The sequence below is a fragment of the Anopheles nili genome, chromosome 2 (genome assembly GCF_943737925.1).
Source record: "Anopheles nili chromosome 2, idAnoNiliSN_F5_01, whole genome shotgun sequence".
Taxonomy (NCBI): domain Eukaryota; kingdom Metazoa; phylum Arthropoda; class Insecta; order Diptera; family Culicidae; genus Anopheles; species Anopheles nili.
Genome location: NC_071291.1, coordinates 67,847,502 through 67,990,497, shown reverse-complemented (window position 1 = coordinate 67,990,497; position 142,996 = coordinate 67,847,502). Strand labels below are relative to the sequence as shown.

Here is a 142,996-nt window from a genome sequence, read left to right as displayed (position 1 = left end):
ACCGAGATCGCAACAAAAAAGACACACACACGCCCTAAAAGAACGCACCCTAATCCTGGTGGGGTTTCACGCGCGTCGGCGTATGGGGACGGATATTTATGGGAAATCACCGTGTCGTGGGGTGGGTGGGTTGTTTGGGAAATGTAAATTTCGCGTCCCTCCTGAAAAGGGAATCTGTCCGTTCGCAGGCCCGAGCCACGGACACGAGCCTCGTTAAGTCCGATCGGATGTAAGTCATGTTTTCGCGACGGTTTCGGTTGGTTGGAAATAAATCGCACAAGTTCACGACGGCATGCCTGTGTGTGTGTGTGTGTGGATGCTCTGGTTCCTGCTGGGGACATGAAGGGAGATGAAAAACACACACGCCCCAGCTATGATGGGTTGGAAGTGTGCTTTTGACGCTCGTTCTTCGCGTTTGCCGTTCGTTACCAAGCGCTCAATAATCCATACACCGTCTGCCCGGCCGGAGACGGAAAGGATGCCGTCACGACGCGCAACGTATACAGATGTCAGCGAATGTCGACGTTCAGCTGGCGATCGTGCCTGCAAAACGATCGATCGAAGGCCACTGACGGGCCGTTCGAGAACCACCGAGGGTCCGTGGTTGGTTGGAATTAGTTTTTTTTCCCTCTCCGCCGTTGCAAACTTGACATTCCCCACAATAAATCAATTTGCATCTTGTAATTTATCTCTCCCCAAGCTCGAGCACCAAGCGTTTGCATCGGTCGAAGACGTGCTCGCGAGTACGCTGGATACCGTCGATGGGTTTAGAAAAGCAATGATTAAACCAGGGCATTAAAGTGAACGTCGTGTGCAGAAATGAAACCCGCCGTTTTAGGGGCACAAGCTATTGCTTACTCGGAAGCGGCGCAATAAAGTGCGCAAACCGATTTGGCGAAAGCGATAGTTTTAGCCCACTATTGGGAGCATAAATGGGTGTCCAAACATTTGTCCAATCAACCGATCAGGGGGGGGGGGGGTTGAAATGAGTAAAAAAACGAGGAAATTGAAATTGAAACCTTTTCCGCCGGTATCAAAATGCACCGGGACCGGTTGCGTGCGTGCGAACAAAAAACTGCATTTGTTTGTGCACGCGCGCACGCGCGGCCAATCCATTAATTTGCCGCAATTTTGTGGTGGCGATTGCGATTAGATTTCGATTAAAAAAAACCGTCCCCCGACTGCTTTTGACCCAAGTGGCCGCAAAACGGTGTTTCGTGCCTGGCGCGAAAAGAATGAGATTCCGCCCGCAAAAGCTCACCGTTAGCAAGCGAACGGTGGCAGGCATATTGCATCAGGGAACCACTTAAGAAAAATGCAACGGAACGGTGGCGGGTGGGCAGCCGGGCGCAAGGCTCAAATTATAGGATCGCCTTTCATGTTCAATTGAAAAGCCATAAATTTATCGGACCGTTTATTTATTACCTTGCCCTGCTTAGCGGAACTCGTTGCGACAGATTTCGTCGGCGCTGATACGCGGCGTCGCAGAGTGGCTTGGACCTGATGGTGGGAAGGTGAAAATAGATTCCGATTCTTGGGGTGCGATTTGAGCCGGAGTTTGCGGCGTAATGTGCCGCATTCCGGACGGCGCGAATTCTGGATTTGTTGCACTTTTTGTTGCAACCGAGCTATTGGTTGTGGTAGAAATCGAACGCGGTCTGAGAATAGGCAGGGTTAATAAGTGTGACGAATGCACAAAAGTGCAGTAAATTGTTTGTTTACAAAAGCAGTAGATTCTGGGTAGCTTGAGATTAAAGTTATAGGGTTATTTTGAATTTCTATGGGCAGTTGCAGTAGAGAACTGCATCTTGAATAAAAGTAATAAAATCAACGCAAAGTTCTATTTGAATAATGATGAAATTTATAAGCCCTCACATACTTGCATGTAGAAGTTTTACTACCAGTGATAAATAAAAAATATCAACTATCATTTCACCTTCGTGAAAGTCTACCCTTTCTTTGATTGCCTTTTTAGAAAACTTCATCTTGCAAAGAGATATTTATTTTCCCATTCCCCAAAGACCCCTGATTATTCAACAGAATTCGAGCTCCAATTCGACTTAGTTTTCCTATCTTTTTGGAGCCAAATCGCGCACCAATTGTTCACCGCACGCTGGCAAATTCTATCGCCATGGCCTTCTACGACTTCGAGCCGAAACGCCGTAACGATTTTGACATTTTGACATCACGACATTTCGCTAGCGCTCCAACGCCGACGTTCGCTCGTTTCTGTGTGCCCTCGAACGTCGAAGGGCATCCTCGAGAAGGGTGGCATTTCGGTGGGGGGAAGCAACTTATCAAACCCCCGAGAAGGGCTAAATGTTAGACGGCGATGGTTCGAGCTTAAATTCACTCATTGAGCCATTTTAGACGTTTTAGAAGGTTTAGATCGCGCCTGACTAGAGAAAGTGATGACGATGCGGGCTCACAAAAAGGTTGAGAATTGAGAAAAGAAAAACACACATACACACACACACGCGCAGGGCTAATCGAACACCCCATCGAATGGGTTGAAAATTGTCTCTCCCGGATGATGGTTCTGCCTCCTGGTGCTCCGTGGAACATCTGTTGGAGCCATGTTTCGCCCCGGCGTGTGCTTTATCAGTGGCGAACAATCGTTTAGTGGAGGGAATCGATACGGCGCAACCAGAACCGGGGCTGCCCATTTCCGTCCCCCAGGGCGTCCTGCCGGTGGAACAGGTTTTAGAGGGAGGGGCGCATCGGTTCGAAAGTCATTCCCCACCGAACCAGCGGGGGATGACTACGTGCGCCGTGGGGCCATAAAACGAAAGCCCAGCGGGATGTCAAGCGGGATCCTCGGGCTGTGTGCGATGGCTATCGGTGTTTTCGGACTAGTCAGCGCTGGTTGAGGATCGGAGAGAGCGAGAGAGAGCGAGGAAGGGTGAGGAAGAACGGCACAGGACGGGCGAGAACTTGAAACGCTGCTCCCACACGCCAGGCTAGGCGGGTTTAATGTGAGAAATTAATAATAACATTACACGCCTAATTAAGTTTAATTACAGATTTTACGATATCACTTTTTTCGCTATTTTACTACGCCGCTCAATTGTCTATGCCCGTTCGGGGCCAGGTCCTGGTTTCAGGTTCAAGCACCAAGCGGCCAAAGAAGGAGAGCGCACTTTTCAATCGCTTGTCGGACATGATGTTTCTGCCCGGGCGCTCATAACGCCGCGATGCATCGAAACGGCACCAAAACGGACGTGTTCTGGCGCAGGGATGTCGAAGAACAAGAGCAAGAATGGAACAAGGAAAGGCATCAGAGGGGGAACCAACAAAGAATGACAACCGTCTGCCAGCTGCCCGGGCTCTCGCTTGCGAATGATTTTTTTCTTCTTTATGTTAATGATGAATCATGTTCAAGCTGGTCTCTAACGGCGTGGAAAAGCCTGGTGCGGTGGTTCGGCAGGCAAATTAACGAACCCCTCTAAGTCGAAAACGAGACGGTGAACGCAAGGTGTAAACCGAGGCCAGAGTGTACGGGGTTCAGGTTGGTTTTGAGGCCTCGGAGCAAGTTGCAATTAGGCTTTCGGCGTACGCGAACTCGAGCTGTCGTGTTTCGTTAGCGCTCGAAGTGCACCGGTTTAGAAGCGTTCCCTTTACCGAACGAAATCAAACATCCTTTTAAAGCCGTCAGACAGCTTTGTGACCGGGGGAAGTTTTCGATGAGTTTGGTCGTTATTTTGATTCAATCGGATTGGTGCGGTCGGTGAAAAATAAATAAAATAAAACCACTGCCTTCGGAGCGATCGATCGAAATCCAGCGCAAACTACAAAAGGCAAGGTCAATGGCGCCCAGACGAGCGAGTAGTCGTAAAAATCATCACACTGCGCCCGAGGTTGACAAATTTGGATTAAGCGGTGCATTTCGGGAAGTTCGTTTGTTGTCGCGAAATGAAGCAAAAAAAACACCCGCCTCACGAATGGCCGATAAGCATCGAAATCGACCCACGTGAAGAAAAGTGTCATTGTCCACTGGAGAGAGAGAGAGAGATGACAACTTTATTTTGGCGGATTTTTATGGCCGAAAGCAATCGATTACGAACCGTTTCGGGTGGCCGCAAGATGGCGCCAGATTATGTCGCTTTTTTGCTGCCCTTTTGAAGGTGAATTTGAGATGAGTTCTCTCGGACAAGTGAAAGGCTCCTGCGCTCCATCGCTTCAACGACGTGCGAATGGATAATTTCGTTCGCACAAACCGCTCAAATTGTTTCTCGGTACTTCTAACCCCCATTCATGTCTGATCGTCACTGCCTGGGGCGGTTTTTTGGAAGCGAACGCATCGATCGGCAGCTTGTGCAACCGCATCTCTCGAACGAATTCGCGCACACGAAAGCTCGCTTTTTACACGCGTACATTGTAATTACAAAATTGTGCAGCAAACATAATGGACGCGTAGCTTCCGGCGACAGGTGTAGCACCGGATGCGTTCCGTACATGAATAGTTTTTCCAGTGCAAGTGAAAACTCGTATCGTTCAACCTTTAGTAGGGAGGAGTGCAACAATGGCGTACCGAATGGCCCTCGAGGTGGCCGGGTGGTTTTGGTGGCCCAAAAAGACTCGCAGGAAGTGATACAAGCGTGTGCTTGTGTGTGGAAGCGACGACAAAAAAATACCCTTATAATTTGTTGCCGAATGAGTAGCATCACCTCGAAGTCAACCAAAAGCTGATGCATTTTGTTGCCCACCCATTCGTTTCGCTTGCAATCGTAATGGCGGCGCAGAGAGACAATGCCGGAATGGGAATTATGGTACGTTAAGCACGAGCTCGCCAGATAACCGCTGGGGGACCATTAACCGCCGCAAGCTGTTTGCACAAGCGCACAAGGAAGAGTTCGACCATGTTCGCGGAAGTCGTGTTGGGGTGCTTTTGCGGCGCAAGTCACCTGTAAGCGCAAGGCAACCGGCCAGCGATCCTCGATGGGCCATCCCCACCCGAAGGGCCCATTAGGTTGTTTACTGATTATTAGGCGCCATTTATCCCGACATCAGCTGGCTGGCCGGCGGCACTCTAAGCCCGTCTTCCCGACGACAAATCCGGTCGGTTCCCGGGACCCTTCGGGGTGGCTAATAAATGCTGACCGACCGGGCGACGGGGACGATTAATCCGGGCTAAATTATAAGTTCACGTTTTTTTTTTACCCCTTTGGAAACGTTTCGCCCGCGGAGTGATGGAGTTTGCGCGCGCGCGTGTTTCACCACGATCCGAGCCGGGTGATGCTGTGGTGAGCCTTTTTGCGCTACGGCCTGCGGTCTCGACCCTGGAATTGGGTCATGCTGGCGTCACGATGAGCGGACGTTCTCCGGACCGTTGTGCGACAAAATGCCGGCCGGTTGGGGTGCATATAAATTGATAAACAGCGGGTACGCGATGGCGAATGGACGGCGTTGGAACCAACGCGATTGTTTCGATCAATTAGAGTGGCGCAAGCATGCGTCGGTTGCTGTTTCAGCAGGCTCAAGAAGAGGCCTCGTGCTTCTGGTTTATGATGAATCCCACACTGCAGGGCTCTTCAAGAATCTCGGAGAGAAAGATCTATCAAAGCTTAGTTAGGTTATGGAATAAATAAGGTTGCTTATGATCGTTTCAGAGCTCTTTCGACGTTGCTGTCTTTGCATATTTTCATATGCTGGTATAATCTAAAGAAAAGTTCTCCCCTTTACAAAATTTTAATGATTCCAACCAGTTCCATCAATCCGCTTTCAGATTTTGTGCTTCGTCATTTTGTTTGTTCTGCATAACACTGAGCAAGGGCCAAACAAATTTAAGAAGTGATTTAGCAGCTTTCTTTATAGTTCTCTTAATTTTAATATGCTTTATGGTACGAAACTCACAAGTTAGAACATAGCCCTCGATCAGCACGATCGAATATCAATAAAACTGATAATTCACACTCTATATTTTTGGAAAATTTGTTTACTTTTCAGTCCGATAACTGCGCCGTGAATTTTCCATCCATTGAATTAACACCTTTCCAGCTTTTCTAACTTCTAGGTGGTGTATCAGCTTATTTCAGGAGCTTACCAAAATGAAATACTACGCAGACACACACTACTCCCTAGTGCCATCGTGTCACCCGTTCGAGCCCCGCTTACGCCGAAGACGCTCCCAAAGGGCACACCCTCGAGACCAAAGGAAATGAATGTTTAGCCTCACCCCATCCGTGGCACGGTTCGTTCGTTAGCATGTTGCCGGGACTGCGGGAGGCTCGAAAACAAAACAGTCATTAAACGTTCCTACCAATTACGCTGACGGTGCGGCGAATCGGTGCGGTAACAGGCGTAAGATGGAACTCCCGGGCCGGAGCGCAAGTGCGCCAGCGACAGAACCATAAAATAGAGAATTAGCTGGTGGAAGATCGATTGAAAGAAAGCCCGCAAGTGGGCAACCGTGGGGCGAGAGTAGAGAAAATAGAAGATGGAAAAGAGTGAATCAAAGACAACAACAAAAAAAAACTATCAGCCGGAGCTCGTCTGGGAGTTAATTGTAGTGATGCTACGTCGAGGTCCATCTCGCGGGACGCACGCAGGGCGAAAAAAAGGGGGAACGGGTTTTGATTTTCGGGACGGAACCGTCCAAGCTGAAAATTAAAACTAAATTTTACCGATCCTCCCCGAAGGGCTCGGATCGATTCTAAGCTTTTCTCCTTCTCCCGGCGCTCTCACGCCGAGTGTGTGAGTGTGTGTTTCTCATCAGCTTAATGGGTTCAGTTTTATTGAGCCCTTCTTTCGTGGTTTCCTTCACCACACCCGCAAAACAGGAAAGGAAAACATCCTTTTCTCGCAAGGGCATCAATTTCATTGGCCTTTTACAAGTCGATCGCGTCGTGTACGGATCTCGCGCGCGCTCGCGCACAACCGTCGCAGCCAACGGAAGTCGAAAGGAAATAGATAACCCACCGGCGGCCTAGCAGTTTGCTTGGCGCTGGGGCGTGCTAATGATAGTCTTTGGCCCTTGCGCTTGCGGCCCCGGAACGTTGTTTATTCTGTGGCCCGCTTTTTCTCCCGCTCATCTCGCTTCTCCTTGTAAGAGGGTTAATTTTAGCCCCCTTCCGAATGAAACGGAAAACAGTTGGGCCCTCAAAACGATAGCCTCAAACGAGCCAACGAACCAATAAAAACAAATCACAGCCCTCGGTTTGGAACAGGTTTTCCGATCCGATGCGTGGCAGCGTTCGAAAGCGCTGGTGGCGTTGGTCGCACCGTGGCACAGGATATCTGTCGCGTCCCGAATTAAGGCAGGGGGAGGCTTTCTTCGATCGACTACGGAACCATCGCACACGTGGCCATCGATTGTGGCCTTTGATGGATGTTCAGGTCGTATTTCAAACCTAACCAGCGGTGGTTTTTTTTTTCATTTTCATGTTATGCTACTTACAAGTCACTCGGTCGAGGAGTCTAGTCTACGTGTTTTGGAGTGGCGTACCTATAAAGATAGGAGATGCAAAAATAACACATTAATATGCGAGTGTAGATTGATGCCCCATCGACGTTTGCTTGAAATAAAAAAATGAAACAAATGTTCGCGGGTTAAAACCGGGTTCGTCGCTGACACTCCCGCGCAAGTCTTTTAATTAAAACGCAAAGAATGGTACGCAGTGAATATATTTTCTTCTGATTTCAAGCTTACTTACCACCGATAGCGGCCGCTCAGATAGAATTTCGTCCGAAAAACGGGAAACAGGGGTGGAAAAATAAATAAAACAAAGCCCTACCATTGTCTCGCGATCGTGTACCCTTTCGAGAAGTCGACGCATGAATCAGCCAGCCACGGTGCGCGATACCAAGCGAACAAAGGGCCGTCTCTGTAAGGACCGTACGGTGGCCAGAACTCGAGCCGCCGGTGAAGGTAGCGATCGAGCGAAGATTAGATGTGGATTGGACCGGGAAAGCCCGCCCGAGAACGATCGCTTTGTGTTGGGCGATGGTGGTCTAAATATTTTACCAAAACCACCAATAAATCAACTCAGCTCGGTGGAGAGCACCGACAAACGGATTCCATGGAGCCTGAGGCCCGAGCCGTGCTCGAAGAACAACAGATCGTATTTGTCATAGAACACCGCGTAATCCACCATCTCTCGCAGGGTAGATACGGATCGGTCCGCGGGAGTCGTCCAACTCACATGAGGAGGCACCATTATGTCGCGCGCGACTGAGCCGCGTGCCAGAATGCGGCCGGCGGCGAAATCGGGCAGAAGTTACGATTTCCTTTTTCCACCGCAAACGAAAAAAAAAACGTCCCATCTCGTTCGCTTGCCTCCTTGTCAGCGCCCCGGATTCGGCGATCCAGCATCCAGCGCTCGTGGGGAAGATCAGATGGCGAGAGAAGCAGATCGATTTAGTGTTCAGCTGACAAATGAATTTCAATTAACTCACCAATGCGTGTCCGATTGGGGTTTCTGCTTTCGTCATTGTGTTCTGAAATTTTTTTGTCCGTGTGTGTTACTTTATCGAAATTCCTTAGAAGATTTGTATCGCCCAGGGCGAATCGTCGCCGCTAGGGGCGTGCAGGGAATGAAAGTGTTTTTATTTTTCCACTGGAGTCGATCGTGCGATCGTGCGTCGGATAGAGCGTCGCCCATGAAAAATGGAGTCCCATGTAACCGTCATGAATGTTTCAATTTTTGACACAACAAACAGAACGGTTTGTTTTGAGCGACGAAACGCACCAGAATGCACGTAAAGCACGCGCGGGATTGTGTAATGCGTCCTGATCTACGTTTGAGAATCGAAGGACAGAGACCGAAGTGAAAAACAAATTCAGATTTCCATCTCACGCGCAGGGCGAGAGTTATGGTCGGTTTTGCTCGCCCACTGAGTGCCACTCGAGCAATGTTGGTGTGCATATTAAATTGAAATGCCGAAGCTCGAACACCGTGGCAGGGCAATCACACGAACGCGTTGGGTCAACGCTCATAAAATTGATGGCGATGTTAATTAAACGGCTCCTCCACGCGTGCGCGCGAGGGTTAATCGATTAATGTTGTTTTTCTTCCACCCTTCTCGTTCGATGGTTTGGCGAGAATTTATAATATTCCGTCGGTGACACATAATTTAAAACTAAACCGAGCGCGCCGTTTGGGAACCTTCAGCCAGGTTCAGTCACCTTCGGGTTCACCATGCCGCGGATCGCGGGAGATGCTTCTGCGAGCGCCGAACCCGCACACCTGGTCGCGATCGTTGGCAGGGAAGCGAGCAAAACGATAATCTGATAAAGGTGATTTTTCAGGAATCAAATGTAAGCCCCGTAACGCCTTTGACGCACGCCGCAGGTGAGCCCGACTCGGTTGGCGTGGTTTACGCATTACGTTCGTCGCAACATGATACAGGACCGCCACCCCGAAAGCGTTAGCCCACCGAGACCGATCAGCGAGGATCGAGGCTTGAGCTTAGCCTCCTGGACCCAACCAAACCCAGCCTCACTCAGGAAACCGTGCGGCAAACAAATATTTAAATGCCGATTCCGGCATAATGGGAATTAATTTCCAATCCTCCGGGGTACCGCGCGAAAGGGACGATTTAATGGAAATTCTTTCCAGCACAGAACCCATCCCGAACGGCCGTAAACCCGCCCCGAGGAGGTATGGCATCTGCGAAGGGGTCGTAGGGACTTTTTTTTTAACGACCGCACATTTATTTCTTTCGCAAATTAGTGTCAGCGACCTGCCGAGGCTCTCTGGGCACCCGATTGCAGCTCCGGGCTACCCAGGTTTGGCTTGAGGAATTAAATTTAATTAATTTCAATAGTAAACTTTAATTATTTGAAACCCTCGCTGCTTGTGCTGCCTCGTTCGTATGCCTTTTTTTCTCGTAGATTCGCAATTACATCGTGAGGTGAGAGTACAAATGTTCCTTTTTTTTTGAGCCCATTACGAGCCTCGATCACTGTAAACCCTTGAGTGCGCATTAATGATCAATTCAATAGCACGCATCGATGTTAAGAAGGCAGCTTTAACGGAAATTAATACAACAACGTTCACGATCGCGAGGATCGATTTGAAGTCGCAAGGGTTAAAGTTGGCCATTCTGCCCATTGCCTCAGTTTTGGAGTCATCATCTTTCCCTTCCTATCGCTTTACTGACATCGTGGAATGGTTGTATTTTGCTCTCCTCTGTGTGTGCGAGTTGCTTGACCCAAAAAGTCGAAAGCGAAATAAACCACGACGCGATAGCCCGACCAAACCGTGCCGTACCAAAACGAGTAGCGCGCCCGGGATCGCTCGATGTCGAAGCCAAACAAATGAAGGTCTAACACGTAACGATCGGGCATTCTGATCGGGCCGCTTTCCACCGCCCGGTACGATCCACCCCCAGAGACCAAACCCACCCTTAGCTTGGGCTTTGTTAGCTGAAGCTCGCGAAGGATCGCGATCGTGCAGGGCACGGACCCGGAGCCAATTTTTGCACCTTCATTTGTAGCGCACCATTTTACCTTCAGCCGTAGCGGGGCAGCGATTTGTGTTTCAATTTTTTTTTCCTGCGCTCTTTCGCTCTCGTTGGCTCACATTCTTACTTGCATTTTATGAGCACCCACTAGAGGCGCTGGATGCTTATGCTTCGGTTTGATTTACCTTCACTGCTTTCGTAGCTGCTCGTGTTGCCTTTTTGTTTTTTTTTGTGCTTCATTTTTGTTTTGTCTACAGTCGAAGCACTTTGCTCGACACTCTCAGCATGCCTGCCCGTTTGAGCCCCTAAGGAGGCAAAAAAAAAATAGTCCTCCCTCCGGTCTCCTGATGTGTAAATTATATCCTACAAACCGGTTTTCCATGCCGCGAAATGGCGGGGAACGAAAGGGGCTTTTGTTTTAGATTCACCTCGCGAACTGCAGGCAGGCCGAGGGATTGCAAGTGTTCAATGAACGGTGGAAGTGTGGCGAGGCCATCGGGTCCACCTGGTGGGAGCTTCAATGGGCGCAAAGGCAAATTTTCCATCCCCAACGAGGACGAGGGTTTCGGGGTTTAGACGGAAGTATGGCTTCATGGAACGAATATCGGAACGAACCGAGATTAAGGGTTGTTGGTGTTTTTGCTTTTGTTTTCTTGCGTTGGTCGCACATCGTATTATGATGAAATTCGGTAATGTGATCCCATACTCGGCACGCTTCGGGAATCGATTAGCTATCGATAGTGCGTTATGGTGAGTTGGGAAAGCCCGCGAACCGACGCACGATGACGTTGGTTCGAATTCTTGCCTCATTGTCGTCAAGTGAGCGACGATTCGTTCCATTTTGTTTGCACGGTTCGGTTTAATACTACCAACAGCTAATTAAAAAAAAAGATACACAAGGCTTTATGTAAGTTGCTAAAATAAAGTTTATGAACGCTTGCCTGATGTTATTGATTTTGAGAGGTAGTAAATCCACAAACGGTAATGAAAGGTCGACGGAAGACTGCAGTATGCTGTAGTTATCCTTCGCTGATGAAGCAACAACCGCATGGAAATATAAATCCCCTACCTTCATGAAATGTCGGATAAATTTGCATGCCACGATCGCCAGCCGAGGCCACCGCTCGACTGCCCATGGCATGCATTTTTATGGTCGTTATTTGCAGCGCAGGGATACGCTGGTATTTAAAATGAAAAATGCTCTTCAGCACCTTAAAAAGTCACGCCACGTCACCGCGTGCGGTAATAGCTCAATTACACCAAGCCAACGTGGCCGCAAAGGGGGAGAAATTAATAAGAAGAAGCAAAACGAATCTCAAATCAGCTGGAAGAAAGCGATCCAATGCGATTGCCATTTACGCGCTGCTCATTAGTGCAATTATTTTACGCACAATTTCACCATAAATCTCGGCCACGACGGCGAAACCCGCTGACCATATCGGGCGTGGTGTGCGAGATCGAATGGCGGTTGGGATCGAGAAGGAAAAAAAAAATGCTCGATCAGCAGGCTACCGATGGGGAAGCCATCGCCTATCAGAGGTCACGCGGGAATGCGGTCGCAGGATAGACGCCAAGGTTGCCATGGCTCAAGCTTTTAACGATCGTCCTCCAGGCGAAAAGGAGTGGCCAAAACGATCGGTTGATATGCAAACCGAGGAGCAAGAAAAAAAAAACATACTCCTGAGCAACCGGTGCCGTATTGCGCAATCGAACTGCCTGTGCGAGAGGTTCATGTTTCGATGTTTTTCAGCCAGCCAGGTAGTCAGCCAGCCGGGTTTTCAGAAGGGCCCACACGGCTCATGACATGCAAATTACACGAACATTGACGGGGGTCAGGCACTCAGGAAGGATTACCTCCCAGGATCGTCTCGATCGTCTAGGTTCGAAGGAACAAGCACGACGCGGGTGAAAAGAAGCAGAAACTAAACCAAAGTAGAACAAACTCCCGCCGCATGACACATGGATACGGCTTTTGTCGGTGAGGCTCGCGCGTTGTTATAAATCACCTAGACACGGTGTAGCCATTCCCAGCCACCCTGCTGGTGTCCCTAGGCCTCCCTCCGCCTATTGACAGCAGGACGTCGGCTTACGAGTGGGTTGTTTTGATAGACACTAAGCGTTTTACCGCGGACCGCCTGACTTATAAGGAATGCATCGTGGATCTGCCAGCCTACCCTCGGTCCGTGCGTGCGCAGAAGAATGCGAAGGATTTTTTTTGGTCCACGTAGAGGTTGGCCCTGTTTTGCGTCCGTACAGGGGTGCCTTTCACTGGTGGTGCTCCTTCGCGTGACCTCAAACCCATCGTCGGATGGACGTATTTTCTCTTTCGATGGATGCACCCATCAACACCGCGTGAGGGTCATTTGTGATGCTTGCTCGTACGGATGGGTGTAGTAGCGTATTTTTAAAGGTCGGAAATAGCAGCTAAGGTACCCGAGGTTTTTGAGAGGATGCTTGAATCATTTGCGAGCTTGAATGGCGCAAAACGATAAGAATCCATTCACAATTTATCCAATTTAGCCCATGAATCAACCATGAACCCATTTCGATTGCTGATTGTTAGTTTTGTTACATGCACCTTAGCCATAATAAGCACGTGCGTAATGTTGAGCATTCGTTCAAAGAAGCTGCACAGCGTTTGATATAATCAGTTTCGCGATTGCTGTGTCTGCTACGTTCCGCAACCTGCAGCTTCCGTTCGCATTTTCTTTCCAACGTGACGGCAACCGAATCATACATGAACTTTCCCCGTGAAGCCCCACAGCGAGTTGTCTTTCTTCGGTAGCCCGAATTGATCGTATTATTACGTGGTGCGGGCATTTACGGCAAATTAACACTCCGCAAGCTCCATCATTTAGGACGGCGTGTTGGTGCCGCTGCTTTCTAAACCGCCCGGACGGGCAATCAAAACATTACGTTGCCTCTCTGTTGCCCCGTCCGGTCATCCCACCTGCGAGGCATTTGTCCTAAATGGAAACATTTTTCTACGAGCTACCGGGGCCATGTTTTCGCCGTGCCGAAACATGGCAACTGCGGGTTCGTCACTTGCCGCGGCGCGCAAGTCTTTCGTTCTGTTTGCGGCGCATTTCGGTAGCTGGCGAGCGAAAAGGTCGTGATTAAAATAACATTGCCGCCGGATGAAGCGCGGGTGTGAATAATTTAATTTCAGACCTTTGTCTTTGGCCCGCCCCACCGATTTAGCGGTTGGGCCCCGCAAATGCCTAGCTCTCGGGGAATTATTAATATATTCATTAGAACGATTACATGGCTTCACGAGCGGTTGAACGAGGCTGTGGATGTACGTGCTGCTCAAACCGCGATACATCAAGTACATCTGTACCTCGTTCCCACAACGGCACGTCAAAGGCGACCCGGGCGACCCATAAATTAGTTGCCCAACGTTACCAACCGACATCAAGGGATCTCGTTTCGGGCCGGTGGCTTCCGCCGATGGCCGGTCGGTGTGAAAGCAGCAGTTTGGTTCTCTCCGTTTCTTCGACCATGTACGGGCGGGTTGTCACGGTTGACTCGTGCCCCAACCACGGTGAGAAAAATATACCTAAATTCTGATTTTCCCGCATGGGATTCCCGCCAGACGATTACGATTTGAGCCGGGAATCACGGGGAATAGACCGCAAAAAAAATCGCAATGAAATCAGTTAACATATTACGGTCACGGCTGCTGCGGCTGCTTTTGGGAAAATTTGTTAGCTCTTAAATCTTTTCAAATTCTCGCAACAAAAACCGCCAGAAACAATCTCGTAAGTAAGCCCGAAACACGCTGAAGAGCGTCGTAAATTTAGCTTCTCCAGGCGCCCTCTCGAAAAGCGACCTCGTTTCTTCACGGTTTGTCAAACATTTTTCCTAACGCGAACTTCTCCACCGGAACCGGGACTTGGCGGGTGTGTTCATAAACTAATTTGCCCGTATCGTATTTTATCGTACTACATTGTTCGGACCCACCCGGGCCACTATCTCGACCCGGTCGGCTCTTATTTAACTCGATGTAAATAGTCGCAACGAATCTATTAATGAGCCACCACTTAAAAGGAAATGCAAATCTCGCCCTGGCCGTGCGGCGAGGCGTGCTGAAACGGCTAAACGACTTCTGATGTTTATCTGGCAGCCCGATGGGCGAAATTTTAGCCCATCACTCCCCTTTGGTCCAAAATGAGGGCTTAAAATGGGGAAAAGAATTGAATACGGTAACCCATCTGCATAATAGTTTGTCCATTTTGGGGGACGATATCTTTCTGCACGTCTCGTGGGGAGGCGAGATTATTATTTTTTGCAGGCCACGCATTAATATTGCGACTTTATTAGTGGACATTCAAGCCCGGGAGGAGGTTGGCACACAATCAATCGAGTTAGGCTCGCTACAAGGGGCTACGTGAAGAAAAAACGACCTGGAAAAAAGCACATGATCGTGTGGGCGCACCGGGTGCTCCGGATAAAGAATAGATTTATGTTTTCACTACCGGATAATCGGTGTGCATTTTCATTTCGTCTGCTCTAAATTTCCCTTTTCTTCAACCGAATGGACAACCTTTCCCGACTAGGCGGGTGTGTGGTACATAAAAAAAATCACTCAAAATAAAGCACACCAACATGCGTACGTGAGTGCTTGTGTGTGCGAATGCGGAAATCAATTGAAAGCTTCCTTTCGCATTCCTTTCACTGTCGATCGGTTGCGGTGCGAAGAAAATCGAGGACAGCGACGTTCGCCTTAATTTGGGCATTATTGGATCGAATTTTGTGTGGCCAACCAAGTGGCGAAGGAGAAGAGAAATAAAAAAAAACTAGACCATGACCATCGGGGATCGTTTTCTCGCGCGGTAGATCAATTTTGGCCGAAGCCGCGACCCGTTTCAGCACCCCTTTCGGACCGTAAGAAGCCGCGGCGAAATTAGAGGAAGCCGGTTTTTAAAAACCCATTCCGCTGATTGATTCCGTCCGCGGTTGGAAAGCCTCCAATAAAACGCGTTAGCACCAGAGGGACAAATGGTAGCTTTTGCTCGCAATCTAAATCTAAACGTGGGAGGTAAGAAGCGCACCGTACGAGAAAGAGCGAGAGAGAGAGAGAGAGAGAGAGAGAGAGAGACCTGTTGCACTCAGGGTAGGCGCGAAAAGTAAAACCGAGAGTAAACAAACCGAACCGGAAGAATAACCGGAGCTGCAACATCAAGGAAAGGCTTCATCCGGACCCGGTGCCGATATTTGCGACCTAGAAAATACAACAACAAACACGAACGGAGGTTGAAAAAGGGGGTGCCGAATGATTAAGAAACTGGAAACACACAAACACACAATGCAACGCTGGAGAGCTGAAGAAATGTAAGGAAGTTTAAGGAAGCTAATGAACGGCTCTGCGAAAGCAAGCTGGAAAGGGATGCTGCAGCAGCGGTTTGGAACGAACCACGGAGCCACGTACAGGCACCATTAAAAATTGTACCCTCCGGCGAGGTGATTGAAAGATTCTTGCGTAGTAATCGCGCAAGAATGCATTACAATCCCCCTAGCGGTAAGGCATATTTTTCCCGCAAAAACTGCATCCAACGGTGGAGGAATTTATAGATTCTCGGCAGCTTTCCGGGAGACAGTTTTATGCATGTTTTATGTACACAGAGAGTGCTTCAATAAATGCTATAATTTATTTGCAGCGATCGAGCGCGAACGGTTCTCAGCAGGCTGTGGCTTTTCTTCGAGCCCAACCTCCAGATGCTACATCTCCCCGGAAGAACGGTGGTGATGCTTTTAAAACACAGTCCGATCGAGTCGAAGAGGATCGTACATTTTCCACCGAGTCCGTTCGTGCGTAGTTGTGCTTTCGACTGATCGTTCGACTCCTACCGATGCCTGGAGGGCTTCGGGACCGTGCGTCCCGAAAGGATTCCTGCCGGTGGGACCCGCAACCTGCGCCGCATAGTTGGAATATTTTAAAAATTTCCCCTTCGCCACAGCCGGCAAAGGGAATGAAGAGACCAAAAAGAAAAAAGAACGAGAAAGAATGAGAAGTCCAACCCCTCGGGGGATGCTGCGATGGGAAGGTACCGTCGACAGTGGGCTTGGCCGGCATCAAGAAGACATTCTCTAACCATTTCCCTCTCGTTCTCTCTTTCTAGCTCTTCGCTTCTGCTGGCACGTAAAAACATCACTCCGATGGCGAGTCGGGGTGTGAGTAGGGTTTATTTTATTTTATCTTTTTACATATTTGCGTTTATGTTTCGCTCAGCTCCGTCCTCCGGCAAACGAAGCGTCTTCACACGCAGCTGCCAAATCTCTCGAGCGCTTGAGGGAGACTCAATCTAATACAGAGGGTAGCGAGGAAAAAACCTGACGCCGTTCGATGATTGATATTCTCGTCCAATGCGACGTTGTTTTCGACGTTGAAGCGAGTCGGTGGTGCCTTCTCGCTTCGTACGATCGGTTTTATTGCCAATTTATTTCCGAGTGGGTTTGGTAAAAATTTGGAGTAACGAAATGTGCACCATAAATTCCTTCCTGTCGTTAAAGTGCATCGTTTACGTTCGAGCAAATTATTCCAATTAGCCTATGATTTTAATGCTTTGTTTTTTGGTTGCTGGAAAAACCATTTCCTTCCTTGGTTTTTGCTACCACTTGATATGGTTTGAGCGTTTAAAAACGTTTGTTTCACGTGAGCCGGAACCACGGACTACATAGTGCAGCGAAAGAAACGGAAAATTAGCAAACCACTGCTCAAAAAAAACGGATCAACAAAAAACCAACCAACAACGTCAATGCAAGCAACACGCGAACCAAACCGTCGGTCGTTATAGTAATGAGCTGTTGGGGGGAAACAAAAATTGCCCGCATCTAGATACCGCCTTCGAGAACGTGGATCAATCTTTCCCGTTCGCTCCCAGCTGGGGGTGCTGGAAAATTCGACTCCGAAACGCGTGGAGGGGTGTTTCACTGATCGATTTAAAAGTGAATTTGATAATGGTGATTTTCGGAAGGAACGGTACTATACACACCGAGCTGGCAAACGCTCCGATATTGCTGACCCTCTTTTGTTGGGGAGCAATTTGAGCAGTGTTTACGCAGCTTCTGGCAAACACAAGCACAAGACGAGCCTGCAGGGAGCCACAACGAACGGCTAGGAAAATGAGATAAAATTCGATTAAGGTGAGTTTAAACACCAGCACAGTTAGCTTGTTAGATTGGAGGCTTACGCACGCTCCACACGATGATTGATTACCGAGAGCGCGGTGCAGATCAACCGATCGCACGTTGAACCGTTTGCAGAAAACGTTCCGTTTCCGATTTAGAACATGTCCCCCACCGAAACCCCGTTAAATCCGTCAAGCGAGTTTAAATTGAAACATAATGCATTCGGAAATAAATCATCTCGTGGGGTCTAGCGTTGATTTAACGAAGAACAGCAACGGCCTAGCAACATATTAAATTCGCAACCGGGAGCCAGCACCACGCGAGCGCATAGTGAAATGGTTAATAAATTCGACAGAATTAATTAACCGCCAACGGCTAGCCGACGGTTGGCACGGCACAACTATTAACTTTCCTAATAACCCGCCGCCCATCATCGCCCGGCGTCTAACGCTCCAAAACGGACGAACGGAAAATGGCTTCCAAATCGGCCGCACTGCTAGAACACCGCGAGCGAAGCGTTTAAAAGCTAATAAACATAAATTACGTTCGAGGTACATTAAGCACGCGAATTGACAGGCCAGCAGCATGGCTACCGTTTTTACGCGCGCTCGCTCAACGTCTCCTTCACGTGGCTCCGTCCGGAGTTTCCCTTCCAGTTTCCACCGTCGGGAGGAGGATTGGTTTGGCAAATTTGACACATAAAAAAGAGATACATAACCCATCGCCAGCGGACTCGCCGGGAACCAGCTGGGGCATCGAACTGGTGCGTTTTTGCTGCGCCGGCATGACAGGAGCTGGCCAGGAGCTGGCCGGTGTTGGGCAAATTCCAACGGACTCATCGCCGTCGGGCCGAGGCGTACGCCGCGCAACGTTATAATAACAATAACGCGAAAGACGCGAGAGCAAAAGCCCCGAAAAAGCGCAACATAAAACAATCATCAACGTACGGGCTTTTTTGAGGCCATTTTTTCCCGCCCTTTGCGCGATGCTGCTACGCGCGCAGAAGTGCGTCGAAGTGTGGCGTGCCGAAAAGGGGTAAAAGAAGATGCAGAAAAACACACCAGCAAGCAGGCAACCTTTCGGCAGTGCCAAGCGCAAATGATTAATGGCTACGATAAAGCGCACAAGCAGCAGTGATCTTGGTCGATGGTTTGGATCGGCACGGTGTAAGTAGCCACGGTCGAACACAATTCGTCCTTTCGAGCGCGGATTTCAACCACGAAATGGACAGGCCTGGCCTGGCCTGGCGTTCCTAAAACTTCCTGCAGTGGTTCGGTTCGTTTGCTTCTGCTTTCGGCCAGCAGTTGGCCTTATCCCCATCGTTCCTTTCGTCAACAAAAAAAAAAACGAGGCCGAGTGTGAATGCAATTTGCAGTCACATTGTTGAGCGGGAACGTGCGCAGGCGGTTCGGGGGAAGGAGTCACGTTAGGAGCCTAGGCCTTCCCCCCTGGCCAGGCCGGTGTGGAATAAAAGAAACGCATTGCACACGATGCACTCAGGGGGCTTTGGGCGGTGAATTTATGTGGCGTTCGAAGCGTTGCAAATGCCACAGACAGCCTGCACCAGGAGGCCATTCCAGCTATCGTCATTCCAGGCCGCTTCGAACGGGAATGGATGGCGATTTGGCATGACCCACTCAATAATTAAGGTCACGTGAGTTACGGACCTCGAGGCGGCAGGCAAGTGTGCAAACGGCACAAACTTAGCCCCCTGGGCGATCGTAGAGAGAGAGAGAGAGCTAAAAGAAGTGGAAATAGAAGACAGAAAAGAAAAAAAGGCCTAGGATCACAAGCGCCTATAGGACCCGAGTGCAAGTGTGTGGGTCAAGGTTAGGGAAGCACCGAATTTGAGGTCATTCACGAGCGAACGAAACGATTGTCACCAATCGAACCTCGCCGGTTTGGTTTGGAGCGTAGAAGGTAAGAAAACCACAAAGAAAAACCCAGCGACGGAAAACGCGAGAAGCTGCCGGCACACATACCTGTCAGCAGCGAAAAGGAGGAAATTTATGTCGCAATAACACCCGTGTGTGGTGTTATCCGCGCCGAGCCCGAGCTCGATGGTGTCGAGTGCCGAGAAGAAAGCGACATCGAAATAAATCTCGACTCTCGGGCGGACTTGCGCTTCGGACCCGTGCGGCGACCTAAATTCGTAATCCCACCTCGAACCCGGGGTTGTAAACGAAGGAAACCCCCCCCCCCCACCCTCCCTCCCTCCGCTCGCGCACACACACACACACCACCAGACCTTCCGCACGGATACGCAACGGCTTTTGCTTCGATCGGAATTGAGCCGGCCCCGTCGGTGGCGTTGACTTTGGACATTCGTCAGCGAAAATATTTCTATTCCTTTTTCGCGCCATCGCAGGGCAGACATCGCCTGAGGGCTCGAAACGAGTTTCCCGACGCTACCGCCCCACCACTCGCGGCCACCCTTGCCTGAGGCGGCCAAAGTGGTAAGGCTTTCTTCGAGCTTCACAATCCCAAGCGCGAGTTCCTCGATCGAGGAGTTGGTCTCACTCAGTGGGTGAGCGTTTGGTTCTTCGATTTCCGATACTCGATTTCCCCCATTGGTGGGGGGGGGGGGGGAGAGGGGGAGTAAAAGATGGGGCTTCTGGGAGGGGTGGGTGGGCGCGGGACACCCTCCAAGTGGTCGAACGCCAATCCCGGCGGGAGGCCTCCGGCGAAGTTATTTCTATAAATCGTCCCTTGAAGCTAGCTCAAAGCGCAACCTTCGAGCGTATTATTCGCTTGGTTTTGGTTTTGAGTCTCGCGATTAAGACGACTTTCTACGCTTATCGGTGGCGCGTCTTTTCGTGCTGTGAAGCCTTTGGAGCCATCGTCACGGAACTTTAGAAGGGACAAATAATAATAGCAAACTGGAGAACACTAGACGATCGAGTTGCTTAAAAGTAAAGCAACAACAGCACGCTTCTAAGGAACACTCGATTGTGTAGCATACTCTTATGACCTCCTGTGGTGCTTCAGAAATAAGCCTTTGGCACATGGCCCGATAAAATGGATCGTGCGACGATCGATTAGAAGCTCCTTTTCCGGTGGCGTTTTGTGCGACCTTAGGCAACCCAAAATGCACCAACAGAAGATTGCAATATATGGCTTCCATTAGGGGTGGTTTCGCACGTTTGCGCGTAAATAATGTGTCTGCTGTGAACCAGAAAAAATACGTACACACACACACACACGCGCGCGGCCACAATCAATCCACCCGAAAGGAAGGCTCATTAAATCGATTATGCTCATTCCATTCGCACCATAACGCTTGGCACTTTGATTAACTGGCTTTTACGGTCAAACTCACCCCCCCCTGGACCCCCAGTAACCCTGTGTTCCGTTCGCCAGGGTGCGAAAAGCAAAACATTGTTTCTGAATAAATATCATAAATTAAGCCATCCCCCGTCCCGTTCCTCCGGTCACCGGGGGCGGGGGGCCGGAAAGTCCAGAAGCAACCTCCGTGACAGCCATTTTGGACCTTCGGCCTATGGGGAAAAAATTCGCGAGGCGTCTGTGTGGGGCTGTTGGTTTTTTTTTCTCGTTGTTTTCAGTCACCCCAGGGAGTCTTGACCTGCTATCGATAGTCCCTCCCTCCCTGTCACCCCCCCCCCCCCTTTCCGGGTGCCCTACTGGGAGGGTGGTGCTCATGGGGGTGAGAAGAAAAAAAAGAAAGAACGTTTCCCCCATTCCGAAGCGAGCTGATCCTTGCCGTTCGATGCGCACGTGTCCGCGACGTGAGTAACGCGCCATTTTCGACCCACCAAATAAATCCCAAAAACCGAAACGAGTCCCTGGCGCGGGAGATAAGTGTGTCCCTGTGCTAAAATGCAGCAGTCGCGGGTTGTCCCGTAATTGGGCTTTCCGGATGATTGGGCTTTTTCCTCGGGACGGCATCAGCCGCATCCCTGCAAACCCCTTGGGTATGGCGATTTATTCCACGAACTCACCACCACCAAAAAGGGTGCCCTTTTTCGGGCGATCGCGATCCAATGGGGATCGTCGAGAGCGAGAGCGTCCATCCCGGTTCCAGGTTTGGCGTTCACGTCGTGTATGCCCGCGTGTTGCTTGGGCGGCTTTTGTTTTTTTTTTGTTTGTTTCCTTCTCTCGATTGGCCACCCCTTTCTGCTGTTTATCTGCTCCTTATTTGCCATCCTTCCGCTGCCAACCACGCGACTCCCGCACATGCAGATCGGACAACACGGTGGCAACACCAGGCGGAGGACTCGGTCGCCTGTTGCTCCTTGCTGGCGAGTGAAGGGCCGACGTTCAGGGTGCCCCAAAAAATACAGTTATTCGCTTACGGGAAATGTAATGAAAGAGAAATTCGATAAAAGAAGGCATGACCGTTTCGGAATTTACATTATTTTGATGCTGCGGTCGCTCCAGCCAGTGGACGGTGATTTGTGGTGCTTCTGCACCTTCGGTTGTCGGGTTTGCGTTTATTTATTTTTTTTTTGGTTTTGTTCCGCGAGGTGCTGCCGTCTGCAAATGCGGCCGCTGAAACTTGCAACTGAAAAGGAAGAAGCGAAATAACAAGGAGCTAGCCCGTGGATGCACCGGGGAACTCGACCACGTATCGAAAGTAATGTACCTTCCTCTCGAGAGGACGAACGCTCCTTTCCGGGGGAGCCGTATTCGCTCATTTTCCGATGCCAAAAAAAAAAAGCGGGGAAGAAGCTCGACTCGTGCGCAGATTTGTGGCCCATTATTTATGCCTGCCAGTGTCGGAGTGCAGCCGGAGGATAGTGTATCATACCGGTCAACGAGCTGCCGGCAGTAAACATTTGATTTTTATGACACGCAGTGTCATAACGCCATAAGAAGACGCGCACGCCATCGGGACTCGTGGCTGGGCCCTTCTGTGGTGCGTGTGTTTTTGTTTTTTGCTTCCTTTTTTTTCCCTTTTTCTTCTCGAGGCCACCAGTCGATATGTAAGCAGGAAGTCGTTTCAATAACTCAAACCTTAAAAACCTTCCCGAACCGACTGCGTTCTTTCGAACGACGTCCATATGTTGGCCCGGGGCACTTCTCGACACTCAGCCAGGCGCAAAACTAGCCAAAGGGCCAGGCGATGATAAGCTAATTGTTTAATAGCTCTATCGGGGCTCGTAATCGGCTTTTTAGATACGCCACCTAGCCTTCACAAGACGCAGGACGACGTTGCGTTACCCAAAGAGACGCATTTAAATGTGCTTCATCTCGTCGTTGAACGGCAGTGGCCTTCGCCAGTGCGCACGGTAGCCCGAGTTAACTGTAGCGTTATTTATTGACCGCGCGTGGGAGCCCCCTAAGATGTGGCCATTCAGGGTGGGTATTGTTTCTAGTGTTTATTGCCTTTTCAAGAACGTCCGGCAGCCGTACGGTTGGTTTCTCCGATGCTCGTGTTGATCGAAGATCGAACCCGCTTTTTGGCTGGCTAAGAAGCATTCCGTCCGCTGTTTTGCAGCGAGTCATCGTCCTTAATTGTGGAACGGTATCCCTGCGGTTGAAGCGAGCCTGCGAGTCAAAATAAAAGCTTCCAAAATTCCGTACGTTCGATGCACATCACGCCCGTTCAGAAGAAGGTGCCAGGCGGTTACAAATTGCCCGCAAGACACGGTGTGTCCTCGTCTCGGCAACGACAGGCTCAAAGGAACGGGCATAATGAATCCATCCAGCAGCACGAGAGACCCGTTGGGAGCCCGTTCTTTCAAGCGAACTCCTTTTCATCGCAGAGCGCTTTTGTTCTTGTCTTGGACTGGGCTGGAGTGGCCCGAGAAGCTGGTCGGTTAATAATTACGGTCAATAAATTATTAAAGTGATTGTGTCCAATTTGGGACACTCTTTGTTTGGAGCCAACCTGCAAGGAGCTGCATCCCGCGGGTGACATGTGACCGCCACTCGCGATATCCTGCACACGAGCCGTAAATGTGCATTCAAAACCCCATCGAGCGAAATTGTTATGAAGCCCATTTGGGAGGCACGCATTCGCGCAAACCCGGCACAATAATCGCTGGTAGGGAGAGCCTTTTCAATTGGGACGATTCCACCGTCACGGGGAGCTGCATAATTGAGCGGAGTGTTTATAATTATTTACGACCACTGGATGGGTGCTTTTGGGAAATTCTCCACCCGCGGGGATGTCGGGGAGGCGTTTCACTTTCCAAATATTGTGCAATCACGCAACCCCGGATGGCGTCACGGGGTGATGCATTTCTGCTCATTTGAATAGCGGATCGGTCATCTGGAACGACGCGCCAGCGGGCTGGCCACTCTGACTGACCCAGATCGGCGTGGGTCGGAGCTAGACACACTCTCAAACACACACTCGTACATTGGAAATCATCGTCACCGGGCTAGCGGTTTCCACGCAACTCGATGATATGCACCTTCCCGGCTTCTGCGTGGGGCACACGCAACGAAACCTCGCCAAGGAGCGACATTAATGCAACGCTAATTAAAAGCCACGCCTGGCTTTGCACAATCGCCCGGAAAGCGCAAACGTCCCGGGGAATATGTGTGTGTTGTTTTCCCTCATCCTCCCAGGGACCCTCTAGGGGTGGATTTGATTACGCCGGCGCAAGGAACGACCGGAGCGTGCCCGGGTGTGGTGAGAAATTAATTTCCTGACCAAGCCCGTTCCTGGGGACGTTTTCCTTTGAAGCCGAGGAGGCCCGCTGAGTGTACGCGTACTATTATTTACCCAACGAGACAGTTATGTTGGGGGTTCCTTCTTCGATAGCGCATTGTGTGCGCATCGAACACGGGCTGACCACGACGGGGTACCCGCGAGACTGCCATCGAATGGATTCGCTTGGGCGTTGGAGATATCGGGGCCCGCATGCCGGATGCATAATTGCGATGCAGCAGCAGCAGCAGCAACACATGGACATACGGGTGAAGAATGGGTTCTAGAACCCCTCTGGCTGGCCGTGGTCGATTTTTCCCATTCTCATCTGCTCACCGATGGAAACAATAGGAATAATGGTACGGCGATGGGAAACAGGCCAACGTCTGCGTCCGTCAGGGCTTAATTATTTGCTACCCAAATGACCAGCACGCCCCCTTGATCAGGGACCGGAGCGTGACGGGTTGCGTTTAATTTAAAATAGTTTCTTTATCGAGTAAGTGCACCCTAAAGGTTAAGTACGATTTGTGAGGTTATAGGTCGAGCTAAATATTATTCTTTTAGCGCTCGAAATCTAGTCACCATAAAGCTGTCAAATAAACGTCACTGAGAAGTAAGCGGTCATTTTTAAATTTGAATGTTTGCTCAAATAGTACACCGTTTGTATAATTGTTTCATAGCATCTTTAAAATGTTTAGCTTTGTCTCATCTGCATCATTATTTGATCTTTAGATGTTACTTTATTAATCTCATTATACTATAAAAAGGACATGAAACATATACTACAGCGATGGTACTATTTCTATCACAAACAAAGGTGACAAGTAATATTAATTTAATCACCTAATGGAATATATTACGCAATCTGAGGCATATTTTAAGCCACGATTGCATCACCTGGATGCATTTGCTCGCTCGGTCTATCATTATTCACGGCGTTCTAACGTCTTGAACACAAAGAATGGCATCTAATCTGTGACAAAAGAAGTTATTGCTCTCGAACGCCAGCGCTAACGTGCGGCAAAGAACTTATTTTCGCTCCAGCGGGCCTTCTATCGGTCTCAACGGCCCATTAGCTGCTTGTCGGTTATCGCCAGTGGCCATTGACCAGCACGCCCTCGCGACTACCATGCGACCATAAACACCGTTCCAAAAGGCTAACACACACACACGGTTCGGCGCAGTAATGGAGAAAAATCGTTATTATCACCCAACACCGATACGGACCGGAGTGGCGGTACTTTCGGTTCTCTGACCGGTGACACCCACGCGCTCTGGGTAGAAGCCTTGCGATCCGTACGATCGAGCCTCCAGCAGGGCTAGAAAGCCGTTGGCTGTGCGCTGGTAAAACGCGCTGAAGTCCATGAATAATCGGACGCGATGCGCGATGTTTTCTTACCGCTCGCTTGCTCACCCAACCAACCAGCCAACCAACCTCTCGGTTTGTTTGTCTGGTCGATATTTTTCACTCGATTTTTGTTCTTTTCCCGCGAACCCTTTTGGTCCGGTCGGGCAGCGATGGTGGATAAGTAACGTTCCCGTACCGTCGCTGGCACACCTGGCAGCGGATTCCTTGCCCCAAGGCGGCAAACCAAACGGGGTGGATTAAGGAGGCGCGACTAAGACAGCCCAGGTGCAACAGGGCGGGAGTTTGTTTAAGCCGCCAGACTATGTTTAAGCGCATATTTATGTGTGCCCGGACATCGTACCCTCGCAGGAGTCACTTTGTTTGGTTATCATGCCGTTTCACACCGCAACCGGATGATGATTCTTGAGGCGGTGGATCTTCGCCCTCAGAGTCCCTCGTTGGGGACATCCACGTCGGTTCGTGCCGAAAAAGGGGATGACCATGTGGCGGCGGGTTTGGCGATCTTCGCGTCCATCGAGAGCACCGAAACAACCGTACGCCAATTTTGCGCCCGTTTCTCATCACACCGTTTACACAGCGCAGTGGCACAGGGAGTTTGGTGCCATTTACGGGCATCGACATCATCTTCATCGCCATTTCCGACCTGGAACAACCCGCCAGCCATGTCATTGCAGGCGGTTTCGTTGGGTTTGGATCTCCAGAACCTGAATATGGACCCGAATGCACGTCACACAACGGAAAGGGTTCTTTCTTCTCCTACTCGAAGGGTGTTCCTGGTGGATGACTCACAACGATTCCCTCCAACAGGGCCAGAAATTCCAGCGTACCCACTTTTGGATGGCGTGATTGCTTAATTTTAGTCCGTGAAAACAAAAAGGACTAATTACGGTTCGCGAATAACGCTTACCAGAAACGTCTCAGAACGTTCCCTCGGGGTTTGAAATTCACCCCAAGCGCTTGGTTGTATGTAAATTCAAGCCAACCCACGCTCGGAAACCCTCTCTCGGTTGGCAGTTTAATGCTTCTGGTACCGTGCAGCATCCGTAGGCAGGCACACGCCACGCTACGACGCTTAATTAAATCCCTTTTCGTTCATAAATAGCCGCCCGCTCCGGTTTCCCGCTGTGGGTTGTTTTGTTTTGGCGCAACGTGAAGGGAACACACCGTTGCGTGGCGCTGTTTTGGCTGTCGCAAAACCCACGCGTGGGCGCCGACAGATGATCCTCTGGGCATCGAAGGAACGTTCCACTCTTGCCTAATGAGATAATCATTAAGCGCTCACCGGTGGCGTTGGATCGGTCCGTGGAAGACCACGGTAATGGGTTCGACCTCCCGGAAGGAGACCTAATGAGTGCAAAGACCCTTCGAGGTTGAAAACGTGTGTAGAAAACGCCCACGATCGCCTCTGTTCGCCAGCGTAGGGGTCACATCCGCCACGATCAGTGATCAGCAGAATGGCGAGGGAAAAAAGAAATACTCTGCCAGGAGCACAAGGGAGCACTTTCGCTACGATTGTCAAAATTTCTGACAGCTGTCCCGAGAGAGCTGTGCCGCGTGATGGGGCTCTAACTCGCAGATGTTATCTAGGACGTGTTGGATGGAGTCGGGGTTTTCCCTCACCGGACAACCCATGACGGAAGCCGGAGTGAAAATGTGCGATTTCAATTTGTTGCGAGTCCGCGCATCGCGTATGCAAATGAGTTCGCAATGGCTCGAGAGAACAGTTTCGCTGACTCGCTGAGGGCGGCACCGATGGGACGGCTTTTTTCCCTCATAACGGGACACACACCGTTCAATACTGGCAATCGAAAGTTTTAGCGGTGGGCAGTAAATCAATATAAAAAAGCCCCGTAAAAAGAAAGCCACCGGTGGCAGGACTCAAAGTGCCACAAAATGTACCACTTTCTCATGCGCACCGTTGTTCGACGCGCAGGCATTCACTCACGCCTGAAGGTTCTATTTCTGCTGACAAAAAAAAAACCCGTACAGCTTTTGCCAGATGCGTATTTCCCTCGAGATGAATCAGACACCGATACCGATGAGCGACACACGACGCATTGGGTGCACTTGCAAACAGGGCACCGATAAGGCGACTAATCGCACGCCGAACCTGCTGGTGTACTTTCTCCGTGGAGCTCGTGATTATCCTCCGTTCAGGTGTTGGCAGATCTCGGTGTGGTGGTAAGTGCGCCACTCGGCCATGCCCGCTAAAGGAAAACTACATTAGCGAGGGCTAATAATGGCACCGGTAGGCTGGTTGCTCTACATATTTGGAGGTGGCTGCCCGACGAGCTAATGGAGCTGGCTTCGGTGGGAGCCTTCGTACTTTTACTTTTCAAGACCCAAGCTTTACTGCCAGGAGAGGGTGGACAGGATGTGTAGAGCGCGAGGGAGTAGGAATTAACATGCAATGCGTTGACTACAAGAGAACGTTGTTTTAGTTCGGTTTTAAATTATATATCAGGTTTGAATAGAAATATCTAATTTAAATGAATAACTTTGGTGTCAGAGTGAATAATAATTGATGATGATAATGCCTAATGCTATAGCTTTTTATATCCTGTTTTATATATGCATTATTTAATTACCAGTAAATTCAAAAAAGGAAACTTCTGAAATCGTTTGAATTTCGAGGTCTTATCCACTACCGTTCGTATATATTATTCACCAGTATGCAATATAATTAAAAATAAAATTAGCTTTACTATTCTAGCCCAAAAATAGAACAAGCTTGAACGAAGAAGTACAAATAACTCCGTTCTTAAAGCGTTTATTTTAAATATATTAACTGAACTCCACCAGACAATGTACGCTCAGGAAAGGAAGAATGATCCTTCTAAAAAACAACGTAGAAAACATCAGCGACAGTCTCACAAAGGTAACACGAAATGAGGCAATGTCTGCTTGCCGTCATCTCGACGCGTTGTTCAAATATATCACGAAGAAAGTACTACAATGGCAGGAAGGGCTGCATGGCGCCATGAATCAAAAACCAGAATAGACGAAACACGTCTCCTCCACCCTTAGGACACAAGTCTCCCGCAGATCATCCCCATGCTTCGGGTCTGCTGCAATTTGTTCCGATGACCCACGGCCAAGGCGATGCGCAAATGCGAGCGTGCATGTAAATTTTCACAATTTATCACTCCCGTCAGAACTACTGGTATCGTCATGTTGCAGACCTGCGCATGTTGTGTTCGGTCCGCTCGTGCCCGTCCCCTTACCATCCCCACTTTCTCCCCTCCATCCATCCTTCGGCTGCCCGTGGCGTGCCGTTTGCCGTTGCGCAAATACAACTCACTTAGGCGCCCAGAACTTAAACTGGTATTTATCGTACCGTGGAACTCCTCCAACTGGTTCCACTCTATTTGGACTGCTGCCTTGCCCCAGGACGATCATTATGCACTCGAGTTGGTCGTCCCCGGTCGTCCTGCTAGAGTTCTTTCTCCGCTCGTTAGTCCCAGACGCGCCCGAGTTCTAGCGAAGTCGGCGCACACACAATGCTATCCATCTGCCCATTGACTGGTGCGCCCTAAGGGCACCGGTGTCTCGCACCCGAAGGGCGGACCGTATGCAAATTCAAACACGATCGTGAGTGACGTCTACATCGACTGATCGGCCAAAGCCTGCGGCCTTCCTGGCACGTTCGTGATCCACGGCTCAAAGGGCCGTTTTATTGTGGCAACCATCGACCGGAACCTGAGTCATCGGGTGCGATTATAAATTGTTGCAAGCTGCAAACCCGCCCCGCCCGAAAGAAGCTCGCGTGGGTATTGGCATGCCATAATTAAAAAGAGATTAAAATCTACTTTCTGGCCGCTCCGGAGTAGGCAGGGGTTAGGTGGATTTCCCTTGGAAGCTCTTCCCGTGGACCTGTTAGGGGCGCAAAAATGTGTGAGGAAAATTTCATCCTCACAAAATGCCAGCGAAAGATGAGTCGATCGGAAACCCAGCGCCGTTTCCCGTCTCCGGGGGGTTTGAGGGCAAAACACACACACACTCCGAAATGGAACAGCACGAAAAAGGTGCACGAAATCCTCCACGGAACCTGACCGGACGACCTGATTGGAAAGAACGGATGACCGAAGGGGAACCATAAACCGCACAGGTTCGTCCATTAGATCTCGTCACACAGCCAAGCGAGCGAGAAAGCGCCCGAAGATAGTGAAGATTTGATTTTCTTAATTTTTTATTATTATCATAAACGCCACTGGCGCGCGCGTCTCGAGTGAGACAGGCCCAGGCTCCAGAGGCTGACACGGGCTGATGGGTTGGCAATAAAAAGCGCCACGGACGCTGCTCGATCGCACCGATCTGATTCGAAACGGGTCGATGCAGTTTTATGGCGTCGAAAGGGTGGCGCGTTCCAACTCCGCGCGCCCGAGCGACAGACATTTGAGAAGTGCTCGCGTCTCGCGATCGTGTGTTCGTTTTCCCTACGCAATCCCTAATCCCGTTGTCCCTTGCGTTTTCCACCCTAAACGAGGTCGATCGCGGACATGCAGGAGTCACTCACAGCACTCACGCAGCTCGCCGCAGGGATCGAGCCACTTCCGTGAGGCTTCCCCGGGTAAGATTAATTCATCGCGATAAAATTCCTCCCTCGGTGCTCGCGCGATGAGACAGCGCTCACGGGCGGAAAAAGGGCCAAAGCGAAATCGGGCGATAATCTGCGCTGCGAGGCGACGTTCGCCGATGCGCCGCTGGGCAAGTAATTAAGCACATGCAGACACGGCTGGCGATCGGCGATTGGTGATCTTCTTCGCGATCTTCTCCTCCCTTCCGAGGGCCTTCGATGCACCCTCCCTTTACCCAGCCAAAGGGCATTTGATTTATCAATCAGCGATCCGCCGCATCGCGTCGGGCTGCATTGACGGAATTGAAATATCACATGCCGCCCGCAAGCCGAAGAAGGATGCCATTCGAGAATGGCCCACCGTCACCGGCTTGAAGAGATCGCGCAGATCGCAAAGTCCCAGCAAAAGGGCGCAGTATCAGCTGCATCGCTGCATCGCTACGGTTCCGATCCATCGCGTTCCGCGCCCGGGGACGGATAAGTCTTTGACTCTTGAAATATTTCTACGCTCCTCTTCATAAGTCTCCGAGTGGTCGAGAGCTGTCCGGCGCGTTGTTGCTGCTCCTGATGGCCGATGGCCGAGCAATGGCAAAGGGCGCTTGAAACCAAACAAAAAAAACTGCGCGAAGGAAGGGAGAGAAAAAAAGTGGGAAAGAAAAACCTTAAAGACAGGCGACGCGCATTCCAAGCGCGCGCTTCAAGAGGGCCACACTAAAAGACGGTGCAACATAAAGGGACGTCTGTGAGCATATATGCATCGCTCGATCGCGGTGCAGTTTCAGCCCTACGCTCGCCCTGCGTGAAGGGAATCGAAGGAAAAGAACGGGCTAAATTATAAATATAAAAAAAAAAAATAACAGCTTATTCACTGCGCGCGTGTCACGCAACAATGCCGCTTCAGTAAGCCGTTGGGATAGGTCCGTAGAAAGTGGGACACACACACACACTGAGCACTCGGTGGGGATGATAAATGGTCGCTTAAAAGCACATTTCAATAGCCCAAACTGCGGAAATGTCTACTCCACACCACGCGAAGGGAGTGCATGATTTTCCGATTGAGAAAACTTCACCAGTAAATCATACGACCCGAGCGAGGGCGATTCCACGTTTCCCCGGCTTGAGAACGAACCCTGAGCGGCCATCTATCAAGATCGTCTATTAATGAGCGAGGATCATGCAGGGATTACAGAGCTGGGGCGTTTTAACCGTTCGCGTTTGTCCCCTCCCAAGTTGGGTGGGGTCTATTTATGCTTCATTTTCTTAACGGGGGAGTAGTATTTGATTAATTTACATTCAAACTAGCCACAAAGTTGCGTTTAACGTGAGTCCACGGTGACGCGCCTGGAACAGGCGCTCGATCGACGCCAGATCGCGGCACGTGGGTCGCAAAAGTACCCTACAATGTCGCCGCTGTCTCACCGCGGACGTATCGCGAAACTGACGTTCGGGAATGCGGGTCTCCCGGAATGGAAAACGCCCCCGGATTCTCGCGGGCCAATATCGTAAGCGATCAGGGCGCTCGTTTTCCTTCCGCGCTATCACGCAAGGATCGAGCGACGGAGAGAGAAAGAAAAAATCACCCCAACGATCCTGTACGGGGCGCGTAGGGCTGAAAAGAACTGGTTGGTCATCGTGAATGGGTCCGTACCCGAGAACAGCGTACATTGTTGCAATGGACGATTGAAGATAGGTGCCCTGATCGTGCACCACTTGCAAATGTCCCTTTCACGTCGGGGTGATGAGATGCAGCTTTAGAACTGCTTGCGGAGTGTTGCGAACGTACACGTCTTCTCACACCATATCTGGAGTGGCTGGTGAGCTCGTGTTCTGACGCGGTGAAAAATCACACCAAACCGAGCCCGTGAAAAGGCTCATGAAGTTGCTTTTCCACCGGCAACGACACTAATCACCTCAGCGTGGTGCTTTAATTCGGGGTGCCTTTTAAACGAGCTTTCTGAGCGCGTCAGGAAGCAAAGCAAGCATACTAATGCAACAAAATTTATGCTCACCCGCACCCGCACACACACACACACACTTATGTCACGTGTGCCACAACGGCGATGGAGTGCGCTTCCTTCTCACCCACTGACGCTGAAGCACAGAAACTGGATCACGCAATCACATCCGTGCGCGTGTTACGCCAAAAGCACCGAGTCTACAGTTTGCGCCTGCAAAATGGGCCGCGAACGGTTGGAAAAATGGACGCACCAAGACGGCCACGAGGCCTTTTTTTCCGGGGGGCGTAAAACAATCGCCGCATAATGATAAGAAGCTGCACGATCGCTCGCTACACCCAAACCAGGCGCATCGTGCACGATCGATCGCTCGTTAAGCTGCCGGGCCAACCGCCCGACAACGAGGAAGCCCATTAGGCGGTCTTTACGCAACCAAACACCCCCAAAGAGGCCTCCGAAACGGGGCCAAACACGGGGTCGACCCGAACCGAGATGGCTCTAATATGCTTTTAATATCACACACGCAGCACACGTCATTCGCGCGCGCGAACGTTTTCCCCCAACCCCGGGGAATTTCCCGGTTCTCGTTACGATTTGATTTAGTAAAAGCGGACCGCATCGTGTCTAATTGCCCTTCGCGACTAGTCACCTGCCCTGGGCGAACGAGCGAACGAAATGCTGGCGATCATTTGACGAGCACACCGGGACACGCATAAAATCGCACATCCTGGCCACGGCTGGGGCCACTCGCTGCGAACAAATCACCCCACTAATCCAAGGGCATTAGAGCGCTGGAGCGCCCGGACATGGTGAACGACGTCGGGACACCCATCCACCCCTATTTGGTGAAAGCAGAAGCGAGAAGGGCTGGGCGAAGCGAGAGAAACGCGATCAGCTTCAACCATTAATGGCTGCGTGCTGTTCCGCGTGGTAGGGGCATACGCACGAAAAATGCTGCCCGCGTTGCGTACTGATAGGGATGCTGGGTGGGGAGTGGTGCGGGAGGAAGAAGGGCGCGGTGTGTTGTTGGGAAAAATCTAATTTGCCTCTGAGTGGCACGGCAATAAACATGGGCCGAGCCATTTCGTGCGGTTCTCCCTTGGTTTCGTCGCTTCTGAACACCACACAACCGGCTGCAGGGCGTTCGAAAGGGATAAGAAAAAGAGAGAGAGAGAGAGAGAAGGAAGGAGAACAAGAACAAGAGGAGCAGGGGGGTGGAATAAACGCACCACAAATCTTTCACCACCTGGCCGATCCGAACGACCGGAGATGGGTGCGTTCGTAATCTACGCAAAAGGGACTCGCCCCGGCGACAACCGTAATTGACTGGAGGGGCATTGATTTTCTACTTTATCGCGTTCCACCGGTGATGGAGATTCCTGGCAGGAGGAGGGGGTAGTCGTAGAGGGTGAGAGGGAACGAACGAACGCCGTTAGATGTTGGAGAGCGCGCGCGCGCGCGAACGCAAACGCGAACGCATCAAAACCGGCAGCGCAGAAACGGGTCGTACGAGAACGCGCCACGTAATTAGTACCTCGACCTCACCCGAAACGGCCCCATTGGGAATTCCGACGCCACTCGCAGGACGCCACGGAGCACTCTAATAGAATAAAAATGGCACCGGGACCGGGCGCAGGTCCCGAATGCGACGACATTCTTCGCGACGGTTGCGTGCCATCGCGATTGAAACCTCGGAAGGGTTTTCAGGAACCGCCCAACCCGGGCGGGAAATGGCACACGCACGAAGGGTGAGCGGCGCGTGGCGCTTTCACATCATACCCCCTTCGGCTATCCTGTCGGAGCCGAGAAAATCCGATTAAAGCTCGTTTACATATAATGCGGTGTGGAATTGCTGGTTGTTCGGTTCACGCGGAGGGTTCGTCGCTTGCCGGCGTCACAAGTCACCTCAGTTGTGGGCCTCTTGGGCTGACCGCTGATTTGCGCTCATGGCACTATTCTACCGGCCAAGCAGGACACCGTTCTGTCATGGGGGGAAACGAGCACACCACGCTAATCCTATCAATACGAAACGCGATCGCGCGAGCTTTCAGCTCTTTTCTCAAGGATCACGGTGTTCCCGTTGACCGGCTACCGTTTACGCGGCGTTTGGCCGAACATTTCGGGAGGTGGGCCTAAGTGGATTAGGTGGAGCTTTATTTCTCAATTTGGTCTCAAACCCCAGCCCCCGGGTCGAGAGTTTTGTTGCCGTTGTTTATGGGACTGCTACCGGTTTTGTTTTTTTTTTTTTGACCGACCGATCCGAGGAAATCCGTAGTGTCATAAGCGCGGCCACTTATACGGGGTTTCGGGATGTTGTCGGGATGTCCGCCCGTCCCCATGGGGGTTCCAAACACACGAGTCCGTCTCGGGTAACACGAGCTTTACACATTGCCCTCATCACCACCACCGAGGGCTTAGGTGATCGCATCCTCCCCAAGCTCTAACGATCTCCATTTGTTAATCCTCTTTTTCACACAATTCCGCTCGTTTTTCCAGCTCTCGCTCTCTCTCTCGCTTGATCGCTTGTACACGACTGGTACCGTCCCACCGCCGGAGTATGCAGATTTTATCGACGTCAATATAAATTGCCCGCGACTTTGTGGGTAATGGTCTCCAGTCCACCCGGTGCACCTTTTGCTCGTTTGATGCATCGCGTGATCTATGCGCTCTATGCAGCGTCGGTGCAATTTGAGCTGGAAGCGATCGCGTCATTCGTAGGTAAATGCGCTTTTTTGTTGCGTTCGTCGCCACGGATCTTCGCGTCGACGCATCAAGCATACAATGGATCATAGGAGGCCCTTTTTGAACCGTTCGTTTGTGCTAGCTTGCTAGATTTCATCGTCACTCTACTAAAGCTTGAAAGAAAACGCATGTGAAAACGCTCCCCACATCAATCGAGCGACGATGATTGGGCGCGTATCGCATGCAGCCTTGATCGAGGGGACCAACGGTGATCGAGTTTTCGATAATTAGTGCAAAACAGCAATCAACATAAACCCCTATCGCTGACCCGATCTAGCAGTGGCAAAACCACCAGCGGCTTGTGTCGTTCCGAACAAATCGGGTCTATCGGGATACGAAATTTATGTAACGCAGATGCGAGATACCGTGCACGCCGCGCACGGTGTCCTCGTTTTGCTCGTTAGTCCTGCCACCGGCGCAGGCCCAAGCTTCGGCCCGGGAGTGAGTAGAAATCCATTAAAAAACGGCCACCGATTCCGACCGGCCGCTGGGAGGAAGCAAACCGAAAAAAAACCACCGCCCCACGAGACGCTTACCGGTGGTGTAGAAAGAGAGTGAGCAAAAAGTAAAAAAAAAAAAACAACAGATAAACCTACCTTTTCGGAGTGGCTTCGCGAATCTATCGTCCTCTTCTAGGTCAGGGTACCCCTTTCACGCAAGTTGAATGTACGGTCGAGGGTCGAGGCTCACCGAAACGATCTGCACCGCGCGCGTTTTTCGTAACACGTTCGAAATGTTTTAACACCTCCGTACTTCGCGCAGCGCCGCCTCGAAATATGCACCAAATAATGAGTAATAAATGTTGCCAATTACCGAGCCCCACGGGAGGAATGGGGGAAAAAAATATAAAACCCAACCCAGCACCCTCAGGACGGGTCGGAGGCAGCTTGCTTTGCTTCTTTTTCGCGCTTCTCACCAGGTTTCACGGCGGGCTTTGGCACTACGACACTACGTACGCACTTGGGTTTTGAACACGCGCGCGCACCTGGCTCACTGGCCGATTTTTCTTCTGCTTCTTCTCCTTCTTCTTTTTCGCTCCGTCACTCACTGATATTTCACAAATCCCGAGCTAGATCCAACCGAAGAAAAACCGGATTCCCCGGTGGTTCACGATCGCAATGGCGGTTTTTTTTTCTCTTCAACTGCTCCTTCTTCAATGCAATGTTAGAAAACGTAGCACACCGTCGTTTTGTTCGCGCTGGAAAAATAAAGGCACAGATTAAAGGCTGCTGATTAAACCCGGACCCGACGACGAGCGGTTAAACCGATGTCACTAAATGTCAAACGCGAGCTTACGGCAGCGCACTTGCCGTCTCGAGCGGTTTTCCATTAATTTCAGCCCTGTGTCTCGTTACGGTAGTTGCCCTTCTTTTTTTTCTGTAGCTCCTTAAGGGCTGCATTTTCCCACACAAGCCGGGTTCCGTTGCGTTACCACCAGAGCCCGAGCGACACTTCCGTTCGATTGCGCAATTGATGTTTGCACTTGAAATTAGGGTCGATTCGAGCATTTTTCCACGCCACACGAGCCGCGAACCGTCCCGAAACGGAGGTGACGATCGCTCACGGTGCGATGCAAGCGATCTCACAGATCGTTGGGTGGGCGATCGCCTCCTCCATTTCCCAGCCCGCCCCATTCGGTATGTGAGCACAATGCGCATACACGCAGGCAAACAAAACGGACCTGCGTCTCGAGAAGAAAAACCAGTGTCAACAGTGTACAGGACCGAGCGTTAATGCCCGTCAATTATTCATTTTTCTTCGCCCTTAAAAGAAGACTGCGCCTTGTTCTTGACACACACTCCACGATGCACCGGCACAAAGACATTTGTTCACACATACATGCACACACACACATACACGTACACCTGGCATGGCAATGGTACCAATGGTCCGATGCATTTGGGAGGCTTGGTAACGCCGCGTAGTGTCAAATCACGAAACGCACAAACAGGAGAGTCGTGCGGGCGCACAAGCGACGAACCCGAAAACTGAACCGTTTACCGAGCTTTGTTTGCCGTGGGGTCGTACAGGGGTTTTGAGTTTTGTTTATCAAACACATGCACTATATCTTCTTCGCGTGGCCTTTGTCGAGCTGTTGTTCTATCTGAACAAAACGAACCGAGCCGCTAATGATCTCGCCTTGGCATTTGGCAGTATATTTTTCAATATTTTGTCATTTTTCGCATAACAATCCCTATCGAAATGCCTACACATAGTCAGCGAGCAACAATAGCTGGTGGTTGAGTTTTAACTACCCATGCCGCCATTTAACGAAACAATCGAAACGGCTGTTCGGTTTCAACCCTCTGAAGGTATTAACGTAGTACAACAGCGTTCAAATTGTACTCGCTCCTCTCGATGGCACGGCGAGGATATTTTTTTGTTTTCATTTTCCGTCACTTTTCTGGTAGCAAAACATGTACATCATTATCTTGTCGGCGGGTCGGCGAGGAATGAGTCTCGAAGCGGGAAGGGCTCAAGCAAAAAAAAAAAGACCGAAGCCAAAGGAAAAACCGCGCAATGGAAAACGCGAGTGACAAGAATGTAACACCGGAATGGCGCAATTTGACAATTGGCAACAAACGCAGCCACAAAACGAAATCTGCAACAGGTTCCTCGGAGGCCGCTGAACCGAACCGTCCCAGGTGCAGGGAAAGCGGGACCAAAAAACAAGCTATTCCGAACTAATGAACAGTTTTTGAACACGCAGCGTGGCACCTTGGGATGGTTTTGAACGAGATGAGATCGGGCCTTTTTTTTTTGTTACTCGAATTCATCGATCAGGACGCCACAGGAAATGCACTCGTTGGTTATGATAAATGGATTCTTTTAAGAAACGAGCATTTCAATTGTACCTTAATGTAGACAATGTATTTACGCAGAGCACTCGGCAGTATTTTTTTCATGTTCTATCATATAAATTCTCTCATTCAAACAACACTCCTGTTCTAGAAAACGATGCACAAACGAACAAATTTTCACTTAAATAAAAATGCCACAAAACCGTTGCGTTCTGTTCGTTCTGAATCCAAACTGGTACTTGTTCAAAAAAGCTAACCGACACTGACCGATCAACAACTCCACCAATAAGCCAACCCGTACTGTTGGGAGGAAAATGGCCAAAAAAAAACTACGGACACCGAAATTCACTCCCAGCTGGCGCAACACGTCGAAACGGACTGCGAACGCGATCGCGACTTCAGATGAGACTGCGCGATCACGAGTGAGCGGCTCTCGCGGCCAAAACCCCTATGGAACCGACCACAGGGGGTTTATGCTCCGTTATGCTCCTGAGCGAGCAACAAACGCTCGCGAGCACCGATGCTCATTTCTTTGTGCCTTTTGTTGGAGTTTTATTCTCCCATTTCGCAGATTCTTTCCAAACGGCTTGTCCAAGCCACGGATGCCGTTCGATGTTGCTTCTCCAGGCTTAAGGGAACCGTTTTTTTTATTACGTGTCTCTCGTTCGATTGTCTCCCGTCGGTGTGAGTTTCATCCCCTAGCTGCTCGTGCGTCTAAGCATTATAGCAGCATCGCGAGGCATTCCGCAGCCTGCGGGGTCCTGAGCTGGCACCGTCTTTCTCTGGTTCTCTCGCGAGCCACAGATTTTCCGAGGTCCGTTTGGGAGCAGAGGAATGTTTGTAGGCTTTTTTTTTTAATTTGCTTCCTTTTGCTACCTGACTGCGATGTTGAAGTGTACTCATGTTAAAGGGTGCTTAAGCCACCCAGAAATACAACGCTGGTGTACTTTTGGAATAATCTATACTGCATTATTTTATGTTGGTGTTGTTTGTTATCATGCGACATGATCGATAAGACCTCATCAAAACCGACTCCACGCCAACGAACGGGAAGATAGCGGGTTGTTTTATTGCTGCTCCTGGGTTTTGTGGGCTCACCCTATCTCTCTGAGGCAGCCTTCCACAATGGGGCTCTGACCCCTGGCTGGTTGATGCGGGCCGTACCAAGAGAGCCCTGGTATTGGTGCCAGCAGGGTGTTCATTTGCGGGCCAGCAAACAGCAGGGATCCCTGAAAACAAACCGTCTTCAAAACATTCGAAACGCAACCACTCTTCGGCGCACAAACCTGCGGTCAACCGCAGGAACGGTCCCTTTCGCCCAGCATCTCTAGCATCCTCGGCCGGACCGCTAGCGTGGCGGAGAGAGAGAGAGAGAGAGAGAGAGAGAGAGAGAGAGAGAGCGCATGAGAGCATAAAAGAGAACGCTCAAGAGAGCGTTCGATTCGGCTTCACGAGAGGCGAATGTTGACACGAAAGCAGCATCAAATCGCACTCCAGCATGCCTGCGTGGGGATACGCAGGAAAGAGGACACTCATGGGCACAGGAACGGCCACGCGAATCCCTCACGGCGTCCCGGCCATGAAAGCCCTACGCCAGCGATCGTGCGTGCGTGTGCGTGTGTGTGTGTGCGCGGTTTGGGCTCCCTTTGCGTACTGCTTCCTGAATTCGCGCACGATGACCCATCGGCGTCGGGGATTGATAAGGCGGCCCCCTCCCAAACGGGTAGAATGAAGGGAACCCACCCGAGGGCAGGTCAACATTCTTGTTTTGACATACTTGAGGGCCCCGTTGGGAGCGATTTGCAACGAAATCTGGTGGACCTTCCCCAAAATTGTTTGAGCCACGGCGTAAGGAGCAACGCAACGATCACCAACGGACGTTAGGTTTGTCGTTCACGTGTGGCGTTCTTTGCTTGACCCTTCCCCACCGAAGGGCAGGGAAGTGATGGATGGAGCGGTCGGGTGAAGGGCCGGGGAGCACTCGAAGATTCCCGGTTGGCCGGTTCTCCAAACCCTTTTCTTTTTTCGCTTGTTTCGCTCCGAGAGAAAGGCATCGAGCATGGACCGATCGACGGGCGATCAGGCGAGCGAACGCTCCGTACCACGCTGCCCTTACACGCGCGTACGCAAAAGGGCGAACGCGTAGGGAAAACGCAACGAAAATGATAACTGTCAATCGAGCGAACGCCGGTTGAGGAGCAGCAGCAGGCAACGGGGACGTTCCGACGTCCCTGCTGAAAATGATACATTCCATACCGGGCGAAGGAGATGGATCCGGGAAGGACATTATCATAATGCCAAAATAACGCTGAAAAGTAATATGTCATTTTGCTGAGGAATTGGCCGTGCCCGCCGCGCCTCGGCAGGATCCCAAACCCACCGCTAACCCTTCGGCGTGAGGGTATTGAAATATGGTTCTGATAGGACGCGAGGGAAGCGAGCCCGATCCGTGCAAATATGTTCATTTATTATGCACAGCAAACTCCGGGCCTGGTACGACGGCGTTCATGCTGCGATAAAAATTGATGATATTAATAGTATCGCGTCGGTCGATAGCTCTTCGAGGTTTGCGAAAGAGTAACGTTTTTTTTTCTCTATTTTGCGACTTTTATGCCATAGAGCATCCGGGCTATAAATAGTTAAGCTTATGGAAAGGAAGTTTATCTAGAATAATCGCTTGAAATATGGCTCGAGGCTCAGCCGCGTGATGCTGTTTTAATTGCAGCTTTGATGAGTGGAGAGGAAATTTCGATTCCCGGTGGATTCGTGCGGCTGCCGAAATGAATTCGCCAACTGGATGTTTTCGTGGTGCGTGTCTTAAAGACGTGGAATGCGCATTCCAGCACGGTCCGAAGATGCGAGCGAAAGAAAGCATTCCGGGTGGTGCGAATGGAGCGTGCGTCCGTTGAGCGACAGGTTTGGGCCCTGTTCGGTTCAAGAGGAGCAGGTTAGAAAGGTTCGCTAGGCGGAATAGGGGCATCTGTGAAAGATAACACCACGCACGGTGTTAGTGGCCTTGAGTGTGGTTTATTGAAAATTTATTCTAATATTTAGGACACCCGAACGGGCAGAACTTCTTTGCAAGGAATCTAGATTTTAATGGCCATGCTTTCGGAGTGCCTGCGATCATTGGAAGCAAAACCATATGTATCGTCACATGATTTTAGATGGGAGGGCTCGATAAAAATTCACTTTACATACTGCAGCAATGGATCTGTGAGAAACATAATCTGAAACCTCATCAAATCAAAGGAAAGCAATCTAAAACCAAAATGAAAATCACGTTTTCTAGTAGGTGTTTTTTTAACGTTTGCCGTATGGCGTACAACCGAGGGTTTTAATGGATATCTATCGTGGCGTTCTTCGTGCTTCGGATTTTGAATAATACTATTCTTTATTTATAGTCTATTTGCGATTTGTTTCTATTTTAAATTACTATATTTCTAAAAATGGTGAGAGTTTTCCTGAGCACGGGTTTTAGATGGTTTATTACGATATTTTGAAAATATGAGTGCCGTTGAGGGAATTCAAGTGAATTGTAAGATGAGCCAATAGCTCTATGTATTATTTTTTAATAATTGCGGAAGGAAATTCGAAAAATTAGAAATCCGGTAATGAAAATCATAAAAACGATAAGTTAGGGCGGCAACCGAAGTCTTGAACCCGATGGTAAACACATTCGCAGGTTGTTGTCATGTTGACATTAACGTGACAACTTCGCAAAGAGCAAAAGAAGACGATTTGTCTGACTCGTCCGGTTTTTTGTGGTCCGTATTTTCTTAGGGATTTCGGGATTTTCCTGACCCTGGTCAGAGTGGGGATAACAAGAGGTATTATAAACGGAACGACACCCGTGCAGCTGTAAACAGTGCGGTAACTGAGTAGTTGCTTGAGCGGACAACACGTCAACGTTATTCTCGATTGCTGTCGTCGGTGTTGACACCGTACGTGTGCACAAAAACACAGAGGGCTACGTGAAACATGGGTACGTTTAGAACGAAGACCGACAGCTGTTGGTGAGCGGAAGGCCGCGATAAGCACCCTAACACCCGTAGAGTGTTGGCAATGGCCTCCCAATCAAGCTTTTATCGTTGCGATAGCTGTTTGTTTCGGCCTGTTTGACACGATATAAATCCCTTTTTGCAGGAGGACTGTTCAGTTACTTTCGGGGGCTGTTAGGCAGCCGGGAGATGCGGATACTGATTCTCGGTCTGGATGGTGCCGGCAAGACGACAATACTATACCGGTTGCAGGTGGGCGAGGTAGTCACCACAATACCGACGATAGGGTTCAATGTGGAGCAGGTAACATACAAAAACCTCAAATTCCAAGTGTGGGATCTTGGAGGACAGACCAGCATACGGTAAGCCAATCAAATAGCAAAGGTGAGTGAAACATTCTAACCCATTCCCTTTTGAACCCTTTTAGACCATACTGGCGTTGCTATTACAGCAATACAGACGCTATCATATATGTAGTTGATTCCGCAGATAAGGATAGGATAGGCATATCGAAAGACGAATTGCTTTATATGCTAAGAGTAAGCAGGCCGCTCTCCTTGGAGTGTTTTCAACTTAAGCTATCTATATTATTACTTCATTCTATCGCAGGAAGATGAGCTTGCTGGAGCAATATTGGTCGTGCTGGCCAACAAGCAAGACATGGAAGGGTGCATGAGCGTGGCCGAAGTACACCAGGCGCTAGGGTTGGAAGCGCTGAAAAACCGAACGTTCCAAATATTCAAAACATCCGCCACCAAAGGAGAGGGCCTCGATCAGGCTATGGACTGGCTTTCTAATGCGTTACAGGCGCGGAAATAGCTTCGGAGAGACCGCGTGCAGCCGTGGTTTTCGACCGCTTCCCAGCCGTTTTCATTACGTTCTATTTACTTCGCCACACCGTTTTGACCCATTCAATGCAGGTTCGATCATTGTCGACAAGAAGCGCTTCAGAGCGTGAACGTCCTACATTCGGGTCGAGGGCGACCAGGGAGGTTTTTGTAGAATATTTTCAACAAAGCTTTCGACGATGAAAGCAGCAATCATCAGCTTATGTACCCTCGATTCTGCTAAGGCCTGTGCTATTCCTCGCCAACCCAGATGTAGTGAGGAGGTGCGCAATCTTACATTACCAGTCCTGATAATCGAATGATTATGCTTGGGCCGATCCTAGCATTTCGGATATAGCTTTCATCTTGTCTTATGTGTTACTGCTTTTTGTTTGTTAGTTTATTATGCAGCAATGATGCAATCGAAAGCACCGATAAACACATTTTGCGCAAAACGGTTTAAGATAATGCTTCTTACGAGAAAAAAAGAAAGGAAAATTGCATCGTATGTGCAGCAAGACTAGGATAATAATTCCAATAAGCTACGAAAGCAACGCCTAAGTCTTTTTAGCTGCGGTGCGATATGATGTATGACATTTGGTCGTACTTTCTGAGGCACCACGCCCTTCGTTTTGTATTTCTCTTCCCGGTGGTTTCCTAATAGGCGATGGGCTTAGCGAAACAGGCAGTGCATTTGCATCGGAGGGCGGAACAACGGATTTGTTGGATCAAAAAGCATTAATTTTATATTTAAAAAGTATGTACCATTAAACAAATATTATACAAACGGATTAAGTTAAAGTGCACGTGAACCGTTTGTTTCTTTCTCTCGTGCAAGCTGAGATACATGAACGTCACATATTGACAAGGATATTCGTTAGTACGGATGATCAACTGACTTACCTACCACTCCGGAATTCCAAATCGTGTCACGCGTTTCTCTTGCGTTTCCAGCTCCATCTTGATCTTCGTTCGCATGTAGAAGATCGGACAGTCACGGCTCGTGCAGATAACTTCCTCGTGTAGCGAACCCTGACATCGCTGGCATTCCGTCCACAGGCGGCAAAACCGATCCTCCAGCGTTCGTTGTGCCGCCAGCTCCGTTTGATAGAGTGTAGCCTCTCTCGGTGCACAGTGTTGGCATAGTGCCCGACCTTCCTCTCCCGTGGCCAATAGTGCCTTACAACCAAGGCAAGCGTCGCGTTTCTTTGTGAACGCCGCCAGGGCCCCGACTTTCGACGTGACGACCGATCGAGTACGCGTGTGGTCTCCCCGAAGTAGAATCGATTCAGCTTTCTCCCCCAAGATCGGCTCGAAGATGCGAAGGAGTGGCTTGGTTAGCTGATTCTCCAGGTAATAGTTGGCGTCGATAGGAATACAGTTCTCGAGCACGTAAATTGGATCCTCAGCCTTCATGTAGGCGGGTGTTTTTTTGGCCGCAGCGATCAGCACGTACGGAACACGATCTCCTAGCTTGGGCGCGTTGCCCGGGTCGCGCTTTTTCATCTTATTTGCCAACTCCACGTGGGCCTGCTTCGCGGCGTAATCGCTTTTCGCCAGCTCCTTGGTGATGACCAGCTGCGAGATGTCAATCTTGTTGCACAATAGATCGGAGATGGTTTGTTTCGCGTATTCGATCGCTCCGTCCGGATTGCGCTCGATCAGTAGCTTCTGCAGGCAGTTGTTCATCAAATTTGCCACAAGTGGTGAATTGTCGCGACGTACCGTTTCGATTCCTTTGCAGTCCATCTTGTCGTATTTGTCTGGTCGTGTGAAGTACAGACCTGCGTATCGCTTCTTGTTGATCAGCAGGTACGGATAGTACACTTTCTCGAACTCGAGTTTGATCGGTTTAACGAATTTCGCGCTCACGTACTCGGCCGCCTCCTTGCCCAGCTCCATGCTTTGTTCGAGCGTTTTCACGCCAAAGTTCACCATCACCGAGTCCGTGTCACCATAGATAACGACGGCGTTGTTCTCGTATCCGTTCTCCACCGTGTAGCGCTGTTCAACTTCCTGCTTCGTCTGCTCGATCATCGTGCGCCCATACGCCGTTACCGAGCCGGAGATTTCCAAGCACGGCAGCTTGCCCACTTGCGCGCCGGTAAACCCGTACACAGAGTTAGCGGATATTTTTAGCGCCAACTGGCGGCCATCCAGCACGGACCGCTTGAAAGGGTCCGTTTCTACCTTCAAGTCGGCTTTGGCGCGCTTACGAGCCGCCAGCAGAGATTCGAGAATTTCCGGCAGGATGCCTTTGCGCACCGATGCCTTCACGAACACGTTGTTCGCGGGAGTCTGCGTCAGCTGGTCCGGACTGAGCCCCAGCTTGTCCTTCATGTTCGGTTGCACGAGAGTGGTGTAGCAAAGGTTGTGCGCCATCATGATGCTTGGGTACAGGGAGGCAAAATCCAACGTGGAAATGGGATTGGCGTAGTAGCCACGCTTTGGTTCGATAACGGTCGCACCTTCATATTGTTCATCCGATCCCGAGCTCTGGTAGGACGGGATCAAGTAACCAGCCACCTTCGACTTGCGCAGCAGCTGGCTCATGACTTTAATCTGCTGACCACGGGTAAGCAGACAGGCGAGTGGGACTCCCGTTACACGTGCCATTTCCATGTAGTTCACAATGCACATCAGCTTGTTCAGCAGCCGAAGCGGAAGGTACGCATCCTTCAGACAATACATCGCTAACCGGCGACGCGTTTGATCGCTTTCGTTCTGCAAATCTGTGATAATACTGTGGTGCACATCTTCCTTCTGTTCCTGTAGGAAGTGATAACTGACCGCGTTAAGCGTGTACGATCGCAATTTGTAGTCGCGTAACAGCACGAAGAGCAAATCGAACGGAACACGTCCCTCGAAGTTGACGAATTTATTCTCTCGGCGTCCCATCTGCTTCGACTGGATAACGGTGTCCTTGATGATCGAGCGAATGTTGGTCACGCGGCCAAGATACTCGAAATTCTTTACCTTAAGGTGGCTAGCGCGATTTAGCAGGTAAGGCACATCGAAGTTGTTAATGTTATACCCGGTTAGAATGTCCGGATCAAGCTCGCGCACAAAACACGCCCATTTGTCCAGCAGCTCCTGTTCTGTCTCGTAGCTCAGCACCTGTGCGCCCACGATTGGACCGCAGGATTTCAGAGTAAACACGTTGCGCAGGAACGGTTCCTGTTCGCCTTGCCGGATGACCATGTTGGCAATCTGGATGACCGGATCGTGCTGCGCTTCGGGGAAGATGCCCTTCCTACCGGCACATTCGATATCGAAGCTAAGGATACGGAACGGTGCCACTTTAGCCCACTCGCCCTCGGGTTCGTGGGCGATGAACGCACTGAATGCAACGTCCACTTCTATCTGGCAGCGGGTTTCCGGTGCCAGAGACATTCCTCTTTTACGAATGTGCCACGAGCCGGCCGGAAGCTCGATCCAGCTGCATCCCACCACGCCGGTGTCCACCATGAAGCGAATGTCGAAGTCAATATTGCTTTCGTACACTCGGCAATCTTGAAAATCCATCGACTCCATTATATGTTCCTTTTCCAGCAGTCGCTTAGCTGCTGCGAGTAACTTGGGCAACGCTACTGTGATACGGATAAATTGAAACCGATCCTCCCCGTTGTACGCCATGATCGACTGTCGCTCCACGATCTCTACTTCGACAACGGCTTCACGCAGGTTATCTTTGTTTGATCGCATATCGTGAAGAACGACTCTATCCAGTGCCTTACGGAACTCCGCCAAATGAGACTTGTTAAAGCCGCGGGGCGCTGCCAAGTACAAGTACGGCAAAAAGCCATGTACATGAGCGCACACTGAGTTGCCCTCCATCGTCACGCCAAACATTCGCATGACAGGAACGGGGCCGTTTTGTACGCCGGGCATACCAGCCAGCGGTTGGCCGATGTAATGGTCAATATCTATCTGCTGAAACACGAGTTTGTCCTTGATTGAATCAAGCGGTTCCACATCTGGCCGGCTCCATTTGGCGCAGGTGTTCTCACTCTCCGGTCCCAGCCCAATTCTAGCTGTGTCGGCTGCATCGTCGTCGAAGTTTGCCAGCTCTGCCTCAAAATAGCTTTCGAACTCTTCTTCATCATCCTCCCCTCTGTAAGTGGCCAAGAATAAACAGGAACCATATTAATTCGCATCTACGCGTTAACGGGAGGATTCCCATCTTTACCGAAACTTTTTCGGACCGCCCGACGTTGTTGGTTCATTTGGTTTAGTAAAGGGTTTACGTTTGGCGTTCATTCAAACAAAAATACACAATCTTTAATCGAAAACTCAACGGATCACACAAAAGACAAACGAAATTGCCGAATTCCACGTGAAATACACGCTTGCAGCCGCTTTGGTTCGTGTTTAGCGCGCAAATTTGATTGCATTGAAAGCAAACTGTCAAAATCCATTGAAGGTACGATCATGCTGCCGGCGTTCATGCTTCCATTCTAAACGATATACTATTTGTATGGAGATTTTTTGAGGGTTGTTTCAATCTAAAATCCAAATGATTTTTGGTGGTATCAAGGGATCTCTTCAAGGATACTTTGAGCCTGCAAGGCTGTACCTAATTTGTTTGAAATTGTCAGCCAAGCGATTTTTGAGCCATACCTTTCCCAACATGCTCCTGCTAACGTCAACCCCGAACCGCCACTGTCAGGTGTCAAAATAAGCCATAAGTGAAAAAAATCGAAGTTTTTTGATAAAAAATAAAAATTGATAAAAGTGAGGAAGGTATTTGTCGCTTCCGCTGAGGTGAATAGTGTATTTTCCGGAGTGTGCACCCCGAAAAGTGATCCGGTGGGTGATTTCACGGTTCAGTGCGGTGGTGCAAATACTCGAACGGTGTCCCTCGCGCGGGACGTAAAACGAATTACTTTGTTTTCAACGATACACCGTACTCTGCTACTACGCTCAATTGCAGGTCGATTTTCGGCGGAGTTTGTTGCGCACTACTCCGCGAAGGTGGCCCTGAAAACATCGGGACAGCGCGGTAGTGCCGATCGGGAAAATTGTGCGTGCAGTGCAGCAGAGGGTGCGGCGGCCGTCATACTCCTCCCTAGCCAGCAATGTACCAAAGCGCGTGCAGCGCGGCCGCCGGCGGTTGCTCGGAACCTGAGCGCCACGACCGGGACGGCTTGATAACGCATGAAACGGCCGTGGCACCGGTCGAACACGATTACAGCGGGTTCGATATCGTCAAAGCGACCCAGTACGGCGCGATAGCCCGCGTGAAGGAACTCATCGAGGCAGGATGGGACGTAAACCAGCCAGACAGCGAAACCGTGACGCTGCTACACTGGGCCGCGATCAATAATAGGAAAGATATCATAAAGTACTTCCTTGATAAGGGCGCGATAGTTGACGCGGTTGGGGGCGAACTGAATGCTACCCCGCTTCACTGGGCAACACGGCAAGGCCACCTGGGAGCTGTCGTGTTGCTGCTCGCTGCCGGGGCTGATCCGAGTCTTCGCGACGCCGAAGGGTGCTCCTGCATTCACCTCGCAGCCCAATTCGGACACACGGCCCTGGTGGCGTACTTCATCGCACGTGGCGTCAACCCCGATCTGCAGGATCGCGGTGGCATGACGGCGTTGATGTGGGCCGCATGGAAGATTTCGGCTCTCGATCCGGTGCGGTTATTGCTGACGCTTGGAGCCAACCCTAGCCTAGCCGATCACACACATGGCAACACTGCCCTACATTGGGCGATCCTGGCACGCAACGCCACCGCCGTCAGTACGCTTGTGCTGAAGGGCAAGGGAAACATGGAGGTGCCCAACCTGCGCGGGGATACTCCGCTCACGATGCTACAACCGCACCTGGGTTCGATCTGGATCGGTTCCAAAGTGTCCGATCGAATCCGAGAGCTAACTCAGCAATCGCACCGTCGCAACCTGCTCGTCCGGATGACGCTTGATAAGCGGTTCCGCTGGTGGAGCATGATTGCGACCCCGTTTCTAGTGTTCTACCTGGTTGGGTTGGTTTTCTGTGCCGATACATTAGGTGTCATTAAGCTTTTCCTGCTCGCGTGTCTCTACTGTGTGTCGCACACCATCGGACAGCACCTGTTCGATGAGAACCTCATGGCGCTTCTTCCGCTGAGTGTGTACATGGCCACTAAGCTCTGGTTCTATGTCACTTGGCTCACGTACATTGCCCCAACCGTTTCGTTCCTGGCGTCGTTAGCATTTCTGGCGTGCAGTGCGGGACTTTGGGTTTGTTTCCTCAAGTCCTGGCGCGGAAATCCTGGAGTCATACAGCCCACGCAAGAGCAACGGTTTAGGGTAAGTGTCTCCTTACACACGATGCGATCCACCAGTAAGCGATACCATCTAATCACATTCCTTCCCTTCATTTAGACCATCATCGAGCTGTCGGAGCGTGGAGCGAGTGGATTTGAACCATCGGCCTTCTGTTCCGCTTGCCTAGTTCGCCGACCGGTCCGTTCCAAGCACTGTTCCGTTTGCGATCGGTGCGTTGCGCGATTCGATCATCATTGTCCGTGGGTTGGCAATTGCATCGGTGAGATTGGTGGCATCTAAAATCGACAACCATAGGCCATTTCAGTGAATGTATGTTTTTTCTCTCTTTCGTACCCGTAGGAGCAAAAAATCATAAATACTTTATGGGATTCTTGTGGATGCTGCTGATAATGTGCGCTTGGATGCTGTACGGCGGCTCAAACTTTTACGTGCAAACATGTGCCATCAATATGGATGACGGTAATTTTGTGTGCCATTTTAAATGATGAACGATTTTGAGATAATGATATTCAGCAGCATTTTTGACTGGTGATAAGTTAGCAAGCAGTAATGTTATAATATTTTGAATTTAATTTCAGGGTTGTGGTCTGCACTCGTTGCGATTGGTTCATGTAATCCGTGGGTTGGATGGGTGATGGGAAACGCTTTGCTTCACATGTCCTGGGTAACCGTGCTAACCGTATGCCAGAGCTATCAGGTCGTGTGTCTGGGAATGACGACGAACGAGCGCTTGAATCGCGGCCGATATCGCCACTTCCAGGCGAAGGGCGGCAAGAGTCCGTTCAATCGTGGCCCAGTGAAAAATCTGTTCGATTTCCTCGAGTGCAGCTGCTTTGGGATGGTGCAACCGCAAAGCACCGATTGGATGGAGTTCTTCGAGTTTGATAAGCACGTGGAGCATGAACCGCTGCTACGGCCGGATAACTTTCAGTACATCTGAGTGCAACTCAGCACCGAGCAACACCAACGAGAGCATAAGACCATCGTTGAACCCGCCACCGGCCAGCCGGAGACGGAAGCGCCCACCGAACCCGGAGCGCGAGTTAGCGAACTTGCTGCGGAACGAATCCGTCAGCATGATGCTAAAGTGTGGCAGCAAGACGAGATTATACTAAGCGGCGCGGTCGCTGTATGAACGATGCTTGGGAAGACAAATGCGCAACATAACGCACATGTTTCCTGCTCGCTTCCTTTGAGATAGTGATATTTTGTATTCTATCTGCTGGAGTGTTACTTGCGACCAACTCTGGTGTAGAGCATCGTCAAAATTCTCCTGCATTTAAATTCGATTTTGCGCTTTGCAATGCGTACATGGTTCTGTTGGTGCTTGATTTTTTTTATCGTTCACCGACAATTAGCCGTGGTTGAGACGCTTTTTTTGTTGGTTTAGTATTAGGTTTGTGCTGCATTTCCTTAATTTTTGTTTTTGTTTTCATATGTCGTACTCATTGCACAGCAAAAGTGAATGGCTTTAGATAGGAGTTAAGAAGATTACGTGGCAGACGTGAGGAATGCGCTTAAGCCGATTAGAACAAAGTAAAACACGAAACAGCATACCAATGAATCGAGATAAACATGAAATAAGCGTACGGTTCTGGTTGCAGCCAAGAAACCCGTTAAAGAAATACACCTAACATAACAGAAGTCACAAATTAATAGTATGTAAGAAGAAAAGTATAGAAAGTATACCCATATAGAACGAGAAAGTTTACTGTGTCTCTCTTTCTCGGCATGGGATAGAACGCCTGCACATGAGAACTATAAAACAAAACACACCAATTCATCGAGATGTTACATGAATATGAACGTGAAATTCCGCGATGAGAGATGTAATGAGAACAGTAATCTAATCTGAATTCATTCCATGAAAACTGTGTATAGTAGCAGAAACAGAAACCGAATATGAAGCGTACTGTTGTATAACGATACTTTTCTTGACACATTATACATGTAAAGTTCAAGAAAAGTGATGTTACTAGGCGGAAACCGAGCATATGTACTGAGGTGTTACGTTAAGAGTGGCCACAAGCATGGCTAAGCAAAGAAAAGGCAAAGGCGAATGTATCGTTGTATAGATCTCCTATGGTATTCTTTTCTTTCGGTGGAAGAAAAAGACAGTGAAGCTAATCGGTTCAGGCGAATCAAGCAATAGAGTTGTCGCGTTTTTTCCAAACATATTGACTATATAACAAATCAATGTAGATAGTGTTAAATTCGTTAGCGGACCATCCCCGCAGACGGTATTGTTACGCAAACAACCAGGAAGAAGAGATCAGATGAAACAGGTTAGAGGGCTTTTGCTGCATATGGTGGGACACTCGAACTGCTTTTCTTTAATGTCGTAGAGGTTTCTTATTTTGACTATACCAACTATTGATTCTTTTTTGATTTTATGCTACTCCATTATGCTTCCGCCCAAAATGGTCTTCTAGAGGTGCCAGGAAGTTGTGAGAAACTAGTTGGTAGGAAAACAGAACAATACTCCGCCGTCCTGTGAAACGCGAGTGTTTGTAGGCTGTTAGTCATGATAGTACGGATAGAATTGTACAATTTTTCAGATTGAACAATAAGTGGGCTGTATTGGAGATGCTGTTATGCTGCATCTCCTGACGTAGTGATTCATTTGTTCGATTCGAATTTATGTTCAAGATCGTTGCCATTAAAATTCATACGATCTGCTAGCACACAAGCGTGCATGAAAATATCGCAACCGTGCGAAAGAATATACAGCACATTTCACCATTGCTTTGCAACAACTTTTCCGTTCCTATCTATTCTAGTCAATCCTCATCAGAAAATGTGTAAGTGTGGTTCTCCCGAAGACGTATTGAATGTTTGCAACATAAGGACGTAATGAGAACTCTTCCTATTAACTTATATCTTTGTAATACGTTGAACTATACGATCTTCTCCCGCGCCTCCTCGCTATCCACGTTTCACAGGGCATTGCGGAAACGTGTGCGCGCCTGCCACGCGAGACTGCATGGTTTGTGAACGTTTCACGTGGTGCAATATCATTGGGTGAGAGGTCCTTAGCTATACAATGGTGCAGATGCGCTGCAGCAACATGCGACGTGTAATATTTCTCATTTACGCTTAAGCTAGCACACTTCTATACGATCGGAATACAGTTTATCGGTGGAGTAATAGGCGGAAAAAGAAATGCAACAAAAATATACCCATGTAGGATAATATCTATTCTTAATCACAAAGTTGAAGTTCCATTCTTCTGTCGCACACCCACAAAGCACAGGCAATAATTATATAGATAAAGAATAAATAATCTACAAAACTACCGGCTTGATTGTGTAACGGCAAGAAACTCGAAAAACTAGCTGTCAAATCTCCAGCTAGGGTGTACTGACGTTTGCATTGACAACAACCGGAATCTAGAGGTTCGTCTGTTTATTTGCATTTTTACGTATTTTTGTGAAACGTAGCTCAGTTTAATTGCACAATGCCGACGGATTTCCTGGGGTTCGCTTACGCCGCTACCGTGGCCGCTGGTGGTATTATGGGATACGCGAAAGCAGGTCAGTAAGCATGGCGTGTTTCGCAATCAAAACAATCTTCCGCTAACTTGTGAAATTTCCCTGCTTCAAACCCTGAATACAGGTTCCGTCCCCTCGCTGGCAGCCGGCCTCACTTTCGGTGCATTGTTGGGTTACGGTGCGATGATGTCGTCAAATGATCCGCCCCGTCCGCTGCTGCAAATCGGCACCGCATTGGTTCTGGCCGGCATGATGGGCTCCCGGTGGGCGCGATCAGGCAAGTTCATGCCTCCGGGGCTGATTTGCGTGATTTCTTGTGCAATGCTCGCCCGCGGTCTTATCTATCATAACCGTTATCTACCGATGATTGGTGCGAAACACGAGTAACAAGCCCCCAGGCCGAGCACGAGGGTCTTGGGTTGCATTTATGCAACGTTCCCACATTCCACCGACCACCGGAAGGTCGTGCGGGGTCATGGGATAGAGCAAAGCGTGAAAGTGCAACGTTTCGAATAGTGGTTGATGGAGAAAGCGCAAAATAAATATTTTAGTATCAATCATTCATAGTATTGTTAGATATTTTATTGCTTAAATTATCTTTATTTGTAAAACTGCTTATGCACATTCTATATAATGGGCCTATTGTCCACGTGCCCTCCACCACTTTTCGCCCGATCGTCATATTGTTAAAGACTGATTTAGCTTTTACTCACTTTATTGATCATTTGGAGTTTCAACGTTTTAAAGTAGTACACAATTTACTTTTAAATAGTTTGCCGCCCTTATTCTCGACTCGCTGAAGCTCATAATATCTTCATATTCGCTCGCAAACTCTTACCGAGTAGTGATCGTGCTCATTGTTTTTCTTAGCGCAACGGTAAAAAAGAATTTCAAAAAAATAATGTGCTCCTGTGAGTATATGTAGATCCTATCGTACCACGTGTATGCAATTGTTAATGCTGAATATCATACTATATCTGTTGCAGCCCCCATTTGAAACTAGCACTACCACGTGCGATATTATAATTCATGATTTATTTGGAATGAATGATACATACATGCAGCCGCGTGGCTGTTTCTTCGAGCAAGACGAGCTTTACGACCTGCGGGTCTCGTTACTACTAGTTCCCTACCGCTCAGTGGACCTTACTGCCTAGCATATGTATTGAAATCGGCGTATGTCTTACGTACTGCCGCCGCAACCGATTTACACGTAACTCGAAAGGAAACCGGTACTAAATGTACAACTAAATCGACAACACCGGGACGATGCATGCACTTCGACAGCGATGCACTTCGACGTGTTGCAGCAGCAAGTAAAATCTATACACGGAGCAAAATGTTCGAGCGTTGGCCACACCTGTGGCCACAGATGCGCACCGTACGCAATTCTCTCTTAAATAATTGTCTGCTTTTCCCTTCCTGAAACCTTACATTCTATGCAGGTAATATAAAGCCAGCGAAACAGAACTGTGGGTGGTTGTACCAAAAACGTGCCGCAAAAGGCGACTCCCCTCGGGATTAAACGGCACCGTTCTTCCGCTCTAGCTCAGCATCCCCCAGACGGACATCACCATCTTGTACAGCAGCAGCAGCACGACGACTTTCGTGGCCTGGTGCAGCCAGTAGAGGCTAAAAAAACCAAAAAGGTAGTATAGTTTGACGCCCTTATGCGAACGCTAGCTAGGTGATTCTTACCGATTCCAGCGGACCACCGCCTGCGGGACGGTTTCCATCGGATCATTTAGCAGGTACCGCCGGATGCCGCAGAAGTACTGCTCCAGGAAGTAGTCCCAGTTGATTTGGCGCATGTCGAAGAAGAACAGCTTCTGGTCCGCGCTCGACAGCTTGCGCCAGAGAGCGTTCATGTTGTCCATCTTGAATTGCCACTCGCGCATGGAAAAGTACTCAATCACGTCCATAAAGCGGTGGATCTTCTTGTAGCTCCGTAGGAGTCTGCAAGCGGAAATAACGGAGGGTTGTTGCTGTTGTTATTCGCCGTTTTGTAAAATGTTTCATATTTCGGCGATAATACACGCGCGCGGGGGAAGGATGACAAATGAACATACTTGTCCTCATCCCAACGCAGGTGGTGGCCGTATTTGCATACGAATATGAGCGCGATTTGTCAACGCCGGACGGTGTCCAGCCCATCCTCAACCTACCTTGGCTTTCTGCCGATCAGCACCGCAATGATGTCACAGACGACGGCCGGCGCATAGTGCAGGAAGATGATGGACAGGTAGTGCAGCACGATGTTGGGATTGCTGGCATAGCACAGGTACCAGATCGCCTTCATGGTGGGATACATCGAGCCAAACTTGATCGTGGTGTGCGTAAAGTCACCCCACGTGATGCAATTGTTGGGTTCGGTGCAAAAGTTGTAGATCGGGATTTCCGGGTCGGGCAAAATTTCGCTGCAAAAACAAGCAAATCGTATGGTCAGAGCTTTTGGTCGGGAGGGTACGTTGCTTGTGTGACCTAATGTACCAGTTTCGTTTTGTACGGTTTTGCGCAAGCACCCGATGCTGCCCAAATACCGGCGAAAACGGGTAGCTAGCGTCACGTAACGTCCGTTTAATCTGCTGCACTTACGATGCACCCTCAGATGCGACACTTACGTTCGGAATCGCTCAGCGATGTCCCAGGCGGAGGAGATGATGCCGTTCACGCACAGATCAACCGGAACCATGTTGGCCACCTTGGCCGGGTCTGCACGCAGCGTTCGCAGCACTCCAGTGCCAGCGCCAGCAATCACACCCGTTGGTCCGTAGAAGTTATCGATCCATCCTGGTACGGGTTCCTGGTAGGTCGCAATGACTGCAATTTTGGGAAAAGAATGGTAGGCCATGTGATCAGTTTTCGGCTTCTTCAGCGCATACTCAGGTTGCATTTAAATTTAACCGATCGCAGTAGACTTATTACACACAATTTTTTTAGGCCATCCACGCTTGTGGGTCGTGGAATTTAAATGTCGGGTAAACTTTCGCCCAATTTCGCTTTCTCAGTGTGTGCGATGTTGGAAGCCCTTCCCTTGGAGGGCTTCGATTGTATGCGTTGTCGTTTGAATTCCCTCTGTTTCTCATTCTCTTAACCTCCCCCCAACGGTGGACGTTCAATCGAACATGCACTCCACGCGCCCGCCTAATGTGAGCTATGCCCGCCACGTGTTCGGGATCTTAATTAACGATGGCGATACTTTCCCTCCATCCGATCGTGTACCTTGAAAGGCGTGGACTTGCGTGCCGCCCAGCTACCCCTCACTGCATAAAAACGGGGGCTTGACCATCGACGACCACGACCGCACCGATTGAACCCCCGTGGCAATGAGCCTACGGGTGGGTTTTATGCGCATCTAAACCTTGACAAAACCGCCACCAGGGGCACCTTCGTCTAGGACACCTCGCAGCTTCTGCTCGTAAACTTGACATTTTGGCGGTCCTGCGATCCTGCGATAGGCAGTTCTCGGATGAAAACAGCCACACCGAACTTGGGGATGCTGTGGCGTTCCCTGCACCGGTTCGCTCACCGGTTCACCCCCGTTCAAGGTTAATATATGTTGAAAAATTTACGAATCCCCCCCCCCTCCCCCCTTCTGCCCGATGGCATTGGATTGAAGTTGTTCACCCAAAGCGGCGGCGAAGAATAGAGGGAAAAATAAAACAAACAAAACACGGCGAAGTTTGACACAATTTTGGGGGCAACTTCACACCATCGGAAGAAAATTTGCGTTTTGAACCAGTTTGCAAACGAAACCCCCGGAGCAGGTGGGTAGGCAGATGGCGGCGGCGACGACGGCGGCATAGTCTTCGATTTGGAGTCCCGCGAGGTCATGCCCGTGCGGGCGTTAGAGCAGAAGGATACCCACAGTTCGCGGTTCAGCGGAAAGGGAAAAGTTAGCGACACTCAACGTGCTAAATGCTGCCCGCTACGAAGACGAACGGATATTTTTTTCGGAAACGTTGCGAATTTTGAGCCGGCAAGACCTCCAAAACGCAAGTTCTGCTGCGTACGTCCAATTCTGGAACCGTTGGAACACCTTGAGAGATTTTCAAGCGCGTTCGGTATAGCAAACCACGCGAGAGTCGCACATTACTATCGGTTCGTGGTTCAACTGCTGCGTCCCGTAAAAAGGGGGTGATGAAATGACCGCCTCATCGATACATACCAATTAGTTCGTGTGGACGTCCAAAAATTGCGACACTTGCGGCACAACACGACACACCGGTTTCGGTGTGGTTTGGCTCGTACGTGCGCACCTTCGTCGTGCGGATGCATTGTTATTATTTGTGCACCGTGGGCTGCGCCAGCCATCAGTCAACCTTTCGAGCACCGTACCAGCAGTAACCGGAGACTTTGGTGACTTCGATGGGTACCTTTTGGGAGGGTCCACACACCACCTGTGAGGACCCGAGCGAATCCGTCACTTGACACACTAAGGTGGTGGGACTAAACTAACCTAGTGGACGGTATGGGTTGTGCAAAATACGCTACGGCACACGAACGCTACAGCGCGTCCCATCGCGGTTTGCTAATGAGCTGTTCGGATGAAGACATCGCTCAGGTTGAAGCTGGTGGCCGATTGTTCACGTTACATGCGCGCGTAATCGCACCCGTCGCTTGCGATGTGAGGAGTCATCGTCACCTGTTGCTGAGTCCTTCGACCGGGGTGGCCACATGTTTAAATGGTGATTCCAGTGTGTCGGGTTCGTTTATTGCCCCGGTTTGGTACACAGCGGTTGAAAGGAACAATATTGACTTTTTCCTTAGCCACCATGATGGTAAACGATCGACGAGATTTAGCGCCCTCCAGCACCGGTTTGCAGGTGTTCCGTGTATGAATGAAAACCCCGTCAGTACGGGGGTAAGATTTTGGAAGGTTTTCTAGTCTTTCTCTCGAGAGAGATGGCCATCGGAACGAAAGATTCAGAAGAGATGGTCATTGTTCTTTGGAAGGTCGTTCAGTTTATCTATACCCCTTTTTTGCACCTTGAAAAGCGTCACATCATGCGTCGTTAGTCGAAACAATCACGCACTTTTGAAGCTTTCCATGGTCGAAAAAAACATGTTTTTTAGGGAAATAATGTCGCTTTACGTGGGCTTCGTCCAAGTGATGAATTTTCTTATCGAATAGGTACAGCGCCAGAGCCAGAGCGCTAATAGCCCCGCCAAAGGTGCTAACGACGTGCATCAACTATCGAACGCCATTTTCTTACAACCCATTGCTAACCGTTATATGACGGGAGTTGTACAATTTAGCGATCGGTTTCGCGAGAGTCGTGCAGAGTTAGTAAATCAGCGCAAAATTGCGGTAGGTTAGGGCACGGATTTGGCAAACGCAATGGCGTAAGCAGCAAAACAGGACACCCTTCTGCTGGGAGGATCATCTGAGAACGAAGACTAAATGGAGGCGCATAGTCCCGCTGACGTAGGGTTTATCAATCTAGATCTGTTTACGCAATCATTTCGCGTTTTCGTTTTCCCGCGTTTCGATGCAGTACTTTGTTGCTGTGCTTTTGGAAGCCTCTCTTTCGTACACCTTTGCCAAGCAGCAATTATTATCGTTTAGTGCTTTTTTTGTTGTTTTAAACCACCATCAATAAGCATACGCACTTAATGAGCATATATTTTTCGTGAATGATTATAAGCTCGTTAGCATGCGTGAATTTCGGGCTAGCGATAGTTTCGTCCGTTAATTGCAAAATTGCGCCCCCGAATGAAAATGGCCAACAATTAGGCAAAAGCGTGTAATGCATCTCCGCAGGTAATGAATCTTGCACTCCAGTGGACGACTGCCCAGTGCAAGATGAAAGCGAAATCGTAGGTTCAACATTAAAGGCAAAGAGACGATCGCACCGATCGCACACGATCACGGCTTGTGGATTGTATAATCGAGCATACGACCGGTGTTCGCCAATGATGCAAGTTCCAGCAGTTGAATCGCCGGAGGGGCGATCCCACGGATATGTCCCGTGTACGATAGTGATCTGTCTGAGCTGGCCGAACGTTATTACGGTGACTTTCTTGAGCAATTGACCTGGCCGGACTGCGTGGACCTGCTCACTACCGGTGTACTGGATGTTGTTTTAAGTAACACCTTGTCCTGTACCTGTACCATTCCTCGGACATTCTCAGGGTAGACTTTATTGTGGAGGTTCTCTAACGTTTCTCTTCGCACACGGCGCATGTGGCTGGATGTTTTTTCCCTTACTTTAACGACAAAAACACCTTCTGCCCGGTGACGTTGACGCGAACACGCGGAAGACGTCATTAGCATGTGCGCTTGGAAAAATCGCGCCGACGCGCCTCAGTTTGCTATTGCACGGGATTTGTTTGCCGTTGTTTTAGGGCACTGTTGACATCCGCGTGCGGGTTTAGCGTTTGCTGTTTGTTTTCTCCCGCGTGCGCTCGGGGGAATTATTCGCGCACTTTGCTCGGACTCGGTCACTTCCGTAAATAACGATTCCGACCTGGTCTGTTTGGGCGATGTTCTTTACCGGGGCCGACAAATAAAAGCCCAATTTAATGGGTTCCTCGTGTACGTGCGAAATGACGTCAGGGTAAACCCGTGCCCCAAAAAAAAACCAGGCCACCATAACATCCTTTCCTGGTTCTCGGTTCGTTCAAGCGAGGGGACATTTCGCTATGAACAATCCGAAAAATACGTTACATTACTCAAATCACCATATTCTACCCCACGAAGTGTCATGCTCGGGGTTATGGAGCGTCGTGGTGTCACGCTCGATTAAATTTTAGCGCCATTTTGTACCGGCGCGCATTAGAATGGCTGTGCTGTTCTAATCTAGCGTGTCGGACAGCTCCTTGCTCGATTAAGCACTCAATCAAGCGGCGAGCAGTAGCTTCCCCGCGTCAAAATACATGCTGTTGGTGGCGCTTTTTCCACATCAAACCCATTTCCTCTTTTGCACATCAGTTTATCAACGCTCGGTTGCTTCTAATAGTCTCATCACCCCATGGTCCGTTTGTTTCCCCTTAATTAATGGCTGTCATTTAGCGGTCGCGTTGCCATCACTTTACCACTTTATATGCCGCTTCATCCGCACCAAATGTGTGCCGGAGGCAATTTTTTTTCTCCTCTGCGAGCTCACATAAGACCGGTGTGAGTGGAGAAAAAAGCTCAACCATCAATTGGTGGCAAAATTTATGAATGAAAACCCCTTTAGCCGACAATTTGGTGGCCCGTCAGTGCGCCAATAAAGAGGTTGAGCTATTTTTTCGCTCTAATGAACACCGGGGGGAACGATGCGCGTGGTTGAAAGGTGCCTTGCTTGGTGCAGAGTTTTTTTTTCTCACCTCCATTTTGTCATATCTTAAATGGCTTCGTTACAGCGTGTCATTAGCAATAAATGGTGCTTTTTTGGGGGTGTTTTAAACATACGCTTTGTAATTGTTAATCATATGTGCGATTGTCGCAGTCACACGAGCGATTAGGGCTCGTTTAAGGATTTAATTTTCAAGATGCCTTGACACACGATGGCTCCATCTTTTGAACGCCAGTTTTCGTAGCAAACAAAGCACACGAGGTCGCACCATCACACCAGGTGGCCAGAAAGCTGTACCGAGACCTTTTCCCAAACGCACCCAAAACCTAAGCACGGTTGGCCTTGGAAAATGGTTCGCCACTTCACCGTGATGAGGTGAAAATTGATGAGCGCACTCGCACGATGGCAGGAGAAGAACTTGATTGCACAAATTGCGAAAATTGGTGCTCACCTCGCCATTCTGCGGGGCTTCCAATCGAGGACGGAGTTCGATCGACGTGGGAACGTTTGTCGGCAGGCGAATTTTGGCCCCAGGCCACGGGGAACGATTGACCGTGTGGGGAGCTGAGTCCGCCAAAGGATATAAAGAAGTGACCATCACCGTCACCGGCGTGAAAGCTCACCGAGAGGATAATTACGCACGAGCTTTGACGCAGCAGGCCACAGCGGATGTCAACGTGTACGAAAGGTGATCAGAGGTGGCCTTGATTGCGCGTTAGGACAGGCGTTGATGGTAAAGCTGGTGAAGCCACCCCAAAAAAAAGCCACGCACCGACACGGAAGAGAGCTGATATGTTGGACAAATAGCCATAAATCATGTCGGTGCGGCCACCAGCGGGTAACAATTAGACGTGGAAGGTCACATGTAATAAATAGTACAAACTGTGCTCGAACATCGCGCACGCAGGGCGGCCCAAACCCGTTCAAAGCGCGCTACCCAAATATGAGCGCAGGAATTATCGACCTTCCAGTCGACGTGTGGAGTCGCTTTCAAGATGGCGCGGTACGTCTTTTCTCTCTCTCTCTCTTCCTCTCTCTGTGGGAGGGAAGGCCCATCGGTGATCGGATAAAAATCACCGAAAAAAAAATGGGTTGCATCATTCGAGCCGGGAAAAACAACCCCCGAGAGGAGGTGGTTTCGGCTCACCGGCCGGATTCAATGTCAATGGCACACGGATTCGAGCCACCGAGGCTGCATAATGGTGGCACATAGACACGCCGTGAGGGCTACGTGATCTCTAACGCAACGCGATCCGTTCGCTTCATCAGCGAGCCCATTGAGTCGTGGAGCAACAAGATTTGTCTGTTCGGAGATGAATGCTGTCCGGTGAATACCAAGTATTGGCCGCTGGCACAAGTACGCTGAAGGTTGACAATGTTTGTTCTAGAGCGTCACGTTGCTGCTGCTTTTTTTTCGACGCTATCCTTGAAGGCAAACAAGCACTCAAAGAACTACACCGAAGTGCTTCACGGATAAAAGGGGAACAACTCGAAGGAGATGAGTTATCGACGTATCGAGTGAAAAGATTCTCGTTTTTTGTTCTCTCTCTCTTGGATAAACACCGAAAGCCCTACCCGGATTCTGCATTCTCGGCGATGACACGTGCATCGAACCGTTGACTCACCTGCCAAACCGGAACCTAGTCATTGGGGGTTCTTTTTACAATGTGGCGCTAAAATTCGCGCCTTCCCAGACTCCCATTCAATCGCCAATTGTCGCTAAATTTAAGGTGAATTATTATTGACATCCCACACGGGTCGTTACATAAATACGCCCTCCTCCGAAAAAGCCTCCCCGTGGGTGGTAATGTTGCACCAACGTTGGAAAGCTCCACCCCATGATCAGGAGAACCAGCTTGATCGGGCTTTCGCAAGCCTCCAGAGCGTGTTGCGTCTAGAATCCGGTACAGGTTACAAACCGAAGAGTACGTTCCTTGAGCTGAACCACAATGTTGCAACCGCGTGGTTCGCAACCCGCAGAAAACCATACCCCATATCACGGTCCCGGTTCGATCACTGATTAGCCACCACCGATGGTTAGCCAACGCGCCGAGAAATCGCCACGCAGTGCCGTCTCCTTCGAACACTCGGTGACACTCGCTTTGCATGCCAATTTCCCTCACATCAGGCCATGGGCCCAAGGGCTTTGCCTGCGCCGCAGAAGGACGCGAATGTGCACTCGTGTGCGGCGCTCGATCGGTGGGATTAACTGGCCACGATGGCGAAACGAGGTGGCGAGAGTAATTAACCAGCGCTCATGAATTATTTGATCAACATGGGCGTGTTGTAACCTCGCACCGGCACGTGGAACCGATGCATATTTGCCAATTTGTGGCCAACCGTGCCGCAAGTGGCGACTCTAGGGAGTGACAGTTTGATTGTCCTTTGCGACGGTGGCGATCGATGAGCGATGAGTAACGCCATACGTCAGCTAGAGACAGCTGTCAGATTTATGGGATGGGTTGGACACTTACCGATTCCTGGCCGAAACATTCCCACCGGCATTCCGCGGCTGTTCTTCCGTACCACGTCCTCGGCGATGGCCTTCGTGAAGGTGTACGTGTTGGGCCATTTGTCCAGCAGCCTGTTAATGATCCCCGTCAGGAATGGAGAAGGTTCTCATTATCGTACACATTGCTCATGACATCTGCTCTACCTTTGCGAGATACTTACACTGGAGTGATCTTCTCGATCATACCGTCGGTCACGCAATCGGTCAGGTGGATCATCTTCTCCGACTCCATCGGTGGATCGTAGAACCGCTCATCGACGACCGCTTGCGGACATTGCGTGTACGCCGTCGAGACGTAGATGACCGACTTCAGGTGCTTCATGTCGTGGCACAGGTCCAACACGTCCCGGCACGCCTTCACGTTGATCTGCATGGCCGTCTTCATCTTCTCATCGAATCGCACCGTGGCGGCAAGATGAAACACGATGTTGACCTGTGGAACCGGAATTTGGCGGGGGAAAAAATGGGAAAAGGAATCAGTTAGCGCCCCGCGTTGACTTCCCTATGCTAGAAGACGTACGTTTTCCGTCAACACCTCACGATCGGACGAGCTGATGCCGAGGCCCGGTTGCATGCAGTCGCCCGCGACGGCGCGAATTTTGTGATCATACTTCGGACAGGCCTGCTTCATTTTGTCAAACATCTGAAAAGGAAAGACGAAGCACGCGCATTGGTACACGGCTGGACGAGGACAGCTGGCGTTCTGATCAAGATCCCAAAACTCTGGACTTACAGCATCGTCGAAGATCTCTTCCACGCGGGAGAAAATGTCTTTGCCTCGCTTGCTCCGCACCAGCAGGAAGATGTTTTCGATTCCCGGGCAGCTTGTCAGCAGTTTGTAGATGAGAGCTGTACGGGAAAAAGGTAAGGAGATATGGTAATTAGTGTTTTGCTTCTTTTGTGAGATCTCGTTACTCGCACACAGCGAAGTTGGCTACGGCAGAGAACCTAGACACACGGCTAGTATCGAGCAGCAAAAGTAATTTATACAACTTTAATAGGTGAGGCATTGAAATGTATCCGTGCTTCAGAACGGTGTGATAAAGGAATCGAATTAGCTTCCCCGTGCGAACTCCTCACGCTCGAGAGGTGGGCTTTCGCAGGAACGGAGTATTTGAAAGTTCCTTTCGTGCAGTACCAGGTATCGGAACCTGAGCTACGCTTCCTGTTGCTAGGGAACGGGCTTCTAGCAAAAGAACAGGTTTCTCTTTTTTTTTTGGGGGGAACAAGCAGTAAGCGGTGGCTTTAGGCTCGAATGGAAGCTGACTAGAGCTAGTTTAAATACACGAGCGTTAGACCGCGAGGAGCCGTCGCACGATCGTAGTTCGGATAGATCTTCCACGTCTGACCCTGAACCATGCGCCGGCGAACAACCCCAAAATCATGGTCAAAATATCGACCATAAAATCAGCACAAATCGCTAGCTTAAAGCCGGCCGGCTTCGCAGGTGTGCGAGCGTAAAAGGGATTTCGGGATGGCACGCGGGACGATCGGCATAGCATTAGTGTGCCCGCGAACTTTTATCGGTCTCAGTGCTTCCCACCCTTGGTGTGGCCCTTTTTTAGCGTTTTCATCATTTTCCTGTTTCGGCAGGTCCACTTTCCTCATTTAAATAACAGGTTCCCCCGGGTGGGACCGGTATTCGGGTGGTTTTTTTTCCCGTGGTTTCGTGGTTCGCGTATGCAAAATAGTATCATGTGTCACACCCGTGGATCGGCGAGCGGTTAGCCGGAACTTTATTGGAGCCGTCTGCTGATCATCCGATCGAGGAGGATGGTCCACGTGTGACCGTGGGTTGTGTCGCTTTATGACTCACGGACCGAAGCTTGATTCCTCGCGGACTGAAACAATTCCCCTCTAATGGGCACAGCTCTAAATCTCGCCAATCAATCATAACAAAGCGAATGGCAATAAAAATTTCGAATTAGAGGTGAGGCAACTTTAAGGCAATCAGAGAACCCTCTCAGTGGTGAAAAAAATGTGCTAAATTAAATTTGTACGAGGTTGTTAACCTGTCCAGGGTTTATGATATTCCATAAAATTGTGCCAAAAAAACCCAATTGATTCAGCTGATTAACGGAATTTCCGGTGACTCACGTGATTCAAGGAACCTGTTAAAGCCTTCAATGTTCAATATTTGTTCGATATAATTATTCAAACACCAGCTTTAGTTTTTCGAATGCACGGTACAAAAAGCTCTGTTGTTAAAAATACACTTTTCAAGGTGTATTTTCACTTCAGTTGTTAAAGTTTCTCCTTTTCCAACGATTCATTTGTAGTTATTACCTAACACCTGCCACCCACCACGGTCACGGTAGGGCCCTGCAAGATGGGCCCTTTTGTGGCGGAACAAATATCGAATCCGGTACGGTCGGCTTAGCAGCAACGCGCGGGGAGAGAACATAGATTTTATATTACATTTTCTGTTGCTGCTGTCACACTGGCAGAAATCTCGCCAACATCAAGGGTTCGTTTGGTGCGCTTCATTGAAGTCGTTTCGTTTTGGGCCGGCTTGGTGGACCCTTACGTTCATTGCTTGTATGCTGAGCTGGTGTGAAAGGTGGTCCGACATAAGGACGGACGTTTCTCTCTCTCTCTCTTTCTGTGCCCCGATCGACAGATCAAGCTCTCCTTTTCATGCTTTTGTACACACTGCACTGTGCTAGTGCTCCTGTCGCCAATCTTCCGCGGTTGCAGCATGCCACCTACCGTAACCGTAGGGGCTGTGCAAAATTATGTAACCTGATACCAACATCGGGCCCTGTTGAACTTTACTCATTGCGGTGAAAGCTCTCCAACCGGGCTGCAACTTGCAAGTCGATCAAGCAGCGCCGCGTTTTGCGTTGCCCGGCAGAATAAACAGCTGACTGTGTGGGCCTCCCGAGTGTCCCGCTTAGCCATTCTTAGTTGTGGTTATAGCAGCAGCAGCAGCAAAAAAAAAGTTGACACAATTGCCCACCTGCCAAAGGAAAGCGTGCCGACTCGCAAACCAGAAATGGAAAGCGAGTTTTTTTTTGTCTACCTCTTCCACCTTCAGCCCAGAGTCAACAGCCCGTCGTCCAGCCCGGGAAGGATCGGGACCGCGTTTTGTTTCGATTTTCCTTTTGACTGACCCGACTTTGCCTATGCTTATGACCATCGCAGTCGGCATTGGGTGTTGCAATGCGCTGTCCGCAACGGCCATTCGAGTACTCGATCGGCATCGATAAAGTGGCGATCGGCGGGATTGTAACAAGCGCCGCATACTAAGTTTTGTTGATTCGTTGCGTGCTGCGACAAAAACAAAACGCGTTTTACATTTTACTACCACATGACGTCAGTGGAAAATATGCTCACCCCTATTTGGGTGCGTTGGTTGGACCCGAACGATAATTAACCGTGTGTGTGATTATTTTTTCTTTTCTTCGAATGTCTTCATTTACGGGTGTAAGAGGACAGAAGCAAAAAAAAAATAGACAAACCATACCCGATCAGCTGTTCGTCTACCGTGAATGGGACATCAATTAGGGTTCATTCACGAGAACTCGAACGACCAGAACGACCAGTCCGCAGACACCTGACCGGTGCCACGATGGCTGGCTGGCCAAAGAGAACGGAGCAAGAATTGCGGACGTTGCAAAAAAGTAAAACACCATGAAGAAAAAAGACCGGCTCCGGCGAGACGTGTTTTGGGGGTTGAGCATGGTTTGCGAATTTTTTTTTTCATCACACACACACACACACTCACACGAGGATCGAATCAGTCGGGGTTTTTGGGCGCTGCAGATTTGCATAAACTGGTGGCCGGTGAAGGCGGCATTGAGTGAATTTTTTCGGGACCTTTTTTTATCGGTTCGTGTTCGAGGATTTCCCAGCATGGCTTTTTGGCCCGAGGAATGGGGTTTTTTTTTGCAGCATTGCATTGCGTGTATCAATTACATCCAATATATAAATTACAAACATCCTCGTCCTCGGTTCTTGGTATTCTTTTTTAAAGAATTAAACCAAAGTTAAGAACGTCACAGTATGGGGTAGTCAAAAGTTCCGTTAGGAGCATATTTTTAAGCTGAAGTGTTCGGAGAAATTTAAACGTACATAAATATGCATTTTTCACACGTGACAAATGTAACGGGATTCGCTTTTCCGAAAATGCATTTTTATAGTGCATGCTTTTGTTGTACACACATTTTCTCGTGCATTTGCAAGGTGACTCTTTCTTTTTTCTTCCCTCCAACGTCTTCAATATCAGTTTCACCAAAAAGGCAAGCAATTATGCGCGTTTTCCTTCGGCGATCGGTCGGGCCCATTCACCGGCCAGCATGCTCGATGCGCTTTTTTCGCACTTTTACACGACACTCGCGGTGAAAGGTGGCCAACCAACGGGTGTGGCATTAAGCAGCACGCCACCAAGAGAGGGCGAAGCCAAATTATGGGACCCACCGACGACGACGGCGGTCTGCTCCAAAAACTCGCCCATAGTGTCTCGGGAGAAGTGATAGTTGTACCATATTTTCTACGCGCGTCATGCGCCGCGCCGTCGAAAATGCCGTTTGTCGGTCAAGGTGAAGATGAAGCAAACATAGGCGCGTAAAGTAAACACGCGGGCTCGGTGCCGAAGGCTTTTACATAACACCCGCCTCCCGGGTTCGGGTCAGGATCACGGAGTGCAGAGAAAAAGGCACGGGACTGGCGTGCGGCTCGGGTGGAGCCTTGACGAGGGATTCTCCTTCGCGTGAAGGTGTATGATGTGACAAATGAACCATTTTGTGAAACGATCATCCCCCTTTTGCGATCGCGATCGGTGACGATCGTGGCGTGTCAAAAGCTCCTGTCAAAATTGCATGCAGCCATGCCGAACTTCACGATCACCAATGTTTACCCAAAACAGCACGCGGCGAGAGGAAAAAGAAAACGTAGCCAACCGAAAGCGTAAAACCAGGCCAGGCAAGGAGTCACCGAATCCTCTCAGGCGCATCGGGCACGACACATGTGAACACGGCGAAATGTAAACAATTCGCACGTTCACTGGCCTGGCCGAAAAGGTGAAAGATTATTTCAAGGTTGCGCGTAAAAGCCCACCGCCAGCGTTCGCACGATTTTGGGCGTAATTTAGGGGAAAAACTTTTCGGCACCGAAAATATTCCAAGGACCACAAAACGCGCTCCCACCGTGTGCGGTGGTGCTGACATTAACGGCGGCATACTAGCGGTAGTTGTGGTGTACTTAACGCCGTAGGGCTAGCAATAAATCTGTTGTGAAACTGCACCCGATGGGTCGATTAATTTGCTGCCGCAATCGGAGCCCTTTCGAAGCCCTTTTTTTCCACGATCGCACCATTTCTTCTTGCATGTTCTCGGGCCTACCCGGAGTGCAATAAAATAAATAACACTTCGGCGGCGGTGTTGACGGTGCCGAGCTTTGTTGGGTGTCAATATATGTTTCTTCTTCGGCTCACAAACCTTAAAGGTGCACCCCGCAACACAAACACGGTGATGCAACTGGGTGGCAAACAAATAAATGACGTCTCAACGGAAACGGACGGTGTTTTCACGTGCACGAGCTAGTTACCGTCGCGGGCGAGCGATCGAAGTCGGTGAAGTTTCAATGAGGTCAGTCGAAAAAAAAAATACACAACAAAGAGGGCTTAACACTTAAGGGTTACGGTTTCCTAATGGATCATGGCATCCTTTGAGCGTAATTTACAACACCCATCCGTTAAGCGAAACGCTCTTATCGTTTATGACGGTGAGCCAACAATTGTTACCAACCCAGATGGTACTTACTTTTGCCAAGAAATCCGGTTCCGCCTGTGATGAAGATGCTACATTTGTCGTAGAACTGCTGGATCTCGGTGAGCTTCTCCTCGATTTTGCCCGTAGCCATCGGGCTCTGTTGATCAGGCTGGGTTCCGGTCTGTCCCAGCAGCTCATCGTCGTACATCGAAACCGTCATTGTGGCGTTCCGCGTTTGGCCGCGTTTTGTCTCCAAATATATATATGTACCGCCTATTTATGCTTTGTTCTGTTCCGACTAACGTACGCGCACTCACGCACTAAGCACTTTGTTTTCTCTTCAAATACTTTCTGTTGAAATAATTTTCAAATCAATTTGGGTTAGTAAATATGGCGCGCGTGTTCTCCCGACAAAGTATCGGACCCCGGATTACATCGACACGGTTGGAGCTTTCTCTCTTGCAGTCCTCTCTACCATCGATCGCGACGAACGCGTTTGCACATTGCAGGTATACTGTTCTTTACATAACGAGCGTATTTTGCACGTCCTATTACTCAAGCATCAGATGGACGCTTCTCGCTGGCCAACCGATGACAGAGAGAGAGACCCTCAGCGGTGGGGTCCTAATGGGATGGAATCATTCCAACCACCCTGGGGTGTTTGCGGAAATGTTGCCGCTACTTCGCTTTTCCCCGCAAATGTATCCATGTGACTAACTTTTTTCTCTTAGTGCTGAACACCCTTTCAGAATCATTATCGCCTTAGCTCCGTAAAGTGGAACTACTCGCAAGCGCTATCGTGCAATCAGATGGTGTGAGTTAACTTATTTTTTTTTGTATGTCTACCCACGTTTCTGCGCCAAGGCGGAAGCAAACGATCGTTTATCTTTGCTGCGTGCCCGGTTTTGGGGGTCGCTTATGACACCCGTATCTTGTTATTGACCATTATATCTTTATTTGAAGGGTATACAGTATGGGTTTGCCCTGACGGAGAAGGATAAGCGCGTTTGCGTGCGCAGACGAATTATTAAACGGGTAATGGTCAAGATAAGCGATACGTAAACTTCAGATCCTTTGAACAGAACCTTCATTTAAAACTAGATTTGTTCTGCACTAACTATTGTAAAGAATACCAGAGAATAAAAAATGAAAAAGTAAAAATTGCCGTTCAAAAGTTGATATAACAATTTATACTATTTCACAGTTCGGTAACGGATCACTTCGTTTGAAAAATCAGTTGAACAAATTAAACAAACTCAGCGCGTCTTTTTTAAGCCTGTCCCTTGAAAGTCAAATTCACATTGCACACTATCACTGCAAGTGTCACGATCTATTTTACACTTTTTCCAGCCACTAAAGCAGTAGACCAAACATTTCCACACTATTCTACTGCTCACTCAGAACGTGAACTGCGTCGGTTCTACCGTACAGCACCTACCGCAAAGACTAGCCAAGCCCACAATGGTGCTCAATCGGTGACGATCGGCTCAAGACTGAACAGACCGCTGTCAGCAGTGGCCACTCGCGGGTCGCCTGCCACCTACGGGCGCGCGCATTTACAGCAGAACGAAAGAGAGCGTGATCGAGCGAGCGAGCGAGCAAGCAAGCACCCCCCAAACCGTGCGTGTGCGAATCTTACGGTTCGTGACCGTAGCGATCGCTGGTCAGTCAAAAACTGCCCATCGCTGGTCCGGGTTCCTGCCAAGGTCTAAACCACGGGTTTTGGCTAGCTTTCGGACCTCAGCTGGGTGCGTCCATGCGCTGGTGTTTGCTCCCGCCTACAACGCGCCATTTGTTTTGCGATCGCGCCATTGTGATCCATCAGTGGGGTGCGAGATCGAAAAGGGGGGTAGCTTTCGAGGATTAAATACCTTCCTTAGGAGGGCGACAGAACGACAACGAGAGAAAGTAGAGTTTGGTGTTTTACGACGGATCATCTATAATAGATAAATTTGTGGCATTAACAGCGACCCGCGGGCCCATCGTTCCCAATCGAAATTATGTTTCAGGCTGTGGCCGAACGAATCTTGCTGCTGAATGTAGGATGGTGCATTTATTATAATTTGCAGCAGCATTTTCACTTTCATTCGCAAACACTACTCTTTCGCGCTAGCTCTCTCTCTCTTTCTCTCTTTTGCTCGGTGAGCGCTGTATGATAATGGTTTTGGTGGACGAAAGACTTCAACGCGCGGCAAAAGCGACGAACCCGACACTACGCAAGCGCCAAATGCAGCCAGAGAGGGTTTCCTTAAGTTTTTTTTAAATAATCGATCGTTTAGATACTCGATGCAGTAAAAGCGAACGACTCTGACTTGCGTTCCAGCGTACGCACGACGGATATGGGTCAATATTTGCGGGACACTTGCTAATGCACGGGGCCCGATTTGCGTGAACAGAGATAGCAAGCGAGAGGGAGAGTGAGAGAAAATAAGAGTGCGTTCGAGGTGCAGATGAAGTGTCATTACCGGGTGAAGGTGTGCGGTGGCGATGTATTATGTTATGTCCAATGGAAAGATCGTCGGGTGAAGACTAGGAAGGGTGGCTGGGTTGGCTGCAAGAGGATGCCGGGTATGGAGAGTGAAGCTCACCTGAATGGCTCTTTAAATGCTGCTGATCGAGCCCACGGGCGCCGGTGGACATTCATGCGTCGCGTACCGAGAGGATCACTATCGCGATCACTTGCTGTCTTGCTTTCTTCTTCAGACATTCCATCCTTTTCTTTATCCCTCTCTCTCTCTCTCATTTGGACTTTAGCTTTATTCCGCTCACTCCAGCGACGGCCGGGATCGAATCTGCTTCGTTCATGTGGAGCACTTGTGAAGAGCACGTGAATTATATAATCGTTTGTGCTAATGCGCGAACTGGAAATACATGCTGGAGGTGCCACAAGGGTGACAGGGGCTTGCTTTTGGCTGCAGAAAACTCGTTCCCTGTGCACTTTCGGTTGCAATATGCTGTTGCTCTGTTAACAGGGAGGAGAGTTTACCAACCAGGTGCAGCCATCTACCGGGAGAGCAGCCGTGAAGAGCAGGATTGCATCTTTCGAAGAGTTTCGGCTAACTTCCGGCAAGGTGATGATGCAAAGATGAAAAGTTTGATGGAATTTGGTTTCAATTTTTATCCAGTCCTGTAAAGTTACTGCAAAGCAACGTAGTGAAATATTATCCCGTGCACATACGATCGGCGGTGAACGTAATGCGTGCCATTTTAAAGGAACCGTCAGCAAATATATCAGAGCGGGATGACTTGTTTTTTGGCCCAGAAAAATAAACACTCCTTGTTTGTGATGGGTAAATTTTGATGGCAAACAACTATATACAGTCCGTATGAGGGAAAAAAAGACATGCAAACATTGCGAAATTGGGTAAATATTGGTCAGATTCCGTGAGAATTTTTGCTGCTGGAAGAAATTTGATTGCGTGGAATAAATATCTCATAACGGAAAGTATTATTTACTCATCAACGAGGAAATAAAAGCCGAAGATTTTGGCTGGATTGATAAGAACAGGAACGAAAAGCGTGAGGCAGCTCAATAGCCTTGCAGTAATTGAACGTTGAACGATATAGATCAATTTGTGTGCGACCCATTCAAGCGAGAAGCTTTTTGAAGCGCTTTTACAGATGTTCAAAGTGATGGATTAGAAGATTGTTTACAAAAAACCTGAAGTTGCAGTTCGATCATGATAACGTCGCTCCTGTGATTGTTCTCGCAAGGAAGCATCTTGAAACGTTGCTTCGATACCAGACGAACTATAAATTTACTTCCGACACTAATCATACCTAACAGGGTCAGCGGATTCACACGGAATCAGTGCAACAAACGAGAGACAAAACAAATCCATCTTTATCATCTGTAGCATGAAGCGTAAACGCACACGCAAGCTTGTTTTCCTGAAAAATTGCCCACGTGTTTGAGAACAGGTTTTCAATGTTTTATTAGCCTCGTAACGATAATGAAATTAAAAGCTTTGTTTCCGATTTTTCCAGCACGTTTGTTTTCAAGATACGCGTTATCTTATCGATAATGATCACGTTGCGCGTCCGGTAGGACGAACAGCACATAGAAATGCATTTACATAATGGCTTATTTCGCATTGCGATAGAATAACTAGAACGTTCGGTTGAAAACAACTCTGCGGCTTTTTCTCACACGCCGCACCATTCGAACCGGCCGAAGATTGTTCGAGAAGAGCATAAGTGGCATAGCGCAATGGCCATGCCGTATTGGGTAATTTTCAAGCACTGGCGGAGAGTAAATGTGCGGTACGTTTTTCTTCGCTGCCGGGAGTCGCATTTCTTGAACCCTCTCCTCTGTACGCAACATGCTCCGTGCGCTTTGTACGTGCGAGTGATGCCGAAAAACGCACTAGACCACCGGCGAGGCTTCGGTGGCTGGGTGACTGGGTCGCTGGGTACGAATATCATACCCCAGAAGCCGAAACAAGGTCGTTGGTAATTAAAACATTATGGGATATACCGTACGCGAGCGCATGCGAATCGGTGACTTGCGTGCGAATATTCGGGCGTTATTCTATGGAACAGCTTTCTTCTAGTGAGATGCAGAGATTGTATGGAACAAGAGTAACAAATTATGTTAGAAGACATAAGGTTTATTGTGCCGAATTTTGAGAGACTATTTATCATCCCACGGTGCACTCGTTTGACGTCTGTCAGTGATGTTTTCGTTGGAATAATTCGGTTATTATTACCCAGTTTTTTTTTGTGTGATGCCGTGAATCTGAACCGCGGCGCACGAGTAATTGCGCTTGGTTGGGGCCATTCAATGTAATCAACTCATTACTTACGCCTCAGCGTCCTACCGTTAATTGCGCCGCTTGGGCGAGGAGAAAAGGCGAGAGTTCTACGCGAGGACCGAACGAGATGCGGGAGTGAAATGGTGCGCTGAAGGTCCACCAAGCGTGCAGTTTTCTCGCACGTTGCTTGTGGCGGGTCGCGCTTTGACAATGGCGTACCTGTGGGCAAGAGCACGCGGTGCAATGAACGCCTGCCGGTGGCAGATTGCCTTCAACGGCGGACGGATTGGCGGACCGAACGTTCAGGAAGGTTTTCAATGCCTTCAAGCTGCGCACAAAAAGAAGGGTGCGAAGCATGCTGCACGCTTGACCGCTGAGCTTATCGCTACACGTGTTCAATGGAAGCTTAACGAAGAAACTGGTTTAATTTGTGTTTCGATCTGTTCCTGTTTACTCCATATACCACTCGTTTCCTGAATTTGAGATTTACCTTGAAACAACTTAGAATTTAGGCGTCATTTGACGAGTATGAGACAATAACAGTGCTGTAAAAAGGTGATTTATATGTATTTTTTTAATGAACAGCTGAAACCGAACTCAATGCCAATTGCATCTAGCACAAAAATGCATCTAGTGCAGTTTTACAAGTTCATCCTGAAGGTATGCAATATGCGCTACACGATTATAGCGAGCCAAATATACGTCGTTATATATGACTGTTGTAAGGTTCTGTTCGATTTGTCCGTCCTTGAAAGACCATGCGCCTCCATGGCGTGAAAATGTTTATCTGAAAGGTATTTTAAAATTAACCGAGTCAGCCCGGGATAAGGCTCTCTACGGCTGTTGGGAGGAAATGCCCTTCAGCTTACAAATAATCATGGAGACAGAAGGTTTGAAATTTATACTGGTTTTTTCTTTATTTAGATGCTCACTATACAAAATACATAAACGAAATTAAATCATCCGCATCGCTATCTTCGTCCCCGCTACATGTATACTACTCTATATACGCGCGAAAATATTCCTCACCCTCGTTCGGCACACGAGGCTACCTTCGCAAAGTTTGATTTTACTGTATAGAAACCTATTGCCTAATACTTCCACGCACTGGCTCGCATGAGCCCAGTCCGTGCTATTATTGCTCTCGACTACGAATTTTGTCGATGCGCTAGATTGTCACCCAACGATTTGTGCCCCATCAACAGTTCCCGAACAAGCGGGAATAGGATGGAGACTTCCGAAATGATGTATGAAACATAAGAATCGTCACGAGAAAAAAAAAGATCTATGCCCTAACTTAATTCCAATAAATTAAAACTCTACATAACGGCAGCATCCAATGCGCCCCTTGCTTCCGTTCCATTCGCTCAGCAATATATATGCGCACACAGCTTGCTCCAGCTCGTTCACTATCTAAATCGGGGGGCTTCCATTTTGTTAGCTTTTCTACATTTCTACTGGACTACGCGTGAACCCGCAACATACGGCAATCACACGCCCTCGTCGCTCTCTCTTTCTCTCTCTACAGAAACATTCGCTCAACGATTTGTTTTCTTCTGATTTGCACACTTGCCATATTTTTCCTCTTTTGTATACGTCTATCAAAATGTATTCAAACAAGCCAAGAGCTTCGCTTTTATTAATTTTAGTTGCATTTTGTTTGTTTGTTGCTGTCCTACTCGAGGCTATCCACTGCTGGCCACCAAAACGGCAACAAACGTTTTAAAGGATACCCGAGCTGCTTTACGATGCTAAACGCAGAACTAAAACAAACATAATAAACAGACACTAACGCACTAACTATTTACACTGAACAGATACGCAATCGAGGGTTCGCGTGAATGATTGGCCATTTGCGCTCGGCGATTAGCTCGAAGCGTTAGCAGCGGCAATGAAGGTAGCGTTCTGCCTCCAGAACGAAGGTGCTTTTGAGGGGAAGATGTGGACCGGAGAGTAGATAATACTTTTAAGGCGCCTAAATTTCCCACACGACGCAAGAAAGGCTTCGAGAGGGAATATCCTTTTTGTTTTGCATCTTCGAACAGCGGGTGCTCCGAAAAATGTCATTTTGACAGCAGATCGATTAAAACTAAAACGCTAAGCATTCGCTAGGATCGTTCGAGCAAATGGGCAGTTTTGTTGTGTTGGTATGTTCCATCGACGATCGACGAACGAGTAAAGGAGCAGACGCGTGAAGAACCGAGAGTTACATGGCTTTTTTCGTGGGTGCAAAATACGAAATGCTGCCTGTTGTAAAAACAGGGGCAACATAATTTTACCTACAGGCGAGCGCAATACCAAAGCACTTCCTGCTGCAAGTGAGGGTTTTTGTTTCCGAAAGGAGTTGTTGCGTCGATCGCGAAGTGTAGCTCAATCCCTGCGGTACGAACTAAGGCTGTTTCGGTTTACTTCCCTAACATTTATCCAACTAATTTGATTGCTCGCCTAGAAACGAACGTCCTTGCGCCCTGGTCGTCCTGAACACACGTGTCTTGGGCGAGATCCCCGTCTTGCTTCCCCTCCGCTAAATGTTATCGCCGGAGTCGCCGCTACTGCTGGTTGCTGACGAGCTCCGGTTGCTGCTGCAACTGTTGCAGCTGCAGCTGTTCCTTCAGGTGTTGTAATCGCTTCCGCTTGATGGCATTCATAAAGTTTTTATATCGCTTGTCCTCATCATCCAAAGCTGCGCGTCGATGCGGGTGGGTGTAGGGAGGGTGGTATATAAGAAAAGAAAACAACAATTAGTTGGAGGCACTTTGCGGACGATGGAGGCGCATGGTTGTGGATGGTATTGTTTGGTTTGATATATTTAATTTTTTTTTGTTGCTTATTGGCATCTTTTGTTAGGACCGTGAAGGCGCCATTAGCGTGTATCAGGCGGGCGGAGAAAACATACATGAAATGCAGCACTATCTACCGTATCTACAGTGTCCATGTGGGGGTATGTGTTGTGAGCTAATGGGTGGGTGGATTTTTGTTTAGATGCATACGAAAACTCAAACTCTGATGAAGAATGCACCATGCCACGTGGTACGAGAGGATGCGTGTGAGCGGGTGGAGTATTTCGTAATTAATGGCTTCACAAGGGTGAAGGAAATGGGATTGTACGTGAAAGAAGTGTATGTCTTGCCATGGCACAACCTCGCCGATCGATTGTGATCGTGCAAAGGATACGCCTGTACAGGTTGGCTCGGGAATGAAAGGTTTTGAAACGTATAATGAATACGTGAGGGCGAGCTAGTAAGATCAATACAGTGGTGGATTTTTAAAAAATAGTAACGTGCATATAAAGGCGATATATTCCACGGTATATCGGTTACACGGTGTGGATCTAAATGCAAACCAAGCCTTAAAAATACATTCGGGGGTGTATTCACATTTCTATGCGAGCTATGACTTAGAAACTATCTACTACTGGGGATATAATCGTTGTTAGAAACCCGAGGGTAATCGTTCTGTTTTCTATTGTTTACAGTGCTTAACGGGTGTGTTTATAAACTACAATATTTTTACATTACTTTGGAACGTTCTTAACTTAATGGACGGATGGTGTCATGCAAAAAGTGGCCTAATCGAGGACAGGGTTTATATAGAATCGTTCGTTTCTCAAACGTATGAAATGGGATCTAATTTGGTGCTCTCGTTTTTTCATTATTCCGTGCTTATTTGCTTTCGATTTATTTCGATGATCTTGACCGGAAATAAACGGTTCTCAAGTGTTGTGCGGGTTGCGTTGCAGAAGAACGTTCCCGTGCAGTGCACGTGCGTTAAACGGTGCATATTTCAAAAACACCGTACCTTTCGAGTGGCAGTGAGAGGCTGCTTGGATTCCTTCTTTTCGTTGCACCGTTTTGGGTAGCGGTTTTTGGGTATTGTTTGTTTTTTTTTTGCTTATTTGGTGTATTACATCGTGGGCATAAATAGTATTTTACACATAGCAACACACCGTACATGGGGGTGGGTTTGCTTGCTAGCGAGAGAGTAGGGCAGTTACACCGATTAGAGAGCGGTAAAGTAGGGTTCGAGCTTGTTACGTCCAACCATCAGATATAGCGACGGTTCCAGGTGGACTTTGCGGTACGCGGACTCAGGGAATCCGATAGTATCTGGAAGAAGGGAACGGAATAGTACATGTTGAAGCGCGCACCTTTATATACAGCGTGTGGGCGACCGATCACTCTGGCCCTTGAAGGTTGTTCGCCCTTGTGCGTTCTACACATGTGCGTAGAATGTTTTTTTTTTTCATGTGACGTGTTTTTGGGTTGTTTGTTTGAAATGACAGTTGTAACGCTGGCACGGAAGTGCTACGTGTTGTGGGTTGTAACTACAGTACAATATCTTAGGTTCGCTATCTTAATCTTAACGTCTAGTAAGCGATACGCCTGTACAACTACGCCAACGATACGCTAATGGAGTAGAGCATGCAGCAGTATGTATTTTTTTTGTCGGGCATATGGATTCTTTACATGCAGATGGCAGTGCACCTTTTCGGTTTCTTTCCAGAATGTGCCCACCGGTTTTACCAACATCGTCTCAAAAGATGGTTGTTTTGTGTTGCATGCATTTCCGTTTCAGGAACCAGGTTGGGAAGGAACAGAGGCTGTTAATCTGGCTTCTACGTTCCGGCTAGCTCGGCTACATCTCGATGTCTGAGGACATTCTGATCTACGTGAATGGGATGCGGTTATAGAGGTGGGTATGGGCAAGCTATGAGGGGTCATTCGCAGTCCTTTAGCGGAAAGTAAGCTACCGCGAAGGGAAGGACGATATTAGACTCTAGTGCTACTCTCAACAAGGCATCAGAGGCAAGCAAGGCGCACAACCCAGCGGAAGCGTCCTACTTCGGTGGTGAGGGCCAAAGATGGTGATGAAACGAAGATGTTTTTTTTTTGTTGGGTTTAATAGGCGTTTTTCTTTTTGAAGGTTTCGTAAAGTGGAAAAGTCGGACAGTACCGAGCGAGTGCGAGATTCGTTACGTCCGTTTACCAACGCTCGGAGCAGTAGAGTGGCGGAGTAGAGTATAAGTAGACAGTAGACAGTAAGGTAAAGTAAAGTGGTCGAAAAAGTATTTTCAGGTCAGGTGAAGTAGAGCTGGAAAGTTATTAAAGTGCGTTTAACCCACGATAAAGTCGCGAGCATCCGTGAGCTGACGGAAAATAGAAAAGTCAAGAAAAAAGAGGGATGGGTTCACGGCGTTCTGAACGTCCTGTATCATCCACAAATCCTTCCCGTAAGTTGTTTGATAGAGGACAGAACCACGCCACTTTAAGTTGAGCGCATGAAAAAAGGTACTCAGTTTGAGCGATCAATAACGAACATCAGAAGGAAGGTTACACTATTATGATTAGCGAGAGACAGAGGTATAGAGTGAAAGGGAGAGAAAAAGAGTTGTACAGGTGACGACACAGTACCCTACTACAGGTAGCGCACGTCCGTGAAATCCAAAACCAGTGGATCAAGAATACAGTGAGTAGCATGTACAGTGGTTGAAATCTGGCATACGAAATTGTACAGTGGAAGAACAATGAACCATATATCAGTCCCCAGAAGGGATCTCGAAGAAAGGATCATAGTGATCACAGGAGATCAAACGAGTCAATACAGGTGACAACGGCTACTCATGCACTATGAGAAGCGACAGGAAAGTGTTCGGTGATGATGTATTGAGTGGCCCGCCGATCTGCCAGCGAGGGGTGGGAAAAAAACGCCACCCTCCAGGGTGTGAGGAAGGCGACGGGTGCTTTGAGGGGGTTGGGTGTTGGTGAAGTAAATACATTCTTACCGATTCAAATAGGTGCGACTCAGGCGCGTGCGGACACAAACGAGTAAGTGCTTGCTTCTCCTCTGTCTCTCGCTCTCCGACACTCTTCTAAAAGTACGCTTTTCTATCCTCACTTCCTAACGCGCTCGCGCGTGTGCGTGCGTGTGTTATTTATATCCTATTCGTTCGAACCGTGTTCAAGGGTGCATCTAAAGTAGGAGCGCGAGAGCTTTTGGGGCTAGCGGTTTTCGAAATCCAGCGAAAACTCTACCCCATATGCACCTGGCAGTGGAGCATTGGCGGTACCATGCGCTTCGGGATGCGCTTTGCAAGCTCTCGATCATATGCCTTGCAACGCTTCCCCCATCGCGTATGCGTGTGTGTGTGTGTGCGCGTGAAATACGTATGCATGTAAATCCTGCACTACAGCTATTATCCTAGCAATGCTACATAAAACAAATATCTAACGTACGATTAAACATATAGACAAGACGGGAACAACGTAAAATGGGGTGGATGTTTGATTTATGACGGTTTGTGTGTGGGTTTGCTGCGAAAAATGAATCTTAAATGGACCACAGTCTAATTTTCGTGCAGTTGGCAGACTTTTGAGTTCACGTTCTTACGCGCTAACAAAAATAATAAAAAAAAGCTCTACGAAAGCTCGGCAAAAGCTCGGTGCTTAAAGCTCGGAGCTTTTCCACGTTTTACCTACTCGAACTAAGGATACATATATTATAAATCTCACCTAAACGAATCACTGTTTGCGAACAACTAAATAAGGGCAAACAATATGCAACGGTGTGCAACGAAGAAAGGAAGTATAAAGCAAACAAGAGAAGATACAAATAAAACACAAAACTATAAGATAAAACAGCTTAGCTCAAACACTGTGCAACGGAGCTGTGAAACTGGGACACAAAAACAGAACGAAAACATGAAAAAGCTAAAAACTGGCGCGCACACACTTGGCACAAGCGAAAAAGGATACAGCGACGCGAGTGAGCATGAAAACACGAAAGCAAAAAAAGAAAAACATAAAACGCCCAGCAACAGCAACAAGGATGCAAGGATGGCAGACACATTCCTAAAACGGATGCGTGCAAACCGAGCAGGTGTTGGAGGTGGCCACCACTCCAACAAACCCTCCAGCCCTGCGACCGGATGGGCACAATGTATAAAAGAAAGCGTAAAAAAGCACACACAAAAAAAAAACAGGGGCGAAGTGAAAACAAAATGGGCGCACAACAAATAGGACGCGCTCTCAGTAGTACCGGCCGCTGCGAGCTGTCTGCCGAGGCGTGCCACTAGTGACGCTGGCCACACTGAGCTGACTATTCGCACCGAGATAGTTGCCGTTGAGACCATAGCTCGCGCCCTTGGCCGTGGTGCGCTTGGCGAAGTAGGAAAAGTTGTAAGGATTGCGCGTCGTCGTTTGGGCGATCCGGTTGAAGTACACATCGAACACCGGATGGTAGGTGGCTTTCGGTTTGCGTGTGGTCGTCGTGGTGGCACCCCCCTCGTAACCACCCTGCTCGTACCCACCGTCCCCACCGTCACCGTGCCCCGACCCGTAACCGTACTGCTGGTGATGGTGCTGTTGCTGATAGCCGTTCTGCTGCTGGTGCTGCTGTTGGCCGTAGTGCAGTGTGTTACTATTGTCATCCTCACGGTTGCCACTGTTCCAGGATGGGCGATGCGTGGTGCTGGTGGTCGTCGTCGTCGTCGTCGTCGTCGTGGGGCTTTTCGTCGAGCTGAAGGTGTATTTACTGAACACGTACGGGGTCTTGGTCGTCGTCTTCGTACTGTACGGGGTCGGCTTGGTTGTCGGGTTGTAGTGATTGTAGTTGTTGTTGTTGTTGTTGTTGTTGCCGTAGTTGTTGTTGTAGTGATATTGGTTGCCATTACCGTTACCAGTATCGCTAGGACTAGGGCTTTTAGCAGAATTGTAATCATTGGGATAGGTACTCGTGGACTTGTGATTGAAGTACTGGTAATAGTTGTTCCTCGTCGATGTCCCTGGCGGCGGTGGTGTAGTGGTGGTGGTGGTTGTGGTGGTGGTGGTGGTGCTGCTTGTCGTTGTGGTGGATGTCGTTGGCGTGCTAGATGGTTCATAATATTCTTCCTGCTGATCTGACTTGTCGTCGTAGTTATATCTAGAGAACGTTGATCCGTTAGATTTGCGCGTTAAACTCTTGGTTTGCTTGGGGTTTTTGTTTGTTTGATGATGGATTTTTTTTTGGTTGTTGTTGTTGTTGTTGATGTTCTTGCTGTTGGAGGCCACCATTTGGGTGGTCTCTTTTTTTTTTTGCTTTTGCTCTACTGATTGGACACCGTCAAGGACTTGGTTTTTGTTTGATTTGTGCAAATAGGATTAGCAAAGACAGAGACAGTTTGTGGTTCGTGGAGATGTTGAAGGGTGAGATCACTATTTACAGATGGATGGTTTGGTGGTTGGCGCTGTGTGTGATGCATGACTTCCGAGGGCGCTCTGACCGCTCGCGTGTGTTGATTTACCCTAGGGTGGCCACGTTTACTAATGAGGCCACGATCGCTGGACACCTGTTTGTGGTCCAAAATGGCTCGCTTACGGTTCTAGACTTGCACACTCGCTCGAAGGGGCAGATGAGAGAGTTTTGTGTGTGTATGTGAGAGATGGTGTTGAGGGAACAGGACTTCTGGATGTCAGGATCTTAGGGAAATTGGTCACTTTGCCATGGGAGATGGATGAAAATGAGGATGGGTGAAAGGGACGCGAAATTAAGGGCTGTCTGGAGTGCTATATTCGGCACTGACGATGAAGTAGTAGTAATAGTGGAACCGGGACTTCGACGCAACGACGGATATCCTTACGAGCGGTGTGCTCGTGCCGCGCGATGTTTTGTGAGTGACGAATGTGTGGTGTGTTTTGTGTAAGTGGAAGAACGACAGAGGTAGAGATCGTGCAAAACTCTTCTGAGAAGGCTGAGAATTTGGGGGAAGCTGAGACGGGTCGAAGGGGATTCCAGCCGGAATTCATACGTACTTCACAGACTGCTGATTGTAGCGCGTGTACGATGGCGTATGTTGCGAATAGTCCGGTATAATGTTCTCGTGTTCCGCGACACATCTACCATCGAGGCAGTGCTAATGAATAGTTAGTGTGTTTTTTTTCGATCGTACGTATTTTGAGATGAGTTTCGTAACAAACCGCAAGCAAACGACAACGAGTAACGGTGGCGCATCCAATGGCACGGCAAGCGAGCCAGACAGCAAGGAGAACGTTGGGAATAAGGATAAGGATATTGATGGGGTTGGTTTTAAAGTTGCGGGAAAAAAGAGAGAAAAAAAGACAAAATAGTTCCGTTAGTAGGGCACACGAATGGAGGACCGTTGCTCGAAGGAGCACACGCTTATAATACTTGTCCGTCTCCGCAGGAAGATCCTTCGGCGGCAGGTCGATAGGCCACACAGTAACCGCTTGCCGAGTCGAAGCAGAACAGCTGTGCGCAAACGCGTTCATCCTTAAAGCACGCGGACGTTCCGCGATCCCGCCGGCACTGGGCGTCCAGCGAGAGTAACGTCCCTGGCAAAGCTCGTCCTAGTGCTTCGTCCTCGTGCGGTGGATTATGAAGACAACTCGCGGTATCACCACTAAAAAAAAAGAGAGAATGCTTTTGCTAAAAAAGTTCCTTTAGAGAGTCAATTAAATTGGACTTACTTCAGGAAATGGTGGAAACTTTGCACACTACACGGTGACCAGCGGAATCCTCGCTCGGTGTGCCGCAGATCCGACATAATGTAGCCATCCTCCCAGCGACACTTCTCGGCACCTGGCCCTCCAAGGTAGCTCGGTGGAGGCGATCCGTCGTGCACGGCACCCAGCCTGTTAGAAGTTGGAAAGTTAGTCACCCATACACAGATACCCAGCTCTCCAGCATACGTACAAATGGCCAACTTCATGGGCGGCGACGATAATGCCGCTGAAACCGCCAGTATCCTCGATGATGGCCACGCTGTTGACCTTCTCCAGGCGCTTGTTCACCACGCACGCTCCACCGACGTACGCGAATCCTGCGAATCCGCGAGTTTAGATGGATCGGTGGATAAAGGAAAGACGCATTAGTTATCCTCGCGGGTTGCAGCTGCACTATGCACCTCTGTGTGCGTGCACTTAAGAGTGTGTGTGTTGCAGACTGTGGTCTCCTCAGCCCAACCAGGGACCAAACCAGTTTTGGGGGGAAAAAAACAATAAAAATGCATCCACCACCCGTGATGTTTTATGTGCATCGGTCCGCTATCTTGGGAGCTTTTAATGCTTTCTTAAAAAAACTCCAAATGAACAGGTGCCCCCACCAGGTGTATTAGTTTACCCACCCACATGAGCGATTGGTTAGAATGGTTGAAACGAAATTAATGAAGAATATAGTATGATATAGAGTAAGGATTCCATCACAAGGATTTGAAATATTCAGCTAAGAGAAGCGGTTAGAAATCAGCCATAAATGATAAAGAATATATGTACAATCTTCCAAATGCTGGAAGAGCGTAAAGATATAGAAGTAATAAAGTCACAGTTTCGGAAAATAAAGGCTTCAGGAGCGTGACGGTAGAGTTGTGACAAAAGAAACGTATGAAAATGTGGCGAACAGTGTCCGAAAGAGAGAGAGAAAAATAGTTCTAAAATGTGACAAAGCTTTCCCAGGACACAGAATATGTACAACACGGCTTCAGCATACGCTGCGGCCAGGTAGACTTCACAAGGACGAAGCATTTGCACACAGAAAAAAAAAAAAACAAAATTGGCTCGTGAAAATGAAGGCCTTGAAAGGCTTCACGGTCTCGTTTCGATTATCTACAATCAGCATGAGATGGTGTGAAGAAAAAAAGAGAGAAGATCAGGCACGAATCAAAATGTACAGTATGAGAAAGATCGACAGTGTGATGAAGTGACAGACGAAAAACAAAATGGCCCCATCAGGGAGCCCCCACTGAGGTCCACTCAGGACGAAGAGAAAGAGTGAAAAAATAAAACATAGTTCACAAAACATGTACAATAGCAACGTGAGCGTGAGAGCAGTGAGCAGGGAAAAAAATACATAGGCCGAAAACACAGAAAGTGAATGCGCAGTGGCAGGATGTGTATAGGATGTGTGTAGAAAATAGAGCGGTGAAAATCCTCTACTAGAGCACGAGAAACACAACGAGAGGATCAAACAGGCGTTTGAAGGTTTTGCTCAGAGATGCAGATGCATTTGTTTGGCTATTTTTTTGTTTGTTTGGCGGTCGGCTGATTGGTTTGGGGTGCTGGGTTTGCAGCAGTGCCGGCAGCACACCTCAATCGGTGGCCTATAATTACCTGCGGTACCGCGATTACACGCGTCATTTGCATATTGCCTTCTACACATATCTAGTCTGTAATGGTAACAATTAATTGGTGGTGGTTAACGATACGATCACGAAGGATGCAGCAGGACGACATAAAATAACACACGCTTTTGTCCGCGGTTTTGACGAAGTGGGCGATGAATTGCTTCGAGTGAATGGCGGATTTATTGGCCACCGAAAGATGCACCAAAATGTGACACGTTTCATGTTACCACGTGTCACATTTATCCTTTTTTCTCCTGTTGTAATGTCGTTGTTCGTCGCGTCATAGAGTCGGTGGAAATTTAACGTGATTAGTTCTGTTTTGGGTATTGCGTACTTTAGCAGGTTTTGCAACAGTCTTGCGTTTGTACGACTGGTCGGTAAGTTAAGTTATTGCAGTTAAAAAATTAAATATTTTAAATTAGCTTCACCTCCATGGAGGATCCCACTTCCGATGGCGTAACATTCGCGGCTTAGACAAAAAGATCACTGACGCGATCTCAACGGATTAGCAGTTTTAAGAAGGGGGTAAGTATGAAAAAAAGCTTCCAAAATCAGTATCGCATTAGAAGTGATAAAAAAGGGGGGGGTTAAAGCAAAGGACAAACCGAGCAAATTGAGGGTAAGTACTAGTTGAGAATATCAAATAAAAACAAATGCTATTAGCTGGTACGAGACAAAGATAGTAAGGAACTACGAGCAGAACGTAAACGAAAACAAACTCTGTCTGTTAAACTAATATTAACGAAAGCAGCTAAACTGAGCACTAAGGAAATAGTGAGGAAAATAGGGAGGAAAATTTACCAGCTGTGCCCTTTGTACAGCGGCCACCTTTCCTTCTTCGGCACATATCATACCTGCGAAAGAGCTCGATTAGTGCATAGATAGTGTTGGTCCTATTCATATGATTTCGCTTCGAAAGGTCAGTGGACGAAATGAGCATAGAGTGGGCTCGGAAATTTTAGGTTCAGAAGGAGAAAAAGATCTACTATTTTTGCGAGAAAGGACGAAACCAAGAGTAATGGCAGAGAATGGGGGAGAAATCCTTTAAAAAAAGGACTCAAAATTTTACAGGGACTACAAAACTGCACAGAGATAAAATAAACATCGCCGGAAAATGAACACTCAAAGGTCCAATCGGTTTGGATGCCGAATTCAGCGCTCACGGATGGTTCAGCCGTCGCCTGGATATAGTCTTGCGCTTCTTCTAGGGTCGCTGCGTGGTCTCTTGTGAGGTGGTCGAGTAGTCGAGAACATTCCCGGAACACCGGATTGCCGGTACGTCAGTCGTTCGGTTCCTCCGTCACGTGAACGCGCGATACTTACTTCGTGATGGCGACGGCGATGTCGTACACCGGCAATCTTCGCTCCCGGAACAGGTACTTGCCCATGTCAGTGAGGGCGGCCGCCGAATCGATCGCATCCCGGCCGACTCGGTTCCGCTCGAGGTATGGTGTAGCATCGCGGCCCTGGAAAATGGAGTCGCAGAACAGAGAACGGTGCCTTTTAGGGTTGGAGAAATGTTTTTGGATCGCTTTTTTTACTGACGTAATGGAGGCGAATGAATCTTTCCTTGTTGCGCAAATGCACCGGTCGGTTGTTACCACATGTTCATCGGTAAGTGCGGCGAAGGCCACAGCAACAAGCTGTCTTCGTGACGACAATTGCCAATTACTGCTCCACATTGCGATGCAGTTCGCGCACGAAAAGCTCGCCTCAAGCGTCAAGCCAAGTGAAAGTGGATGTCGGAATATTATAAAACCGATAAAGAAACATGAGCTTGATGACGGAAGCGAGCTAATGGTGCTTTCGGATGGCAATTTCGCGGCCCTTCCGAAGGTCGTTCGACGGAAAGAACCTATTTTCCCAACCCAGAGAGCATGTGAGTCTCCCGTTTTGTTTGATTGCTCCGTGAGTGATATATGAAGCCCATTATTTGCGTTTCAGGAAGCAAAGTGCCACAAAACAACAAAATCGTCACGAGCTAGACTTCCGAAAATCCAAACCCTCCAGTATCCTGGCAGGTCTTCTCCCCATGGCTACACCTACTGGGTCTGCCTTCGCCCTGTTTTTTTTTATTCTGCGCCGTGGGACCAGCACTGGTGGTGTTTTATGAATGGACTCATTTGCATACGAAACACCTACTCGGTGGGGCGAAAAAAAAACGGTCCAGAGAGACGGCGTGGAGCTCCCGGGGTCGGACTTTTTGGCTCAGTTTCGAGCGGAACAGGTGTGCTCGGATGCATGGGTTTTGGTGAGGTGATATTTTTGAGGCGATATTTTTGGTAGTCCCAGCACACACACACACACACACGCGTGTCCTGGGCTAGGGTGGCCTGTTCGGAAGGTTGGCCGGCGGGGAAATATGACGTGTGTGTCTTCAACCGATCGCAGACCGCTGGCGATCGTTGGTGGCCGGTTGACCTTCACGAGACGGTTTCCGAAAGATGGTAATTTGTTATCTACATCAACAGAATCGGATGTTTTTTTCCCTCTTCTTCTTCTTATTCTTCTTCTCGCTCATTTTTCTTTCCCGCATGGAACCGCGGTTCCTGTAAGGTGAATGAATCGAAAAACCTAACCGAGCCGCCGCCCATCCGCCGGCGCAAAAAAGCAGGCACTGCGAAAGCCGCCACCAAGAAGAAGATGCAAATAAAGCCGGCAATAAAAGTTCCCCGTTCGGACAACACGGCACACGGTGCTTTGGAGCACGTGCGGAGGTGGTACTACCGGCCGATAGGGCAGCGGCTTTTATCGAGGGATATCTATTTCAACAAACAACAGCCACGCTGGTGCAAGAATGCCGTGGGAAACTGGCCCGGAGGAATGGGCGAGCGAGCGGTTTCCATCATGCCGTAAGCCATTTCCATAAAATCGATCGATTTATGGAGCCAGCCGGAGTCTTTAGGGCGGAGAATTAGCATAAATCACTCCCGGGCAATATTCGGTGCGTTTGCGTGCTTTCGTGCCGGCGCAAAGGCGCAACATTGTTGCAATTGCGATTGCGTGGCACCATTGTCCCAGTGACCGGAAAAAGGCACACAATGCTTCCCGAAATTCCATTCGTCTGGGTGAGCGACAAAACTCCTGACAAAACGGCGAGTCGTGGAATGTGATTAAAATATGCTACCAGGAATTGCAGCAGGAGGTCGTACGATTGCTTCGGAGAAATAAACCTCTCATGCGCAGATACACGCGCTTGCAGGACGAACAAATTGGTTCCGAGAAAAAAAACTTTCCACATTTCGATTTTGAGATCCAAAGGAAGCGAATGTACGATGGTTTCTAATTTGTGTGTTTTTTTTTATCTTCTCCCGCGCCATGTTGGTTAATTTCGAACGATGATATCAAACCGATGAAAAGCGGGTTCCGTGCAAGACCGCGCTGTGTGGCAACACGTTTTATGCACAAAAAGGAACCACGAGAAAGTGAAAAGCAACGCGATGTATTAACGAACCATCCCCCAAAAGGGAAACATTCCCCTTATTTTTTTTTGTTGCTTCATCAGTCGCGATTATTTTTTCTTCTGCCATTTGTTCCTCGGGACACTTCTCAACAAAGCACAAAAATCGTCGTCGATTGCAAACCTTCCAGCATTATCGACGAGTTGGGGAGATAGTAAGCACACACGGAGATAAAGAAAAAAACCCAACATGAGCCAGCTGAAGAGTTCAGAAAAGTTCGATCAACAACCAGATGAATGGGCGGACCATTACAACGAACGCTGGTTGGAACGCTGGACGGAGAAGTGGACACAAATTTACGACCTATTCTCACGACATTTAGCGCTTATTGATAATTTATAGTTATCCGCTTACTTGTCTCCCGATCGGCGAGGGCGGCCACTGGGGCGCGAGGAGTGCGTGAAGGACCTCGCCCGACATGGCAATGTTCCGCAATCCAGTCCAGGTGATCTTCGCTAAAGGACTGTGCCACGTGTTGTTTGAATGTTTTTTTTTTTTGAACATTTTCATTAAAAATCGATTTCAACATTTTGACAGAAATCATTCCACCCGGGCATTCTAAACGCTTACGGGTATGAACTCACCCCCGAAAATGCCGTTCATTTCAACAGCCCCGCCTCGCTGTATGCGTGTTGTAAACGAGCAAAGCAGCGTAAAATTTAAAAAAAAAAAACGGTGACTGACATCATCATCGATTCATCAGGCGGGTGTTTTGGTCAGTGCGTCTCGAGATTAGAAACGTGACAAAAAAAAAACAACCCCTCCGCACCTGGGCACGGCTGCGGGATTCATGTTTGAAATTTCACGCCCGAACTGTGCGCCCAACCCAGCGAGAACTCTCGTGGGCTAAGCCTTGCGAGACCCGCGTTTAACCTCGCTGAAGCTCGATCGCGCGAGTTCACATCTAGGCGTAGTTGAGGTCGCCGGAAAAATCGCCAACCCGTGGCCACCTGTTAGGAGGCGCATCCACCAAACGGTACACCCGAACCGATCGGATGTTGATACGCTTCAGGTTCGTGTGACGGGAAGGCACATCGCGTTGTTTCGATGGGTTTGAGATTCGCGTTTTCTCGCAGCACCGATGACGAAAGAACCACGTAGAAACACCCCTCAGAACACGCACCCAGCAGGTTGGATCACAGGCGCGGGAGGTTTCGCTGAAGGGTGAATGATGGTGAATCAATTTGCATATTCACATTAATTATACGGCTCGGGATCGATTAATGAAGCTGGATCATAAAAACGGATATCTTGGATATCATTATGAGCGGCATGTGGAGAAGGAAGGCGGCGGTGGCGAAAGCGTAGCGATCCTCAAAGGTGGCAGGGAGGTGAATTTCGAAGCAAAAAAAAAAAAGAGCACCAGGTCGGCTGATTAACGGAGCCGACGCGTCATTGTTGGGGCAAGATTGGGGGCTCCAAGAGCGAGAGCGAGAGCGAGAGAGAGAGAGAAAAATTAAATAAGACTCCCATCGTAAAGGTGCATTCTTCGCGTGTTTCCTTTCCGTTTGGCAATGCCAAAAAATCTGCCGGCGAACGTAAACAAGGCATCATAAACATGGTGGCATAATTTCCAGCGGAAACGAGCCAAATTCTCGACGCGAGCCACGGCCGTGTCGTTCAATGGCTTGTCCTACGGACGGGGAATGAGCAGCAGCCGAAAGAAGAAAAAAATCAGATCAAACAACGGTCGTAAATTCCTCAACGCCAGCTCGAGCCGGATGGCCGATGGCTACTAATAGGAAGGTGTCGAACAGGGTTCGTTGGCGCGAGAATAATCCACTTCCGTCAACTGCGTGCAGGGATGTGCTGATGCCTTCCACAAGCCCAATGAACTCACGCGTTCCATTAGCGAAGTTAAACTTTACAATCACTCAGCTCGCAGAGGTGTGAAGCGACGTTTTTCGATGGTTTTTTTTGTTGTTGCATGAACGTGTATGATTTTTACAACTCTTTCCTTCCTTCGCCAGTGAGCTGGTCGGTGTTGACCTACGAGCCCACCCTGAAGATTGGCTGCATTGAACAGGCGCACCTCTCGACGACTGTTTCCGTGCCACTTTTTACAGTGCTCGCAGCAGCAGAACTACAGCCGGGGCCATTGTCTCATGAAGTTCGCGTGAAATCTCCATCACCTCCATATACCAGAATGACAATGTTTGGCTCATTATTCTGCATTCTACCGGCAAGTCGAGAGCTCTTGAATCGAGGCACAACAAAGCCCATCTCACCGTGCCAAGCGTTTATGGTTCCTCCGGAGGTGTTCACGGATCTGAGCAGCACCGAGAAGGTGTTTGTTGAAAGTTTCGTTTGCGTGCCGCATGGTTGGCTGCAGGGTCATCAGGGACTTTAATTTGATGTACACTGTAGCACTCAAAGAGCACCCTCGAAACGCGCCATTGTGTCGTCTGTCGTTGTATTTTTCAGTAGTAATTGGAAATGCGACATTCTTGCGTTAGGAAATGCGGGAGAATGGCAGCGAAAACAATTGGACGCCTCGTCGAATCGTACCGGGGAGAGATGGTTTGCCGATGGTTTATGTCATTGTAATTGCTGACAGAAGCAGATTTATCATACCTGACTGCTTAACCCCTTGTGCTTAGGGCACGAACAAATTTATGCACCGTTCGTACCGGTTTGTGTCCCTCTGTTTTTGGGCGGACGACTTAATTTGGCAAATTAACGAACAATTCCCGTACGCGTTAGATCGCTTCATACGCTTCGCGTAACAAAAGACTCGCGCGATGCGGAAGCGACGAACCTCCAGTTGGAACAGCGTCATTTCGCTAATGATTCGCTTCGCCTCGAACGCGCTCGCTTCCCAGCTTCAGTATTGTTCTAGCAGCGGGATTGGGGGAGACGTGGTCGTCGAACGGATGCTTGTTTATAACCCCCGTCAAAGCGTAACATTTCCTTTTCACAATTTTTAAATGGTTTTTTATGAATTATAATTATCATCCGAAAAGGCACACACAAAAAAACAGCAGTTGGAGGTGTTTTGGTTGCGGAAAACAAACAAATTAGCTAGCTCTTCCTCGCCTTGTGGTTCGGGTTTACGAGCAACGGAAGTCTAATCGCTTCGCATTTCGACCGTTTACCTCGTGGGATATCGCGCGTTTCTGTTTCGGCTGTTTCCGCTTATCAAACGCGGTAGCATGAACCGATTATCTCACGGCAAGCCACGACGCGATAAAGAATGCCCCAGCAGCCCAAGGTTCGCTGGCGGAAGAGTGCAAAATTTATGAATTAATGCGCACCCCGTATCACCGCGTGTGTCGTTTCGTTATCGTTACCCGAGCCGGGTTGATGGCGTTGCAATCCGATCGGTGATTGGAAAATGGCTCACCGCAAAACAAGCCAATCACCTGGAAACTGCCGCACGGTATGGTATCCTTTTTCGGGTCGGACGAGTGCAGATTAAATCAGAACCCGAGCTCCGATCGCTGCTCGCCTGTCTCGTCTAATCCGCTATGCTAATCTGCTCGGGTCAACCATAAAAACGTAGCCCGCTTTACGATCGCAGCACAGAAATTAGCTCCAAATTGGCATGGCCTGAGCGCTCCCAATCAGCCCGCACGATCTCGATCGGAATCGGCGCAAAAATGGGCAAAACTCGCCGGTCGGTCAATTTGCTGCTCCATCGATCGATCCTCGGCACACACGGCGTATCCTTACGCACGTTTTGTTGAAGTTGTGGTGCTAATTTTCAAATAAATCACACGTCCATATCGCTCGAACGACGAACCAGACGGCGAATAAATGACACACGCTTTCGGATGATGGGTTCGTTGCTCTTACGCACGCACAAGTCACTCGCTACTCTAGGCCACACGAAGGAGCAGGTGTGTTTGATCGAGCGGTGGAACGGAAAGGAAGCCGAGAAAAACATTCGAACCACTCTCTGGGGTGAGCAATTTATTGCCCAAACGATGAACTAAAAATAGATGCAAAATTTTGCCCAAAAAAACCCCTAAACCATGCGTGTTTATGGTGCATCGGTTGAATGCCATGCCGCGCGCGCATGTTCTCATCGGATCTTTGACCTTTTTCGGTGCGGCGTTCCCTTCGGCGGAGGTTACGGTGTGTCATGTTCTTGGTGTGGTATAACGTTTTACAGCTGTAAAATGTCAAAAAATGACCAATCAATCCCCTGTTCGGTCCATAAAACGCTTGAGCTAAAATCCCGGCGTTTTTGGGCAATTGTTTGACCATAAAATGGTACAACGCGGGCGATGCTACATGGAGCTCGACCTTTGCGCTGGCCTGCAATAAATGTCTCCCTATGCGATGTTGCAAAATGCACGATCGGTGCGAATTTGTGACCAAAGGTCGCATTGCACAACCTTTTTCCCCGGGGCGCGCGGAATGCGCATGTTATCACATTTGCCTGACGGTTGGTCACGAAAATGGAACAACCGGATCTACAACTTCCCGTGACGGTGGCGCACAAGCGAGCCCATTAAGGGTGAGCACATTTCACACTTTCGTCCGTTGTTCCGTGAGTGTCGGTTATGATACTGTCTCGAGAGGCTTTGGTGAAGTGTTGCTTTTCTCAGCCAGACATGATGCAGCACTCTTACGATCGATTCGCTCGTTCAATCATTGATTTTGCACTTTCCCGAGAGCCAGCTCGCGAGCCAGGCTGATTGGCAGAAAGCGTGCCTTTTAATTTCAAGGCAAAACTCAAACGTGCACGTACGTTTGAGATAGGAAAAACAAAAAAATATCTTTCTTTCTTTCAAGATAACCCTCGAAGCTCGTAGCCAACCGTTTGCAATTGCGTCACTCAGGAGCTGCTTCTACTCAGAGCAGCCAAAGAAAATCTTAATTGAATCAACATTCGGTACCGGGCTGGTGCATGTAGGTCATCGATTCCTTTCGACCGGTGTCATTAATTAGTGAGCGGGCAGCATCACCAGCTGCACCAGCTGGGTAAAGGTCACACCGTGGGCAAACTAAGGCATCCATCGAGCGTCCGTCACGATACCGGGCATTGCAACACGATCACCGTGGTCCGCAATCGTCCACCAGAGCCTTAGGGCTGCCGTGTGCCCTTTTCTGGTGCTTCGATCGTTTTGTTTTCCATTTGTTTGTCCCCCACCAGAACGGCTGTCGTGGTTTGGTTTTGGTGACGAGAAATTCGTTGATGTAACAAACCGATCGAGAACATAATCGGAGAGCACATTTTACTCACGGTCATCTTATTTCTCACTCACAAACCGACCGGAAGACACCGCTTATCCCGTTGAAATGCGTCAACCAGCGAGCGTTTGTCAAGTTAATGCGTCTGCTTGCGGTTAAAGCCCTACGCTCGCTTGCGGGAGGATAAATGGTTGCGATAATTTCCGTTAATTACCGCCCCGAACGATTCGATGCGTATGCGCAATTAAACCGTTGCGCAAAGCACACGCGGTCCGATGCAGTTTATCGGCCGTACGCGAACGAACGCCGCCACGTGCCGTTAAGTGAGGTTAAACCGCGGGCTAGAAAGGCGGTTTCGCTTGCGAACGGAAGCGCAATAGGCCCAGATGTGTGTGTTTTTCGAGCGACTTTTCTTGGCTTAGAACGTGAAGCATTTCGATCTCACCCCACCGCAAGCCCAAACGTTGTGAAACACTCACGTGCGGGAAAATGTTACTACCGCGATCTACATTCGAACGGTTGCCCTCGGCTGGCGTGCATTATTGAAGATGGGTTTCAAATTGCGAAACGGTTGCAAAATTTCAATCAACTCGAGATCAGCTTCACCACGATCGACGCAATGCCGGCGCTCGATTCAATGCCACCGAGCCGGACAGCCATTACTGGCATGGGTCCATTTTGAACCCTCGATGAGTCGTCGTTGCGTCGAAATGCGCACGGCCAGACCAAGCCATCAATCACGTTTCGCGAACCTCAAAGTCGCCCGGTCGTGTTCTGTGCCATGTAGATCGCACGATCGTCACACGTTTGTCTTTCGGCTGGTGGTTTCCCGGTGCACGGGTGCACCGGAGGACACCTTGACAGCGGAATTCGACAGGTTTGTGGCGCGTAATGCTGCGCAAACACGTGCTTTCTTGGTCAAGCGCGCGCGCGCACGCGTGCTTGTGTGTGAGCGATTCTGCGCGCCTTCACGTCGCTTCGGTTGGGTTCGATCTATTTGCTCATTACTGACGATTGTTTGACATGCTTTAAAGGTTACGGGCGAGCTGCTGCGCGGACGTTACTGAGGCCGTTTTGGTTTGGTGACGTTGCGCAAGTGCCCTTATCAAGCTTTACTTTGGGGTTTGCATTCGTGTTTTCGTTCGATCGGTAAATCGACATTTCATTGTGTTGCCACCCTTACATTCGGTGGCGATTCCAAGGGTGCCCTTATCAAATATCAATTTAAAAATTAATTGATGTTTTCCATACGCGAGAAATTGCCTTTCTGTAACGGTCGTCAGGTGCCCTTATCAAGCTGTAATTTAAACATTAACAAGTGTTTTCGTTCCACGACTTTTCTAAGAGTTACCGCGTCCAGTGACCCTTGCGCCAGTGAATAGTTGAAAATAATGCCCTTCTAAATTGCTTTTTTCCCCACAAAAGCAGCCTCGCCGGTTCGACCGGGTGCTGTGGCAATTTTTCCACCTTTTTTGCTGACCATTTCGGCCCCAAAACCACACAGACAGGCAGCCGCTTGTAGCCCTCCCAACAACCGGTTGGTGGTCGGTCCGATTAAGATAAAGGCACAAACACACACACACACACGCATGCGATGGGGAAGAACTAGACAAACGGGTATGCTAATTTGCACTTGGACGCAACCGGCCAGCCAACCGGTCGTCAGCCGGGCACAGCATCTTCGCGGGTATCCTCGAGACATCGCAGCTCATCGCAAGCAAAGACGAAGACGAAACCCATAAAACTGTAGTTTATGTCGCGTATTCCGCCGCCGATTCGTCTTGCGCCCGCCGCCGATTTCGCATCAGCACGAAACTCGCGGCTTGTGTGGGGGTCTCAGGGTATGATGGGTGAAACAGGGAGAGAGAGCAAATGGAGCCGATGTTCGTCAGGTTGGATCAGGTGGATCTGCACCGGCTGATTCTCTGATTCGGCTTATTACCGTCGGTGGTTAGCACGGACACAACACATACACACACTGGCCATAAAAGTACAACGAAAAGCTCATTTTCTGATTCACCCAAATGGCGAGAGGAACCACCCTGTACGGTACGGCCAGGGTGTCGAAAAATTGAAACAACCTCACTTAGGGTTGGCCTTGAAACAACTCATACAAGCCACGCTGCTGCAGGATGCGAGCGCGATCTAGATCCTCGCGCGATCCATCGAACGATCGCGTGAAAGGCCGAAGGATGATGGACAGGGTGTTCGGGTTTTCTGTGGAAAAGGTTACGTTTGTGCAGCGTGACGAAACTCGCCAGCAAGTCTTCGAGTGACATTTCGCGGCTTTTCGAGGGCTTTTTTTCTGATCCCTAATGGTTTTTGTTCATTCGGGGTGCCGTACGTGTTGCAGAAGACGAGGTTAAAGGTGAGCTGCTGATCGAAAGCTCCCGTGGAGTGAGCACGCATTTAAAATAAGCTCCCTGTCGCAACAGATCGGAGCGCTTTCCACGCAATGCGTTATTTTTTTTTCTCCCACCAGCATAGCAGAATAATCGATGAGTCGAACAAGTCGAAGGTCCGTTGACTCACTGGATGCTGCAGAACGCGGGCTTTCAATCCATGCTCTACAACAAGAGCGTAAAAAAATCACTGCACATGCATTTCCTTCACTCCAAACCGTGCACTAAACTGCATTCAGTCGTGTGTCTAGTGCAGCGAGCAGCACGCAAAAAAAAAGCAGAACAGTAGCTCGCGTGTGGTCGTCCCAAGCCCGCACATTTGAAGCGTGTCACTGCCGCTTGAAGAACAGCTCCTTCACCTTGACATGGGGCATACGCGTTTGTCGCACGCATGTCATCGTCGAGCGGCAGGTGTTGATTAATTGCAAATGGCTTCCATTAGTGTCAGGTTGCCGGATTGCCGCAGTCAGCGCAGTGACACAGATACTGCAGCATGCGCGTGGGCACGCATCGCAAACATGAAACTTAAATAAAAAAGGCTCTTAAACGCAACCATGCCGGGGTTTCCCACCGGGGAGTCGTCCTTCGGTGTGTGTGTGCAGAAAAATAGATCGCGGAGAACGAGCGGTGCAGGCATTAATAGATCATGTGTGCCAGAGTCGATGACGAAACAATGGGTCAACTGCCCCTGAACAGATGAGTTCGTTACCGATTCTGAGCTGATCGCTGGGTTTCATTACGATGGGAATGTGAAGCTGCAAGGTTGATGGACCAGACTCTCAGCAGGAGATCCTCAAAGGGAGCATAATTTCTTCAACACGAACCGATTCACCTGCGCGATGTTTGCATTCGATTGTTGCGTTCGATCTTTAATGGTCAGCCTGAAGGACGCAGCAGTCGAATGTCCTTCAAAACGATAAGATGTTCGCAAAAAGAAGGGCTAACAGCACGCACATAAAACACATTCTCCTTTCCTTCGGTGTGTTGCAAAAGGTGAAGGATATCAGTTACTCCTGGCTCGGTGCGAGATTTAATCACTATCGATGAGTTCATCTCCTCGATGTGCTCTTTACGATCACCAATAGAATCTTACCAAGTTAAGTGCTCCCTCAGGACATCACCAGCGGTATCTCGACGATCGATCAAACACCTTTACGCCTAGCCGATGACCCAGTGCCGATGGCAACGGATTTCATGATGGATGACGGATTAATCGGCTCAAAACGGTCAAGATGGTCAACCTTCGCTGCATCCGCCCGCGACACAACCCCTGAGGCAACGGTTTCACCCCACCAGTCAGCTTGATGGATGAACCGAACCAAAACGCTGCCCTTTTTTAACGCCACTCTTGGGCAATAGTTGGCCAAATTGACAACTTTTCCGAGCTCATCTTCCCGCTCGGGGCCGTCCATTGGAGAGGCCTAATGAACGCAGGCTTTGCAGGCTTGCGCAAGAATTATTCCCCACCGTGCCCGCGGGCTTTCGTGGGGTTTTATTTTTGGGGCCCAACCATTTGCGGGATGCTATTTTGAGAAAGGATCTTCACCCGTCCACGAAATGTCACGCAAAATGAAAGACGTCCAACGGTCGGTTGTGTTGCGGTGATCGTGTGACGTTTAAATTGGGATTTTTTTTAACGTCTCCCTACATTTCCATTCCACGAACGAGCGGCGTTGCACGTAGCTTTCGTCTGTTAATTTGACATGTGATTTGCTGCGCACGTTCGTGGCATCGTGTGGTTCGCGTTTCGTGCCTACGCCGTTAATTAGGGGTGCTTGATGGAAAAGCGCTGGCTAGTCTAGCGCGTAGGGGTGGCTTATTTTCAATATCGCATCTGGGAGGTAAGCACTAGCGTTTTTTGTTAAACCTTTGGCATCATAATACGCCAACCATGCGTTAAGCGGCAACAGTTTAATAGGACCCAAAACGCGAATTTTGATGATATACAAAATTATAGCAAAAACAAAACCAAATGCTGCATCATTTTCTTGTTTTGTTCTTAGTAATTTTGAAAGCCTCCTACCAGACCTGCTGAACATTCCAATTTATATCGCGGCAATTAAAATGCCATAAACCTGTGCTGCAAATGTGCAGCAGACGAGGGTCGTAAAATTTTGTGACCATCCCAGCCCATTCGCGGGTCGATGGGTCCGTGTGATCATTTGCTGCTCGTAAACTGGGAGACAAATTTAAATTCGTTCATTATCCCACACGACCGAGCCTCCCATCATTTCGGTGCAGGAAAGAACACGAGGGTCATGAAGGTGCTTCTGCCCGAAAACTGGGACTGGAATGCTTGTACAATTTGTTCATTCGCACTATAAAACCGACACGTAAAGCCTCGTAAGGCTCAGCGGAAAGAGTACCTACCCGCGAGATGATGATGCCTGCGATGCTGATGCGAATTTTAGGACCCTTTAGCAGCCGGTACCGCAGGTCGACGCCGTTCCAGAAGGAGACGAAATAGCGCTTCACCTGCACGTTGTCGCCACCGTGCAGCCGATAACCGTCGTAGTCAACGATGACCAGGATCTCGGGGTAGATGACGCGATCGTTCGATCTTGGGGTCTTGTAGTACGATTGAGGGCTGCGTTTTGAGCGAAATCGCTTCTGCAGCCGGTCTGGTTCCATGAATGCTGTATGGGGTGGTAAAAGTACGTCGAGTATTATTCACTCAATTTGGAGGAGAAAATTAGCGAGAAAAGACGTACCGTAATCGCTAAACTGTTCGTTGTGCTCCTCGGGAGTTTTGCGCTTATAAATAACGTGATGAACACTTCCATCCTCCTCCTGGGAGATTTCGGTTGGCACTGGCTTTATCACTAGTTCATGACCTATACTACCCTCCTGTAATGGGAGAAAAACAAACGAAAATGTTCATAAAACATTACAGTAACCATTGCTGGGGACGATAAACATAGATGAAGACCTTCGCACGTAGAATTGTAAAATACATCGCCCCTTTTGACACCTACACCCTAGACCCTGTGGTGCGTAAGCTCAGTGGTTTCCTAATCCTAGCTCACTCGCGATCCCCAATGAAACCATCCAAAAAGAAAAAAAGCCTCATGTTTCGACCTAAGCAAAGGTTAATGGACGCAAGGGCACTTTAGGGGTGCTGGTTTGCGCGCGTGCGCCATCACCGCAACGAAAACAAAACGGCACCCAAAACGGTAAAGATGCAGTGAAGTGGCTTTTGGCCTTTCGCAGGGTTGGCAACCCTCTGTCAGACAACCGCGTTGCGGGGATGCTGCGTGTAACTTAAAACAAAACGTTCGGCTCATAAACTTTGCCTGTCCCCAGAGCAGAGCACCATTAAACTGTCAGGCTGTCGCAATCGCCAGCGGCCAGCGTGGTGCATTGTGTTTCGGTTATTTTAAGCAACCCTTAATGGGCACGCACGCTAGCGCGTTATTAATGTGATTAACCGGGTTTAACCGGGTTTTAAACAGGTTTAGCTTAACGTTTTCATCGTCGAAAGTATTTTTAATTGACTTTTGATCCCATATCGGAGCTTTCAGAGCTTGATAAAGTGAGCTTTATCGAAGAGCTTTGACCCCCTGTCAAAGCTCGTTTTCATCTTAAAACGTCCTGTCACACGCTCCTGCCAACCTTGAACGCAATTCCAGATGCATCTCAATCACAACCATCGCTTGGGGATGGCTTTCGTAATTCCACCGTGAGCCCACCGTGAGATGAGCCACCTTCCATTTCGATATCAGGAGGTTAGCCCAAGCGTAATCCTCGTCGCCTTGACCGCATTCGCTGAAATCGAGCACGCGCGTTGACCTTCGTTGACTTCAGCCAGGCGCCAGGCGGGAAGAACCACATAATCCCATCCCCCCAAAAACAAGGCGATCTCTATCGGCCGGTCACCGATTGACGGTTGGCGTAAGCTTTCCGCTTTGCTCGAACCGTGGGCGAGCTTGTTCGGAATGCCAACGTTCGGAGAGTGGGATGCACCGGCCACCGGGGCCTGGGTTTCGAAAAAAAGAAGGCCCCGAAAATTAAAAATTCGTGCAAGAAACACGCTCATCCAGAAACTTATGTAACCAGCGCCAGTGCCAGCGCCAGTGCCAGTGGTCATTGGGTCGCAGGACGCGCGGACCCAACTCCCAGGGGTTGGTTTGCAACGCCACCAACGGTCGGCCTTGCGAGCCCATTTGGTCGACCTGAATCCGGTCCGTTGTTCGCTCTTCTAGTTCGCGCGTGTGCACGAGCAGAAGGTGTGAAAATGTGTTCGCCTGGGTGACACGCGCCCGCTTGGGATTATCTAATGCGGTCGAGCAGATGTGTGACGGTGAGCATTATGAGCGCCTCACTGAAGGTCTTTGGGTTTGTTTGGTGCGTTGATGCAATAATGAATGCACTCGGGAGAATGCGCCTGCACATCGTTCGGTCGATTTGAGGTTATCTCTTTATTCCTTGAGGAGTTGAGATATTTTAGAGGCTTATAAGAGCGCTGTTAGCCAATCGAACTGACAAGGTCTACGAGCTAATGCGTTTCAGCTCGTTCGGTAATGAAAGCCTCACACTTTGGTCAAGATTACCAAGCACTCAAATGCACTTTTGTGGTCATTTGCGCAACTGAGCACCAGCGCAAGTGTCCCTCGGGACATTTACTTCATGGGAGAAATTGCGAAAAAAAACCCAAACCCACAACCTCCACACCGATGATTCGATTGTGCAAGAATTGATTAATGCGTCTCTGGTGTAGGACTTCACAAAAAAACGGCACCCCAAACGGCGCGAGCCATTATTACCGTGTGGTGGTCCTCCAGCTGAGCAGGATTCGATTCACATTCGGCGACGTTTTTGCGGTTCGTCTCGGCCCGGACACGCTCCTTCCTTTATGGCGCGATCGCTATCTGACCACGACTGATGATGGATCGCAACGATCGCGACGATCGCGAGCTTGCAGAATCAACACCCCGACCGGGCATCAGCAGAATGATGTCGAAAGGTTGCGGTGTGATCGGTGATACGCCGTGTTTAGAGCTTTTATGACCGATCATTTGTTATATTGACGGTGCGCGGATTGGGCCGGACGTCTGAGGTCGGATCCTTTCAGGGCAAAACAGCCAAACAGACCGTTTGTTCGTTCTTTTTTTTTTTTTGGGTGTAATTATCAACCTCAAAATGAGACTCATAAAAGCGAAATCCATCGGAAGGAACGTTGTTTTGAGTGTAATTAAAGTACGAACTCGGCCAGGAAGCTTACTGATACTGATTATCAATCAAACATCAGGTCCAGGGGCTTTATGGTGGCTAGGCTTATGTCTGTTCTGATTAACTCATCGCTCAAGCCAGCAGGCGGACCTCTCGCAGGAGCATCTGTGAAGCCCGGCAATGTTTATGATTCTGCCAGCATTACACTCACGATGTACGATCGGCAGGCAGGATCGCACGAGCATGATGAAGATGGTGCGCTATCGTAAAAATACCACAACGCTGCGACTTCCTGGATCCATTCAACGGGCCAATCCCGTGGAGCATCGCCAATCAACAGTTGATTAGTGACTTCATCTCGGTTTTGCGATATTGACAGCTTCCTAGAATTGTCTGTTGGTTCCACAATCGATTTGTTGCCCCTGCCAGGGCGCTGTTTATTCCAATCGACCACCCGGTCACGATTATGTATCCTCTTCTGGAGTGACTGCTGGGGGCTCGGTTGCGAGAACCTCACCGTTCTGAAGCTTGTCCAGTAAATGCAAATTATTTCATGGCATTGTATAATGCAATCGGCTCGTAAATAAGACTTTGAGTGTAGCAAAAAGCAGATGCAGCGATACAGAATTCCGTGCTCTAGACGAGATTTTAATGATACTTCTTGCATTTACAATCCAAAGGTTAAAACGCATCGCTGTCGGTATTTCTCTTTCCAACCGCCTCCAGCACACCAAAGCCCTCGCTTTCAGGCACCCAGCGAAGCACAATGATCGGCAAGTAATGTGCATCGTGACCATCTTTCGAATTGGCCGCACAGCGCGTCCGAACGAAAGTGAAACGCCACGCCGCGCCGCACGCGGGCGCACGCTTTCCGCTCGTGGGTAAATCACGAGCGAAAAGAGAAAGGCCATCAGGTTCGAGGCCCCATCTTCACGCGCGCGAACCCCAGCCGAGAAGGGAAAGCTACGTCTGCGCCGCGGCACAGCACGCCATCACCCGATGGAGACCTTGAACCTTGGCGAGATATTAACCCACAAAAGGTTGCTTGGCTGGGCTGTGCGTGCTCTCCGGGTGACTTAAACGATGCGCAAGCGACGAACCTTTGGTCAGTGGGAGCAACGGCTTCGTACGCAAACCTGGCTGGATCTTGGGCTGTTTCCAGCATGCTGTTGGATCTCAAAACGATGGCACGGACCACTGGCGAGCCACAGTCGGTGGTTTAGCTCACAGAGCAGTCCCCAACGTTGTCGCGGTGAGGTTGAATAACTTTACGGGAAATTTGAACCGTCATTCGCGGTCAGACTACGGCGTGCCTCTGCGTGCTTCAGGCTACCGCTAATGATACAGGTCACTATCACCGATCGGCATCGAGCGGATCCACAGGCGGAGAGAGGGATCACCCAAAAATTTCGCTCGCTAACCTAGTGCCCATGCGACCGTGGAGACAGTTTCCCCTGAAAACCGAACAGTTATGTAACCGGGACCGGGCGCAGTGCATATTATTTCTCGCCGTCATTCCATTGCATACACACACACACACACACACACACACACTGGCCACCTGGAGGTTAGCAGATGCTGGTTTTTGGCACGTCGATCACAATCACGCTATCGGCGTCGGTTCGGGGTGGACGGAAGATTGTCACGCGATTGCGAAAGCTTGACGGTTTGACGAAACGCCAATGATTATGTATCGATTTCTCGGACCCAGCGGTGACCTAGCGAGTGAATCTGGGTCGGTAGGGTTTTTCGGGGTGTTTGTGGGGTCTCTGGCGAGCTATCAAACGATAGGACTGCAGCGGTTTCGCTTCTCACGGGACTAGGTCGCTTTTAACGCGCTGCATCCGTTACGCAAATGAGGGAGGTTTGGAATAGCCATTCGAGGCTCAACTGCAACATAAACATCATTTCGTTCAACGGGGAATTTGTATCACGCCAAAGAGCAGTAGAAACCCCGCTCGGAGGAAATCTGTGGGTCGTCGAACCAGCTATTAAAGCTATCACATAAATAAACCCTCTAGCATTAAGATAGGCTAATCCACGCTAAATGGTTTAATATTCGATAATCTCGTGCCTGAAACGCCTCCCAGCGTCGTTTATCGCGTGTGCTCGAGATAGAGAGAACGAAAAACGATGCTCGTCGAAAGCTTCGTGAAAAGGCATTCAGGGCTCGCTCGAAAGAATAAAGTGTTTACATTGTAACTTTCAGCTACTATTTAATGCGTTTTCGTCAAGCAGCCGCAAATGGTTGCATACACATTTCCTCATAGACAAGTCAATTGAAGAGCATCACTTTTCGATAAACACATCCTCCAAAGGGTCCCGCGCGGTAGCGGAACGGATGTCAAGAGCAATTAATCATCGTACAAATCCAACGGAATGCGAAACCCTACGAAGTGGTGACTCGTTCCTTTTTGTATCTCCGATCGAGCGCTTCCTTTTGCCATTTGCAACATGTCACGCGAACCGCATTCATGCCAAACGATGAATGCAAAGTGTCGTTTGTGGATTTTGCTGAATGGAAGCGTCGATCGGTGATGGTGTGGGTAAATTCTAGCTTCGTTGCGCAAAAAAACCTACAGAGAAGGATTCTCTAAAGACGGGGAGGAAAAGCGACCCACAACAGAGTGGCGAACGAGCTGCAACACTGCAGTGGAATGCAGTTACACTGCAACGGGTGGTTGGGTTAATTAATTAAACATTAGTAGCTGTGCTAGAGCACACAAGGCATTCGGAGGCGGTATGAGCATAATAATCATGCTTCTCCACGATGCAGGGCGCACTTCAAAAGGGCAATCTCAGCCGTATGTTGCGGTTAAGCATGCCATCCGAGGACAGCCGGTGTCTGGAGATGCATTAGACAAGCCGCTAGTTACGTCACCAACAATGGCCGGGCATGTTGAGCATACCGGTACATTAGCGCGCAAAGAATCCTTCTGATAAAACAGCGTGTACCTACAACGTGTCGCTATGTTCGCTAACCCAGAAGTTCTGTTTGATCACACAGCGGTCAGTAGCGGCTTGCGACTGTCTTGCGAAACACGACCCTGATGCTTAATGGTGATACAATTAGCCGTAATTCCCTCAAGGATGTCTTCTACCAAGTCGACCATCTAGTAGATCCATTGGATTAGCCGCACTCGATTACATGCCCGATTTTGGTGACAATGAAACTGCCATTGGCCAGGGGAGCCAGATTGAGCCTCATAACCGCTCTATTACCGAGCTATGGAGCGACTTTCAGCTCGTCGCGTAATTCACCACGTGCATCGTAGGCGGTTTGACCTTTCCCACGATTCACCCGGGCGCCAATTGGCGCGATCTCAGTAGCCCTCGCAGCCTGGGGCACGCGATCAGGTGCGTGAGAAGCACTTTCGATCGGCATCCTGGCGCCCGATGGCAGCGAATGCGCAGATCGGTGTACCGGATTTCGCCACCGGGCAGAATTAACGTGCAGTTCCCCAAGAAGACACCACCACGGCGGGCTCGTGACATGATGCATGGGCCCGTGATTGAGCCTAACGGCGTGAGTGGAATATTATAATTCGCAAATGCGCGCCTCGCGGTGAGCCCGAAGGTGAAGAATTTGCACACGGATGCATGGCTGGCGGGCGCGAAAGGTTTAGCTCAATCAACGGCGATAGATGTCTCACATGTGCTCCGGCCGCGGTAATCGATTTAGATCGCAAGGAGTTCAAGCAGTTCCCAAGCGTACAACTCGGTGATCGATCGTGATCGGGATCGATTGCAATCAGCTGCTTAGATCGGGGCTTATGCGCTGTCTACTTTGTAAATCATTCCAGCTCAGGTTTGAGCTAGCGAATCGAGTGGAATATTAATCTCCCTGGTTGATACAGACTGGCGATTAATTTTGCAAACACCAACGAAACCGCGGCACCTTGCATAACGCAAGAATTGTCGAGCTGCGAGCTGCGTGTACCTACCGTAACTGGACCATTTTTGCTTTCGCTCGGTACGATGAGGTAACCTCTCTCTCTCGGGGCAAGCCACAGGTGGCGTAACGGTTGGCGACGTTTTACTTTCGCCTCTACATCCTCCCCATTACAAGCTCGGCGTTGGGGGAGGCTGCACATTTTTGGTTTGGGGTTTTTTTTTTGTTTTCTCAGAGAAAGAAATTGTGCGGATTTTACGGCGACATCCGTAATCCTGCGTTATTGCTTTCCCACCACGTCTGGCGTCTGGGAAGACGTTTTTCCCCAAAAGTATGCCAACGACGATCGATGAAACAGACCACCTTCTAGGGTCTCTCCGCTTCCGCTGTTCGATTGCAACCCCACAAACGGAAAGTAGAAAGGCCAGACAACGGCATCCAATTAAACGATGACAAGTACAACCAAACGACGAGTAATGTGACAATCGCTTGCGTACTCAACTTCTGCATTTTGCGACCTCAAAATGAGGTTGCGCAATAGGTTTTGGGGTTCTCCCCACGAGGGTTTGCGTTCGAAAGGATGCACGAGGCCAATTTCGCTTCCCATGCGCTACTTTACATCTGTTTATGGAGTTTACATTTTTTTTGGAGCAGTAGCAGTTTAGAGAAACAAACACGCATCATGTCACTGCTGAAGCGTCTGACGAAGATTGACAGCTCTCGGGTTAGTTTCGCAAGGGGACGAAAATAAAAGCTCGCGAAGAAGATCAATGTCAGTCGCAATTAGCCTTTGAAAACGTGCCTAATTATGCACGCCAAAACCATCTCGGGACAAACGATACCCGTCGAATTGTGGCATTGATGGAAGCAAATCAACCCAGCTTGGGTCATCCTTGTGTCAGGGAGAGGATCTCGCACAAAAAAAGGAAAAAAAATCGCACCACCGCCAGCAGCTTGGTGCATTTAGCAAATAACGCTGCTAAAGTTGCGCACGAGCCTCGTGGATGCTGGCGCAGCTGGCGATGCTAGGAAGGTCCGATCTAGTAACGCATCTTACGTCAGTCTCACGCGGGGTTAAGGCCATCACCCGAGGTCATACGCGTTCGATAGTGCGCGATCATTAGAGCGATCGTTGTGTGGAGCAGCTGAACTGAAACGATCGGCACCAGGAGGGAATAATCGACAGGTTTTCCACGAGGTCCGGCGTGGTTCGTGATAGCTGTGAGAATTTGCGAAGCAATCGACGAGTTCGACCACAATGAGGTAGGGTGATGCGTGCTTGGATAACTCGAGCTGCTGAGAAGTACACAAAGTGCGTTTTATCTCCCTCTTGGGTGGAGATAGATTGTTTTCGCATTGTGAATGTTGGTACTTGAACCTGCCTCGAAGCATGAAGGTTGAGCCAACCAACCGTTCTATACAGACTGAATGGTTTTATGAGTGAATTGTTTGGCGAAAATGCTTCTGAGTAGAAGGACATCTGTCAAATTATTACTTAGTCAATGGCTGCTTTTGCAAAAAATGGATTTCTAAAGATGAGAAATTACAGCTCTATCGCTCTTTTCGCCACAAAATAAATATACTCTCTTAAAGATCTCCCAACATGCCAACAATCTTACCATCAGACATCGAGCAAACGAATTGCTAATGTCGCAAATCAATCGCCTGACCGGACGGATAATAAATCTCGCCCGATCCCGCAACAAACCCTTACGAAATCAATCATTACATCCAATTACAGCTCAATCGATCGGTTATCTTCCCGGTTCCGTGGCAGGTGAATTATGTTAGCCGAGTTTGGCTACTATCGGCGTCTCGAAATCGCCACGTGACGGTGTACTTCCAACACTCGCAGGCTCCCAGGAGCAAAGCCAACGATCGCGACTCTCAGACACGTTACGTCACCGTTCGTTCTACTTCGCCTGCCTGAAGCTGCAATCGATCGATCGAACCACCCTGTCCAAGGGAACGAGTTCCAACGATTTGCTCCAGTTTCCAGTTTTCGCTCCCGGACCAGTTTTATTTTCGCGATAATGTTCGGGTTTCGCCATCGCCCTCAAGGTGACGCCAGAATTAGCCCCCGATGCCGGTGTGGCCTCGCCATTTTGGATGCGACCGTGGGCCGGTGGAAAGTGTACAAGGCGTCGTGCGTACGAAATTGCATTCGTTTGAGCATGCTGATAGCGCATTTAATCCACTCTGGCACACCTTAAAGCAGCCTCACCATCAACGGGGCCGTGTTTGCTTCGTTTCTGGCGCACAGTTTTCCTTCAAACGCACAGTCCGCTCGCGTAAGCTGCGAAGAAAGTGCGCTGAAAGAAAGTAAACTCCAACCACAACTCAGGCAACACACTGTTGGAAAAAAACGAGGCCGTTAATTAGCCACGACCAGTGTTGTTGGGACGCCAAGGAGCGCGTAACAACGGCACGGTTGTCTCGTCTCGTTGCGGGTCGAATTGAATTTTCCACCCCAAACTCGAGCCTCGTTGTCGCCGAGACGTTCGCTGGTGGAGATATCAAAAAACCGTCAAAGTTATCTAACGCCCGCATGAACTCGGTCACCCACCGCTTGGTGAGCCTTGTTTTATAACGTTCAGTGTGCGTTTGCCTCGCCTCGATTGGCACGAGCTAGCTAGCTGGCTGGCTGAATTTGTCCGTTAACGGCTAGAAGTAACACTTCTCTAAATCCCTAGAGCATTAGCTTCCTGCAAGAGCCTATATCCCACAGAACCCGTTCTAAATAGCTGACCCACACTTTGCGAATCTCACCTACGTTGACATTGAACGATCCGGACAGTTCAATTATCGCGTCGAAACGTGACGAAAGCGAGTAATGGCTGTCAGTTAGCGAGCTGATGCCAACCGATGCGAACGTAACGTTTGGTGATCGATGGCGAGTCGCTGAGAAAACTGGCGCTCGATCGCTTCAGTTTGCGTTTTACATTTATCAAACTCAACCGAACGATTCTTATGTCAGCGACGGGTGAGTAATGGTAAAAAGGCCGAAGCACATTACGTCTCCCGAAAGCATCGATTAGCATCTCTCGCGTGGTGCAATGGCGCCAGTAGACACGTGAACTTGAACTACTTCTGTCCTGCTGTGCACCATGGGAGGGTTTTGGGTTTTCCCGAGCCAGTGTACCGGTTTGCATGCAACTATAATTTGTCGGGAGCTGGATTATTGATTTAAAGTAGCCATGCGAATGTAAATTGCAACTGGACTGAATGTCTACACCTGGACGATAGAACGCAACGGCTAAGACTGTCAGTAAACACGACTCGTACTACAGATCTAGGACGTTGAAGGATCAAGCTTTACTTATGGGTTCTACTGCATCAAACGATTAGCTAGCCCCCAAACAACACTATCTCAAATACATTAGAATAATCCCTGATTCATCAGACGTGACGGTGCACTTGAACGACTAGCGCCCTTTCGATGATGCAATCGTCTAATCACCACCAGACAAACACGACTGCGCCAAATTAAAACAAATAAAAGCTCAAACCTGTTCCACGCCCATCATATCGCGATTGAAGCGTTTTGATTAACGGAACAGCCGTAAAACGCGCCACACCGGTGCCATTACGGGGCATTACATTTTACAGCTTTATTGCAACCCGTTGTCGATATTTATGCACCTCCGGGATCAGGCGGCGATTGCTTGAGTGTGACAATGTGTTTGGTAACGAGATAGAGCGTTTTCTCGAGGACACTTGAGCATGCGCTTGAGTTGTAATTCGCCACAAATTCGCCTTTCCCAAGCAGGACATTTGGCTACGGCTCATTAGGAGGCACTTTGCACACCGGCATCAAAATCGCCAATGATGATCGTGTTTCATCAGCCCATGCGTGCCGTTTTCTGCGAAAGGTTAAACGTTTGCGGGATTTTCCCTCCCAAAAGGGCAACCGCAAAACCATTTGCGCAAACACACCTGGACGCCCGTTCCGCTGACCGTTAGCGTATGAAATGGAGCAAAATGGAGCCACCACGCGGTTAGGCCCACGTGGAGGGTAGCAAATGAAGCCCCACGACCACATTCTGGTGGCGCCCGAAAGCGAGGGCGTTCGCAATGGACACTCCTCCTGCACCTTCGGCCGCTAATTAGAAAAAGCAACATCGGTGCATAAATATTCATTCGCTCGCGCAAAGGCCACACCACGCGGTGGCGTGAGCGCACGCGATCGATCGCCATTTAGAGGGCCCCCCATTTTACTTTCGTTTTCGCTCGACTTCGGCTTTCAAGTTCAACTCACGGCCACCGTTCGATGCGGTGCAGATACTACTCGTGACCATGGCAAGGTGCTGAGGAGAAGATTGTTTTTTTTTGGGGTTTGTTTCAAACTACAAAACAAAAACACAAAATCCCCCAAAAAACCAAGAGATAAAGTGCCTTTGTTAAATCGATAGGAAGATCGATGGGTACGTTCTATGTTTGCCGAACTTCACCAAGGCTCAAGGTGAACCGTGGCCCGTAAGCCGTTTGAAGACCCCGGGGCAATCGCTCAGCGTATTTGCATAATGTGCCACACCTTTGCCCGTTCGCGACACGTACGCGGTGCGATGGCGTCTCGTGGATGAGACGTCGACTCCGGGGATCGAATTCAAATCCTTCAACCCCGTCGTTCAGGCCGGGCGTTCGTTGGAGTTCGCGCGGTCAACCAGGATGTCGGTGAATTTGAATGATCTGAATAAATCACCGAACCAATTTCATATGCACAAATTGAGCGCCGAAATCGTCGCCGAAGCGCTCGAAATGCATTCAGTCACGTACGGGAGCGTGTTCGAACGTGCCGCTAATCGGCAAGGAACATTTTCTCTCGGTGTCAGTGTCGATTTTGATTTGCATTTAGAAGGAGCTAGAACTTTGCAACAATTTATTCTTCAAATGAACAAAATTCCTCGATGATCATATGCTTGAAAGGGACACAGTTTGATAAGGTTCAAGATACAAGTTTTCCAACGAAATCACTTATTTGAAACATAGTTATCCTTTCAATTTATTCTACCCAACATCATATTCGATACGCGTGCGTTAATGCTATGCAATCGCATATACCGTAACATGATCTTTCTGTTCGGCGTCTCTGCGATCGAGCTTGGATTGAAAATCGGAAAAATTCATTTAAAAAACAAATCAATTCCGAAGGTCGGCTGGAAAAAGGTCTCTCTAACGATGTACCATGCCAAAAGCTTGTGCTAATGAATTGTAACATTGGCACCCTTTGTTAGATTCCAGATCTATGAGATGCTTAGATTCTCGTGCGACATGGCTAGACGTTGAGATTTATGCATAGGGCATGTTTTGCGACTCAGTTTGCTTAGCGTTTTATCTTGATTTTGTTTCATTTCCCATAGCATGTTCGTCTAAACATCACAAAACATCGTTCTCTCGTACGTACAGCAGAATCTGAATATAAAGTGCAATGATAATGGTTTTATTAGCATTACATCTCGCACTGTTCGCGTGCACCGTATGGAATTTTGATGAGCTGTTTTTGTTTCCCTCCTCAGGAGATTCCGATGCAAATCATTTGTTTTGGCTTAGATTGCGTGAAGCGATTGTGCGAGTTTTATGAGGATCAGGAAGCTCTATTGAAGTCTACATTCCGTACTAGCGAATCGATGAGTCAATCGTATCATCATTGTGTCGAGAGTCGGCTTTTCCTCCTGATCTTGTTTGATTTTCCAACCACAACACGCCGATGACTGACGTTTGCTAACCTTGCCAGATGCTTACTTGAGCGCCTCTGCCGACAAATCGATAAAGCTTAACCAGAACATGACACTCTTTTCATGTTCAACAACCATAAAAAAACAACCCACAACTCCTCATCTCTCAATGTCGACAGACCTCACGAAAGTGGAAGTGATTTTGAATCGTTTCCTTTTTGCGCGTGTGTGTCCGCTTCCGTCCACTCAACGTCGTGCGAGTCATCGATTCCGGGACATCCGAATATGATTGATAAGCTTTTGGGGGCGCAGAAGAAACCGAGAAACAAAGCGAAAACGGCGCAAGAGGTATGATGAACAAAAAAAAATGGCTAAAAATACAGCCCACCTCCTCGAGACCCACCCGACATTGACCTCTATTTGGCGCACGCCAGCACGCCGCCCGTGTGGCCGTGTATGAGCGCCCATATTCGAGCAGGGAATCGATTTCACTTTCGTTTCGACATCGCCATCGGTCGTAGCGTAGCCTTTCCTAGCTGGCCTTCTCTAGCGAGCTGCGAGGAGCGATCGGGAGCGATCTAGGAGTGCCCCTGGAGCCCCGAGGGGGCGAAAGAAAGCGAAAATAAAAAATGCCACGCTCGAAATCCCAAAACCGGTTCCCGGTTGTCTCGACGCGCTGGGAAGGATTGTGAAGGATATCGTCCCGCTTGCCGGTGGACGATTATTTCTACTTGCGTGGATCGAGTGGCCATCCCACCGGACACTTGGTTGAGGGGGTTGCAATTTTATTATAATGATTTATTAATATGCTCGCTGTGAGCGGATGGACGGACGGATGAAAAAAGAAGCAAAAAAAAAGTACAGTGCACGCTTGCACGAAAAGCCCTCAGCCGCAGGAAACGAACCATTAAAGGATCCGATAGCACTTTATCCATGATTGCTTCGATTACCGCACTGCATGATCCTCCCAGGAGGCCTCCGGGGTCTCCATTATCTGAAGGTAAAACCTGAAACCCCCCGAAAGGTCCTTGAAGCTCGCCCGCCACATTTCGCAGGATGGTGGCCGGTGTCCTTGCGCGTTTTTAATCTGCCCTGATCCTGTGCCCACTCGTACGGCCAAGGATTGTCGCACGTGGTTAAAAATGTTCCGGAATTGGCCACCATCACGGGGAAGGCAGATGCCGCCACCGGGTGGGCCACACAATTGATCATAATTGGCACGTCGAAAACGTCAAGTGAAGGTGAACCGGGTGGAGATGATCGCCAGCGATACGAACCAGCGACAGCCTGACAACCGCAGCGAATCAACCGCAAGGCGCATCCGTGGTCTACCGAAGGCGGAGACCTTTTTGCATCATCCGGTTGCGGCTCAATGCCGGGTCTCTCTCTCTCTCTCGGGTTCGGGCTGCTCTTGAAGTAGGTTACGGTGTGTGCCGTCGCCGGGTCAGCAGGTCACGGAAGTGCTTCGTGCGGGATGCTTCCGGGTGGCCTCTTCGTGCGTGTGGTTTTCGCATTCAAATCGCTTCCCGCCAGGCTACACCGCGAAAAGGGCCTTTCTGGGTGCGTTAATCTACCAACAGAAGACCCTTTTAGCCCTAGGGTGTACTTGAAGCGAAGCTTAAGAGGAATTATGTGAATAAGAGTGTGTGCTTGTGCTTTTTTTATTATTTTAATTTGATTGCCATTATTATGCCAGAGTGCCGCAGGAAGGCGTGCTGTTGCCGTTGCTACCTGCCATTAGCACTTCGTCGTTGTCGGCGAACAACAAATCCTCGATGGTGGCACTTCCTATTTCAGACCAGCCCGTTACACGCACCACAACCTGCCAATTATTGTTCGTGCATCCCGCTGAAAAATGGGTGCCCTTGTCGTGGCGCAATTGTAGCCCCCGGTGCTCAAGGGCCATTGAAAGGGTAATTTAATTCGGTCCTATTTTTGTGTGGCTTCTATTTTTAGAAGGTTGCCCACGGTGGCCAGTTTACGTTTTTGGGGGTGAGTTGAGCCCCTGTTGACGCGTGCGTGCATCGAAGAACCGATCGAACAAAGGCACCGCGATCGTTTTAAAGCGTGCGAGATGACTTCCAGGTGGATAGAGGAGTTTTGTGTGCACAACAATGGCAAAACCCTTGAAGGTGTCTACTTTACGGTTTGAAAAGGATGCTCGAAGCTCGATCGAGTTTAAGCATTATTGTATCGCTTCTGCGTTAATTTTCCTTCATCATTAGGAAAGTTGCATCCATCGCTGACCTTCCTTTTTTGGGCGGTTCAACGTTCGTTGCGAGTAGAAAATCGGTGTCAAAGTCACCGACACTGGTAGCCAAACCTCGTCCCAAAGCTGCCAATATTGGCCATAGGCGTGGTGCATCGGATTGCTTGAAACTGTTGCCAAATCAACCCCCCCAGGTAAGGGTGCGTCGACAAACAGCGTGTTGAGCACGCGGTACGCACCTATCAACCGATGAACCACCGCATTGTCGGGCTCACTCTCACTTTGTTCGCTCTCTTTCGGTTGCTGGTGAGACCTTGACCACTCCTTTTGGTGGTTTTGGGAGGCGCCTTTTCGGTGTGCCGATAATTGTCGGTGTGTAACAATTCCGAATGCTCAATTAGCATGCCGTCGTGGTGTTGCGGTAGATATGACAACATTACCGTTGCAACAATTCGCAGAACAGTGTCATGGGAAATTGAAATAGATGGACGTTTGTTTCATTCTACGATCAGCTTTATAGAAATTCCAGTTGAAGTACGATCGCGTAACATGAATCATCTTTCGATTGCAATTTCCCCGAGCTGCTTTTCATCGTGTGTCGGATGACGGATCAACTGCTGCATGCCTCCGATGGACCTGTAATCGTGCCTTTTCACCTATGGCGTGTTCGCACCGAATGAAGATGTATTTTTCAGTCCTTGAGCTGTAGCCGCTTACCACAAGGGACTCATCGGCACGATCTCTGAATATTCATCACGTTTGCCCCATCGCGCGGCCATCTAAGCGCATTCGCAAGCATTCACCATCGACAGCTTGGTATGCCGGTGGCGCATAAATGTGAATGTATTTAACGGTTTATTTCCTGTTTTGCTCGTGTTACTCGATGGATGCGCCTGACAGACGTGCCGTGTAAAATAATAAAGGACTCCGTGGCGGTGGCAGTTGGCAGATAGATAAGCGCACCAATCAAACAAACGAACCGTTAATTAATTTTCAAACACCAGGAGATATGCCTGCGTCATGTGAGGTATTTAAGCAATGTTTCGAATTAAATAAATAAACGCGAATTAACGCATGTGTTGCATAAGAACAAAAACAGATAACAACCCGGTGGCTTCCCTTAACGGGGCATCGAATTAAAACTAAATCAATATATTACCCACACCCGTTTATCTCGCTGCATTTCCCCCGAAAGCCGGAGAAAGTGCGCCACGCGACCTGCCCCGGTGGTGCGCATTAATAATTCATTGCAGCCTGCACTTACGTGCGCAATCTGGTGCGACGTAATCGTTGCACGTGAGTGATTTTAAAACTGTTTGTTTTGGCGGCCCGACCCGGCGGCTTATCGGTGAGCTTTCGCAGGGCCGTTTTTAGCCGCACTTTGGCTTGGCGGTTCGTTTATCATTTTCATTGCCGAAACGGGCGCGTCCGGGCGTGAGTGAGAGAAGCGTTTATTGGAATTTATTACCAGCACAACGCCGTGAAGCTGTTACGGTGCCGTATCAGAAGCGTCCATTAATCAGACGTTCGCCAATGGGTGCCAAGCGCGTTGCCGAGGGTTTGCGAGACCCCAGAGGTCACGTGAATGTCACCTCGAGGAAGGAAGAAAGAAAAGCAAAAACTCCCAGCTTCGATCCTGTGCCCGATGGGAGGCAATTAATCATCCTTCGTGCGACGTCACCCAGTGGTGCATCATGAGACATCCTCCGTTTGGCTGCTTTAAATAACCCAGAGAAATGGAAACCCCCATCGCTGGTGGCGCTTGATGCATCGATGCGCGAGATCGAAGGTCAGCTGACGCGAGGGCGCACTCGAACCGGTTAAATGATTCACCTTTTGGTCCCTCAAGCCGTCGATTAATTGCTTCATCAAAGAACATCCCGACGCGGTGTCCTTGAGACCATCCGAAGGAGGTTGGCCATTATCGCGCCATCAGACAACGCGCGTATCTTAACCAGCCGATCGATAGCTCCAACACGGCGGTCAGCGTGTAATTTGTAGTTCCACACCGGCAATTTCCATGATGGAACTAAGTGAAATAATGTAACGGCCCGGGCGAACGGGCGGCGGTGGATTGAGATTTTATTTTCTCGATTTTCTGTTCCGGATCGACCGATTCGTCCAGGGCCGCACATTAGGTCAAGGATGTCTGCGGATGTCTGTTCGTCCGGGCGCGTGAGAATGCACGCCGTTTACGAGCACAATGCACGACGCCCCGAGCGGAACCGTTTCACGTTTCACGAAAGGTCGCCGAGGTGTCGCGGGCACGCTTTTTGGGGTGGTTTTTCGTGAGTGCCAAATGGGCATGGTGCTCTCGTTTCGTGTGATTGTAATCTCCTTCGAACGAGCCCGATCCTAGCTGCGTGAAAAACGCCACGGGGCTTTGTTTCCCGCGGTAGATAGAGTTACCAGAGCAGAACAAGAGCCGACGTGTTAGCGTAATGATATAACTCCGGTTTCTATAATGGTGTCAAACACACCTCCATTTGGTGTGGCAATGAGGTGCTGATAGTAATCCTAGCCCCTTTGGATGTTGATGGCACCGACAAAAGTAACGCCGGCTTCACAGAGTTGTCCTAAATTACCCACCAAGCGAGCTATGGAACCGAAACGTCAACTTAAGACAATTCCAAAGCGCTTTAAACTCACCATCATCAGATCGCCACTTTCCAAGTGCTTTCGCATCAGCACGGCGGCCATGCTGTCCTCATCCTGGTAAATGTCGCCAAAGCTATCGGCTGGTTCTGGATCCTGGAATAGCCGCGTGGAGAAAGAAAAGAGTGTTAACAATCGTACAAAGGTTGAGCTGGAATGTCACATGTTTGTGAGTAGATGTTGAAAGCTTTACGATCAACTCCCCGGAGAGCCAACTGCAATCAATCACCTATTGTAGGAGTTTTCTTCGATTGATCAACTCGAAAGGTTTCGGCACATTCACACAGCAGGTTTCCCCGTGGGGCACTTGGATCTAATCGAAACGAACCTCTCGAAGGGCAGTAAATCCGCACCCGTCATGCCATGGCACACTTCGATGAACCAGCTGACGTAACGTCGATGCTCCCTACGAACCCTGCGAAACCTTTTCAAAGAAAGCTAGGACACAGTGTTCTATTGGTTGGCCAGCCTCAGCTCCCAAGTGGGCTAAAATGATTGCGTAACTACCATGATCTGCGTGACTTCTTCGCTTCTGCAAAGGATGGTGCTTCAAAACCCTACAAAGACCCTAGCAATTCCGCTCGCTTGTCACATTTATTATTTGCTCGTCTCATAAAGCCAACAAAACGCGAACGGATCGTGTTCCCTGTGGGCTCAATGACATCGGAAATAATTCCCCCAGAGGTAGGCTTTATCGCGGCACGTAAATCGAAACGGTTCGTTGGCTAACTGACACCGAGAGTGACCGACTTCTGGTCGTCCGTCTTTCGACTAAAGGCAAGCAGGATCATTGATCTTCCCCGGTTGCCGTCATAGTGACTTTGAGGATCACGCCAGTTTGACGTCATTGGAGCGATGTGCAGTGATTCAAATACCGGGCCATAAAACATGGCTAATGAAATGTTATAGGGCAACGAATGGCTTCCGCAGGTTGACAAATGTAAGGTTTCCACAGACATCTGCTTGTGTGTGATTTTTTTTTAATGGCAATAGTAACGTTCTAGATCAACGTGCATTGAACAAGCTAGAAATTATGTTAGAGACCTTTCTGGACTAACATTACAAATTTGTTGTTTAATTAAACATGAGACATTAATGACAAGCGGACTACGCTAGGATAACTTCAGCTCCAGCTCTGGCCAGTTCTGGTTCGTTAAATATGCGTCATAAAGTTAATGTAGCACGTCCGTACATATATCAAAACGGCGTTGTCTGCTCTTCACGCTGGAGCACAAACCAAGCAAGATTTCATTTAGTTTTATGTCGAAATCCTATTCGATCGTTATGTCAGCAAGGTAAACTTTCTTCAAGTTTTTGCTTTAGCTTTTTATGCAATTATTATTCAGACGTCTTTTGAGCATCTACACGTCTTAAAAGCCTCACGATCGAGCTGGACGTTTGACAGCACAGAAGCAACTGCTCCATCGTGTATTGATAGTTCGACGTGACTGGGCTCTCGGGAAGAAATCAAACTCCAAAACCAATTATTCCTCCTTCGAATGAATTTCCTCCAACAATGTACCATTTGAGGCGCAACATTTCCCTTTTCATGCATCATCCAAACGCCCGAACGTGCACAAAACCCACCTCCGTGGGGTTTACCGATGGAGCAATTGAATGCCAACCGAAGTTTTGTAAATGAAAACGCCGCAAAGACATGACATGCCGTGGCGCACAAAGCCGCACCGTGTCCACATCCGGTACGTCAAAGTCACAAGCCAGCTGTGAACTTGACATTTCGCCTTCACTCCCTCGCTGGCGCGCGTTCGCTGACATGCGATCCAATTTTATTTTTCCAAGAGCCTCCCGGAACAGCCACGATGGCGTCGGTGGATCCGGGAAGCTTGACGGCCGTAATTATCCACGCGGCCACAGCCTCGAAGCCGCGGCTGCATTTGAGCAACAGTTGTATCAACAATTGAAGCTCTTTTCACTGCGAAGATCGTGACCATTCGACAAAACCGGAACCGTGGCTTAGTTCAGAGGTTCACGTAGGGCTTCTTTTTTTCGTTGGGCAGTCAACGAGTCAACATCACCCGCACTCGCAGCTATTCCAGCATCCCCGTGAGCTCGGAAAAATGGCGCAATGGAACGGTTCGCATGCGTTTCAACGAGCGGCAGATGTGGCACAACGTCAGGTTCCATCAGTGCGTACTATTCGCCCTACCAACCTGCTGCAAAAGGGGTATGAATTTTTCTTCTCCCACTCCGTAACCGAAACGCCACCATGAGAAAAAATAACAACCCCCGCCCCGAAGGCACCCGCTGTGGCTCCCTCGGTAACCCTCTCCAACAGCTGCTTTTACTTTCTTCCCACTTGCGAAACCAGTACTTCCACCTTCCAGCTTCCTATACTTCCGCAAATAAAATAAAAAAAAAAGCCCCGACCAGGAAGGTGTCCACGAGGTGGGCCTCAATGCAGAATGTTATGGTTATGGTTCACTTTCGTTTTCCGAGCCACACGCAGGGGAGTCATCAACGCGATTCCTCTCTTCCGGTAGCCACCACCCGTAGAAAACCCGTACACCGATACGGCCTGGGGGTTTGCTCGCTCTCACACGGGCATCCCTTTCATCTTCCCCAGCGTGTTACCGCATCGTGAGAGTTGTGTAAAGCCCACTAGCAAGCGAGCCGCAATAGATGCGAGCGGTTAATTTCTGTCCCACTGGAATGGGGCGGCTGCAGGAACCGGAACAAATGACACGCTTTTTCTCAAGCCCGTTAAGTTCCACCCCTTCTGGAGGGTGGCATTGTTTTTCGCAACCCACGGGGTTGCAGGTGTTCGGGTTGATCGCGCGATTGCGCAGTTACGCAAAAATGATCCCTATTCACGCGAGTTGACACTTTAGCGCGTGGCGTAGCGCGATTGTTAGGTTGATAATACCCGCGCAGATGCTTATCAGGGGACATTCGCATCGATAAGCATCGGTGCGACAATTAGCACATCTGTATCGCGCACTCCGATCGGGGGTCTCATTTCCATGCGATATTGTTGCAGGACCCGTTGATTTGAGCCCCACCAAATGGTGGTGGGCCGTTTGAATAAATACCGCTTGCAGGCCTGTCGACGCGTCCACGCGCGTGTCCCCGCGGGCAATTACGCCCGGGTCGAGAACGAGGAAACGGGCCAACGCAACGACAAACCGCTCGAAGTGGGCCGCAATTGACATTGACCAGCGGATTTGTGTTGCACCGAGTCGGGTGGAATAATAACATAACATTGCGGCACCAATTCCGACCCAATGTCGGCCATTTTTAAGTAGCGCGTGTCACTTTAATGCTGTTGGAGGTGGCCAGCGATGGGTGGTGTTTACAATCGCAAGGTAAATTCGCTCCCCAAAGCGGTAACGTTACGTAACAATTGGTTCGTTCTACGGGGCGATTCGTCCGTTCGCTTCCCGCGGGCGTTTGAGAGTGAATTGCTTTGTTTGTCCCATCGGGGTCCATCAATCATTCGAACGCTCGTATCCTGTCCTCCCCGAAAGGGATGCGGTGATTGTGGTGCGAAACAAAATGGTGGGGTGATAAAATGGAACCATAACACGAGAAATAGTACCTTCCGTTCGATTAGGTTCACCTTGGCCGAGAGACTCGTAGAACGGGGGGGCTGTGCCGGGTGGGGTCCGGACGTCCTTCAAGGTCTTTGGGACGTTCTTTCTGCCTCCCGTGCCCACCCACAAAAGGTGTCCTTTGGCACCTGTTTGAGCTCGGTACCCGTTCCAGCGATTGATTTATGGGTAATTCTATTCAATTCTCCAACAAGTGCTTGACCAACGTGTGGCTGAATGGGCGAGAAAAATGGCAAACCTGTTCCACCGGGCGTTTCCTACACACACATACACACATTCTAGCGGCGTGCTTCATGAGTTAAGGTCGCTACTCCACCACCCTGTTCCCTTTCGTCTTGAAGCCCTTCGAGAGGCGTACGCCAAGACACCGGACACCGAGGCGCAAGGACGCGTGTGGGAACCGCGTGCATTATTTATGGATGCACGGGTTCTCGCGAGCCGTCAAAGTGGCGCATGACATTAGGAATGCCGTCCTCGATGCATGGACCAGCTTGTGAGGCCCGCAAGCGCCAGTGATCCTTCCATTCGCCGGCCAAATGCCTTCCAAACCGTTGGCGTTTCCCGTTCCCGGCCGTGTTTGGTTTCGATTTTTCTTCACAGCCCATTGAAACCGAATGGAACGGAACCGATTTCGGAACCGCTCAATCATGCATGGCGCGGTTTGTTGCAGCGCAAGATCGCCAAGTCGCGGAACTGTCGCGCGGAACGCTTTTGCATGTCATTAGCTGGTAGCTACATAACCGTCGGTTTGAATTTATTTACACGTGGCCAACCGTGGGTAATGTGTGAGTGTTTTCGGGCTGGTCGTAAGCTCCCATTAGCTGGGCGGATTTGGAAAGTTACGCGGGACCTCGGGACGGCAGCGAACCGAAACGAGCGTTTGAGTGGTTTAATGGGCAGTTTTTGAGGCGCCCACGAGAAACGCAAAAGCCCTAGTTCAAGTCAAGTTCATAGAATGGGATGGTGATCCGGACAACCGATGGCATTTGTAACGACCCATTGAAAACAGGCGCTCGATGAACGTTCATTATCAAGGAAACGCTGGAGCAATGTATCGAGCGAATAATCCTCACCGAATGGCGCTGCTTAATGCAGTGTCGGAGGACTTTAAAAATAGCCATCTCTTCGAAGGTGATGACGGTTTATTTCCACCCCGAAAAAAAACCGCTCCCACAATCGATGCAGCCTCGCCTGATGTCATCCGAACGCAAGGCCATCGGACCTCATAATTCCGACCCGACTGGGTCCCGTGGATGGAAGGTTACGATCAATCATGGTGTGGCGCGTTCCACCAAAATACCCAACATGCGTGTTTTGGACCAAATTTCTGGGTGATAAATTTAAAACGGTTGGCATCCATCAGCACCGTGAAACAAGCGGCAATAGAGCGATCCTGGGAGGACCCTGAGCAGCAAATTAGTCCTTGGCATTAGTCCGGCTCAATTCCGGCCGAATTGAGCACGATGAAGATTGATGCCATCGGACCGAACGGGGTCGGAGATAAAACAAACCCCTCGAGGCCCGGAAAGAAAAGCGATCTCCCACCATTGCCCACTCTAGTTTCCACGCAAACTCGTTTCCATCGTGGCAGTACAATTTTCGCTCACCATCGCCCTGAACCGGAATCGAACCGAAGGGATTCTCCCTGTTCCGTTTCGTGCCGGCGAGTGATTTCCGCGGGAAATCGGACCGATCTGCAGCGGCGCATAGAGTATTATGAGGATGGACGGTTTCGCTTTTCCGTCAACCGGGCGTCGTTCCGGCGTATGGTTCACCAGATGAAGCTCAGTAACGAGCGCTGTATTACGAAACCCGGCCGGCCCACGTCATTATGACATCGGATTTTTGTCGAAGCGAAGCAGGGAAGGGATCAACGCGGCAGTGGCTCTAGTTTTTCACTTTCCTTGGCTCGGCTTTGCTTCCTCTTTCCGTCCCAACCGTATTTGGCGCTCGTCCCGGTGGGAAGTATTTCCTCACCGACTTACGAACGCGCGCTTTTGGATCGCGTTTCAGGCAGGAAATGGCTCGAGAAGTTCAGTGGGCCATCGCCAGATGCGATGACAAGGGAAAGGAAAGTGAAATTGTGTCAAATTTGGCCTTCTCAGTTTTCCATCGAGAGAGGCTGACTGTCACTTATCGGAAAGGTGGTCTGCATTCCTTTCGAGTTCCGTGTAGTAAACATTTCTGCAACCCTTTGTTTTTCACTTCAAATGCCACTTTTGACACAATTAGTTCACAACACAACCGTACGAGGCTCATGAATATGTGCCCTTAAATGAAGATCATTATCTCGCATTACTGCAGCCCTCCGAATAGGTCCGTTGTGGCTCACTCGATCGTGAGATCGATCGAACTGATCGAACCTAAGCCGTGGTGATCTTCCGCTGGTTTTCGCTTTGCTGGCCGTTGCATAATCCGGCCAGCCTCATAACGGCACGATCGGAACTGAAAAAGGGCCTCCCAGCTTGTGCCTCGAACGGCTAACGCTTCCGCACGAGTCGGCGGAACACTTTTAAGCCCTCCTTATTCGTGTTTCTCTTTAATTCAATCGCCCATAAAAGTGCCATTAAAACGTAACAAAAAAAACGGACACCATCGAGCCGGCGCAAGGGCCTCAATGGCTGCAGGGGTGAGAATCGATATTTCTCTTCGACGGATTGTTGGCTGGTGTGGTTTTTGGTGGTACGAAACGAAAAATACGACATAATGCTGCCATATTAGAGGGCCTTCACTAGCTGTCTTTGGCGTGTTGGCGAGAAAACTTAAACAACTCCAAAGAAAACGATATTTTGTACTTCAGTCAATAAGCTCAGGCGCCTCCTTCATTCCAGCAAGCAAATTGCACTGCCTCTACTGAGTTCGCTGCTCAAGTCTCAATCCAAGAGATTTACCACACCATGCCGTTTGCGCTGGCTGGAAATTTATGACGAAAATCGTTCCGTTTATCATCCCCTTGTCGAGATGGCGCAAATTGATAAGCCTACGGTGCGCCATATAAGGACCTGCCACCACGCCAGTGCAAGTGAACGTACTCACCAGGCCCCGTGCCGAGCTTGTTCAGTTTTCGCTTGTTTCCGGGGTGCTGTTAATAAATTCCAAGCCTCATACAAAGGAGGCCAAATCGGTGGCCTACTGCGGTGCGTAAGTGATACAAAACACCCGCTGAGCCGTTGTTCCGCAATCGGAAGGCTTGTTAGCCTGAGCTAACGAGATTTTTGTCTCGCTGTCTCGGGGTTGATTGGCTCCAGGGGGTTTGGCGAACAGCGGGATGTGTTTTGAATTGAACCGCATTTTGGCAAGGACGAGCTTTCGGCCATGTCCATTTCTAGCGCACAAACGACCCGTTGACGTTTCCGCTTCATCAGGCGCACATCAATCATACGCGTGACGTAAGTTTTAATCGTTAACACGCGCTTCGGACCAAAGCGGCACGTGGTTTCGCTCATCCGAAGTAGATCAAATAAAGCCAGGCTGAGAAAAAGGCCCTCTTCGGGGTGGGAACTTTACGATCCGAGCCGTGAAGGAAAAATGCCAACGATTTGATTTGCATAAATCTCACCCCGGTGCGAGCCCTGAACGAGCTTTTGATAACAACTAAACGATTTCAATAATTTGGCCGTACCTGCTTCACTCATAATCTTTCCAAAATGGCTCCATCTCCTAACGCGCTCGGGGGGTGATGAGAGCGAAATTAAAAAACGGCTCATTTCCCTCGTAAAATTCGCCATCGCGCATGGAAATTAAGCTTAACGTTGGCCCCAACCTCGAAACCGCATGACTCATCTCATTTTATACCCGCGCGACCCGGGGAGACATTTTTGCGCCTAATTTATTTGTTTATCGTTCATTAAAACGCGCCGACATTGGCGCATTCCTGGTGCGGGGTCCAAAGCCCGATAGCGATCACGTTCACGGTATTTATGCTGAAGTAATCAGATCATTTAGTGGCAGAAGGTTGAGAGAAGAAAAAAAATAACCAACATCAGCTCCATTCACGCTCGTTCTTCTAGCAGGCGAATCCTCACAACTGGGGGCATCCTCCGGGCGGTCAGGGTTTCGGAGGGGAGTGCGAAATAGAAAATTTGTGTTAGAAAACCGCCCCGGTGGTAATAAATCTTATCATAGTAAAATACGGCCCCCTCGCCAAAACCGGTGCGTCGCAATAAATATTGAGGTGGTCAAAAAAAATCTGCATTCATATTCACGCGACCGCTAGGGGGCGCTCATCTCTGCCAGGCCGGTAGGTGGCACTTCCGCGTGCATTAGCTTTAATCTCGTCCTCTCCCAACCCCCTTCCCAACCCCTCCCACCTTCCCACGACCCACCCTCTCACCCCTCGCGAATCGATTGATACCGCACGATAAGCGGCCCGGGAGAATTGGAGGCCATTGTGGCCATAAAACAAATATGTTTGGACACCATTGCTCGGCACCCGTGGTGCGCGTCATCCATCGGGCGTGATTCATTCGACAATTTTTCGACCAAAATCGATCAACCGCAAAGCGGCGTTATTAGCATAAAAGGCTCCCAGCCCCGCCTCGACGCGAGGAGTACGCCCAAAATCGAGCCGTTCGTTCGTTTGCTCAAGGTTTTTGCCTTCCTCGAGCCGAGGCTCCGTAAGGGCTGGGTTTGAGTTTACCGCGGGACTGATGTGTTCCAAGCCGAATACCGCGCGTTATTTATGCCTTCCCGTCCAGGGGCCACGTTCTAGCGTGCGTGCCCCGTTACTGCGTTCTACGGATCGCCGCCGGGTGGCATCAAACTAAACATAAATCTCCGACCTGCCAGCACCCGTCGCGGCACTGAAACAATGCGATCGTAGCTCGCGCATTACTATGCTCTTTTTTTATGCTAGCCCCTTCTGAGGCCCTCTAATCAACACCTGACCATTCGTGGGCAGAACCTTGCCCGCGGTGATGCCCACCGATAGCACCGGGCGGCGATGATCTAAATGTGCTCCTTCCACCGACCGAGACCTTTGCGAGATGATTAGCAGATAAATTGGCTTTGGGGCTTTTTTAATTCGAGCTCTGAAATACGCCCCATTTTTTCACCCGTCCAATGGCGGGACATGCGCCTTAAGGTCACGATTAGAATCTCCGCTAGGCTTAGAATCGACGCAGGGATTTGAAAGCTCACCGGTCCAGTCATCGGCAGGAGCTGAGATCGAAAGCCCTCCCGTGTGACTCGCCATACAAGCAGGTGTTAGAAATTGATTTTTCGCTCGAAGGTATTAATAGTTCATGTTGCATGTTGGTGGCGCTTGTGTGTGTGTGCCTTTTAGCTTACATAACGCGCCCCCTGCAAACATGCCAGTTCGGTCGAGAATCGAAAGTAGAGCACCGATTAGCCGCAGCCGATTAGCATCCTGGCGGGTTTTAAAAGGTAGCAAAGAAACAGAATTCCTATCGCTTACAATTCTGGCGCTAAAAAGCGGCCACAGAAAACAAACCCACAAGGCACAAATGGGTTCGCATCTACAACGAGCCGATTGATCCTTTACGGCGCAAACCCAATTGCTGCCACTTAATTAAAACCCCCGACGCTAGCTTGTTTGAAAACTATCATTAGACCTGGGCCATTAGACAACGGGCGCTGATTTACATTGGAGCGCAGAAAAATGTACACTCAAACGCACACACAGCCACAATGGCAACACATTCCAAAGGCCATCTGAAGCAGAACCGGTGAGGGTCGAGTTCTAGCCAGCTTCTGCTATGAGAAGAATTTTATGTGCATTCTATTTTTTTTTGTCTTTCCTTTTCTCTTTTTGTGCCAACATCCCTGCCGAAGTCAAGTACGCCTGCTGGCCAGTTGGTAGACGCCTGGGCCCGAGAACGGTGCGATTTAGATTCGCAATTTAGAGCACGTTCAAGTTCGAAGAGGAGGTGAGTTGAATTATTTAAATTATAAATTAAATCAAACCCGCACCACCCGCAACCTGGCCCGCGAATCCAACTGTCAAGCTGACAGTTGCATTGGGGGGGAGTTTTGCATCTAAGCTTGCAAAACCGCGTCCACGGCGTGTGAAACAGCCGTTCCGGTGCCAACCGAGGGGTCCAATATTTAGAGCAATGTTACGCCGGTAAGCTGACGAGCCGGGTGCGCGACCTTCAGTCTAATTACATACGTGAAGTATGCGGCCGCGGGAGCAACACCGAAAGGTACCCACAAGAAGTGCTGCAATCGATCCTCGGTGGAGTTGTTGTTTCGCGAAAGGAAGCCGTGTTGCTGCGGCGAAGAACCCGCAATACGATCCGTAAATCGATCGGTGGCAGGTGTTGATACTGACGAAATGTAGCTAATTAATATGCATGGGAGTTGTTGCACTAGAATCACACGTTGCGCTTCGGCTGAAGGCGTGATCGTACGGACGGTGGAAAACAATCGCAGTTCGTCGGCCGGAAACGGGTTGCGAGATTTTCTCAATGAAGCACCACCGACAATAGCACCCAACACTTGCAGGATGATGCAAGTGCAGTTGCAATTGTTCCGATGCACTATCATTTCCATTGTCAGGAAGGTGAAGATGTTATTGTGAAACATTTCAAGCGATCGTAGTGAAATATTTCAAGTACGTCTATTAGAAGCTTCTGAGCGGTCTTACCTCATCGTGAATCTCCTCGTAGACTAGACCCTGCGTTGAGTTGGGATCCGAGCGGACGTTCCACATCCGCAACGAGTGAGCACCACCTCGCACCAGACCGTCCGTTTTCCGCAGCGTCAGGTTAACGTTTTCCCCGAACGCATCGAAGGACACTCGGTGTTCGTCGATGTCGGCTATGCTGACGTCCGCTTCCGTCGGTTCCAGCGTCGTGGAATCCTCTAGCTGTTCACTGTTCACACTCGGTCCCGCTTCCAGAGGGACCTTTTGTCGGCCAGGATCATCAGCGCCCCACCCGGGGGGTTTAGAGTGCTGGTTCGGTTTCGCGGCCAGCTCGCTCGCCTTTTCGGTGAAGCGCACCTTGCTGAGGTCCTTCTTAACGTGGTGGTTGATGGTACCGGCGTCATTGGCTGTTAAACCGTTCGCCTTAGAGGTCACCGAAGTGGATGAGGACGCTGACTCGATGCTACGTTTCCGCCGGGAACTCGCCAGCACCGGTTTGTTTGTGTGGTGTGTTAGCTTCACGAGCTCGTAGTGCGGGACCAGGTCTACGTGGTCGACGTGGAACACTTCCTGCAGCTGTGCTGAGGACATGTGGTGATGGATCTGGAAAGGAAATGGACGAAAAAAAATTGTATATCAAACAATGCTGAACGCAATGTCACTCTAGCTGGCCTTGTTTGAGCTGGAACACAAGGTCTATTTGTTGTCCATGGCATTTATCAGCGCTAGCAGATACCGCTCGTAAAACACGTCACCCCAATCGCGTTCTATTTGTCTCCATCCCCAACAGACGTAAGTACGTTAGAACTCGCAAAGTTGCTGCCCGTAGTGCCAAATACCTTTCAAGCGGTGTCACTCAGGTGCCCGAGCATGTACTTGCATAAATTATGCCCGTCAAACCTGCTCCCGATCGCCATCAAACGTGATCGCGATCGGTCCAATGTAATCCTGAAATATAGTTAAACGACTCGACCGCCGTTGGCTCGATAATCGAGTGCTAAGTGGACCATTTGTTACCCCATTCGGGCGTGCGGGACATCTGACAGCGTACCAGCGTTCCAGGACACCGAACACGCTCGGAATATCTTAAACGTATTACGCGAGATCTCGCACCACAAAACGTCCCACGGACCCCGTGGGCTCAGATTGATCCGGTTGGCGCGTACAATTGTTTGCGCGAGCTCGTGGAGCTGGTTTGCGTACGTACGACCTTGCGCGGTTGCTATCGGTACCACGTGGAGGCAACAGTAATGCCGTTGCAGACGCATGTTTGCACGCAAAACGATAGACCCTTTGAAGCGAAGGCGCGATACGCGAGTCGTGCTGAAAAAACAAGTTCACCTAGGCTAGCGATAGTGGCGTGCTAACGTTGGAGACTTCTAAATCTGTGCTCAGTGGGAGCTTAAAAAAAGCCCATGTGCCTCTTTGAGCCTCAAGCAAGCCGATTTAATGCTCCAGACGAGCACACACGCTCCTAGTCAATACCTCATTGCACGTGCATAGCAGCTGCTTGTTTGCAAAAAAAAAGCGAACCCCGGAAGCATAACACCTCAGAACGACCAACAGTGGCGCAGCTGCGAAACAAATGGCGGATGCTATTTTCCCGAAAAGACAAGCACAACGCAACGCATTCCCAGCCAGAGAGCTATTTGTCTTTATCACCGTTGCGTGCACGTAACCTTCGGAACTCCATTACATCTCACTATCGCAAGTGCGCCCTCGGAGTACAACAAAAGCGCCAACAACGGCTCCCGGCGGCCGCTGGGTTGGAGGGTGGAGGTGTTATCGATGCAAATTTGCGCACTGCGTTTCGGGCGGGAGCGGAATGCTGCGAAACAAATACATCTCGCTCGCGCACAAACACACAGACCCGCGCTCGCAGCCCATCGAGGTCAATTAGCGACCCGGCTGGGTTGGATTATGTAAACACGAGAAATGCGCGCACCGGTTACGGTGAGAGGAAATGGGTTCACCGACGTTTGCAGGGGGTTGCGAGGGTGCAATGGTGGGAATGGATGGAATCCGCCGCCTGATTTGGTTGATCTACGCACATGCGGTGTGAAGCGACTGCGCTCCGATTCGAGCTGGGCGATAAGCGAACGAACGACTTCAACGGTTGGTAAGGAAACGAACCCGCGATTTCGCGCGCGCGCGCTCAGTCACTGAGCAGTAGTGGGGTTTTTTGTTCGTAAACAGGTGCGTAGTACTTTTGAGGGGCTTGTTGGAGTTCCTGATAAATGTGTTTGAGATCACATTAAGGTAGCTTACGGACTACACATTATTTCGGTGCACAGAAATAATCTCCAATTCAAGGAGCTAGCATTAAACACTGCAGCACCTTTTTAAAACATTACTGAAGCTGATAAACCTAGCTACCGATAAGGAAAACCGATCCAGCATCAACAAGCTAAGTGACGTAACACCATCAAGCCGTTCCGATAGCTTGAAACTCGCTCTTAACTCTCAAAAAAAAAATGAGCATGAACTCATTCCCAGTGGGTTGTTTAAGGATGATAATCATCCGCTTCACTCCAATTGCCTCATTGGGGAACGGTTCAAACGAATCTTTTAATAGGCTACCGGTGCCATAGCTTGCCGATGCGGCCAGAAAAAGGAGCTCATTAAACAGCGCAACTATGGTAAGAGCAACTCTGGATGCCGACTGTCTACTGAATCGGTGGATTACGTGGCGTAAAGATCGATTGCTCCAGAAAATGCGCACAAATGTGATGCAGTTTTGTTCCATTGGCGACTTTCAAGATGGCCGCCAAAAGAAGTATTTTCACACGACAATAAATACACAGTTCAACACCTCTAGCTTCATGTTCCACTTCTGCCTTCCACGAACGGAAAGTAACATCTCTTTAAATCCATCATCAATTTCAATTCGCGTCACATTAACCTAGACCCAGACCTAGAGCGAAACCTCGGCCGGTTCGTACATTTCAGACCCACCCGATGGCGTACCGGTTTCTGGATGTCCTTCCAGCACCGCAAGCTTGTTGCTATCCTTCAGCGTGAAACTAAATTTGGCACCAGTCTCCATGCAAGAACACGTACACGTACAACAGTAAATGAAGCAGTACAACCCGTCCGTGTGTGAACAGGGGCTTTAAATCACAATCACCACAATGCTCACGTTCAACTCTGATTGCTGTTGATAGCTTGAAATTGATTTGAATCGCTTTTCGATCGGATTATGCTTAAACTTGGCACCGTAACTGCAGTCGTCCATCGAAACCACGGGAATAATGTTTCGTTATCAGCCATTCAAATTCAAACACGATAATCTTATAAGAATCAACTGCCGATCCTTCGGGGTGGCTTCGCGTTCCCTTCCCGTCAGATGCTAATCCAGCATCGAAATGTTTCATTTGGTCACTAAAACCCCACCAACTAGCGACGCTGTTGGTCGGTTCCGATGATTGCCTCGTGACTAACGCATCATCGCCACGCCTGACGTAAGACTTCCGCCGTTTGGTGCGTGAAAAGCGTGCGGCAGAACAGCTAGCAATCAATTACGCCCGCGGTATAATCCGGCGAGCCTTCATGCCACGCGGGCGGATGAAGGTGTTCGTGTTAGAGGCTGATGATAACAAGCGTTTCGAGCCGTTCCAACAACCTGCAGCCATCCGTTTTCATCCATTTGCAGCCGCTCACAGCAGAACGCGTGTGACAAATGTCGCGAGAATTGTGTGACATCTTAATCCGCCTCAGGGCCTACAGATCGACGAACAGCCTCTGCAGGCCCCTCGGGTGTGTATGTGTGTGTGTGTGTAGGCCATCGTAGACATGGCCACGGAAACCTTCGCGCCACAAACGAAAGGGAAAAGCCTCCGCTTCGGGCGACAGCAATGGCCAGATAATTATGGGAAATCGGAAAACCAATCAACCGTCCGGCCAGTTGGAAGGGCGATTCTCTCAAGCCCGCACCACCGGTGGATTACTCAACCCCCGGAACGAGGAGGGTGAAGAATAGATAAAAAGAAGTAAAACAAACTGAAACCGGCCACCCCGTCATTACTCCCTCCGAGTGCCACGAATGACATCGACCCGCGTGTCACGGTGCGGTGTATTTATCGTCGAAATAGAACCATTAATTGGCCACCGTTACGAGATGATTACGGTGCAAAGGTGGAGGGGGTTTGAGGCGCGATCGCTGCGATTTGGTAAGACATCCGAAAAAGGGGCTCGAGCGCATCGGTCTGCGTTGATGGCGATCGGTTAAATGTGTCAAACGAACGCAAAGGAGAACACGCGCCCTGACGGACGAATCTGTCCGGTATGGTGTCCTCTGTCAAGAAGCTAATTTGTACATGTAACCCTGCAACAAATGGTTGTTGAATGTTTTTGTGCTTCTTTTCGTTGGTTTTTGGAATGATTAAAATCAAACGAAATGGGAGCCACTGAGAGCGCATTCTTTGGAATTCAACTCAAAATTCCTTTTAAATGACAAAGCAACGCAATTAAATCAAAGCAGATGTTTTTAAGCGAGTTGCATAAGAAAACTTTGGAGAAAGGGTTGCAAAGCTTTTCTCACAAAAGCTTTCTAAGCAAGCTCGCAGATCGTGAATGTTGTGCTTTGAACCTTCATTTTTTGTTAATTTTATTCTCGCATTAGCCACTCAGCATTAGTGAGTTAAAAGAATTTATTTTTCAACAATGACTAACCCTGCTTGAAATGAACAAAATTGTTAGCAACATAGCCAACAGTTTCATCAATATTCACACCACCCTAAGCACTCTGAACATCATCGATCCAACCGTTTACCATCAAATGGGCTTTCGGCAGAGTGGTGGAAATTTCAGTACCCTCTATTCGAGCCCACTCGGATCCAATTTCAGTCGACGAAGCAAACTCGTTTCCTCCTTGCAAAAATAAAAAAAAAACCAAATCCCGCTTCCCGAAGAAAAACAACCTGTCGCCGACAATGGTCTGCCCGTGCAGGTTATTTTCATCCCCAACCGGTAGGCTAGCGTCCTCAATGGATAGAGGGACGAGAGAGAGAAAGAAAAAAGCTCAAACCTCGTCGATGACATTTGATCTTTTGCGCCACTCGAACGGAGAGTAGATCATCTTCAACGCACTGCCGAGGCACGAGCGCTTTCGCAGCGCTTCCAGTAGTGGCTTGCGATGTAAGATAATACTTTATCAACGATGACAATTATCATAAAACTTAGCTCCGGCAATGTCTGATCAGCTCAATCGCATCGACACATCGCATCACAGATAGCGGCTTCGACTAAGCCAGTCTGAAGGCGGATTTGTACAGTGATCCTGCCGGCGGGATTGTGTTCTGAAATTATCTCAACGATCGAAGGAGCCCGCGCTGTTTAGTAGACTCAAGCTCAAGCTGTGTTCGATGTATGCGTTTCGAGTAGTGCTCGAGTGCTCGTAAGCCCATTTACCCCCAACCGATGGGGTGGAGAAAAGCAACCCCAATCGGAAGGTGGCTCGTTTCCACGGCTTGTTTCCGTCAGGGCGGATGTGAAAGGAAACGGTTACGTTCGAGGCCCTCGGACGTGGTAGGAAGTCGCGGTAACACGCGCGAAATGGCAAGTAAGTGGACGGCGTAGTAAACCACCCGAGTCGGCTGGTGTGAGTGTGGCCATACTCGCCATCGGTGACGTAGAAAAGCGCCATTGCTCGTAGTAGGGAAAAAAAGAGGAGAAATAAAAAAAAAAGCCTCACATTCAGAGACCTGGTGGAGGTCTCCGACGTCTGCAAACACTGTGCCACAACCTTCAAACCTCCTGTACGGGCCGCAAGCGAAAAAAAAAATTGCTCGTTGTTGAAACAATGCCACTGGCCGGGGGTTGTTTCTTGGTATACTAACACAATTCATACCGCGGAAGGTTAGTCATTTCTCAGAACCAACACCACGTCTGGTGCGGAACTGTGTCACACTGGTTAAGAACTTTTTCCCGGCCAGCTGAAGCTACCTTTGCACGAGTACTTCTGGTCGACGAATAACACGTACGCCCGATTGGTCGATCGTGACTCAGGGCGCGATTTCGACCACACTGAAGACTTCCGTGGTTGATGCAATATACTAATCGTGTTCACACGGTGCATACTTACGTCTGGCATGGCGGCACTGTAGGTACATAGTAACGTCCATGACGCCGCAAGGTAGAGCCCTAACTGCTTCATTTTGTGACCTGGACGGCGATCTGCAAGCGAGAAAAAAAAAGAACAGATAAAAAAAGCGAATGAATTATTAACGTAATGTGTTATCGTATACATATAAGCACCCTTACGATCCCGGTGGAAAATAGCTGTCCCAGCGAATTGGGTGCACACAAAAGCTCATGCAAAAATCGCCCAAAATCAGCTCGCCCCCTGACGTTGAGCTCCCTTTTCTTCACCTCAAACAACGCGTTAATGAACGGTTGCGGATAAAACAAAGCCCAATTTTATCACCAAACGGTTCTATGTTTACCGCACTGATCAACCCGTTATGATAAGAACGTAAAATATAGACGAACGTTTCCCTACGCCCATACGGATTTTTTGTTTCTGAGCTCGATTCCCGAACAGGGAAAAATTCAAACCCACCTCAGTAGCGGCTCGCACAAAGATCGCGCGATCGATGAAACGGGGGCCTCTCGAAATGGCAGGACAAAAATCATAAATTCAACCTGACAACAGTTCGGGAGACAAATCCGCAGGCTCGCTGTATACCGGTTTCGAGTTGGGGGAAGTTTTTTGCTTTTGCTGTCAAAAAGCATTTTGAGGGAGAAAATTCCCCAGCCATGCCGCTGGAGATAGTGTCACTCGTGGCAGCAAGTGCCACTCACTGGTACACTATGATCGATTTGAAGTTCTGCCGTAGCTTACAACGGCCCGGTGACTCATCGGTAATATCACACCGGCTAGTATCACCGCTGTGGTATGCCACAGCATAACCGGTTGGTCAGTTGACCGGTTGGTTCAAGCATCCTTCTGACTCGCGCGAATGGCGGATCCCAATCTGATCAGCTCGCAACCGCGTGAGCCTCGGCGCAATCTCGCGCGACTCATTAGGCTGGCCAAAAAACTCGCTCACCGCGGTGCCGTATACTTACGTCCCGAAAATAAACCAACACATATGGCCCGCCGGTCGGAGCCATAAAGGAACCATAAAATTTTGCATATTCTTTCCGCAAAACAGGCACCCTTTTTTCCGAAATGCGAAGGGGTGGGTTTTGGTTTCGGTTGATCGACCCCGCTTAACGCTCCTGCCACGCCTGCCCGGCGGACCCACCGTTCTTGGGGAACTAGACGCGAGGATCACGCTGGCCAGCTGTGAGCCGCTCTCACCGGTTCCGCCATGGTTCGCCAAAAGAGAAAAAAAAACTCGTTTTAATTTATCCTCCTCTAGAATTGTGTATGCAAACTGTCGTGCGACTTTCGTTTCAGTCGTCCTGCCGGATCGCGCACCAGCCGCGGGATTTTGGGACCTTTCGGTTGGAGCCTTTTTCACTCACTCGCTCGATCTCTCTCTCTCTCTCTTCTTCTCTCGTTATCTTGCTCGTTTTGTTTATTGTTTTCATTTTCTTCTCACAAGCATTTTGTTCGGTTTGGCTCGTCGCTTCAGCGGCCAACTGCCCTCCTCCCACCCACCATTCCCACCCACCATTCAAGCGGTTTAGCTTAATTTCATTCATTTCGTCTCCTGGGCGGGATCGAGACCGGGAACTGGTTTTCGATCGAGACACTGATTTCGATTATGAAGAACCTGTCCCCGGTCCTGGCGGTCCATGCTGGCTCTAGTCCACACTCACAGAGCCACAGTGCCAGAGAGAGAGAGAGAGAGAGAGAGAGAGAGAGAGAGAGAGGGAGAGAGATAAAAAAGCATAAACCTCTTCAACGCAAACGGCAACGAGTCGCAGCGACCCCGTGGCGTTTGCCCATTGGCAGCTGGGGTAGAACCGGGCCAGAAGTTATGATATTTCAAGTGCCAATTGGCACTCGTGAGACATTTCGGCTCCCCCACGGGTCTGACCGATGCGCCTTAAACCAATTAAAAGGATGCCCCGGGTGGAAAAGGCCGCGGCCCCGGAAAGGGAGAAAAATCCAGCTCCTAACAGCTCGAACACCTGTCCCCGGGAATGGGACCCATTTTGAAGACCGGCGGAGAATAAAGTAATGCAATTAATGAGCATTCCTGGTGTTTTATAATATATACGCACGCGGGACAGCTTAGGTCATATATTTTCCTTACAAATGGTCACGATCGCGATCGTTCCGGCCATGCTCGGGGGGGTGAGTTTTTCATCCCTTCGCGGTGACGATCACCATCGGGTGTACGACCTATTTATGGGTGATCGCGTGTACACGCCACTTACACCGACGTTCAACACCGCTCGATATCAATCAAACCCCACCATTATCGTCCCACGAATCACGCGAAAGCGGGTCATCTCCTTAACACACCATCTCGAACCCCAAAAGGGTGTGCCCTTTTTCGCGCGATGACAGATGTTGCAACGCGTTAATTACCCGCTTTCAGGTACGCATTAAGTGACGTTTACCTCGACCTCCCGAACCGGCAATTATGCTCATCTCGGGCGTGTTTCCAAAACCCCTCCACAACAAAAGAGGCTCCTTCCCGGCGAGCACCGACGAAGGGACAAAAACAAACGCACCAACTGGCCGAGCCACAACATTTACATGCGACCTAAAATATGACGTGCGACGTGAAAACCACCAGCGGTGTCGAACCAACGACAAAGGTCCCCCCGAGTGATCACACGGACACGGCCGGTAACAACTGCGACACGCGTTCTCGATCGCGAACCGATCGCAACGGACGTCCCAATTATGGGCTCCGGCTTCGGTGGTGGTTGATTTGCATTGTGGTGGATGGGTTTTTTTTTGAGCATAACCGGGGGCATAAATTTGGCTACGACGTCTAATTAAGCGACCGCACCGCGCACGGCTCGAGTTCTCGCGCCCGGAATGCCGATCCGATCGAGAATCGGAACCGGCGTAGTCCGCCCAAAAACCGTGTCACCTGTCGGTGCCGGTTGGAGTTAATTAATAGTGAGTGATTTTACGACACACCTTCGGTACAGGTAGGCAGCGCTTGTTTGGCAAACATCATTCACATTATCGTGATTTATCGTCTGATCGTCTCCCGGTCGGGAATGAGCGCAGGAAACGCCCAAAAGTAGGCAAAACTCGATCGTGAAGTTGAGAACTTCTTTTTGCAGCAATGGACATACTCGAGTTACGCTCGCTTTACTGCTCGGTTTCATTGCTCCCTCTGTCTGAGAGAGAACCACAGATGACTTTCCCTTTCGAGTGTTACCGTAAGCGATCGTCACGTTCCAACGACTCCGCGAGCAAGATCGCAGGATCTCCACACCCATTTCTCGATCTTCTAGGTCTCGCTGACTGAACCAAGCGCGGAAAGTGAAGTTGATCTAGTTTATTGACTCTCGCTTTGTCGCTGTTTCTCGTGTGTGTGTCTGTTCTCTCCCTTCCGACAATGAGGGCACCAAATCGAGCCCTTGTTTCGCCCCTCCACACACACACACACACACACACGTGTTGGAATGATCACGTTGAACTCGTGGTGTTTCGTGTTCCGCTTAACAGGCACGTACACGGTAGAGGCGCGGCAAGCTTCACACCTTGGAAGAGACCAGAGACCAAATGGCGTGCTTGGAAAGGAAGAACCTTGACGTCTGCTGGTCTGACGTGGAGCACGATCACGGAAGGGATCAGACTGTCCACAGCGTTACGTCAAGTAATCGGTGGTGAGTAACTGCCCTAAGGGGACGACTCAGTTTGACCCTTTCCACGAGGGTTTTAGATAGTTCCAGGGAACTCGCGCTGACGCTAACGCCGACCGCAACTAATCCTGTCGCGGTGTTTCAACTAAAACAACATAACAGCCATTCCTTCCCCTGCAAAAGAAACAAACATTCTCACCCGGGCGACCCGAGCAGGCGTACTGGAACGATAAAAAAGACTAATGTACCTTCCTAAGCGGATTAGCGTTCTTTTATGGTCGTTTTGGTGAAACTGCTACACATCGCGGGTTTAGTTGGCCGGAAGGAGAAGGCGTTGAGGCTCCAAACCAAGCCGCTTTGGTCCGCAAGTGAGAGGTGAATTATGTTTTATAACTTCTTTAGGGACAACCACCGGCTTCGCCACGCCGCGGCTAATAACAGGTTCTTTTATTTGCTACTTTTATGTTTATACGTTTTAATACGCTGCCACAGGCCGCGAGAGCCGCCCAAGAGTCAACTCCTTCTGAGGTGCGTCAGCTTCAAGATCCGAGCTTTAGAAAAGGTGCGGTGCTTTTTTTTTTCGTTTGGTAGTGGGGCCAAAAACCCAAACCGACGACCCTTCACGGTAATGGCCAGCAGTCTGCAAACAGGGTATTTGCAAACACTTTAGAGCACCTGCCGCCCGGTTCAACTGGAAGCGCCATAAAGCGCCTCCGTCCGTCGTGGGCTTTACTACCGGATCTGAAGCGAATACTCGCGCGTCGTAAAGCTGTTCTAGTTTTATTACACCACTATTTTACATACGATACATATTCGATTTGTTCGCGTTGGGCGATCCGCACGTTGTCGAACGGTAGAATTTATCGACCGGACGATGATTTAAATTAGACCATGATTCATATTCCGTGCAAGAGTTAGGACCTTTACGAACCATTGAGGGTGATTTTTTTTCTCTCTGTAATGGCCTACCGATCAGTGATCGAGAAAGTAATGCGACATAGTAGGCTCCAAACCCCCCAGGCTGCCATTTCAAAATTCAAACGATTTCTTGCGACATGTTGTGATCCGGTTGTCGAGCCAAAACTCCAGCTCCTTCTGCGTGCCAGAGCGTTTCAGACCCACATTCTCGTTATCGTTTGGCCCACACCCAGACGGGCTCTAAATTTCCCTATCGCTCCGGAGAGGCGCCAATCGAACTATTGCCAATATTCCCCTCCATCGGCGGCAGCGCGAGCTCGAATGACCTGCATCAGTTTCAACGGGCTCTCGCTTGGAGTCGGCCACGCGAGACAGGCATCAAAAATTGGGTTAGGCAAAATTTATGGTCCTGCTCCCGGCCGCACGGTAGCAACGCCGAGCTGCTGGAGAGGTGGCGCAATAGAAAGGCAATTCGTACATCGTGTCAACACCACGCGCTTATACGCAGTCTCCAGAGGAGGGACTGCATTTTTTTAATACATTTTAGGTCTTACGTAACCCTTCCCGAAGCGATCTGGTTCGCGTGTGCAGTTCGATTGGTGATATGAGATGTCGTTTAACTCGAAATTCAGCCGTGCTTTCTGAACCACAGAGAAAGAGAGCTTTTCGTTACAGGAGATCGCAAAAAGGCTTAAATGTTCGCACCCAAAATACTATGTAACTGATGGCTTGCGAAAACCCCACAGAAGCCACTGATGAAGGAAGTACCATAATACGGAACCAACCACGGTACTAATTTGGAAATGTTCCCTTCTCACGAACCACTGTTTTATGCTGCTGGAACCTCACGCGGAACACACACACACACGGGAGGTATTATTTTATTTCTCTAGCCCTCGCTTTTGTGTGCGCTTCATTAGCACCGCGTTCAATCCGGCTCCGAAGACAAGCTCTGGTGATGATGCACGCCGCCGATAGTGAATGCAGCGGAAAGCGAGAGTGATTTCACCCCTTCGGATGCGCCCCACAAAGCTCAAACCGGCTCTGGAACCGAACCAGATGCGGCTGGCGCAATGCGGTGTCGATAGGTGCCAGCGACCGGATGCGGTGTTACAACAACGATGGCTGCGTGTATCTCTAGCTGAAAGAAGCTGCGTTAAAGCTGAGATCCCGGAGCTCACAAGGAAGATCATTAATGTGTTTCAAATTTGCGCATCTTGGAGAATATGTTAACCTCTTAGAGGATAATTTACGTTGCTGGTTTACTTGTCCCTTTAAATAGTTCGTTTAACACCTTGATCAAAGTTGTGAGCTCCAAAAAGCTTACCAGAGAAGCCAAACCAGACACATTGACCCTTTTTCGCTCACCCTTTTTCGCTTCTATCGAGAACTCGTTCCTAAATCGGTTCAAGGCAGCGCGATCGGAAATTAAAATGCATATAAATCAAAATCCGGCCGCAATCGAGTGAATCGAGAGATCCAATGGCCATTCTTCATTCGCCGTTCCGGGTGGTAGAAGCGCTTTTCAAACCAAATAGCGTCAGCTGTAAGCAACAGCCTTCCCCAAAAAAAAAAAAGCACACATTCCTTATCTGCGCCGGTAAAGCGTTTCTGTAAAACAAACCCACCGCGATTGCCATCGCTTTTGCAGAACAAAAACCACGCCGACGATGGCTGTTCTCACACATCCACCTTCTGGTTGTAGCATATTTATGAACGTCGCATTCCTAATGACAAATAACACGCGGCTAATGAGTAGGAAAATCGTTTTGTGAAATTGATTTCCGTTTAGTATCTCGCCTTATCGGATCCGTCGAAGGATTCGCGCGGGTTCGCGGTTGGGTGATCATTTTGCTCTTCGGTTTTCATGAATTATTTAATCGTTCCGATGAATCTGCGAACAGGCGGTTGGCAACCAAACTAACAGCAGCAACAACAACAAAAAACCCGCCAAAAAGGTGCGATTGTTTTCGACCACCTAATGCGATCGTGAGTGATATTTTTGGCCACGGCTTAAGCTTGTAAGCACTCGGCTTCTTATCACCTGTGACCCGTAATCGATTTGGTACCATCCGATCGATCCGTGTGCTTTTCACTTTCCTAAATCAGGGCGCGCTCGATCACCTGGCCGCCTGGGCTCGATCGCACATGGTGCGACCGAAATCGCACAGCACCCCAAGCTCCTGCCAAATGATCGACCAAACTCGACCCAACTCCTCTCCCCGCCCCCTCCCCCTCTCCACCACCCGTTTGCCCCACCGAAATCAATAAGTTGAAAACTTTATTCGATTTTTATTCATATTTATTCTATCGGTTTCTTCTCACATTTAAATATTTGCTGCGGGGACTGGTTTTTCCCCCCTACGATCGGTGGCTCCACCACAGGGCCCGAAAAACACGCACACAAGAAGCACAAGGGGTGAGACAGGAAGGAACGCAAAAAAGCGCAAGCTCCTTCCCCCGAGCCCCGAGAGTTGGTGTCCGATTCCAGAGGTGTTCTTTTTTTTCTCTCCTGTGTGTGCTTTTTGGCATGTACGGCGACTCATCCTCACGGCAACGGCCATCCCACCGGCGGATCGAGACGGAATGGTTCTTCCTTTTCCCGCTTTTATGACACCGTCGACATTCTTCAATTTTGTCGCGTCGCTACTCCGCGATCGAGCCACCGAAAACCCACCGAGACACCGGGACGGCTCTTCTTCTTGGTGCTTCTTCGCCACAGGCGGGCCCCGGTTGGTTCGAGCCCGCGGGGACAACCTGTTTCGCGCTTCGAGCCGTTTGTTGTTCTTCGCTCCCGCTCGATCGAGCCTCTCGTACTTCGTTTAATCATTTACTTAAATATGCAAACATATGGTGCTTGATCGGTTGCGGGTGCCACGCAGAGTAGGCCACGGGCACGCAGGGACGCTTGAGTCGAAAGGGCAATCCACAGCGAGAGAGTGAGAGAGAGAGAGAGAAACTGCTCTTTGCAGGGGTGTGGGGTTCGATAGAGATGATTTGTGAATTTAATTTTATTTGATTTGTTGGAAGCTTTTCCTCCCCTTTTTCATGTTCATTTTCCAGCACAGGAATCAAAGACGATCGATTCCTCCATCCAGAATGCAACCGCGAGATGCCGATTTCAGCAACACTCGATCGCCACTCGATCTGCGAATTTTGCGCAGTTCAGGTTAAGCCATTAAGGATCAAGCGTGGCTCTAGCCGGACACGGACACGCGCGCTTCCAACATCGAGCGACATAAGTTTGAGCTTTTTATCACCCCTTCCAGGCGATGGTCACACGCGAACCATTCCCATCGACGCCGGTGGCTTTTTCTGCAGCACGATCGCCAATCTTCCACCAGGCGGCTTAGAACAGGTGTTTGTGTGGCTCACATCGCAACCCAACATGTGCTTATCAGCACCGCGCAGCAGATGACACGCTGAAGAATACCACGGAAACAGGTTTTTCGGCAGCATTGGCTAGCCTTTCCGACGATAGAATGTTGTGAAAATGCGGGTCTGATTGAGCATAATCTGCTTGCGTCGAGGATGGGAATTAATTCTCGCATTTGCACGCTTGAAAATGTCAAGCAGTGGTGCTATTACCTCACAATTTTGCCACTTCCTGTGGTTTGAGAGTCGTCCCATGCCAGGCCAACGTCAATCAGGCTTCTCCGATTGACACCGCAATTGTAAATATTCGCTTATAAATGCTGAATGAATTGCAAATTTTCACCCACCATCGATGGAATGTGCTTTCAGCGGGCCGTGGTTTAGTGAAAACCGGCTATTTCTCTAGCAACCATCATGGTACGGAACCTCCTCAGAGTCGTCAGTGTGTCTTGAAAAGCTCGCCACGCATTGAAATTGTCCATCCGTTTCCGCGTGTTTTCTCTCTTCTCACTGCGCGAAGGGCCGAGTTGACAAATGAAGCGCGCTTTTTATCGAATCGGCTCGAACAAACCAATCCGCCGTCAGCAGATCCATTAGGACATTAATTTCGTACATTCCATCGAAAGGGTTTGCCCACCGCCTCGAGGGCTCGTTTCCTTTGCCACCAATCATCGTGGTCATTTTTCTCCAGCGTCCGAGCGTCACGAGCGGGCATCTATTAATTTCCTCCCCATCTCTAGGCACGTTTCTCACAGCACAGCCCGCGTTTTGACAACAAAACGCCTCCCATCGTTTGCTATGCGCGATTGGCGCCATTCATGGGCTGTCAAAACGCACGCGCGCGCTCCTTCGCCATTTCGCCGGGCACTTTTTTGAGCCTCTTTGGTAGGGAGGTAAACGATTGCGAGACCCACGGACAGACAATTGTTTCGCCAGCCTGAGGTCGACGGTTGGTTGAGCCGATGTGATTGCAGTGCTTTTAAGCTAGCAAAGCGAGAGCATCTCAGGGGTGGGTACTGAATACGAATAAAAAAAAAACCAACCCCTTTTGGTTCGTTTAAATAGCACCTTCATCGCTCCATTGATACCAGCGAGAGCCCTTTTTTTCTCTTAATTTTCCTTCAACACCATACATGCGTTCGTGAAGAAATCCCTTCGATCGTCGATCCATCGCCAGTGAAACAGAACGCTAACATGCCCCCGGTTGCTGCAAGAACTGGCCGCCCTAAACGAGCCCTCGTGTAGGAGGACCATTGCGATTGCTATTATTTATATTAATGGACGGATTATTGCCCCATATCATGGAAGCGGCAAACACACACACACGCCGGGCAAACAAAAAAAAGTGAACGAGGCGTACGAAATTAATTCGCCACAGTGGCGTTTCGGAACTTTAAAAAGCCGCGCGGAAACAAAAAGCAGCAAAAAAAGGAAAACTAAATCCGAGGAGATTGATTCCCCACGAGGGGTGATCCTCCGTGCGTTGGCCCGAGCCTTGATCCGTTGACGCGTCTTTAATCTTAATCCGTACGGCCTCTTAACCGAAGTGGGCTTCTCGAGGTAGCCCCCGGGTGGATGGCTTTTTTTTTCGTATCCTTACACTCACAGACCCGGGTGGCATTAGACGAGCAACGACGATTGAGTTGTTCGAGCCGTCGTTTTGGGGATTTCTTTTTTTTTGCAAATAAATTCCACCTCCTCCATCAGCAGGAGGAGTTTATTAAATTGAAACAAAACACACCGAAACAAAGGCACCAAATCACACGCGTTTGTTTTATGCCCACCCCTTACGATCGGTCCATAACGGGATGCTGCGAAAATGGCGCCCCGGGTCCGTTTAGGGCCGCCCGAGTGCGATAAATATGTTATCTTACTTTACGATCGTAATCCGCTTTTAGCGAAGGTTCCGTTCCGTTTTTTTTCTTTGCTGATTTCAATCGTTTTCTTCCTAGAACGCGGCTAATCCGAACGTGAATGTTCTCTTAATTGCCTACTCGGTGGTTGGGATTTTGGACCCCACGATCGTCTAGGTGCATAGTGCGAGCTCATGAATCATGCTGTAGGTGTTTTTTTTTTCTTGCTTTTCGATCTTTCTCTCGGCCTCGCGCGATCGCGTGGCGAATTTTTAGCACCTAGAATGGGCTGTAACGGGCGTAAAGAAAGCATTTTTATTGGACACAACGCTTGTAGGATTTTTCCTTCGGGGAAACTACGACGGAAAGGTTTATAACCGAGCCTGCGAAATATGTCCAAGACGCCGCCAAGAAGTGTAATCAAGCGAGCATACTTCTCGTCGAGCTAGATTATCGTTTTATGTCCCATCGATAAATCATACCCGAGAGCGTTTTATTCGCCAGCCCATTCTATCAGATTTGGGGTCATGTATTCGATTGGGAACACACGAATGGGATTTTCCCAACCAGCGAGCAAAGGGCACTTGCACAGGGCAGTTAAACAATTTGCATGTTTTTTGGCAAACACAATTGTCACGTAACACACACGCACGAGTACGAGTGGGGCAACACCCATTGGGCTCGCTGTGGCTTAACGTAGACTAAACGCGGCCTTTGTCGTGCTAATGCATGCTTTTTTGCAAAAAAAAAGCAGCACACTCAAACCCAAATCCGGAGCAACATTACGTGCCAACACACGGGCATGGCGAAAAGCGAATCGAAAGCCATAAATAGAGCGAAGAAATTCACCCTCCCCGAGCATAAACCCGGGCTCCCCATTATGTGCCCCATTCCGAAATTCGACACCACAAACCGGGTTGTGTGACGATGTTTTTTTTTACTTCCACCACAAGTTTGTTTTTCTTTTCCTTCTGCGCAACGCGAAACCGAGGACACTTTCGATGAACCCCTCAGCGCCCAAAATGCATACCGCAACGGTTGCATTGCGCATTCGCTGACGAAAGCAGAATTCAACGCCTGCATCTCGCTCGCGCAATCGCCACGCGGAGCCCAGCTTTGGTGTGTCGTGTGGATTTTGGTGGTTCTTTAAACCACCACCAACACCAACATCAGGGGCGCATAGAGCCACCGGAGCCCTGGGACGCGATGAATGCAATTGTCTTCATGTAAATAGCGAACCATAGTCCGGGGGCCCCGTGCCGTGTTTGGCCCTGGCGTGCGCTATTGCCTTTTTGTCTGAGGTAATGTTCTTGCGCGGAAAATGTGTACCAGCGTGGTTCGGTCGCGCAGCCAACCGGTACACGCAAGCCACACACAAAAAGAAAAACCCGCGGCGAACCGTCACGATTAAGCGTTCGTTTCACAGCGACGGGGGCGTTGAAAGCGTTGCCTAAATAATAATTGTTTCGCTGCTTTTTTTATGCTGTTTACCAACCGCTCAGTTTGCATGTTTTTAAGATGTTAAATGCACTGCTCCAAAAGAGCCTAAAGGGGGTTTGATAAATGAACTAAGCTCATTAACATTTTGTAATCTGATCCAACAGATGTTATGTTTGCATCCCTTAAACACTGTGGAGAAATTCGTAAAGCCTCATACATCAAATAATCAACAAAAAACGACTTCAATTAGCAACTTTTGACTAGCCTTTTTTGTAGAATCGATAAATCGCGTTCGTGTCAAGTGAAGATGCACTAGCCAAACCAGGTACTTGAGACAAGTCCCACATCTGTTTCGTAACCGTCGATCGATGAGTGATTGCGTGCATGTTTCGATTCGGTAATTTAATTAAACGAAATTACACTAAAAGCCTCATAAAACATCGATCCACCTGTCCATCGAGTGGTGCGGCTACAAGCCACGGTAATTTGCAATCGAACGACGACTCAATCGACGACTCGTTCGCCCTTATCGAGCACCTTCGACAGCGGTAAATGTCATACCGCAAGGTGGAATATGGATCCACCGGTTTCACGTACCGGCGATCGTGCAACAGCAACGACAAGAAGAGAAGCAGAAGAAAAAGAACACAAGCCCATCATTCGTCTCGTTATGGATAAACATTTATCCAGCCGCACACTTGACCTATCGGGAGGTCGGCAGAGGGAGCATTTTTGCATTTGCGCTCAAACTTCAAAAGAACGCCACTCCTGAAAGGATGTGCCGGGCAGGACGGTACAGCACATCCATCGTTCGGTTTTGGGACGGATAAGGCACGGAATCGGCCGGCTGGTAGACGGCGAAATAAAAGCCCATCAAAAAGCACCCCCATAAAGATGCAAACAAATCCAAAAAACATCAATAAAAGTCCTCCAGGCGCGCTTTTGGGACATGGCAGCGTGGAAACTTTTGTGTGTGACGATTGGCTCGTAATTTGAATGTGTTATTTTTGGGGCCTGTTTTTTTTTTTGGGCGTAAGATTCTGTGAACAAACGAGCAGTTAAAAAGCAACCCCCGGGCAGTCCAGGAAGCGATGTTAAGAAGCCTCCCTACATGGTGGTGGACCTGCCCTGAAGCTAGTGGTTTTTTACGAAAACGTACACGCACGATAAGAACCATAACCGTGCGAATTTCTGCAAAATTCGCGCATCGCGGGAAAAATGCTCCATCCGCGCAAAAGGTTAAAGCAGTTCAGCTGAGCTGAACACACACACACAAACACTCAACCGAACACACCTTAGTGTGGCGTGAAAACAGTGAACGAAAAAATAGTGCCCCTTTTTGCAG

At 49.3% G+C, this 142,996-nt stretch overlaps 6 protein-coding genes across 6 annotated transcripts; 3 read left to right on the top strand and 3 right to left on the bottom strand.

The window, feature by feature from the left end:
- The first annotated feature begins 41,426 nt into the window (after nt 1–41,426).
- On the top strand, nt 41,427–43,225 carry LOC128722074 (ADP-ribosylation factor-like protein 1). Its single transcript, XM_053815893.1, has 4 exons — nt 41,427–41,582; nt 41,744–41,960; nt 42,026–42,137; nt 42,208–43,225. Exons 1-4 carry the CDS (start codon nt 41,579–41,581, stop codon nt 42,415–42,417), a joined length of 543 nt encoding a protein of 180 aa, XP_053671868.1. The 5' UTR covers nt 41,427–41,578; the 3' UTR covers nt 42,418–43,225.
- Nucleotides 43,226–43,328: 103 nt separating this feature from the next.
- Nucleotides 43,329–46,685, bottom strand: LOC128721829 (DNA polymerase delta catalytic subunit). Its single transcript, XM_053815626.1, has 2 exons — nt 46,615–46,685; nt 43,329–46,539 (listed from the first exon to the last, which is right to left on the bottom strand). The coding sequence occupies exons 1-2, from the start codon at nt 46,683–46,685 to the stop codon at nt 43,329–43,331; spliced, it is 3,282 nt and encodes a 1,093-aa protein (XP_053671601.1).
- A 755-nt stretch (nt 46,686–47,440) lies between these two features.
- Nucleotides 47,441–49,640, top strand: LOC128720638 (palmitoyltransferase Hip14). Its single transcript, XM_053814316.1, has 4 exons — nt 47,441–48,721; nt 48,797–48,959; nt 49,040–49,159; nt 49,279–49,640. Exons 1-4 carry the CDS (start codon nt 47,504–47,506, stop codon nt 49,638–49,640), a joined length of 1,863 nt encoding a protein of 620 aa, XP_053670291.1. The 5' UTR covers nt 47,441–47,503.
- A 2,500-nt stretch (nt 49,641–52,140) lies between these two features.
- Nucleotides 52,141–52,744, top strand: LOC128731949 (transmembrane protein 14 homolog). Its single transcript, XM_053825108.1, has 2 exons — nt 52,141–52,233; nt 52,316–52,744. Exons 1-2 carry the CDS (start codon nt 52,158–52,160, stop codon nt 52,576–52,578), a joined length of 339 nt encoding a protein of 112 aa, XP_053681083.1. The 5' UTR covers nt 52,141–52,157; the 3' UTR covers nt 52,579–52,744.
- An 87-nt stretch (nt 52,745–52,831) lies between these two features.
- LOC128721536 (fatty acyl-CoA reductase wat) lies at nt 52,832–67,917 on the bottom strand. The gene is made up of 9 exons (XM_053815298.1): nt 67,749–67,917; nt 62,720–62,835; nt 62,507–62,629; nt 62,148–62,419; nt 61,949–62,058; nt 54,813–55,011; nt 54,357–54,608; nt 53,890–54,147; nt 52,832–53,823 (listed from the first exon to the last, which is right to left on the bottom strand). The coding sequence occupies exons 1-9, from the start codon at nt 67,915–67,917 to the stop codon at nt 53,736–53,738; spliced, it is 1,587 nt and encodes a 528-aa protein (XP_053671273.1). The 3' UTR covers nt 52,832–53,735.
- Nucleotides 67,918–79,476: 11,559 nt separating this feature from the next.
- Nucleotides 79,477–130,496, bottom strand: LOC128720026 (uncharacterized). Its single transcript, XM_053813709.1, has 12 exons — nt 130,425–130,496; nt 124,343–124,945; nt 114,161–114,262; nt 97,278–97,413; nt 96,937–97,202; nt 84,888–85,030; nt 83,551–83,606; nt 82,139–82,265; nt 81,913–82,077; nt 81,614–81,845; nt 81,238–81,338; nt 79,477–80,368 (listed from the first exon to the last, which is right to left on the bottom strand). Exons 1-12 carry the CDS (start codon nt 130,494–130,496, stop codon nt 79,477–79,479), a joined length of 2,895 nt encoding a protein of 964 aa, XP_053669684.1.
- Between the last annotated feature and the right edge of the window lie 12,500 nt (nt 130,497–142,996).

Excerpts from the sequence above, each read along its gene's own strand:
- LOC128721536 (XM_053815298.1), bottom strand. The coding sequence starts at position 67,917 with ATGACGGTTTCGATGTACGACGATGAGCTGCTGGGACAGACCGGAACC. Across the intron at positions 62,836-67,748 it reads AACCGGATTTCTTGGCAAAA|CTCTCATCTACAAACTGCTG; the intron begins GTAAGTACCATC and ends TTTCCCGTACAG. Across the intron at positions 55,012-61,948 it reads AATGTTTCGGCCAGGAATCG|TCATTGCGACCTACCAGGAA; the intron begins GTAAGTGTCCAA and ends CCAAAATTGCAG.
- LOC128721829 (XM_053815626.1), bottom strand. The coding sequence starts at position 46,685 with ATGAACGCCAAACGTAAACCCTTTACTAAACCAAATGAACCAACAACG. Across the intron at positions 46,540-46,614 it reads GGCGGTCCGAAAAAGTTTCG|AGGGGAGGATGATGAAGAAG; the intron begins GTAAAGATGGGA and ends GGCCACTTACAG.
- LOC128720026 (XM_053813709.1), bottom strand. The coding sequence starts at position 130,496 with ATGAAGCAGTTAGGGCTCTACCTTGCGGCGTCATGGACGTTACTATGT. Across the intron at positions 85,031-96,936 it reads CAGGCATCATCATCTCGCGG|GGCCGCGATGCTACACCATA; the intron begins GTAGGTACTCTT and ends TCCATTTTCCAG. Across the intron at positions 83,607-84,887 it reads ATCGCCGTCGCCATCACGAA|ACTAGATATGTGTAGAAGGC; the intron begins GTAAGTATCGCG and ends TTACCATTACAG.
- LOC128720638 (XM_053814316.1), top strand. The coding sequence starts at position 47,504 with ATGTACCAAAGCGCGTGCAGCGCGGCCGCCGGCGGTTGCTCGGAACCT. Across the intron at positions 48,722-48,796 it reads CGCAAGAGCAACGGTTTAGG|ACCATCATCGAGCTGTCGGA; the intron begins GTAAGTGTCTCC and ends CCCTTCATTTAG. Across the intron at positions 48,960-49,039 it reads GTGGGTTGGCAATTGCATCG|GAGCAAAAAATCATAAATAC; the intron begins GTGAGATTGGTG and ends TCGTACCCGTAG.
- LOC128722074 (XM_053815893.1), top strand. Across the intron at positions 41,961-42,025 it reads GGAGGACAGACCAGCATACG|ACCATACTGGCGTTGCTATT; the intron begins GTAAGCCAATCA and ends GAACCCTTTTAG. Across the intron at positions 42,138-42,207 it reads AATTGCTTTATATGCTAAGA|GAAGATGAGCTTGCTGGAGC; the intron begins GTAAGCAGGCCG and ends ATTCTATCGCAG.
- LOC128731949 (XM_053825108.1), top strand. The coding sequence starts at position 52,158 with ATGCCGACGGATTTCCTGGGGTTCGCTTACGCCGCTACCGTGGCCGCT. Across the intron at positions 52,234-52,315 it reads TATGGGATACGCGAAAGCAG|GTTCCGTCCCCTCGCTGGCA; the intron begins GTCAGTAAGCAT and ends CCCTGAATACAG.